Raw genomic sequence first — 144,179 nt, 5'->3', positions numbered from 1 at the left:
GAGACAGGAGGATGGGTGAGACAGCAGGATTGGTGAGACAGGAGGATGGGTGAGACAGCAGGATTGGTGAGACAGGAGGATGGGTGAGACAGCAGGATTGGTGAGACAGGAGGATGGGTGAGACAGCAGGATTGGTGAAGCAGCAGGATGGATGAGACCGCAGGATGGGTGAGACAGCAGGATGGGTGAGACAGCACGATTGGTTAGACAGCAGGATGGGTGAGACAGGAGGATGGGTGAGACAGCAGGATGGGTGAGACAGGAGGATGGGTGAGACAGCAGACACTCACCCTGTTCCCACTCCTGGAAAACCTGCAACTCCACCAAGGAGTGTTTGCCAACCCCCCACCCCACCCACACACACATTTTAAGGTTTCTGGAACTGCCACTGTTTTCACGTTCTTCTAATGAGGGCTCTGAATTTTCCTAAAAATTTTTTTGTGATTGTTGCTTGTAGAGTGATCACATGATTGCTGCTTGTTTAGTGGTTACATGATTGCTGCTTGTTTAGTGATCACATGATTGCTGCTTGTTTAGTGATCACATGATTGCTGCTTGTTTAGTGATCACATGATTGCTGCTTGTAGAGTCATCACATGATTGCTGCTTGTTTAGTGATCACAGGATTGCTGCTTGATTAGTGATCACATGATTGCTGCTTTTAGAGTGATCACGATTGCTGCTTGTTTAGTGGTCACATGATTGCTGCTTGTAGAGTGATCACATGATTGCTGCTTGTTTAGTGGTCACATGATTGCTGCTTGTAGAGTGATTATGGTGATTGCTGGCTTGTAGAGTGATGTATGTATGGTACAAAATAAATCTGCTGCCTCAAGTTTACAGCTCTTTCCTGCATAATTATTACTTTCCCTCTCTTCTTATTTCTCTCTCAGTTTTTCTCTCCCTTGTATTGTCCTTATCTTTGTCTCATGTTGTCTATCTCTTCTGCTGTCTGTCTTCTGTTGCCTCTCTCTTCTGCTGTCTCCTGTTGCCTCTATCTTCTGCTCTTTGTCTCCTGTTCCCTATCTCTTCTTCTGTCTTTCTCCAGTTCCCTCTTCTGCTCTCTGTCTTCTGTTGCCTCTCTCTTCTGCTGTTTGTCTCCTGTTGTCTCTCTCTTCTGCAGTCTCTTGTTGCCTATGTATTCTGCTGATTGTCTCCTGTTGCCTCTATATTCTGCTGTCTGTCTCCTGTTCCCTATCTCTTCTTCTGTCTGTCTCATGTTCCCTCTTCTGCTCTCTGACTTCTGTTGCCTCTCTCTTCTGCTGTTTGTCTCCTGTTGTCTATCTCTTCTGCGGTCTCTTGTTGCCTATGTCTTCTGCTGTTCATCTCCTGTTGCCTCTATATTCTGCTGTCTGTCTCCTGTTCCCTATCTCTTCTTCTGTCTGTCTCATGTTCCCTATCTCTTCGGCTGTCTGTCTCCTGTTCCCTCTTCTGCTCTCTGTCTTCTGTTGCCTCTCTCTTCTGCTGTCTGTCTCCTGTTGCCTCTCTCTTCTGCTGTCTCCTGTTGCCTCTATCTTCTGCTCTTTGTCTCTTGTTGCCTATCTCTTCTTCTGTCTGTCTCCTGTTCCCTATCTCTTCTTCTGTCTGTCTCCTGTTGCCTTTCTCTTCTGCTGTCTCCTGTTGCCTTTCTCTTCTGCTGTCTCCTGTTGTCTATCTCTTCTGCTGTCTCCTGTTGCCTTTCTCTTTCTGCTGTCTCCTGTTGGCCTATCTCTCTCTGTCATCATTCTGACTCTCTCCGTTATGTAACGCTCCACAAACTGGCTATAAATTCATTTTAGTTGCAAGTAAGTCACGATCTCTCAGCACAGCATTTGTGTCCTAGCTTAGTTATTGAAAGAAAGAGCAGAATTATCTGTATGGGACCTGCTGTTACAGTTGCAGGGGTTTTTGAAACAAGGAAATTATTTTGATATTGCCAGTGTGTTAGAAAGATTCACTAAACTTATGAGATGTTCTGCTATAGCTGGAAGTTTATTTCTAAAACTTTTATTCTGTATATAGTGAGTTAAACCTTACAATTTCCAGCCATGCTGGCAAATACCAACTGAGAAACTACAATAATCAGACTCCAGGGAATCATATGAGTTTTTCCATGGTTTATTTTTTAATCTATTTATACACTACTATCTATGCTCTGGTAGTAATGGGGCTTGTGATGGGTTGCACCAATTGTATACATTTATCTGAACTGCAGAAGTCTGAGGAAAATTTTGCATTTATGTTTGTCACTAGCGTCAATTTCAGAAAACCGAGTGGTTACTTATATAGTCTAATGCTTTTGGGTCTGTTCCTGGACCTGCTATTTTACAGCAGACAACATGGTTGGCTCTTTCTTTTTGCTGACCCTGTAACAATAACAAACTATTTGGTGTGGTTTACATGACTACCCCCATATATGGGTTAAAAGACTCCATTCATTCAAATACAGGTTTCTGGTGTTCTGTAGGTTTACCATGACAGATGAGAGGGGCTTTGTTCTATACCACTAAATAACTGATATCTACAGGAGGCCTACACCTTGCAGTTTTATGGTGACCAATGTGACATCCCAAAGGCTATAAGATGCCTTGTTTAAGAGTCTGAGGTTTACCTCTTCTTGTTTATCGTTACATTTCTTCTCCCTCTCTGACGGATACCTGTAGCAGCTGGACAACATTGGAGGGAAATTACTAAGACAAACTGAGAATTCAATGAGACATGGAGATAAGAAACAATGACAGTAACATGACAGTAATATGTGTCACTGCTCACTGTAGGGGTTAAAAATTAATCTTAGGCAAGGATACTAATAAAAAAGGGCCACACAGGGAAGGAAGAAAGTCCTGTGACAGTGTGGTACCAATCAGTGCCAGTATATGATAATGGCTTGCTTTTTCCTTGTAGAGCTCCAACGAGTGGGTGTTCTATTCATCTGAGCATTCTTGTGCCACCTTCCTCGTGACAACTAGAGTTAACCCTTTCAGTGCCACAGAAGAAACCACAGGCATATTGCAGTTATTTCTTCACGTTGACATTTTAGATTCAGTATTTGACAGTAATGTGACTTGTAATGTATTCAGCGGCACTGAGGGACCTGTCACAGCCAGGCCAGCTGCCCCTGAGGAACGGATCACTTATGTAACAGTTCTCCTCTGGGATGATCCTAGTTTGTGGTGTGCTCTATGCATATTTAGGTAAGGAAATAAACCCTTTTCATAACTCATTATGTAAACACAAATCTTCTGTAAAGTTTAAAAAAGTTGTTTAAATTATTACTAAAACATGTGCTTCTAGAACAATGCAGAGCTTTGCAATGTCCCTGCATCTCTTGGTTGGGTAATAGCTGCCTTTAAAATGACCCTTCTGCCCAAGTTCACCTACTTTTTTTAGAACTCTCCCCATCCCTATACCCAAGTCCCTCAGTGGGAAATTTCAACAGGTTTGCAATCAATTTATTTGGAAAAATTGACACCCAAGGGTTGCAACGAGAATTCTACGGCAGTCGTTTCTAAGTGGGGGTGCAGGCACCCCAACCTTAGCACATGAAGCCCACAGGGTTAGCTCATACTTCCCTGGGAATATGAATTCCTATAATAGCAAATAGTGGATTCTAGAACAGACTACCTTACCCAACCCCTTACCTCTTTTGGATCTTCTTTTGATCCCCAAGCAAACTAGGAACTTCCTTTGGCATCCAAAACTCCATAATTCTATCTGCCACGCGCTTTTGGGATAGAATCCATTCGCTCCCACAGATTGCTCTTTATCCCTCACCAATTTATTCACTATCCGGGTTACTCAAAGCTCTTAGGGACTCACATCCTTTTTTGTGGAACTCACATGGAATGAACTCTATCGACAGCCTCTTTCTCAATGGTTAACTTATCACATTCCCGCAATTTTGCTCTACCTATAATCTGTCACAGCTGCTGAAATTCGAGTTCTGGAGACTTTGAAGTCTATTGAAATATGGGGCTTTTTTTGATTCATCCCCCTACGCTTACCCACTAATTGGGAGAAAAGATGGGAAACCACGAGGAGAGTGCCAAGTGTACTATCAATTTCATATAGGGATGTACTTAATCCTCCTACGTTCTATAAATCAGCCTACATCATATCCTGGGAGCAGACACTGCTGTTCCATGCTGATCAAGATGAGTGGTCAAATGTGCTATTACTCGCTAAGCAAGCTCTTCACTACATCTCCCTGTTAGAGTTGTACCTTAAGGTGTGCACTCAGTGGCACCTTACTCCCCTAAGACTTTTAAATATTTCGCCCATGAACTCCCCCCTGTGTTGGAGGGAGCACCAGCCCATATATGGTGGGAATGTCCAGTGTTGAAACCCTACTGGACCTTACTCTTGTGAAGGTGGTCTAACTTAGATCCCCTGATTTGGGCAGACCCCAGTCCATTTTGTTCCACTTGAACATAAAGTCCCCCTCAATCCCTAAAAATCTATTTATCTGCTTATGGCAGTGAAACTGTCAATTGCTAGACTTTGGAAACAGCCCGTATTTCCTACATGGAGTGACATCTCTAAAATAATGAATTATCTAGAAACTATGGAGAACCTAATTTTTACCCTCAATAACAAATTAAACCTGCACTGCCAGATCTGGGCGGCATGGAGAAAGATTAGGTGAACCACAAGACCTCTGGCATGCGGGAGCTGCACTGATAACCTCTTGTGGACCTACCACCCCCAGCCCCCGCCCCCCCCCTTTTTTTTCTCTCTACTTCCTCATTCTTCTTCATAACTGACAAACCCTTCTCCAATGCTTAAATACTAGATACAACACCAATCACTCTTCACTTTAGCTGACATTGTGCACATCTTCATTCTTGACCAACATATTTTATTTTATTTTTCCATTGGTTGTCATGAAACCCTACCAATTGATTGTAGATGTGTGCTTATATTACCATTCAATGATGTATAAGTTGTACTCATTTACTGTTGTAATGTTCTTTTATTTCTTTTCTCAATAAAATCAACTTTAAAATAAAAAAAAAAAAAAAAAAAAACATGTGCTTGATTCAAAACTTTTGACTTCTTCTAGCACTATCTATATATCTCCATCTCATTTACATATTTATTGTTCATTATGTGATTTTATATTTTGGCTTTCCTTGTCCCATTAGCATGCATTATGCAGCAGTCAATAAGCTGCTTTAATGTGGTCCTTACTGGCTGCATCCCACTGGGCTGTATGAGCACTAAAGGCTAGGGAAGTTAAGTATAATGTTTTAGTTTAGGAAATACAACTGGATTGGCCCTTTGAGATGGAGTCAGAAAGAGGCAAATTGCATTTTAATCCATAGGATAAGAACCTCAGTTTAGGATCAATGCTCCCTAGATGTTGGTATTTGTATAAATATGCACTAAATCAGTCACCTTTTCTTGATTCCCCTTTATTTAATTACATTTATATTTCTTAATATTTTTTCGGTGCCTTCATCTACTATAAAATAGGCAAGTGATTTGTTTTCCTTCTCTGTCAGCACATACTAAATCCCGGCCTGGTTGCCTATAATTTTTCTACCCGATGCTGAGAGCTCTCACACCGCCCCTCTGTCAATCACCAAAGGTTACTGAGTTAGACCTATAATAAGTCTGACAAAATTGGAATAGAATTGGCAATTCACAAGTGCAATACACTTCACACTTCAATACAAACACATGTTTTACCATCCATGTATTAGGCTAAATATCTGCATTAATACTCCCATACATTACTAGATTTGCATTTAAATCTCTGTAATTGTTGGTTTATCAGCTCAGCTTGTTAAAGCAGCAATTATTTTATAAATGACTAATCAAAATAAAAAGTTGTATATTTTATGGATTTTTTTTTCTTTAATACAAAAAGATTAAATGGTACTGAAAAGTCTTCAATTTTATTAGTTCTGTTTTCTTAAAAGCCCATTGATTGCTCTTTGTTATGTTGGCACATATAGGGCTAGATTACAAGTGGAGCGGTATTTGGCGCTTTCGCTCGTGTGCAAACACCACCAGAAGTACATTTTTAATGCAGGAGGGTTAGCGCACGTATTACAAGTAGTAAGTAAAATGTACATTCAGAACTTAGGATATCACAACCGCGCTAACTTCTTCTACCCATAGATTTGAATGGAATGCAAACTAAAAATCTAACACTTATCAGTCTTGTTTTCAGGTGCTTGAGTGGAAAGGGCTCCATATACATATGAATATATGTGTATGCATGTGAATATATGTGTTTATGTACATACATATTTACACATTTAAACATAAATACACATATATACACAATCATATATACATATATAGAGATGTATATAGTCAATATAGTACTTTCCATTCAAATAATTTGTCAAATACCATATACTTTTAATTATTATAATTATTTTCAATGAATATTGATGTCAATAATTATTATCAGATAGTGTATATATGAGTGTAACACTTTATTTTAATGTATTTATGTTGTGTTTGGTGCAACTTTTAATTTAGCCCTAACCCTTTATGTCACGCTAATCTAACAGGTGCAAATCACGCTAATCTAACATGTGCAAATCACGCTAATCTAACATGTGCAAATCACGCTAATCTAACAGGTGCAAATCACGCTAATCTAACATGTGCAAATCACGCTAATCTAACAGGTGCAAATCACGCTAATCTAACATGTGCAAATCACGCTAATCTAACATGTGCAAATCACGCTAATCTAACATGTGCAAATCATGCTAATCTAACATGTGCAAATCACGCTAATCTAACAGGTGCAAATCTAGGTCATAATGGGCGAGATTCATACACGCCAGTCAAGTTGTATAGTGACCTGATACTAAATGTGAGATTATGTTCACTGATCTGTGCATCGTCCCTATTTTCTGGGCGTATTGTTAGTCTTGCCATTGACGTTTATAATTGTTTGTTAAGTGTCCAGTACATGAAAACTTGCATAAAAAAACAAGTATCTAAAAGAACTTTGGCAACACGACTCATGTAAATGTCTGTGATTGTAGATTAAACGTACATCTGTTTTGTCACTGGATAGAATAAGAAGCTTCTCAGAAGTCTCACAGACAACATAAGAAGCTGACTGAGTGTTCGGCTGATTCCGGGGAAGTAACGGATTTTGTACCTAAACCTCAGGTGTGTGTGGGGAAGTGATAAAGACTCTGTCGCTGCTATGAAGTATCATGTCTCAGGGTCATGTCTCGCTATCACAAAGCTGCAGTGTTGTCTCCTTTTTTCCCTTTAATTTCTTGCTTATATTTTTCAGCTTTTATTTTGTGCATAAGTTAAAGTAGTTTTATACAGAGTGTACTTAAAGTCGTGTTCTTGTGTCCTTCAAAGCGCAAATATCTCAGCCATTATTTACAGATCTTTCTTTTAATGCTGAAAAAATGGCCATTTCAGTGTTAAAACCGCAGCGCAGCCATTACGAGTCTGTCGGTATAGCTGTACCACAAGCCTTTTAGCCTGTAACGCAACGTCAGTCCCGCACTCAAAAAAATTACATTTTTGTGTGGGATTTCCATAGCGCTGCCATTACAAGTTTTGCAGACAGGCTTTTAAGTTTACATATAACTCATAACTAAACTGTTACAAAGTATGCTAACACCCATAAACTACCTATTAACCCCTAAACTGAGGCTCTCCCGCATCACAAACACTATATTAAAGTTATTAACCCCTAATCTGCCACTCCCGGCATCGCCATCACTAATAAAATGTATTAACCCATATTCCACCGCTGCCCTACATCACCCACACTATAATAAAGATATTTACCCCTATTCTGGCGCTCCCCTAATCACATTGGCTAAGCAAATCAGCCAATAGAATTTCAGTAGCTATCATCCTATTGGCTGATTTGAATTTCCAAAATCAAATCAGCCAATAGGAATGCAAGGGACGCCATTTTGAAAAGGCTCCCTTGCATTAAAGATTCAGTATACGGCGGCGACCGTATGAAGTGGATGCTCCGCGCCGGATGTCTTCAAGATAGAGCCGCTCCACGGCGCGGAGATGAAGATAGAAGATGCTGCCTGGATAAAGCTAGAAGACGCCGCCTAGATGGATGAAGACTTCGCCGTCTGGATGAAGGATATATGTCCAGACTTCAAAAACTGTAAGTGGATCGTCGGGGGTTAGTGTTAGGTTTTTTTAAACTTTTTTTGGGTGGGTTTTTTTTTTTTAGATTCGGGTTTTGGGCTTTCTTTAAAGAGCTAAATGCCCTTTTAAGTGCAATGAAAAAGAGCTGAATGCTCTTTTAAGGGCAATGCCCATACAAATGCCCTTTTCAGGGCAATGGTAGCTTAGGTTTTTTTTAGAGTTAGGTTTTTTATTGTGGGGGTTTGGTTGGGTTGTGGGTTTTACTGTTGGGGGGGGTCTTTGTATTTTTTTACCGGAAAAAGAGCTGATTTCTTTAGGCATGGCCCCTCCAAAAGGCCCTTTTAAGGGCTATTGGTAGTTTATTGTATGCTAGGGTTTTTTGATTTTTTGGAGGGGGGGGGGGTTATTTTAATAGGGCTATTAGATGAGGTGTAATTGTTTTTATTTTGGATTATTTTGTTTGTTATTTTTCATAATTTAGTGTTTGTTATTTTTTGTACTTTAGTATTTTTTATTTTTAAAATTTAGCATTTTTTATTTTTTGTATTTGTAAATTATTATTTTTTTAGTAGTGTTAGGTTTTTTTAATTTGTAATTTAATTTATTTAATTAATAGTTTCACAGTTTTTTCTTTATTTTAAGATAGGGATCTTGTCCTTTTAATTTAAAGTTAGGGGGTTGTTAGGTTTAGGGGTTAATAGTTTAATTTAGTTTTTGGTGATGTGGGGGGCTGGCGGTTTAGGGGTTTATAGGTTTATTTAGTGGCAGTGATATGGGAGGCCAGAGGTTTAGGGGTTAATAACTTTATTTAGGGGCGGCGATGTCGGAGAGTGGTGGAATACCAGTTAATATCTTTACTATAATGTGGGCGATATCTGGATCAACAGATTAAAGGTTAATAGATTTATTTTGGTGGTGGCAATGTCAGGAGCAGCAGATTAGGGGTTAATAACATTATTTAGATGTCGGCGATGTCGTGGGAAGCAGATTAGGGGTGTTTAGACGTGGGGTTATGTTAGGTTTAAATGTAAGTCATATGCTAATTATCATAAAATAAGGAGAAAAAAAAGAGAAATAAATAGAGAGGAGACAAAGAAGGAAAAACCTTACTACATGTACGCTGACTATAGCACCTTTCAGTGACCAGGAGAGAAAGAAAAAAACAGGTCTTTGATGAAGATTCGCTACAAAACAAAATACAGCGACTGGTACACAACACAAGGAAGATGATACAATAGAGTTAACTCTACCAGCAAAGTGATCAGAAATACCTAAATGTTTTATAGAGAGATTGGAAATAAACAGAGAAAAAAAGACCAGAACAGTAAGGCCGCTCCCCCAGTTACAAATAAAGTGCGATATGTGTATATCTCAAAATCAGCAAAACACTTTTTTATATATCGGTAGTGTTCCAGCAGAACTGCAAGTTAAATAAAAGTCTAATGTGTAAAATAATAAAGCTTCTCTATAGCAAGTGTGTTACTAGATTTCTCTGTTCTAATACAGAAGGTACCACTATTTGTCTCCTATGGGTGGAATTAGGTGTTTGGCCCAATTCAGTATAATTTTAGCTATATTAAGTTTATATTGACCGATCAAAGGTGGCAGTAAAGTCAACATTAAACACTCATGATTCATATAGAGCGTTTCATTTTATACAACTTTCTAATTGACCAAATTTACTTTGTTCTCTTGGTATCATTTTTTTAAAGCATACCTAGGTAGGCTCAGGATCAGCAGTGTACACCTATACGCCTTTTGTCATTAGCTCTGCAGATGTGCAGCTAGATACCATTAGTATCAATAAAGCATAATAAAAAAATCATACAGACCAATAATAAGCAATAATAGCAAAGTCAAAAGGTCCTCTTTGTAAAATGCACTGACAGTGTGTAGGAGTCCATGCAAACACAACAAAGTGCCCTTGAAAAAGCTATGACGACATAGAAAAATGCACATCAGAGTAATTGGAACAGACTGATAACAAGCAAGGGTGAATGTATGTCACAACGTCGGCCTTTTCACTGTGTGAAATGTGTTGTCCTGTTTGCATGGACTCCTACACACTATGGCCTCTATTTATCACAGGTCTTGCGGACCTGATCTGACAGTGCGGATCAGGTCCGAAAGACCTCGCTGAATGCGGAGAGCAATACGCTCTCCGTATTCAGCATTGCACCAGCAACTCAGAAGAGCTGCTGGTGCAACGCCGCCCCCTGCTGACTCGCGGCCAATCGGCCGCCAGCAGGAAGGTGTCAATCAACCCGATCGAACTCGATCGTGTTGATTTCTGGAGATTCCTGTCCGCTCAGAGCAGGCGGACAGGGTTATGGAGCTGTTTCTGGTGAGCCTTCAGGCATGATAGGCCCCAGTATTGTTATTAGCTGTTTGTTATTGTAAACTCTAAGTGAGTGATTTTTAACCTTTTTTTTGCTGTGGCACACTTTTTTACATTAAAAAATCCTGTGGCACACCACCATTCCAAAATGTAAAAATATCACACATTCTAGCCTAATACAGCATATATATATACACATACACACAAACACACACATACTGTATGTATTGTGCTGTTATGCCATGCCTCCTACAAACTACCCCTGCACTGGGAGTAAAAAACAAGCAAAGTTTAAAAAATATGTCACACTGTTGTCAGTCTGCCGTGGCACACCTGAGGATCTCTCACGGCACACTGGTTGAAAAACACTGCTCTAAGTGACCAATAGTCTGGTTTCTGTTTTAGTAATAAAACGGCTCAGGTGTGGGATTTGTGATTATACCATAAATACAGATTTATGCTATGGGTGTATCTATCTTCTTTTTGTGGAACTCTTCTGTGGAATATCTACAAAAATTACTTTCAGTACATTTTACACAGAGGACTTTTTGCTTTGCTATTATTTATTTGATCTGTATGATATTTGTATTATGCTTTAGTAACTCTATTTTATCTTTTTGATCATGTCACGTTTTGTATTATTACTTTTGTATTGTGAAACATTTTTATTTTTATTTTATTTTTCTATCAGCCAATCGGAATTCAAGGGATGCCATCTTGGATGACGTCATTTAAAGGAACCTTCATTCAGTGTTAGGACGGCATTTGAAGAGGATGGCTCTGCGTCGGCTGGATTGAAGATGGGCCCGCTCCGCTCCGTTTGATTGAAGATAGAAGATGCCGCTTGGATAAAGACTTCTGCCGCTTGGAGGACCTCTTCTGCCCGGATTAGAGGAAGATTTCTAGCCGGATCGGATGAAGACTTGTGCCCGGCTGGGTGAAGACGTCTCAAGGTAGGGTGATCTTCAAGGGGGTAGTGTTAGGGATTTTTAAGGGGGGTTTGGGTGGGTTTTAGAGTAGGGTTGGGTGTGTGGGTGGTGGGTTTTAATGTTGGGGGGGTTGTATTTGTTTTTTTTACAGGTAAAAGAGCTGATTACATTGGGGCAATGCCCCTCAAAAGGCCCTTTTAAGGGCTATTTGTAATTTAGTTTAGGGTAGGGAATTTAGGGGTTCATATATTTATTATAGTGGCGGTGGGGTCCGGGAGCGGCGGTTTAGGGGTTAATATATTTATTATAGGTGTGGCTGGGTCCAAGAGCGGCGGTTTAGGGGTTAATAAGTTTATTTAGGTGCAGGGGGCTCCGGGAGCGGCGGTTTAGGCGGTAAAACAGTATAGTATAGTGTGGGTGCTTAGTCACAGGGTAGCAAGAAAGCTGCGAATAAGTCAATGAGCAGTGAGATCGATGACTGTCAGTTAACAACAGTCCGCTGCTCATCGCTCCGTACTTGGTGCGCGACTTTTGGACAGATTTCTTGATAAATTTGGGGAACGTATTAAGGTCCGCGGCGGCGATGTTAGGCAAGCTTAGGCAAACGTATTAGGGCCGGCGGCTTTTTTAGTGGCCGATTTATGTTATTTTACATTTTTCATACACTTTATTCAAAAGCTTTTATAATCTGTAAAAAGCACAGCCGACTGGATTAGACAATACGTAGATACGCACAAAAACACACAAATCTAAACCAATAAGAAATAGGTGCATCAAGATTCTCTAATTCCGCAACAATTTTACAAACTTTTGCAGAAGTAAAAAAATGCACCCCCCATCGGAAATTTAAAACATGGTTCATTTAATTAATGATAACACCTAAAGGAAATAATGCAGTTTTTTTCCACAGTAACATTTATAAACTTTGTGAAATTTATCATTTCAAATGATATTGCTCAATCTTATAACTAACATGTTTGTACATCCAAACTTTTCAATACTAACCTAAATAAAGATTTAGAAAATCAAATTTAATTTGTGTACAAATTTCTTAATTCAAAAGTATATATATAAATACACACATATTATATACAGTATCTCACAAAAGTGAGTACACCCCTCACATTTTTGTAAATATTTTATTATATCTTTTCATGTGACAACACTGAAGAAATGACACTTTGCTACAATGTAAAGTAGTGAGTGTACAGCCTGTATAACAATGTAAATTAACTGCCCCCTCAAAATAACTCAACACACAGCCATTAATGTCTAAACCGTTGGCAACAAAAGTAAGTACAACCCTAAGTGGAAATGTCCAAATTGGGCCCAATTAGCCATTTTCTCTCCCGGTGTCATGTGACTCGTTAGTATTACAAGGTCTCAGGTGTGAATGGGGAGCAGGTGTGTTAAATTTGGTGTTATCGCTCTCACACTCTCTCATACTGGTCACTGGAAGTTCAACATGGCACCTCATGGCAAAGAACTCTCTGAGGATCTGAAAAAAAGAATTGTTGCTCTACATAAAGATGGCCTAGGCTATAAGAAATGTGCCAAGAAATTTGCCCTGAAACTGAGCTGCAGCACAGTGGGTAAGACCATACAGCGGTTTCACAGAACAGGTTCCACTCAGAACAGGCCTTGCCATGGTCGACCAAAGAATTTGAGATCACGTGCTCAGCGTCATATCCAGAGGTTGTCTTTGGGAAATAGACGTATGAGTGCTGCAAGCATTTTCTGCAGAGGTTGAAGGGGTGGGGGGGGGGGGTCAGCCTCCCATGGTGGTGGGAGTGTCATGGTCTGGGCCTGCATGAGTGCTGCTGGCACTGGGGAGCTACAGTTCATTGAGGGAACCATAAATGCAAACATGTACTGTGACATACTGAAGCAGAGCATGATTCCCCCCTGTGCCGCAGGGCTGTATTTCAACATGATAACTACCCCAAACACACCTCCAAGACGACCACTGCCTTGCTAAAGAAGCTGAGGGTAAAGGTGATGGACTAGACAAGCATGTCTCAAGACCTAAACCCTATTGAGCATCTGTGGGGCATCCTCAATTGAAAGGTGGGTGATCGCAAGGTCTCTAACATCCACCAGCTCTGTGATTTCATCATGGAGAAGTAGAAGAGGAATCCAGTGGCATCCTGTGAAGATCTGGTGAACTCCATGCCCAAGAGGGTTAAGACAGTGCTGGAAAATAATGGTGGACACACAAAATATTGACACTTTGGGCCCAATTTGGACATTTCCACTTAGGGGTATACTTACCTTTGTTGCCAACGGTGTAGACATTAATGGCTGTGTGTTGAGTTATTTTGAGGGGACAGCAAATTTACACTGTTATACAGGCTGTACACTCAATACTTTACATTGTAGCAAAGTGTCATTCCTTCAGTGTTGTCACATGAAAGGATATAATAAAATATTTACATAAATGTGAGCGGTTTACTCACTTTTGTGAGATACTGTATATATGCACACACATATAAAATATATATATATATATATATATATATATATATATATATATATATATAAAGTTGCAGAGGTGAACGGCACTCACAAATAAGTCAGCTACCTGGTGCTCTCACTAGGGAGAAACAAACAGTAAAGCAGCTATGAATCCCACGGACGGGCTCCGTGTTGCAGCCAGGATCCAAATGAAGCAGGTACACAGGTTTTTTTCAAACACTCTGGTTTATTGGCAGTATCGTTTACCAAACGTTTCGGCTCAAACACGAGCCTTTGTCAATGGTGTACAAAACCAAATGTGAAGAGTTAAACAAAACCACACCTTAAATATCCACCCATCCCAAGTGATAAACCAATCAGAGTGTATATCAGCGGTGCACCCACTACCATCAACCTGTAAAACTTTTGCCGGGTTCAACGTAGGCATGGCGTGACGTCATCACGTTGCCGCCGTCCAAGGCGAAACCAAGGAAACATGCGTAACCATGGAAACAACGCATAAACATTGGCGTGATGCGGGTGCGCAGACGGGTAAGACTCTGACAGGGAACAAATTAGCAGGTGATCAATGAATGATCCTAATAACCCTACATAGAAATACAATAATAGAAAAGGTATCTATCTATATGCAACATAGAAACAAACCTTATATACAGCTTATGAGGCAAAAAACGCTACCGCAACCCATAGTTTAAATAACTAGTAACACAGCCCTCTATACCCATGGTATCAAGGCATGTGGGGAGGTAGCTACAGAGGGCAAAACAATCTAAAGCCCCCTATTTATTCGAATAGGTATACATTGTATCATGCCTGAGGAGTAGGTAGAGAATAAGTCATGAATGACTCCCAGGAGTTCACAACTCATTTGTGTTTATACCAACAGCCAAAGTCTATGTTAACATTCAGTCCTCGAGGGGCAACTACAATCGAATCCTACTAAAACTTTTAAAAGAGAAATTGATGAATTCCTGGGCATGGCATACCAAGCTGGGGTAATTGATGATGATGTATTGGGGTTTCTTTCAGTAGATTATCCAATCTGCCCAATACTATATTTACTGCCCAAGATCCATAAGTCCCTTAAAGACCCCCCTGGCAGACCTATTGTGTTGATGCAGCCTCTAGCAGAATTTATTGATTTTTACTTAGTATTGGATCCTGGCTGCAACACGGAGCCCGTCCGTGGGATTCATAGCTGCTTTACTATATATATATATATATATATATATATATATATATATATATATACATACATACATACATACACACACATATTTTATATATATATATATATATATATATACACACACACACATAATATATATAGTATATATATATATATATATATATATACACACACACACACACATAATATATATATATAGTATATATATATATATATATATATATATATATATACACACACACACACATAATATATATAGTATATATGTATATATATATATATATATATATACACACACACACATAATATATATAGTATATATATATATATATATATATACACACACACACACTAATTCACACATATATACACACACACAATATATATATATTATTATTATTATTATTATTATTATTATAATACTTTATTTATTAAGCGCCAACATATTCCGCAGCGCTGTCCATGGATATAATTAATTTAAATAAAACAATACAAGACTTGTAAGATACAGGACAAAATTTACAAACACATACAGGAGGCATTGAGGGCCCTATTCCCAGAAAAGTCTTCAGGGAGCATTTAAAGGAAGAAAGATTATGGCAAAGCCTGACAGCACGAGGGAGAGTGTTCCAGAGGGTAGGTGCTGCACGAGGGAGAGTGTTCCAGAGGGTAGGTGCTGCACGAGGGAGAGTGTTCCAGAGGGTAGGTGCTGCACGAGGGCGAGTGTTCCAGAGGGTAGGTGCTGCACGACAGAAGTCCTGCAGTCTAGCATGAGAGGAGGTGATAGTTGCAGATGCAAGGAGCAGGTCATTGTTGGATCTTAGTGGATGGGCTGGAGTATACTTGTTTATTAGAGAGGATAGGTAGAGGGGAGCGGTGTTGGTGAGAATTTTGTATGTAAGGGTGAGAATTTTTAATTTAATTCTGCTGTGAATGTGGAGCCATTGAAGGGACTCGCAGAGAGGTGCAGCAGATACAGATCGACGGGAAAGGTGGATCAGCCTGGCAGAGGCATTTAGGATGGATTTAATGGGGGAGAGGCGGGAAAGAGGAAGGCCAGCAAGTAGGTTGTTGCAGTAGTCAAGTCTGGAGATAACAAGGTCTAAGAAAAGGTATCAGGAGGAATATATAGAACAAACAATCATCTACAATAATCCCGTCCTATCACTAATAGTGCATATCTGCAAATAAATAGTTGAGCTAATACAATTCACATAAATAGATATTATCCTATTCAAGAGGTTTAACAAGATAACTCTCATTACATTGTGGTATTAAATAGTTTGTTTTTAGAAAACAACACTTAAAGGTGTATCTATTTAATATGTTTTTTCTGGCATAAACCCAGAATCACTCATGACATAAAATGTAAAACCTTTTATTATAAATATATTTAATGAAATAGTAGCAGGTACAAGTAGTGACTTAAGAGTGATAGGGTTAAATATTCAGCTATAGGTGTTTAGCATTACCTGGGCATTAGAAGGAGGATCAGTGCTTATTGTTTTTAACCAATTAGAAAAGATTTAGGTGCTCTTAAAGGCAGGGAGCACAGACACACAACAGGCTATGATTACGGCAAACAGCCGAAACGCGTAAGCCCGTGTGCTGCGCTCTTTCTCCAATAAGGTGGCAAGGCTGTCACTTAACTTCTATTTTTGAATTTTAAAAATTATTCAATAAATTTTCAATTTTTACGGAGTGTGGTACTGTCCTCTTTTCTTATATACACACACACATCCATATAATATATATATATATATATATATATTTATATATATTAATTAACATTTGTAAGATATTTAAGGATGTATGAGCAGGAGCTCCGGTATGCAGTGATCAAGTGCGTAGTTGCACGAAACGCGTATGCGAGGAGCTCCTGTTCACACACCTGAACTGATGTTGATGTTGTTTCTACTCTGACCGGAGGATCGATGGACTGTTTTTAATATTGGATAATAAAGTCTTGTACCTTTTACTTACCGGAGTTGGTCTGTGCGCCCCTACATTTTTTTGGATTCTATGTTTGGATTTCGGCGTGCAGTGTAGGCACGCTAGTAGGAGGCACCAACGTCATACCCAGATTCCACAGGGATGTTTGTCCCGCCCACTCTTCATTGCGCTGTGGAAGGCACTCGGAACACGCCGGGGGAACTGGTAAGTCAGATGTTGCGCTCTAGTACGGCTCTGGTGTTCTTTGTAAATTCACATTGTTTTCTACAAGCTATGAGCCAGTAAAAGGAGTTGCCATCTGCAAATGACTCATTATGCTGTAAAGTTGATTACATGTGTATAACTGTGGTCCGTGATAAATATGGACAGAGGAACGAACAGTGACATTACTGAGTCATTTACCTAAACGATACCGACTGGTTTGGGAGCAGCTAAAGAAGAGGTGGGTTATCAATATTCATGCTAATACTTTAAGCCTCCAGTCAGCTTATCAACAATATATACACTAAACACTGTACATTAACGGACTACTATATTGATTAACAAAACAACTTATAATGGAGGAATCATATGTCTTAAGAGGCTTTAGAGAGGAACCAACGGACATATATGATAAAATAGTGCACACACTGGACAGTCTTTTTTTTTAAATTGACACTCTGAGAAAGAGAGATATCAAGCTTGACTTGGACATCAAATCTTTTCAATTTACAAGCAGGAGAATCGCATTCAAAGAGGTTTAAGGGTTAGAAAATTCCCCTCATTTGTGGTACACAATGAAGAATTTATGAGCAAATGGAATGCGATTCTTGATACTTGCTCTTTTGCCCTTATAGAGCTTTTAATCTCCTATAAAAAAAGAACAGTGCAGTAAAATTTTACAGGAGATGAAAGATACACAGCATAAGCTCAGAGAATTTCAAAGTGATAAGGATTTCAGTAAATATGACAAAAAGTTTCATCAATGTATGCTTACTTTCAAACAAGAGCTATGGGAGTATAAATCTAAAAAGATGCTCAGAGATAAAAAAGACTATGAATCTAACAGAGTTTATAGGTGGAACCAAGATGACCATTCCAGACAAAGAAATTCTAGACATTATAACAGAAATAATAAAAAAACACAATTGAATAAAAAGGGCAAGTCTGTTACATTTTCAGACACAGATTACGAAATAGACTCCTCTGAAGGAGAAACTAGTGAAGAACCTGACATTCCTTCTGTATTACAATCTTATGGGGAAACATCTAATGCTGGTATAATAGACACACAGCCAAAAAACGGGGAGGGTCAGACTTTTTCATTACAGGTAAAAAGAAAAAAAAAACCACAGAGACAGACGTGCAACTTCTAAGAACAACAAAGTCAAATCAACCCAAAGAACAGAGACAGAAGGGTGGGTTCCCAAAGACCTATGTGACACGGTCACAAATGACCCAGAAAAAATATGCTTGAAACATGATGTAATTAATTTGTCTGATGAAATACTATCTGAAACTGATGTCAATGTCTTATTATTATTATTATTATTATTATTATTATTATACTTTATTTATTAAGCGCCAACATATTCCGCAGCGCTGTCCATGGATACAATTTATTTAAATAAAACAATACAAGACTTGTAAGATACAGGACAAAATTTACAAACACATACAGGAGGGATTGAGGGCCCTATTCCTGTGGGAACTAACAATCTAGAAGGGTAGGAGGTTGAGAAACAGGAGGTGAGGACTGCAAGATTGAGAAGGATGTTAATACAGAGTTAGATGAGGGAAATATTAGGTAAGTGAAATCAATTTATTATTGAGTTGGGTGGTAGGCTTCCCTGAACAGAAAAGTCTTCAGGGAACATTTAAATCAAGAAAGATTAGGGCAAAGCCTGACAGCACGAGGGAGAGTGTTCCAGAGGGTAGGTGCTGCACGACAGAAGTCCTGCAGTCTAGCATGAGAGGAGGTGATAGTTGCGGATGCAAGGAGCAGGTCATTGTTGGATCTTAGTGGACGGGCTGGAGTATACTTGTGTATTAGAGAGGATAGGTAGAGGGGAGCGGCGTTGGTGAGAGTTTTGTATGTAAGGGTGAGAATTTTAAATTTAATTCTGCTGTGAATGGGGAGCCAATGAAGGGACTCACAGAGAGGTGCAGCAGATACAGATCGATGGGAAAGGTGGATCAGCCTGGCAGAGGCATTTAGGATGGATTGAAGGTGGGAGAGGTGGGAAAGAGGAAGGCCAGTGAGTAGGTTGTTGCAGTAGTCAAGTCGGGAGATAACAAGGGAGTGGATTATTTGCTTTGTGGTGTCAGCGCTCAGAAAAGGGTGAATTTTGGAAATATTGCGTAGATGATTGCGGCAGGATGTAGAAAGCGATTGGATATCGGGGATGAAGGACAGGTTGGAGTCAAGTGTGACTCCGAGGCAGCAGACTTGGGGCGATGGGGAAATGGTGATGCCGTCAACAGGGATAGAGAAGTCAAAAGTCAGTGTAGAGCTTGAGGGGGGGATAAGAAGGAGCTCAGTCTTGGACATGTTAATCTTTAGGTGGTGAGAGGCCATCCAGGAAGAAATACCAGATAAGCAGTTGCTGACATGAGAGAGGACAGAGGGAGAGAGAGCAGGGGTGGAGAGGTAGATCTGGGTGTCATAAGCATAGAGGTGATATTTGAAACCATAACTGTTGATAAGTTTACCCAGCGAAGATGTATAGATGGAGAAGAGTAGAGGACCCAGAACAGATCCTTGAGGTACTCCAACAGACAGAGGCATAGGGGAGGAGGAGTCGCCGGCAAATGACACAGAAAAAGACCTGTGAGAAAGCTAGGAGAGAATCCAGGAAAGAGCAGTGTCACAGAGGCCAAAAGAGCTAAGGGTCTGTAGGAGGAGGGGGTGGTCAACTGTGTCGAAGGCAGCTGAGAGGTCAAGTAAGATGAGTATAGAGTAGTGGCCAATATTTTTAGCAGAGAGAAGATTGTTTGTGACCTTGGTAAGGGCAGTCTCAGTTGAGTGTTTTGGGCGGAATCCGGATTGCAGTGGGTCAAGCAAGGAGTTGGCGGACAGGAAGTGGGTTAGGCGATTGTAAACTAGTTTTTCAAGGAGTTTTGATGTTAGTGGAAGCAGTGATATGGGGCGGTAGCTCTTCAGGAGAATTAGGGTTGAGGGAGGGTTTTTTTGAGTATGGGATTGACTTTTGCATGTTTGAAAGAAGAATGGAATGAGCCGGTAGAGAGAGATAGGTTGGAGATGTGGGTAAGAGCAGGAGTGAGGGTGGAAGATAGGGAGGGAATTAGATGGGAAGGGGATAGGGTCGAGTGGGCAGGTAGTGAGGCGTGAGGAAGATAGTAAAGGAAGAAAACTTCATTCTCAGTGGTTGGAAGTTACAGAGGGTGGCAGAGGGAATCTTATCTAAGGGCTTGTTCCTGCCTGTTTTGGAGCAAGGTGACAGACAGGAACACAATGAATATGGTGTTAAAAACAGTTTATATGGTAGAGGAGTATTGAATTTACAGATAATTGTACTATTATAGATTTACAAGAACTTCAACAAGAAACTAATGCTGTAGATCCTAACCATATAACAGAGGGAGACATTCCACTTACCCGTATAAAAAAGAAAATGTACTTTTATCCAGTGCACACCAGGTCTAAAGCAATAGATATCTTTCAAAAATCTGTTGAGGATAAGCTTAGGAACTTACATGTAAAGAAGACAAAGTCTAAAAGGAAGTTAAAACATAATTTGAGTCTAGCTTGAAGAAACTAATGGGAAATGATAAACTAATCATAAGACAATCAGATAAGGGAGGAAATGTAGTTGTAGTTATATATATATATATATATATATATATATATATTTTTTATTAAAGTCTCAAAGAAATACAATATATGAAGGGTATGCCCCAAAACATTTACAGATAGGTGTATACACAATACAATTAGAAGGACAATGCATTGAAATACCTCTAGTGTTACTATCAAATGTGGGCTCTTATAGAGAGACTTCCGTTTTATTATAGAGTATCATTAAAGTTGAATAAACAAAAATGGTCCTCTCCCAGCTAGATAAAAAGAAGATTAGGGTATCTATTCGGAGAAGCTTAAGGCTAGGGAGGAGGTAGCTCTAATAATTTTATGGGGAAGGGGGATACAGCGGGCGAGAGCCGCTCAAATAGAGTAGGGGGGGAGGGGTGGAGGGGTGTGGAGGGCGGAGCCAGCTGGTAAACTATGCATATAAATTTAGTGGGCATAAAGCTCAATTACCAACTAACAGATAGACTAAGCAGCCATAAGGTAAATAACATCAGAGATACCCCTATAAACCTTCCCTCTATGGCTTTAGTAGAAGATCATAATCTAAGTCTTAATCCAACCAGTAATACACCTGAATTGGCTTTCTATAGAATGAGTGGGGATAACTCTCAGCAGTATGAAATTGGGGGGAGGACATTAGTATATTTAGGATATAGGGGAGGTCCAAGTGAGCCCCTTCCCCTAGGGAAATACCAGCTATATGTGATGCGGGAGAATGGAGTGGGGGTTATGACCCGCAGGCAACCAGTACCAGCGGGAAAGGGAGGGGAGGGGCTCCCTAGAAACAGATACTTTGTATCAATATTAAACTCAAAATAGGCAGTGTCATGTCCCAGGAACATAGAATATAACAAACATAAGCATATTGTGATTCCATAAACAGTTATAAAAACAAAAAGAATTAAATACAATAAGTGTGCCCCACTAGCGGTCTAAACAAATACACATCTTTGCGCGGCAAAGTGAAGAAACAAACTATATCTTAGTTTAGTCTTTGGGTTTGTGGTCAAGAGGAATATCTATCTTAGATAAGCATGTTCAGATAGGTAATATCAAACCAAGATCATGAATTAGACTACGGACTGAGCTCAGCTCTGTCTCCTATTAACCTACTAAGGGATTTTGTTATAGCCCTGTTGCTTAGGAAGTAGTAACATCAGATTTTGGGGTTACATAACTAACTGACACATCTTATGAAGTATGAATATTGATGGCAACTCTATATCTATGCACGGGGAAAGGGAGCTATTGCCAGCTTGGTTTATAGAGGAGATATTAATGGGTATTTGGTATCAAATTAGTCTTGACTTCCATAAAGTATCATATTACTGCTTGGTTCCTATAGTTAGTAAGGGCTAGCAGGAAGACTCAATTATGTGTCTCAATAAGTAGAGGGTGATAAAACCTAAGTAAAGGAGTAGTATGAGAGTATGGAGAAGTAGTTGAACAATTAATATTCTAAAATAGTCATATACTATTAAGTGGTATGGTAGGGTAGTGATACCTGAATTACAGCCCAAAAAATATACATGAAATCAGGGATATGCGCAATATCTATATTAAACTGAACCATGTCACCCCCAAGAGCACAGGGTGTACAGTCAGGACAGAAATGTGGCATATATCAACAATGGCGCTTAGTATTGAGACGAAAATCATATTGGTGACACCTAAAAGATGTACCTAATCCTATGCTATAGCTATGAACTACCTATTGCAGGCTCAGATATGCATAGAAACAACACAATTAATATTATTTACTATAAGCCATTTAGCTTTCTTAACCAATTCTTTAAACACATCGAAATAAGAAAACTTTTAGGGTACAAAAACCATTGGGGCGACATAGGCAAAAGCATTCTGCTAGTTAAAATATATGTCAGAGGGAGGGTATAGGGACTCTATCTATGTAAAGCCCTAAGTACTTGTATTCCTAACTTAGTGGATGTATCAGGACCCAGTAATATTTAGTATAAACACAAACAGGAATGAGTTGAATAAACAGAAAAAGTAAAAAAAAAAGAAAAACTTATAACTTTACACATCGGAGTAAAGAGTACACAGTGAACTATGCACTATGGAGTCCCTCGATCAGTCAGCTATGCAAGGAGTCCATTATAGAGAGATGCCACAGTTTATTAATGTAAATGTAATGGTGAAAGGACAACACCTTTATTTTCTTTTGTCTGGGGCACAGGAAAAAGGGTTAAGCCAGACCCCATGTGAATCCAAAATAAGTAGTTTTCCAGCCTCCAGTTAGATTTTAAAAGGACCTTTATTAATTCTTTACAGGGTCCATCATAATAACAACGTTTCTCAAACCTATACCAGGTTCTTAATCATGTCCTTGATTAAGAACCTGGCATAGGTTTGAAACGTTGTGATTATGATGGACCCTGTAAAGAATTAATAAAGGTCTTTTAAATCTAACTGGAGGCTGGGAAAACTACTTCTTTTGGAGCCACAGTTTATTACCCAAGTCCCATTTTTATGACCAGTCATGGGTATGTTTCTTGGCACTTGAGCTTGTGGAGGGATATTACAATGTAGTCAAACAGATCCTGTTGTCATAGTTTGAAGTGATTGGAAACCGCCACCTAATTGCCGGGATACATGGAGTTTCCATCAGCGTATCATAAGCAGGTAAGATTTTCGTTCAGACCCCATCTCCTCTGTGTCAAGATATGTTATGGGCATGATCGCGGTGTAGCTGTCATACTTGTGCCTCTGTCGGTAGGTATCAGTTCCAGCGTGTAACAAATTGCTGCTCTCGGCTCCAACAGAGGAGCTAGCTATACTCCGCTCCAGAGTTGTTAAAGGCAGGGTCTCTCCTGTAGTGTCCAGCGGGTCAGGTGTGCTAGGCGAACTAGTGTGCTGACCCCAGTTCTCTGTACTCCCTGGTTCAATGAGCTGTGATGTTAAAAGTTGGGTCATAGGGTGTCTTAGGTCCGCCTTTGGGTCTAGTGACACTGCCGGGGATGCAGCGCAATCTCTGAGCCCATCAATTAGCCCAGCAAATCTGCAACACATCAGGTCTCCAAAAGCTCCCAAATGTGCGAGCAAAGTCACATTTGTTTCCTCCATGTTGGGCTATAGAGTGTAGCTAAAGTGCCGCGTGAATCACAAGATGGCCGATGGCTGCTGGTTACTGAAACTACCTTTGTTAATTAATCCTTATGGCAATTCTCAATAATCGGGCTGTAGGGACCTCAGGGTGCTTTCCCAAAGTTTACTGTCCACCATAGAGGGAAATTGGGCTGCACTGAGCGGTCAAAAAAGGAGTAAATTGGCCGGTCAGGTCCTGAGCTATAATGAGAGAGACCGTTCAGATGCAGGGCTTGCTCCGCCCCCGTAATTATATAATTTTATATGCTAGAAAGCATAATATCATTAATGACAAATTACAGGAGACCTTGGTACCAGACTGTCCAGTTACCCCAATCTTTCATTATTTCTCAAAAGTGCACAAGAGCTTAGTAAGTCCCCCGGGGAGACCTATCATAGCGGGAATCTCATCATTAAATGAACCCCTCTTAGAGATAGTTGATACTTTTCTGAGACCTCTAGTGCAAAACCTTCCCAGCTATGTCAAAGACACCACAGCAGTAATTAACAAACTAATGGAAATAGAAAGTGAAGGACACATACAGGTTTCTTACTGTAGACGTAACATCGTTATACACTTCAATTCAACATGAAAGGGTATAGAGGCCATTGAATTTTTTCTAAATATGGCAAAGTAATTTTGAACCCCCCTACAAAAATGTTTTTCGTTGCGGTCAATCGAATATTTACTTACACACAATTTTTTCCTATTTCAGAGTGCTTTCTATCTCCAAAGACGTGGGACTGCGATGGGGGCGAAATTTGCCCCCTTCTACGCCAATCTCTTTATGGGATGGTAGGAGCGGTTCCCACGTCTTTGGAGATGGAAATCCTTTCAGAAATCAGGTCATACAGTACTTTTGTTATATTGACGACCTGTTTTTTTATCTTTGATGGCACAGAAACAGAAATAAATCATTTCTGTCATTATCTAAATCAGAATAGCTGTGGTAATATGTTTCACACAATGAACAAATCCATGAAAAAATCCATTATTTTGGATATAGATATAATTTGTTAAAGGGCCAGCGATCAATACCAAGGTTTTCAGGAAACCAACAGCAAGCAATACTGTGTTAAAATTTAATTAAAAGAAAAGATTCACAAGGAAAAATACCAAAAGGGGAACTGATTCGAATAAAAAGGAATTGTACCGAAGAGGGTGATTATGAGAAAATTAGCCAATGAGCAACATTAAGACTCAAAGAGCGAGGCTACACAAATAATATTCTATAATGAAAGCAAAAAAATATGTGGACACCATAAATAGCGATAAACTGTTAACATATAAAAAGAAACTGTCTACTAAAAAGAAACAAAAAACCCAAATCATAACAGCTTACAGCCACGACTTTAAACAACGTATGTAACATAATTAGAGAGTCTCTTCCTATACTATACACAGATCCTGCACTGAAAAAAGTGATAGAAGAAGGGTGTGATTTTATTCCCAAAAATGGTAAAACATTGGGGAACTTATCGTCCCCCTCAGATCTGAAACCACAAGCCAATTGTTGTTGGCTACAAAAAAGGAAAGGCTTCTATAGATGTGTCGGCCTATATGTAAACCTGTGGACACGTATCAGAGGGGGACACATGTACCTCATCGGTAACGAATAAGGAACATACTATTAATTTCTTTATTAATTGCTCCACACACATGTCATATACTCTATGACATGCACAATTTGCAAGATGCAATACACAGGCAAAATGATAAGACCCATCAAAGAATGATTTTTGGAGCATATTAGATCTATTGAGGACGACTTCTCTGACACCCCTGTGGCGAGACATTTTAAAACTAAATGCAGATATTAGGCCTGATCTATTCAGGGTAATGATTTTGTCACCTCTAAGTAAAAGAGGTGGTAACAGAGAGGCTGTCCTTGATAAAAGGGAGGTCTTTTGGATCTTCTCCTTACAGACAAGCTCCCAAATGGTTTAAACATGAGGAGGGACCTGGATCTATTTACTTAGTAATTCTACCAACCATAGTATACTCAGAGGGTCACATAGAGAAAGTTATATTTCTAACATAGACAGGTACATGAAACATAATTACAAATTTTCTCTAAAAGAGCAATTGATATAAACAAAATTGATAAGGATACATCATTTTGTTCTTCTATAATAATTTCAATATGGTGTATAATTTTGCTTCAGATATGCACTTCTGCGTTAAAATAATAGGGCGCCTTGGACAAAACTATGCAATCAGATTTCACACATAGGTACGCTTTATCTCTACTAATTTTATGCTTTGATACATAGACATACAATGTTGTTTTGTTGTACTCCTTTTTTACATTCATATGATTAGATTATTTTCTAGCTAGGTATAGAATATTATCTTATTTTTTATTCACGTGTTCATAATAACGATAATGCTAACAAAGTGAGGGTAATATGGAATACACAAAATAAGTATAGTAAAATAGCTTAGGAATTGTATTACTATAAACATAAAGATTGTCTATACAGTTATCTCTGATTTTGTTGATATCTCTCTTTCTTCTCAAAATGTATTGTGCATCTTTACTCAATTTGATAAAGATTAGGGGGTATTTAACTTGGTCTGCTATATTCCATATTGTTCTAAATTTGCATCATATAAAATTAGAATATACATACTGATGATATGTTAATGATTTCCCACAATGTATATATACGCTAAACTTTGATTCCGTTTTGGTATGGTAATGTAATTAATTCCATTCGGGATTAATGTGTGTTAATTAACATTTGTAAGATAGGTTAAGGTGTATGAGCAGGCCCAGCTCCGGTATGCAGTGATCAAGTGTGCAGTCGCACAAAACGATGTATGCGAGGAGCTCCTGTTCACACACCTGAACTGATGTTGATGTTGTTCTTTTACTCTGACCAGAGGATCAATGGACTGTTTTTAATATTGGATAATAAAGTCTTGGTATTTTTAACCTACCGGAGTTTGGTTGTGCGCCCCCTACATTCTTTGGATTTTATATATATATTATATTTATCTATATATATATATACTATATATTATATATATATATATATATATATATACACATACACATATATATATATATATATATATATATATATATATATATATATATACACATACACACACTGGTAATTACTTAAACCAAACGTTTATTAAAGAGGTGGTAAAGACTTTGGGTCTGCCTTTACAAAATAATTGTGATATACCAGATAAAAGAGTCATCAGATGAAAGACCTCCATATATGGATAATTCATTCAGATAACCCCTACATGCTAGCATGTACTAAGCCGGCACCTAAACAGTCCATAAATTACTCCGGGCACTTAGTGTAGTCACACGCTCCGGTGTTGTATACAGACATAAACCATTCCTGTGCTATACTTCAATCCGGGCACTAAAGTGTATCCACATACTCCAGTAGCAGGGAAAGAGTCCGGTCTGGTGATTGTCACAAGGGACTATAGGAACTTCCAGCCAAACAACATAGAAACATAGCATAGGGATGATTACCGCTAGCAAGACTTCACACAGCACGGCTTACCTTCGCTTGACAGGTGCATAGGGAGAGTGCCAAATGGCTACAAATTGCCTCCGTGCTTCTTATGATACAACGATGCAGTTGCCGATGCAGGACTTCACTTGCTAGGCTCGGTACGAATGAACTCCATAAGCAGGTACAGACAGAGCTGCTCCTCCATGTTAGTGTACTCCACGCTGAAAATTACAATCCACACATTACGCGTTTTCGCCCCTTCTGGGCTGGACTTGAGGCTTCGTCAGTGGTCATCCTAGATAGAACAGCCTACATCAGTGAAGCCCACAACAGCTACATGACACTAGTAATTACATGGTGTTGGACAGGGATCCCACCAGGATCTTTCAAAGAGAACTAAAGACACTCTTGGATGATGGTTTGGAAGATGGGCACTTTGACTCAGCCACCTATGAGTATTTATATACTGAATATCCGGTGGTGCCCATCTTCCACCACCTTCCAAAGGTGTATAAAACCTTGACGGATGTCAAGGGATGGCCTATTGTGAGTGGAATAGGGTCACTTTTTCAACATCTGTCACAATGGCTTGATGCCCTCCTATACCCTTTTGTGATCAGCCTACAGAGCCATCTTAAAGATTACAAAAGACCTAATTAAACCTTATGGAGGATTTTATATGGGACACAAAAGTCTATAGATGGCTCACAGTGGATGTGGTGGCCCTATACTCCTTTATTCCACATGAGGAATGTTGAGGGCCATAAGTTACTTTTTGAAAAAATTCTCCACTTTTGATACTGGCCCTGTGAATCCATTTGAGCGTTACACACTTTATGCTTACACACAGCTAATTTTCCAGTTTTGAGGACACTTTCTATCTCCAGAGATGTGGGGACAGCTAATGGGGGCAAAATTTGCACCCTCATATGCCCAACCTTGTATGGGTTGGTGGGAGCTGTCCCACATCTATGGAGATGAAAACCAACATAAGGAATGTATTGCCTTTTATTGACGATGATAGATGATCTCTTTGTATGGCAAGGTCCAGGAAATCCTCTTGAGTGACTTCATTAATAGACTTAATGAGAAAACGGTGGGTTTAAGCTTCACGTTTGAGCAACATCCGACAATCATAAACTATTTAGATCTCTCATTGACAGCTGATGAGGGAGGTCAAGTCCTCAGTAGTATTTACAGAAAGCCCATTACAAAGAACACTTTGCTGCACGCTAAAAGCTGCCACCCTAAACATGTACCATTGGTGGTAGCCAAAGGTGAACTGATAAGGATAAAGAGAAATTGTACAGAAGAATCCACTTATCTTAAACAAAGTCAAGATCTAAGAATTAGGTTACTACAGATGGGTTATCCTAAATATGTTATTGATAGAGCACAATCACAGGTAGACAGAATATACAGAAAAACACTACTCAGTGGCTCCAAATCCATTATTAAACAACAGAATACTATGTCCCATGATAGGGTCACCTTTGTCAGAGATTATAGTACGGAGTACAAAGACATCTGTAACATTGTGAAAAAAACACTTCAGATTTTTGTCAGCAGATGATAGACTTGTAAGCTGTGTAGACAAAGGTTTGCGTTGCTCCTATAGAAGAAGTAGAACTATAGGTAATATACTGTCTCCATTTGAACTACCTCGTAGTCCAGAGAGTGAACAGGGGCCTGGCTCAGACATAGCGGGATGTACAGGTGCGGCAAATCTAGATGTAAACCATGTGATTTCAGTATTATCTCAGAGGAATTTCACTCCGAAGTCACAGGTGAAGTGTTTAAGATCTCTGCCTGCCTCAACGGTACATCCTCCTATGTCATTTATTTATTCATGTGCATTGAATGTCACCTACAGTATGGGGGCCTCACCAGTACTGAAGTGAATGCCAGGATACGTAATCATCTATCTACAATCAAAATTGGTGAATCTACAACTCCCCTCGTAATACATTTCAAATTTGTTCACAACAAAAGCAGTGCCACCTTGAGGTGGCAAGCTATTGAATCGGTCAAAACTCCCTTACGTGGAGGTGATAGGGGTCAGATTTTAGGCAGACGTGAAATGTTTTGGGTGTTCAGGCTACAGACTCGAGTCCCCAAAGGTCTTAATTCTGAATATGACCTTATTAATTATTGGAAATAAGAGGTCCCCTTTTTCCTGCCTTTTGTCCCTTGATATTCATCCAGATCAGGATACTTTTTTGCACTAATTTTTAAGTTATGCAGACTATGATAAGGGTCAATAATGATGTGTGAGTACATATAGGTTAAGTATCAGTTTTATGCATAGGGGGCAAAGAATAAGGTTATGGGCATAGATATGTACACTGATGGTTCTTTATTTCTCCATATAGAATAGTGTCAATTCCATCATTACCTCTTATTTTTTTTTGTTATTTTTTTCTGTTATTTCTTCTGTTGTTTTTATTATTTCCCATTATTTTTCAAATTGTATTCTTTTGCCCCTTGGTTTTCACTTGTACCTGGATAGGCACTTACGCACTAATTTTTACTTATAGAGACTATGATGCTGGTCAGTAATTATATGTGTGTGCTTCCAGTTTTAAGCATCAACATGAATATGAAAGGGGCAATTTTTCTTTGAGTCGATGAGGCCTATCTATCAAGCTATGAATGAAGCTGGAAGGGCCTGTGTTTCTGGCGAGTCTTCAGACTCGCCAGAAACACAAGTTATGGAGCAGCGGTCTAAAGATAACCCTGTCTGCCTGCTCTGATGAAGCGGACAGGAATCGCCACAATACAACCCGATCGAGTTGATTGACACCTCCCTGCTGGCCGTGAGTCACTCACAAGAGCTGCTGGTGCAATGCTGAATACCCAGAGCGTATTGCTCTCCGCATTCAGCGATGTCTGTCGGACCTGATCCGCACTTTCGGATCAGGTTCGACAGACATATGATAATTCGGCCTCAATGTGTGCAGTGACACACATGAATGGTCTCTGGCACACAATTTAAAACTGAGTTTATTTACTCCTTGTTCTCTATAGTCTCCCCATATTATTTACAAAGTGTATGATATGCAAAGGAAATTATTTCCTTATGCAATCTATAATGTTTAGGCTGTTACAGTATAACTTTGTTAAGTAATTGTTTGCCTACATTAAGCTAAGAGTTTTTTTTCATTTATACACTCAGTTAAACTTTTGTAATTATGTATGTATGTTTTCTGCCCGGTATGGCAACAGTTAAAGTTTATGCCCATTATTTCTCACACTTGTAAGCATCCTAATTAACCAATGGAAATGTTCTTTGGCTTTTAAATAGAACAGCACTGATGTACTCTATCAGCTATGATTATAGTATTACACCGAAACATGTCAGCCTGAGTACTATGTGCTGAGTGTTTGTATTGACCCCCCATGGGTTTTTTATCTTATTTGGAATTTAATAAATTTGGATTTTATTATATTAACCACCGGATCAACCTTTTGCATTTATTTCTACTTATTGGCCAGGATCTGGGGTCACAGTGAGCTTGGAAGCCTTTCTCTCACAGTGCAGGACGCATATTTCCCTGCATTCATGCCCAAATATTGAAGCAAGGAGCCGGCACCTGAATAGCACAATAGGTGATTGGCTGCACAGTATCACATGAGCACACTGGATCACGTCATCAAACATCCACAACGTCTACAGCGATACATGCTGGACACAGCTTACAGCCTACAGCGGAGCGGCTGTGGAAGAGTTTCATAAGGACAATAGGATATCGGCACACAGAGTCTGAGGGACTGGGGCTTGAACAGAAACCGTGAGTGTGAACAGCCATTGGCTGTCAGAGGCAATTCCTCCCTCTGTTTATTCACCTCTATGCATTGATTTGCCCCTTATATGTGTCCTGTGGAAGGAATGTAGCTGGAGTTTTTGAAGTGGCTACCTGGACTGGATATACTGAGCTTGGGATTCTGATAATAAAGTCAGAGAGAGAAAGTTTTTCTAAATCCCATATTGGGAGCTTCTTTAACAACTGTGCACTATACACTCTTCCTTTGCATGACATATATATATATAATATGTGCATGTGTATATAATGAGTATATGGGGCCTATCTATCAAGCTCCGAAACAGCAGTTATGAAGCAGCGGTCACAAAGACCGCTGCTTCATAACCCTGTCCGCCTTCTCTGAGCAGGCGGAGAGGAATTGCAACAATTCAACCCAATCAAGTACAATCGGGTTTATTGACACCCCCCTACTGGCGGCCCATTGGCCGCGAGTCTGCAGGGGGCGGCGTTGCACCAGCAGCTCTTGTGAGCTGCTGGTGCAGTGTTAAATGCGGAGAGTGTATTGCTCTCCGCATTCAGCGGATCCACGGATCAGGTCCGCAAGACATTTCTTAAATATGCCTCATTGTGTGTGTGTGTATATATATGTACAGTATATATATATATATACACACACACACACACACTCATATTTATATATATATATGCACACACACACACACATATTTATATATATATATGCACACACACACACTCATATTTATATATATATATATATGCACACACACACACTCATATTTATATATATATATGCACACACACACACTCATATTTATATATATATATACACACACACACTCATATTTATATATATATATATACACACACACACTCATATTTATATATATATATGCACACACACACACTCATATTTATATATATATATGCACACACACACACTCATATTTATATATATATATATGCACACACACACACTCATATTTATATATATATATATATGCACACACACACACACTCATATTTATATATATATATGCACACACACACACACTCATATTTATATATATACACACACACTCATATTTATATATATATATACACACACACACACTCATATTTATATATATATACACACACACACTCATATTTATATATATATATACACACACTCATATTTATATATATATATGCACACACACACACACTCATATTTATATATATATATACACACACACACTCATATTTATATATATATACACACACACACTCATATTTATATATATATATATATACACACACTCATATTTATATATATATATACACACACACACTCATATTTATATATATATATACACACACACATTTTATATATATATATACACACACACACTCATATTTATATATATATATGCACACACACACTCATATTATATATATATATGCACACACACACACACTCATATTTATATATATATATGCACACACACACTCATATTTATATATATATATTCACACACACACACTCATATTTATATATATATATATATACACACACACTCATATTTATATATATATACACACACACACTCATATTTATATATATATACACACACACACTCATATTTATATATATATATACACACACACTCATATTTATATATATATACACACACACACTCATATTTATATATATATAAACACACACAGTCATATTTATATATATATATACACACACACTCATATTTATATATATATATATATACACACACACTCATATTTATATATATACACACACACACACTCATATTTATATATAATACACACATACACTCATATTTATATATATATAACACACACTCATATTTATATATATATATACACACACACACTCATATTTATATATATATACACACACACACACTCATATTTATATATATATATATATACACACACACACTCATATTTATATATATATATACACACACACACTCATATTTATATATATATATATATACACACACACTCATATTTATATATATATGCACACACACACACACACACACTCATATTTATATATATATATGCACACACACACACTCATATTTATATATATATATGCACACACACACACTCATATTTATATATATATATATGCACACACACACTCATATTTATATATATATATGCACACACACACTCATATTTATATATATATATGCACACACACACACTCATATTTATATATATATATATGCACACACACTCATATTTATATATATATATATGCACACACACACTCATATTTATATATATATATGCACACACACACACACTCATATTTATATATAAATATACACACACACTCATATTTATATATATATATAATACACACACACACTCATATTTATATATATATATACACACACACACTCATATTTATATATATATATACACACACACTCATATTTATATATATATACACACACACACTCATATTTATATATATATATACACACACACTCATATTTATATATATATATACACACACACTCATATTTATATATATATATACACACACACACACTCATATTTATTATATATATACACACACACACACTCATATTTATATATATATACACACACACTCATATTTATATATATATACACACACACACTCATATTTATATATATATGCACACACACACACACTCATATTTATATATATATACACACACACACACACTCATATTTATATATATATACACACACACACTCATATTTATATATATACACACACACACACTCATATTTATATATATATATACACACACACACTCATATTTATATATATATGCACACACACACACACACTCATATTTATATATATATGCACACACACACTCATATTTATATATATACACACACACACACTCACACTCATATTTATATATATATGCACACACACACACACACACTCATATTAATATATATATGCACACACACACACACTCATATTTATATATATATATATGCACACACACACACACACACACTCATATTTATATATATATGCACACACACACACACACTCATATTTATATATATATATGCACACACTCATATTTATATATATATGCACACACACACACACACTCATATTTATATATATATGCACACACACACACACTCATATTTATATATATATATAATATGCACACACACACACTCATATTTATATATATATGCACACACACACACACACACTCATATTTATATATATATATACACCACACACTCATATTATATATATATATATCACACACACACTCATATTTATTATATATACACACACACACTCATATTTATATATATATACACACACACACTCATATTTATATATATATTAACACACACACACTCCATATTTATATATATATTACACACACAACTCATATTTATATATATATTCACACACCACACTCATATTTATATATATATATACACACACCACACTCATATTTATATATATATATACACACACACACACTCATATTTTATATATATATACACACACACACTCATATTTATATATATTCACACACACACACACTCATATTTAATATATATGCACACACACACACACTTCCACTACACTCATATTTATATATATATATACACACACACTCATATTTATATATATATATACACACACACACTCATATTTATATATATATGCACACACACACACACTCATATTTATATATATATACACACACACACTCATATTTATATATATATACACACACACACACACTCATATTTATATATATATGCACACACACACACACTCATATTATATATATATATACACACACACACACTCATATTTATATATATATGCACACACCAACACACACACACTCATATTTATATATATATGCACACACACACACACACTCATATTTATATATATATATACACACACACACTCATATTTATATATATATGCACACACACACACACTCATATTTATATATATATGACACACACACACTCATATTTATATATATGCACACACACACACACTCATATTTATATATATATATACACACACACACTCATATTTATATATATATGCACACACACACACACTCATATTTATATATATATGCACACACACACACACTCATATTTATATATATATGCACACACACACACTCATATTTATATATATATATGCACACACAAACACACACACACACACATATTTATATATGCACACACACACACACTCATATTTATATATATATGCACACACACACACACTGATATTCATATATATATGCACACACACACACACTCATATTTATATATATGCACACACACACTCATATTTATATATATATGCACACACACACACACACACACACTCATATTTATATATATATGCACACACACACACTCATATTTATATATATATGCACACACACACACACCCTCATATTTTTATATATATATATATATATGCACACACACACACACTCATATTTATATATATGCACACACACACACACACACTCATATTTATATATATATGCACACACACACACTCATATTTATATATATGCACACACACACACACACACTCATATTTATATATATATGCACACACACACACACTCATATTTATATATATATGCACACACACACACACACACACACTCATATTTATATATATATATATGCACACACACACACACACTCATATTTATATATATATGCACACACACACACTCATATTTATATATAATGCACACACACACACACACACTCATATATATATATATATATACACACACACACTCATATTTATATATATATGCACACACACACACACACACTCATATTTATATATATATGCACACACACACACTCATATTTATATATATATATGCACACACACACTCATATTTATATATATATATGCACACACACACACACTCATATTTATATATATATATGCACACACACACACACACTCATATTTATATATATATGCACACACACACACACACACACACTCATATTTATATATATATACACACACACACTCATATTTATATATATATGCACACACACACACACACACACACACACACACACTCATATATATATATATATATATGCACACACACACACACACACTCATATTTATATATATATATATGCACACACACACACACACACTCATATTTATATATATATATGCACACACACACATATTTATATATATATATGCACACACACACACACACTCATATTTATATATAATATATGCACACACACACTCATATTTATATATATATATGCACACACACACACACACTCATATTTTTATATATATGCACACACACACACACACACACACACACTCATATTTATATATATATTCACACACACACACACACACACTCATATTTATATATATATGCACACACACACACTCATATTTATATATATATGCACACACACACACACACTCATATTTATATATATATGCACACACACACACTCATATTTATATATATATGCACACACACACACACACACACACTCATATTTATATATATGCACACACACACACTCATTTTTATATATATATATATGCACACACACACACACACTCATATTTATATATATATGCACACACACACACTCATATTTATATATATATGCACACACACACACACACACTCATATTTATATATATATGCACACACACACACACTCATATTTATATATATGCACACACACACACTCATATTTATATATATATATATATTCACACACACACACACACACTCATATTTATATATATATGCACACACACACACACACACACTCATATTTATATATATGCACACACACACACACACTCATATTTATATATATATATATATATATGCACACACACACTCATATTTATATATATATGCACACACACACACACACACACTCATATTTATATATATATATACACACACACACACACACACTCATATTTATATATATATGCACACACACACACTCATATTTATATATATATGCACACACACACACACACTCATATTTATATATATATGCACACACACACACACACTCATATTTATATATATATACACACACACACACACTCATATTTATATATATATATGCACACACACACACACACTCATATTTATATATATATACACACACACCACACACACACCCTCATATTTATATATATATGCACACACACACACACACACTCATATTTATATATATATGCACACACACACACACTCATATTTATATATATATATGCACACACACACACACACTCATATTTATATATAATGCACACACACACACACTCATATTTATATATATATATGCACACACACACACACACACTCATATTTATATATATATGCACACACACACACACTCATATATATATATATATATATATATATATATATATATATATTGCGGGTAAAGTCAGATATTGGTAATCCTACCATTCATTACCCGGATTACCCAAGCGGCTGTAAAATCATAGATTCCCTCAGACTGATCAAGTCACCGCACCAAACATATATACGATGCACTGTAATTCTCCCATCTTCACTATCTTTGTCTCCACCTGGGGCGTTAAAAGGGTGCAAGTTAGTGTAGATGAGGGAATTACTGTACATAATGCTTTACCCACAGCCGAATTACTGTATATCAGACTTTACCCACAGCCGCTTTTTTTACTTTTCCCATAACATACACACACACACACATATGTTATATATACACACACATAAATATATATATATATATATATATGAGTATATATAAACAGCGCTGTATATATATATATAAATAAATATACACATGCTATATATATTTACAATATAGTACAAAATAGTGCATAAACTTACCACCTTATATCCCCAGATTTCACCAATAACGGCATTCTTGGCCGCACCCCGGAAGTTGCCAATGTCATGTGACCTTCGTGTCACCCGGCGGCGTCATGGCATCTGGACGCTCAGACGAGAGCACCGTGTGTCTTAAAAACAAAACAAAACATAGTGCTGTCAAACAATGGAGAGCAACAGTAAAGCAAAGGTGGATTATTCAATCCAGTTGCAGGAGATGATAGAGCCACTCTAAATAGAATAAGGCATGGAAATGCATAGTTTACAAATATAATAGAAACATGCTGAGACGTATATATGTGTTAAGCTAAAAGGAGACAATCGTATATATATAAATACAAGGAATAGGAAGGCTCAGAAATCCACAGCTAATTACCACCAGAATAGAAGGTGATATAATCAACAATACATCAATAAATAAAAATTAATGATAAAACGGAATGAAGTAATGTATTAGTGGCAGATGGATGTCAATGTATATAGTACAAGCAAATTCAGAACATAAATATAGTAATATGTAGTAAGAGGCACAGTCCCAAAAGTTGATAAATAGAATACTGGAAAACAATCTTCATCAATCTTTCCCCCTTTTGGATGTGCACTTACTTCCAGCAACCTCAATACTATGAGGTAAGAGTGTAGCGATATCACTGTTGGACTAGGCACCTCCCGTAGCATAGATGGATCGTAGGTCTCTCAGTATGAAGCTTACAGTTCCTTCTGCAGTCGTGAACCTGTGATACACACCCTTGCTTCTCGTGCTCCTTTCGTGAGTAGAAACTCTCAATTCCCCGGTTCTATTTGGGAGTCGTCTGGGAGTCAGAGATGCAGATGATGATGATGATGCTGCTTTTGCCTCACCACGCGACCCCACGCTACCCTACAGCCTCTGATTTCAGTACACTGCATAGTCAAGACTGCCTTCCAGGAATTGGCTGCAGTATATTTTACAGTTATACTTTTGTATAGAGGTACCCACTACATACAGGGCACTTTAAATATAACTACATAGTAGCTCTATAGGGTGAGTTAAGGGACTTGGTTCCTTATCTCATTCATTCTTTGTTGTGTATATATATATATATATATATATATAATATATACCGTACATACTTACAGAGATAGGTGCACTCTCACGAACAGGAGACTAGTTGCCAAGGTACTGAATACAGGTAATGTTATAGGTGATAGAAGACAGCACTCACTGGTCTTGAAAAGCTTTAATAGGTGACGTTTCGGGGACAGCTCCCTTCATCAGACCAACGATGGTCTGATGAAGGGGAGCTGTCCCTAAAACATTACTTATTAAAGCTATCCTTTGCTTTGCTGAAGACCAGTGAGTGCTGTCTTCTATCACACACACACCTATATATATATATATATATACACATATATATATATATACAGTATATACATACACATATTTTATATATATATATATATATATATATATATATATATATATATATATATATATATACACACACACACACAAACATATAAGAAACAGAGATTGCTCTAGTCCATGTCGCAAAATAACTTTAGCAAATTTCTCCTCATTTTTGTAATTTTGTAATTTATATTGTGATGTATCAGTAAAAAATGTTTTCTCTCATTAAATGAAATCAGTGATTTAAATACCAGAAACATTTGGTCTTTCTAAAAGCCAAACTAGCACATCTCTCACATAAAACACAAAAATAAAAACCTACAAGAAGTAAAATATGAAAAACGTTCTATAACGAGTAAAGGTTGTTAGGTTGTGAGTGGTCATTGAGCTGTTGAGACTTTTATAACCTCAATACCTACACACTATTTAAATTAATTGATACATTCAATCAATTGTTCAATACTTTATTACATCTGAAAATTCAAATCTTGCACTAAACTTATCAAATGTTGGAAAATAAGAAATTATGAGAATCAAGTACTGAGTATCAAACAGAAAAATAGCAATTAGTATTGAATGTTTTGTGCCTGCTGGATAAAACGGAGCCTGGGGATTTATAGATTTAGTAAGCACAGCTCTGTACGTCACCTATATGTCTGAGGTAGACGCTACCTGCACATCGCTTCTGTCACATAGTCAATGTCATTTGATGTGGGTTTGAAAATGACTTACAATGTTTGAGTTTTCTGTCCATCATTCTTATTGTCAAGTCTGGCTATTTCATGTGCTGAGTCAAACAGTTCTCAAATTCTTCACCAAAGTAAAAAAATAATAATTTAAAAGGTTTAAGTTGGCTGCATTTGAAAAAAATGGTTGAAATGTGAAGAGTAATCATATATAAAAGTGTAACAGTTCCTGCACTTAGGGTTTAAAATAACTAACAGAACATGAAATTGCTGATATCTTTTTTCTTTGAGATTAAAGTACAGTTAAAATAGCTTCCTCTTGCTACGTTCAGTTCAAATACAGAATTTTGCAGTGATAAATTATGCATAATCATGTTCAGTGTTCTGCAGCTTCTATTGACTGTGGCCAGCTACGTTCTTACAACACTAAAATATTCTTTTTTTATTTTTATTATTTTTTATTGAGGTAAATTTAAAGGCATACATCAATCATAAAAATAAGGTTGTGCATCACATGTCACATACAGTAAGGCTTCAATGTTACAGGAATGGTGAAATAAACATAAAAGAAACGTAATAACAACAATTTACATAACATGTGACCATTGTATATATGGGATGCCAATTATTTAGAAACCTTCAACATGACACCCTAGGCCACTCTCGGACCATCATAAACAACAAAAAACACTAAGATGGAAGAAGGCAATTATGAACAAAGGAGACCACTTTCGGATCTCATTAGTAAACCTCGATTTTTAGGGTTTTATAACGTGCTTATATAAATTAAGTATATATTAAAAGAGAACACTGGAGGTGCGGCATTGACTAGAGAAGCCGCATAGTTAGCCCTCCTAGACTAGGAGGTTCATAATAGATGGGGGGGGGGGGAGGTGGGAACTTGAATACGATAGATAAGATAAGATATATACCTGAGAAGGCCTTTAAAATATAGAGTATCATAAACAGATGTAGTAAACCTCAAAAGAAGCTCACCAAACATGTTAGATAAATATCAAGACTGATAAAATAGAGTCTGGTAGGGGAACTCCAATAACGCAAGTGAAATATTATGCTTTTTAGATCAGAGATTCCCTTAGTAAACATTCAGGGACTCTTTGGGCTTAAATATAAGTATAGGAGTTGCTAAGGGAATCCCTGATCTAAAAAGCATAATATTTCACTTGCGTTATTGAGCTGATTTAGAATGTGATGTAGGAGAAGATCGTAAATTAAAGTTGTAACGCAGGTCCAGCCTGCATCACAAAATGGAACTATACGCCACAGTATGACTATGTCTTCCTTAGCAGGGTATGAATTTGCACACTTTGTCTCATGACGGGATAAAACGACACTCAGTAAGATACCTGCATTAAGCAGCTGCGAATATCATATACTTAGAGTTTAGTCAGTAAATGCGCTATACAAGCAACTTAAGTAGCCCATTTAGATTAAAATATGGAAAACCAACCTAGCTATGCGAACTATGGGAGTAAGCAAAGGTGGGGTGCGGAAGCCAGGATGGGACCCTTATAATATAAAATGCTTTTAATTATGAAAAACTGCCCCCAAGTTGCCAGCTGAACCCCGTGCCTTGAGGTAATATGGGAACAAACAACACAATTCTGCATAAATTAGATGCTAGCAAACAAGGAATAGTATTATTATAAGAGATGGGGTAAAACAGTTGAGCTTGGTATGATAGCTATAATACTGTATACAATAGATGTTAGTTATAGAGCTAGAGGCAATACGCTCGCCGTATTCAGCATTGCACCAGCAGCTCACAAGAGCTGCTGGTGCAACGCCGCCCCCTGCAGACTCTCAGCCAATGGGCCGCCAGCAGGGGGGTGTCAATCAACCTGATCGTACTCGATCTGGTTGATTTCCGGCGATGTCTGTCTGCCTGCTCAGAGCAGGCGGACAGGTTATGGAGCAGGGGTCTTTGTGACCGCTGCTTCATAACTGCTGTTTCTGGCGAGCCTGCAGGGTCGCCAGAAACACGGGGCATCAAGCTCCATTCGGAGCTTGATAAATATGCCCCAGTGTGTTCACTTCCCTAGTCAGAAAGGACTGAAGTAATCGATGACCACAGGCCAAAATATTTAAATGAGATGACTCTAGACTCATTCATTGGCTGTTGATGCTTGTGAAGTAATCAGTAAAGTAATCTGTTAATTTTTCTGAAGTCATCACCCAGAATGTTTTACATTAGCTGATAACTTTACAGGCCTTATGATGTCTGATGATGTCCAAATGACTTCTAAATAGTTTGATGATCATCAAATGACTACAGGATAGTCTCTAAAGTAATCCTGTTTGTCTTGGGTGAAACAAAAAATGGTTTCTGGGTAGGAACACTTCAAATAATACATACCTGACCTACCTGTAACTAAACCTACACTACCTGCCTCCCACAAGAAAATCTTGCCACTGTAAAGGTGACGAGACAATGGCTGAAACCCTATACCTAACCTGCAGGGCTGCCCTTGAATATATCGTACTACTGGTGATGTATCCCAATGAAAATGCAGATTACTATACCTGAAACACCCAGCTAACTCCCACAGAACGCCTACATCAACGTCATGTATTCGCTATACCTGACTAATAAAGACAAAAAAACTTCCTATTATAACTGTAGGAGCTATGTCGGTACTTTATACAAGGTTTAAATTTTCTTGTATAACATCTTTTTTTTGCATATTTTTTATTATTTAAAACATTAATATATATCATTTAAAATATAAAATTATGTTATAAAAGAGAGTAGCTAAAAATGTATAGTTTTACATAACTACATGTTTTTAACTTTGAACAGTTAAACAAATATTATGTAAAAATGAACTATTCAGCTACTGACTTTGATAACATAATTATATATTAACCCTTTAAGGACACAGCTTTCAGATTGCTCAATTGTTTTATGACGGAAAATTCCGTCATATGTCCTTAAGAGGTTAATGTTTGAAATAATAAACAGTACACGCAAAAAAATAAAACAAAACAGGATTTCACCTCTGTGCTAAAAATGTGTCCATACAAACCTCAACCTAAAGCGCTCAAATACCTAGGAATATACTTAACATCGTACCCCACCATTTATTTTGAATGAACTACACACAGCTGGTGAATGGCTTTCATAATAATTTTAACACTTGGAGAGATCGCCCATTTTCCTGGCGGGCTCCTCCCTCCTGTATGTTTTACATGCAATGCTCTCATGCATGAATGCTTTCCTTCAGCATATGCAAGCTATGCTAAACTCCTTTGTGTGGAGAAAGACTAAACCCTGTGTGAATAGAATCATGATGTGCAGACTAAATAAAGATGGAGGGTTAGGTCTGCCTAGGGTAAACAATATTATAAGGCTACCAACAAAATGGGGCCCTGAAAGCCTGGGTCACAAATGATTCCCATATATTGCAAACTCCCTCATTGTGGGGCCATATTTTGCAAATTTTCCCCTTCCTTGACTCTTTAACTAGGTTCCTCACTCCCTTTGAGCAATTGTGTCTTCTGGAGACTCTGATGCACTGTACATTGTTGTGGGTAGGTAGAGTCTTGTTAAACACTGATAGGCAAGTAAACCCCTCCTATACAGAAAGGTGGCAAAGAGAAGTTGGCAGAGAGATCTGTGACTTTGGCTGGAGGTAGAGATTTGCCCACTACATAAATTAATCTAATTCCACCTGGTTCCTAGAAATGATAAACTTTTAACCAACTGGTATCTTACACAGTCATGTATAAAGAGCCTTTCCCCTAGCTCTGGCAAATGCTGAAAGGGCTGTGGGGAGTGGGGCACTATGACCTATGTGTGGTGGAGTTGGCCTTAATTAGGCTATTTCTGGGTCTCTATGGTGAAGTTCATTAATATACTGTTAGATCCAGGCCTTGAGACTCAATTTTATCCTTCATTCTACTAAACCTATTGACGAAATGCCTGTGTAAACTTTCCTTTGTGTTCATAAACTCTCCATGAACTGAGCTAGATATTTAATAGTTAGTCATTGAAAATCACAGACTGTTTCCTCAATTAGCATATGGATAACACCCTTGGTGGAAACATTAACATTAGAAGAATATAGTTATTTTAGACATAATAAATGTAATAATTATTTTGATATTAATTTCCATTGGGACTCTAGTAGACAAATAAGGGGGGAGCGTGGTGACAAGAGAGAGAATGTAACGAGTTGGGTTGATTAACCATTTGATGCCTTTTCTGCAATCTGAGATAAAAAAAACTATACAACAGTATAGTAATAGAGTGTGCCAGATCGCTCCAAAAAACGTGTTACTTTGCCAAAATAACTGATCTTGTCTCTAGGACAACAGTAATTGTATGTAAGTAAAAAAGTCACAGAATGTGACAAAAAAGTATTAAAAAGTGTAACAATGTGATAGCTAGATAAAAGAACCCAAACTGATAAAGCAAATAAAGGTTAGTGACATTTAAATACAGTATCTGTATAAAAAGAAAAGTTTTAACATGCTTATCATGCAGAAGTCCCAAGGATGGTTGTGAACGGTGTCTCAAACAATGAGTGTCTCTAAGGGTAAAAATGAAGACTTCGGCACAATGATGGTATCTAAGTGCAGCAGGCAGCTGGTCTTGGGACTGTGTGATCAAACAGTGAATCTAGAAAATGAACAAAAGAAGACAGCGCCTCATAGTGCAAATAAGTTCCATAAGCTGGGGTCACAGAAAGAGATAAACGGTTGTAGGTATAATAAAGGATTAATTATACCTGAGGAAACGGCCAGGAGCTTGCGGCCAAGAAACGCGTTTAAGCTCTTAAAATAAATTGTTCTTATTTCTTTTCACACAAGCCTGGTTATTTTGGCTTTTTTATCTGCATAAACCTTGTTGCTTCTGCAAGGGTTTTCTTTCCAAAACACTACCGTTGGGATACTTTTGGCGATCATCAGCTCAAAGTGAAAGCTGCTTTCTCAACACAGTGCTGCTTCAGACGATTCCCTTCTGTTCGTGGAGGAGAGCCCACAGCTGAACCTTGGATGTTCAGATGTCATCTGTTTCAGCGCACTGACTGCTGTTAAACGTCAGCCTGCCCATTCGCACTTCTTTACATAAGAGTGCCAGTACTCTTGTGAGTATACCTACAACCGTTTGTCTCTTTCTGTGACCCCAGCTTATGGAACTTATTTGCACTATGAGGCGCTGTCTTCTTTTGTTCATTTTCTGCAATCTACCTGTGATACTGTTTAACCTCTTCCTGCTTAATAATCTTGGTGTCTGATTAAGCCATTTGGTACCTTACCAGATATAAGGTTTGGGCCAGGAGCAGAACTATATTGGAGCAACAGGTGCAGTGGCACCAGGGCCCAAGAGCTGGAGGGGGCCCATAACAGCCAATCTATACATAGGTGTGTGCAGGATGTGTACAATCCTAATGCAGGGAACCCTTTTATTAATGCAAGTAGCAGGTCCATCTATCTATCTATCTATCTATCTATATATCTATATATCTATCTATCATTATACAGAGCAGAATGTATTTTATTACTTTTGCTTTTCACTACGTTACCTTTGGGGGGCCCCCAAAAAATCTTGTACCAGGGCCCTATATTGAGAAGGTCCGTTACTGGTTTGGGCTCCATCTCTATAAAAGTTCTGACTTTGATGAAACGACTTTGTACCTTTTAATGGACTCTAGATATTTATACCACAAATATGTCAAATACATAGGTAAACTAATGCTGAGGTGCGGTAAACATTGCAGTTTCTAAGCAGAAGCTAAACGATGACTGTTAGCATAATAAAATTGTGGCTAATGATTAAAAGCTGTTCTGCTCTGGGGCTGCAACAAGCTGGGATAACTGATCAATACCGGGCCAAGCATCTTCCTCAGGGGTTTTACTTAAGCATATAATAGGGTATCCAGGAACCGCACATCGGAGCTGAGGTCCTACTTGGACTTATACTGTTGAGTCTATAATTGGTGAATAAAGCAATACTCTTACATAATTTCTAAATACAGTCTAGTTACCCACAACCAATGCTAAACATTTCAAGTAGTCCCAGACAAGCAGAAAATTGCAGTAAATGAGCACAATATATGGATTTTTCATATTTACCATTGCTTTAAACTAGTAACTTGTTTTGCTTTGGACTAGTGGACTACTCCCCTGACTAGTAAATTACAGTGATAATTTTACACCACCAAGAATTACAGTCAGTCTTATTACAATAGAGCCACAATCACAAGATGTACAGTATATAAGGGGAATATATTATTCTGTAGGAAACCCAGAACCAGTTATAAGAAATAGAGAAGTCACAATATATAGAAGGTAAGTTTAACTGAAATAATAAAAAAAGAAAAATGATTGATTAAACTGCTAGCAGCACAACAATGATGCATTGTGCTTTTCAAACTCACCTTTAAAATATAAAAAGAAACAATTTGTAAAAGTACAAAATGTTACCGTCTCAAAAACGTGTTTTAGTTCTGTCTACAACCAAGATTCTAAAAAGCTCAAGAAATTCATCTAATTCCACCTGGTTCCTAGAAATGATAAACTTTTAACCAACTGGTATATTACCCAGTCATGTATAATTAATGAGCCTTTTCCCTAGCTCTGACAAATGCTGAAAGTGCTGTGGGGAGTGGGGCACTATGACCTATGTGTGGTGGAGTTGGCCTTAATTAGGCTATTTCTGGGTCTCTATGGTGAAGTTCATTATTATACTGTTAGATCCAGACCTTGAGACTTAACTTTATCCTTCATTCTGCTAAACCTATTGACAAAATGCCTGTGTAAAGTTCCTTTAGGCTCATAAACTCTCCATGAACTGAGGTAGATCTTTAATAGTTAGTCATTGGAAATTACATAATGTTCCCTCAATTAGCATATGGATAACAACCCCGGGGGAAACATTAATCTTAGAAGAATACAGTTATTTTAGACGTAATAAATTAAATAAGAATGCTGCTAGTACCACTATTTCCCTGGTGAGAGTCTATAAGAATGCTGCTAGTACTACTATTTACCTGGTGAGAGTCTATAAGAATGCTGCTAGTACTACTATTTACCTGGTGAGAGTCTATAAGAATGCTGCCAGTACTACTATTTCCCTGGTGAGGGTCTATAAGAATGCTGCTAGTACTACTATTTCCCTGGTGAGAGTCTATAAGAATGCTGTTAATACTACTATTTCACTGGTGAGATTCTTTAAGAATGCTGCTAGTACCACTATTTCCCTGGTGGGAGTCTATTAGAATGCTACTATTATTACTATTCCCCTGGTGAGAGTCTATAAGAATGCTGATAGTGCTACTATTTCCCTGGTTTAGAGTCTATAAGAATGCTGCTAGTATCACTATTTCCCTAGTGAGAGTCTTTAAGAATGCAGCTAGTACAACTATTTCCCTGTTTAGAGTCTATAAGAATGCTGCTAGTACTACTATTTCCCTGGTGAGAGTCTATAAGAATGCTGCTAGTGCTACTATTTCCCTGGTGAAGAGTCTATAAGAATGCTACTAGTTCTACTATTTCCCTGGTGAAGAGTCTATAAGAATGCTACTAGTTCTACTATTTCCCTGGTGAGAGTCTATAAGAATGCTGCTAGTATTACTATTTCCCTGGTGAGAGTCTATAAGAATGCTGCTAGTACTACTATTTCCCTGGTGAGAGTCTATAAGAATGCTGCTAGTGCTACTATTTCCCTGGCAAGGGTCTATAAGAATGCTACTAGTTCTACTATTTCCCTGGTGAGAGTCTATAAGTATGCTGCTAGTATTACTATTTCCCTGGTGAGAGTCTATAAGAATGCTGCTAGTACTACTATTTCCCTGGTGAGAGTCTATAAGTATGCTGCTAGTATTACTATTTCCCTGGTGAGAGTCTATAAGAATGCTGCTAGTACTACTATTTCCCTGGTGAGAATCTATAAGTATGCTGCTAGTATTACTATTTCCCTGGTGAGAGTCTATAAGAATGCTGCTAGTACTACTATTTCCCTGGTGAGAGTCTATAAAAATGTTGCTATTACGACTATTTCTCTGGTAAGAGTCTATAAGAATGCTGCTAGTACTACTATTTCCCTGGTGAGAGTCTATTCAAATGCTGCTAGTACTACTATTCCCCTGGTGAGAGTCTATAAGAATGCTGCTAGTACTACTATTTCCCTGGTGAGATTCTATAAGAATGCTATTAGTATTACTATTTCCCTGATGAGATTCTATAAGAATACTGCTAGTACCTCGTTTTCCCTGGTGAGAGTCTTTACGAATGCTGCTAACACTTCTATTTCCCTCGTGAGATTCTATAAGAATGCTGCTATTATTACTATTTCCCTGGTGGGAGTGCATAAGAATGCTGCTATTATTACTATTTCCCTGATGAGAGTCTATAGGAATGCTGCTAGAAACACTATTTCCCTGGTGGGAGTCTATAAGGCCTAGATTTGGAGTTTGGCGGTAGCCGTGAAAACCAGCGTTAGAGGCTCCTAACGCTGGTTTTAGGCTACCACCGGTATTTGGAGTCAGTCAGGAAAGGGTCTAACGCTCACTTTTCAGCCGCGACTTTTCCATACCGCAGATCCCCTTACGTCAATTGCGTATCCTGGCCTAGATTTGGAGTTTGGCGGTAGCCGTGAAAACCAGCGTTAGAGGCTCCCAACGCTGGTTTTAGGCTACCGCCGGTATTTTGAGTCAGTCAGGAAAGGGTCTAATGCTCACTTTTCAGCCGCGACTTTTCCATACCGCAGATCCCCTTACGTCATTTGCGTATCCTATCTTTTCAATGGGATCTTTCTAACTCCGGTATTTAGAGTCGTGTCTGAAGTGAGCGTTAGAATTCTAACGACAAAACTCCAGCCGCAGAAAAAAGTCAGTAGTTAAGAGCTTTCTGGGCTAACGCCGGTTTATAAAGCTCTTAACTACTGTGCTCTAAAGTACACTAACACCCATAAACTACCTATGTACCCCTAAACCGTGGTCCCCCCACATCGCCGCCACTCGATTACATTTTTTTAACCCCTAATCTCCCGACCGCCACCTACGTTATCCTTATGTACCCCTAATCTGCTGCCCCTAACACCGCCGACCCCTATATTATATTTATTAACCCCAAATCTGCCCCCCCACAACGTCGCCTCCACCTGCCTACACTTATTAACCCCTAATCTGCCGAGCGGACCGCACTGCTATTATAATAAAGTTATTAACCCCTAATCCGCCTCACTAACCCTATAATAAATAGTATTAACCCCTAATCTGCCCTCTCTAACATCGCCGACACCTAACTTCAAACATTAACCCCTAATCTGCCGACTGGAGCTCACCGCTATTCTAATAAATGTATTAACCCCTAAAGCTAAGTCTAACCCTAACACTAACACCCCCCTAAGTTAAATATAATTTAAATCTAACGAAATTAATTAACTCTTATTAAATAAATTATTCCTATTTAAAGCTAAATACTTACCTGTAAAATAAATCCAAATATAGCTACCATATAAATTATATTTATATTATAGCTATTTTAGGATTTATATTTATTTTACAGGTAACTTTGTATTTATTTTAACCAGGTGCAATAGCAAAAATAGTTAAAATAATTACAAAATTACCTGTAAAATAAATCCTAACCTAAGTTACAATTAAACCTAACACTACACTATAAATAAATTAATTAAATACAATACCTACAAAAAACTACAATGAAATAAACTAACTAAAGTACAAAAAATAAAAAAGAACTAAGTTACAAAAAATAAAAAAATATTTACAAACATCAGAAAAATATTACAACAATTTTAAACTAATTACACCTACTCTAAGCCCCCTAATAAAATAACAAAGACCCCCAAAATAAAAAAATGCCCTACCCTATTCTAAATTACTAAAGTTCAAAGCTCTTTTACCTTACCAGCCCTGAACAGGGCCCTTTGCGGGGCCCTTTGCGGATCCATCTTGCAGACCTCCGACGCGGAACATCCTGCTGGCCCGACGGACTACCGACGAATGAAGGCTCCTTTAAGGGACGTCATCCAAGTAGTAGTAGTCCGTCGGGCCAGCAGGATGTTCCGCGTCGGAGGTCTGCAAGATGGATCCGGAAGAAAGAAGATTGAAGATGCCGTTGATAGAAGACTTCAGCCGGATCATGGACCTCTTCAGCTCCCGCTTGGATGAAGACTTCAGCCGGATCATGGACCTCTTCAGCCCCCCGCTTGGGCTTGGATCACGACATCGGAGGAGCTTTTCTGGATCGATCGGTGAACCTGGTATGGTGAGGATAAGGTAGGAAAATCTTCAGGGGCTTAGTGTTAGGTTTATTTAAGGGGGGTTTGGGTTAGATTAGGGGTATGTGGGTGGTGGGTTGTAATGTTGGGGGGGGGGTATTGTATGTGTTTTTTTAACAGGCAAAAGAGCTGAATTCTTTGGGGCATGCCCCGCAAAGGGCCCTGTTCAGGGCTGGTAAGGTAAAAGAGCTTTGAACTTTAGTAATTTAGAATAGGGTAGGGCATTTTTTTTATTTTGGGGGTCTTTGTTATTTTATTAGGGGGCTTAGAGTAGGTGTAATTAGTTTAAAAATGTTGTAATATTTTTCTGATGTTTGTAAATATTTTTTTATTTTTTGTAACTTAGTTCTTTTTTATTTTTTGTTCTTTAGTTAGTTTATTTCATTGTAGTTTTTTGTAGGTATTGTATTTAATTTATTTATTGATAGTGAGGTGTTAGGTTTAATTGTAACTTAGGTTAGGATTTATTGTACAGGTAATTTTGTAATTATTTTAACTATTTTAGCTATTAAATAGTTCTTAACTATTTAATAGCTATTGTACCTGGTTAAAATAAATACAAAGTTACCTGTAAAATAAATATAAATCCTAAAATAGCTATAATATAATTATAATTTATATTGTAGCTATATTAGGATTTATTTTTAAGGTAAGTATTTAGCTTTGAATAGGAATAATTTATTTAATAAGAGTTAATTTATTTAGTTAGATTTAAATTATATTTAACTTAGGGGGGTGTTAGTGTTAGGGTTAGACTTAGCTTTAGGGGTTAATACATTTATTAGAATAGCGGTGAGCTCCTGTCGGCAGATTAGGGGTTAATACTTGAAGTTAGGTGGAGGCAATGTTAGGGAGGGCAGATTAGGGGTTAATACTATTTATTATAGGGTTACTGAGGCGGGAGTGAGGCGGATTATGGGTTAATACATTTATTATAGTAGCGCTCAGGTCTGGTCGGTAGATTAGGGGTTAATAAGTGTAGTTAGGTGGAGGCGACATTGGGGGCAGCAGATTAGGGGTTAATAAATATAATATAGGGGTCGGAGATGTTAGGGCAGCAGATTAGGGGTACATAGGGATAATGTAGGTGGCGGGGGTGTACGGAGCGGCAGATTAGGGGTTAAAAATAATATGCAGGGGTCAGCGATAGCGGAGGCGGCAGATTAAGGGTTAATAAGTGTAAGGTTAGGGGTGTTTAGACTCGGGGTACATGTTAGAGTGTTAGGTGCAGACGTAGGAAGTGTTTCCCCATAGCAAACAATGGGGCTGCGTTAGGAGCTGAACGCGGCTTTTTTGCAGGTGTTAGGTTTTTTTTCAGCTCAAACAGCCCCATTGTTTTCTATGGGGGAATCGTGCACAAGCACGTTTTTGAAGCTGGCCGCGTCCGTAAGCAACTCTGGTATCGAGAGTTGAAGTTGCGTTAAATATGCTGTACACTCCTTTTTTGGAACCTAACGCAGCCATTCTGTGGACTCTCAATACCAGAGTTATTTTAAAGGTGCGGCCAGAAAAAAGCCAGCGTTAGCTACGCGGGTCGTTACCAACAAAACTCTAAATCTAGCCGTATGAATGCTGCTAGTACTACTATTTCCCTGGTGAGAGTCTATAAGAATGCTGCTAGTACTACTATTTCCCTGGTGAGAGTCTATAAGAATGCTGCTAGTACTACTATTTCCCTGGTGAGAGTCTATAAGAATGCTGCTAGTACTACTATTTCCCTGGTGAGAGTCTATAAGAATGCTGCTAGTACTACTATTTCCCTGTTGAGAGTCTATAAGAATGCTGCTAGTACTACTATTTCCCTGGTGAGAGTCTATAAGAATGCTGCTAGTACTACTATTTCCCTGGTGAGAGTCTATAAGAATGCTGCTAGTACTACTATTTCCCTGGTGAGAGTCTATAAGAATGCTGCTAGTACTACTATTTCCCTGGTGAGAGTCTATAAGAATGCTGCTAGTACTACTATTTCCCTGGTGAGAGTCTATAAGAATGCTGCTAGTACTACTATTTCCCTGGTGAGATTCTATAAGAATGCTGCTAGTACTACTATTTCCCTGGTGAGAGTCTATAAGAATGCTGCTAGTACTACTATTTCACTGGTGAGATTCTATAAGAATGCTGCTAGTACTACTATTTCCCTAGTGAGATTCTATAAGAATGCTGCTAGTACTACTATTTCCCTGGTGAGAGGCTATAATAATGCTGCTAGTACTACTATTTCCCTATTGAGAATCTATAAGAATGCTATTAGTACTGCTATTTCCCTGGTGAGAGTCTATATCAATGTTGCTAGTACTACTATTTCCCTGGTGAGAGTCTATAAGAATGCTGCTAGTACTACTATTTCTCTGGTGAGAGTCTAAAAGAATGCTGCTAGTACTACTATTTCCCTTTTTAAGAGTCTATAAGAATGCTAGTAGTACTACTATTTCCCTGGTGAGAGTCTATAAAAATGTTGCTAGTACTACTATTTCCCTGGTGAGAGTCTATAAGAATGCTGCTAGTACTACTATTTCTCTGGTGAGAGTCTAAAAGAATGCTGCTAGTACTACTATTTCCCTTTTTAAGAGTCTATAAGAATGCTAGTAGTACTACTATTTCCCTGGTGAGAGTCTATAAAAATGTTGCTAGTACTACTATTTCCCTGGTGAGAGTCTATAAGAATGCTGCTAGTGCTACTATTTCTCTATTGAGAGTCTATAAGAATGCTGCTAGTACTACTATTTCCCTGGTCAGGGTCTATAAGAATGCTGCTAATACTACTATTTCCCTGGTGAGAGTGTATAAGAATGCTGCTAATACTACTATTTCCCTGGTGAGATTCTATAAGAATGCTGCTAGTACTACTATTTCCCTGGTGAGAGTCTATAAGAATGCTGCTAGTACTACTATTTCCCTGGTGAGATTCTATAAGAAAACTGCTAGTACTACTATTTCCCTGATGAGAGTCTATAAGAATGCTGCTAGTACTACTATTTCCCTGGTGAGAGTCTATAAGAATGGTGCTAGTACTACTTTTTCCTTGGTGAGATTCTATAAGAATGCTGCTAATACTACTATTTCCCTGGTGAGATTCTATAAGAATGCTGCTAGTACCACTATTTCCTTGGTGGGAGTGTATTAGATTGCTGCTATTATTACTATTTCCCTGGTGAGAGTCTATAAGAATGCTGCTAGTACTACTATTTCCCTGGTTTAGAGTATATAAGAATGCTGCTAGTATTACTATTTCCCTGGTGAGAGTCTATAAGAATACTGCTAGTACCTCTTTTTCCCTGGTGAGAGTCTTTACAAATGCTGCTAACACTTCTATTTCCCTAGTGAGATTCTATAAGAATGCTGCTATTATTACTATTTCCCTGGTGGGAGTGCATAAGAATTCTGCTATTATTACTATTTCCCTGATGAGAGTCTATAGGAATGCTGCTAGAAACACTATTTCCCTGGTGGGAGTCTATAAGAATACTGCTATTTCTACTATTATCCTGGTGAGAGTCTATACGAATGCTGCTAGTACTTCTACTTCCCTGGTGAGAGTCTATATGAATGCTGCTAGTACTACTATTTCCCTGGGGAGAGTCTAAAAGAATGCTGCTAGTGCTACTATTTCTCTGGTGAGAGGCTATAAGAATGCTGCTAATACTACTATTTCCCAAGTGAGAGTCTATTAGAATGCTGCTAGTACTACTGTTTCCCTGTTGAAGAGTCTATAAGAATACTGCTATTTCTACTATTATCCTGGTTAGAGTCTATACGAATGCTGCTAGTACTTCTATTTCCCTGGTGAGAGTCTATATGAATGCTTATAGTACTACTATTTCCCTGGTGAGAGTCTAAAAGAATGCTGACTATTTCCCTTTTGAGAGTCTATAAGAATGCTATTAGTAATACTATTTCCCTGGTGAGAGTCTATAAAAATGCTGCTAGTACTACTATTTCTCTGTTTAGAGTCTATAAGAATGCTGCTAGTACTACTATTTCCCTGGTGAGGGTCTATAAGAATGCTGCTAATACTACTATTTCCCTGGTGAGAGTGTATAAGAATGCTGCTAATACTACTATTTCCCTGGTGAGATTCTATAAGAATGCAGCTAGTACTACTATTTCCCTGGTGAGAGTCTTTAAGAATGCTGCTAGTACTACTATTTCCCTGGTGAGAGTCTATAAGAATACTGCTAGTACTACTATTTCCCTGATGAGAGTCTATAAGAATGCTGCTAGTACTACTATTTCCCTGGTGAGAGTCTATAAGAATGGTGCTAGTACTACTATTTCCCTGGTGAGGGTCTATAAGAATGCTGCTAATACTACTATTTCCCTGGTGGGATTCTATAAGAATGCTGCTAGTACTACTATTTCCCTGGTGAGATTCTATAAGAATACTGCTAGTACTACTATTTCCCTGGTGAGAGTCTATAAGAATGCTGCTAGTACTACTATTTCCCTTGTGAGAGTCTATAAAAATGTTGCTAGTACTACTATTTCCCTGGTGAGAGTCTATAAGAATACTGCTAGTACTACTATTTCCCTGGTGAGAGTCTATAAAATTGCTGCTAGTATTACTATTTCCCTGGTGAGAGTGTATAAGAATGCTGCTAGTACTACTATTTCCCTGATAAGACTCTATAAGAATGCTGCTAATACTACTATTTCCCTGGTGAGATTCTATAAGAATGCTGCTGTTACCACTATTTCCTTAGTGGGAGTCTATTAGATTGCTGCTATTATTACTATTTCTCTGGTGAGAGTCTATAAGAATGCTGCTAGTACTACTATTTCCCTGGTTTAGAGTCTATAAGAATGCTGCTAGTATTACTATTTCCCTGGTGAGAGTCTATAAGAATACTGCTAGTACCTCTTTTTCCCTGGTGAGAGTCTTTACGAATGCTGCTAACACTTCTATTTCCCTGGTGAGAGTCTATAAGAATACTGCTAGTACCTCTTTTTCCCTGGTGAGAGTCTTTACGAATGCTGCTAACACTTCTATTTCCCTGGTGAGATTCTATAAGAATGCTATTATTATTACTATTTCCCTGGTGGGAGTGCATAAGAATTCTGCTATTATTACTATTTCCCTGATGAGAGTCTATAGGAATGCTGCTAGAAACACTATTTCCCTGGTGGGAGTCTATAAGAATGCTGTTAGTACTACTATTTCCCTGGTGAGAGTCTATAAGAATGGTGCTAGTACTACTGTTTCCCTGGTGAAGAGTCTATAAGAATACTGCTATTTCTACTATTATCCTGGTGATAGTCTATACGAATGATGCTAGTACTTCTACTTCCCTGGTGACAGTCTATATGAATGCTGCTAGTACTACTATTTCCCTGGTGAGAGTCTAAAAGAATGCTGCTAGTGCTACTATTTCTCTGGTGAGAGGCTATAAGAATGCTGCTAATACTACTATTTCCCTGGTGAGAGTCTATAAGAATGCTGCTAGTACTACTGTTTCCCTGGTCAAGAGTCTATAAGAATACTGCTATTTCTACTATTATCCTGGTGAGAGTCTATACGAATGCTGCTAGTACTTCTATTTCCCTGGTGAGAGTCTATATGAATGCTGCTAGTACTACTATTTCCCTGGTGAGAGTCTAAAAGAATGCTGACTATTTCTCTTTTGAGAGTCTATAAGAATGCTATTAGTAATACTATTTCCCTGGTGAGAGTCTATAAAAATGCTGCTAGTACTACTATTTCTCTGTTTAGAGTCTATAAGAATGCTGCTAGTACTACTATTTCCCTGGTGAGAGTGTATAAGAATGCTGCTAATTCTACTAATTCCCTGGTGAGATTCTATAAGAATGCAGCTAGTACTACTATTTCCCTGGTGAGAGTCTATAAGAATGCTGCTAATACTACTATTTCCCTGGTGAGAGTCTATAAGAATACTGCTAGTACTACTATTTCCCTGGTGAGAGTCTATAAGAATGCTGCTAGTACTACTATTTCCCTGGTAAGAGTCTATAAGAATGGTGCTAGTACTACTATTTCCCTGGTGAGGGTCTATAAGAATGCTGCTAATACTACTATTTCCCTGGTGGGATTCTATAAGAATGCTGCTAGTACTACTATTTCCCTGGTGAGAGTTTATAAGAATACTGCTAGTACTACTAATTCCCTGGTGAGAGTCTATAAGAATGCTGCTAGTACTACTATTTCCGTGGTGAGAGTCTATAAAAATGTTGCTAGTACTACTATTTCCCTGGTGAGAGTCTATAAGAATACTGCTAGTACTACTATTCCCCTGGTGAGAGTCTATAAAATTGCTGCTAGTATTACTATTTCCCTGGTGAGAGTGTATAAGAATGCTGCTAGTACTACTATTTCCCTGATAAGAGTTTATAAGAATACTGCTAGTACTACTATTTCCCTGGTGAGAGTCTATAAGAATGCTGCTAGTACTACTATTTCCCTGGTGAGAGTCTATAAGAATGCTGCTAGTACTACTATTTCCCTGGTTTAGAGTCTATAAGAATGCTGCTAGTACTACTATTTCCCTGGTGAGATTCCATAAGAATGCTGCTAGTACTACTATTTCCCTGGTGAGATTCCATAAGAATGCTGCTAGTACTACTATTTCCCTGGTGAGATTCCATAAGAATGCTGCTAGTACTACTATTTTCCTGGTGAGAGTCTATAAGAAGGCTGCTAGTGCAATTTCCCTGGTGAAGAGTCTATAAGAATGCTACTAGTTCTACTATTTCCCTGGTGAGAATGTAAAAGTATGCTGCTAGTACTACTATTTCCCTGTTGAGAGTCTATAAGAATGCTGTTATTACTACTTTTTCCCTGGTGAGAGTCTATAAGAAAGCTGCTAGTACTACTGTTTCCATGGTGAAGAGTCTATAAGAATACTGCTAATTCTACTATTTCCCTGGTGAGAGTCTATATGAATGCTGCTAGTACTCATATTTCCCTGGTGAGAGTCTAAAAGGATGCTGCTAGTACTACTATTTCCCTGGTGAGAGGCTATAAGAATGCTGCTAATACTACTATTTCCCTGGTGAGAGTGTATAAGAATGCTGCTAGTACTACTTTTTCCCTGGTGAGAGGCTATAAGAACGCTGCTAGTACTACTATTTCCCTGGTAAGATTCTATAAGAATGCTGCTAGTGCTACTATTTCCCTATTGAGAGTCTATAAGAATGCTGCTAGTACTACTATTTCACTGGTGAGATTCTATAAGAATGCTGCTAGTACTACTTTTTCCCTGGTGAGAGGCTATAAGAACGCTGCTAGTACTACTATTTCCCTGGTAAGATTCTATAAGAATGCTGCTAGTGCTACTATTTCCCTATTGAGAGTCTATAAGAATGCTGCTAGTACTACTATTTCCCTGGTGAGATTCTATAAGAATGCTATTATTATTACTATTTCCCTGGTGGGAGTGCATAAGAATTCTGCTATTATTACTATTTCCCTGATGAGAGTCTATAGGAATGCTGCTAGAAACACTATTTCCCTGGTGGGAGTCTATAAGAATGCTGTTAGTACTACTATTTCCCTGGTGAGAGTCTATAAGAATGGTGCTAGTACTACTGTTTCCCTGGTGAAGAGTCTATAAGAATACTGCTATTTCTACTATTATCCTGGTGATAGTCTATACGAATGATGCTAGTACTTCTACTTCCCTGGTGACAGTCTATATGAATGCTGCTAGTACTACTATTTCCCTGGTGAGAGTCTAAAAGAATGCTGCTAGTGCTACTATTTCTCTGGTGAGAGGCTATAAGAATGCTGCTAATACTACTATTTCCCTGGTGAGAGTCTATAAGAATGCTGCTAGTACTACTGTTTCCCTGGTCAAGAGTCTATAAGAATACTGCTATTTCTACTATTATCCTGGTGAGAGTCTATACGAATGCTGCTAGTACTTCTATTTCCCTGGTGAGAGTCTATATGAATGCTGCTAGTACTACTATTTCCCTGGTGAGAGTCTAAAAGAATGCTGACTATTTCTCTTTTGAGAGTCTATAAGAATGCTATTAGTAATACTATTTCCCTGGTGAGAGTCTATAAAAATGCTGCTAGTACTACTATTTCTCTGTTTAGAGTCTATAAGAATGCTGCTAGTACTACTATTTCCCTGGTGAGAGTGTATAAGAATGCTGCTAATTCTACTAATTCCCTGGTGAGATTCTATAAGAATGCAGCTAGTACTACTATTTCCCTGGTGAGAGTCTATAAGAATGCTGCTAATACTACTATTTCCCTGGTGAGAGTCTATAAGAATACTGCTAGTACTACTATTTCCCTGGTGAGAGTCTATAAGAATGCTGCTAGTACTACTATTTCCCTGGTAAGAGTCTATAAGAATGGTGCTAGTACTACTATTTCCCTGGTGAGGGTCTATAAGAATGCTGCTAATACTACTATTTCCCTGGTGGGATTCTATAAGAATGCTGCTAGTACTACTATTTCCCTGGTGAGAGTTTATAAGAATACTGCTAGTACTACTAATTCCCTGGTGAGAGTCTATAAGAATGCTGCTAGTACTACTATTTCCGTGGTGAGAGTCTATAAAAATGTTGCTAGTACTACTATTTCCCTGGTGAGAGTCTATAAGAATACTGCTAGTACTACTATTCCCCTGGTGAGAGTCTATAAAATTGCTGCTAGTATTACTATTTCCCTGGTGAGAGTGTATAAGAATGCTGCTAGTACTACTATTTCCCTGATAAGAGTTTATAAGAATACTGCTAGTACTACTATTTCCCTGGTGAGAGTCTATAAGAATGCTGCTAGTACTACTATTTCCCTGGTGAGAGTCTATAAGAATGCTGCTAGTACTACTATTTCCCTGGTTTAGAGTCTATAAGAATGCTGCTAGTACTACTATTTCCCTGGTGAGATTCCATAAGAATGCTGCTAGTACTACTATTTCCCTGGTGAGATTCCATAAGAATGCTGCTAGTACTACTATTTCCCTGGTGAGATTCCATAAGAATGCTGCTAGTACTACTATTTTCCTGGTGAGAGTCTATAAGAAGGCTGCTAGTGCAATTTCCCTGGTGAAGAGTCTATAAGAATGCTACTAGTTCTACTATTTCCCTGGTGAGAATGTAAAAGTATGCTGCTAGTACTACTATTTCCCTGTTGAGAGTCTATAAGAATGCTGTTATTACTACTTTTTCCCTGGTGAGAGTCTATAAGAAAGCTGCTAGTACTACTGTTTCCATGGTGAAGAGTCTATAAGAATACTGCTAATTCTACTATTTCCCTGGTGAGAGTCTATATGAATGCTGCTAGTACTCATATTTCCCTGGTGAGAGTCTAAAAGGATGCTGCTAGTACTACTATTTCCCTGGTGAGAGGCTATAAGAATGCTGCTAATACTACTATTTCCCTGGTGAGAGTGTATAAGAATGCTGCTAGTACTACTTTTCCCTGGTGAGAGGCTATAAGAACGCTGCTAGTACTACTATTTCCCTATTGAGAGTCTATAAGAATGCTATTAGTACTACTATTTCCCTGGTGAGAGTCTATAAAAATGTTGCTAGTACTACTATTTCCCTGGTGAGAGGCTATAAGAACGCTGCTAGTACTACTATTTCCCTATTGAGAGTCTATAAGAATGCTATTAGTACTACTATTTCCCTGGTGAGAGTCTATAAAAATGTTGCTAGTACTACTATTTCCCTGGTGAGAGTCTATAAGAATGCTGCTAGTGCTACTATTTCTCTGTTGAGAGTCTATAAGAATGCTGCTAGTACTACTATTTCCCTGGTCAGGGTCTATAAGAATGCTGCTAGTAATACTATTTCCCTGGTGAGAGTCTATAAAAATGCTGCTAGTACTACTATTTCTCTGTTTAGAGTCTATAAGAATGCTGCTAGTACTGCTATTTCCCTAGTGAGAGTCTATAAGAATGCTGCTAGTTTTACTATTTCCCTGGTGAGAGACTATAAGAATGCTGCTAGTACTGTTATTTCCCTGGTGAGAGTCTATAAGAATGCTGCTAGTACTACTATTTCCCTGGTGAGAGTCTATAAGAATGCTGCTAGTACTATTATTTCCCTGGTGAGAGTCTATAAGAATGCTGCTAGTACTGCTATTTCACTAGTGAGAGTCTATAAGAATGCTGTTAGTACTACTATTTCCTGGTGGAATTATATAAAGCCACTTTATGTGTCTGGTGAGAGTCTATAAGAATGCTGCTAGTACTACTATTTCCCTGTTGAGAGTCTATAAGAATGCTGCTAGTACTACTATTTCCCTGGCGAGAGTCTATAAGAATGCTGCTAGTACTGCTATTTCACTAGTGAGAGTCTATAAGAATGCTGCTAGTACTGCTATTTCACTAGTGAGAGTCTATAAGAATGCTGCTAGTATTGCTATTTCACTAGTGAGAGTCTATAAGAATGCTGCTAGTACTGCTATTTCACTAGTGAGAGTCTATAAGAATGCTGCTAGTACTACTATTTCACTAGTGAGAGTCTATAAGAATGCTGCTAGTACTGCTATTTCACTAGTGAGAGTCTATAAGAATGCTGCTAGTACTGCTATTTCACTAGTGAGAGTCTATAAGAATGCTGCTAGTACTGCTATTTCAGTAGTGAGAGTCTATAAGAATGCTGCTAGTACTGCTATTTCACTAGTGAGAGTCTATAAGAATGCTGCTAGTACTGCTATTTCACTAGTGAGAGTCTATAAGAATGCTGCTAGTACTGCGATTTCACTAGTGAGAGTCTATAAGAATGCTGCTAGTACTGCTATTTCACTAGTGAGAGTCTATAAGAATGCTGCTAGTACTGCTATTTCACTAGTGAGAGTCTATAAGAATGCTGCTAGTACTACTATTTCCCTGTTGAGAGTCTATAAGAATGCTGCTAGTACTACTATTTCCCTGGTGAGAGTCTATAAGAATGCTGCTAGTACTGCTATTTCACTAGTGAGAGTGTATAAGAATGCTGCTAGTACTGCTATTTCACTAGTGAGAGTCTATAAGAATGCTGCTAGTATTGCTATTTCACTAGTGAGAGTCTATAAGAATGCTGCTAGAGTCTATAAGAATGCTGCTAGTATTGCTACTTCCTGGTGGAATTATATAAAGCCACTTTATGTGTCTGGTGAGAGTCTATAAGAATGCTGCTAGTACTACTATTTCCCTGGTGAGAGTCTATAAGAATACTGCTAGTACTACTATTTCCCTGGTGAGAGTCTATAAGAATACTGCTAGTACTACTATTTCCCTGGCGAGAGTCTATAAGAATGCTGCTAGTACTGCTATTTCACTAGTGAGAGTCTATAAGAATGCTGCTAGTACTGCTATTTCACTAGTGAGAGTCTATAAGAATGCTGCTAGTACTGCTATTTCACTAGTGAGAGTCTATAAGAATGCTGCTAGTACTGCTATTTCACTAGTGAGAGTCTATAAGAATGCTGCTAGTACTGCTATTTCACTAGTGAGAGTCTATAAGAATGCTGCTAGTACTGCTATTTCACTAGTGAGAGTCTATAAGAATGCTACTAGTACTGCTATTTCCCTAGTGAGAGTCTATAAGAATGCTGCTAGTACTGCTATTTCACTAGTGAGAGTCTATAAGAATGCTGCTAGTACTGCTATTTCCCTAGTGAGAGTCTATAAGAATGCTGCTAGTACTGCTATTTCACTAGTGAGAGTCTATAAGAATGCTGCTAGTACTGCTATTTCACTTCTGAGAGTCTATAAGAATGCTGCTAGTACTGCTATTTCACTAGTGAGAGTCTATAAGAATGCTGCTAGTACTGCTATTTCACTAGTGAGAGTCTATAAGAATGCTGCTAGTACTGCTATTTCACTAGTGAGAGTCTATAAGAATACTGCTAGTACTACTATTTCCCTGGTGAGAGTCTATAAGAATGCTGCTAGTACTGCTATTTCACTAGTGAGAGTCTATACGAATGCTGTTAGTACTGCTATTTCACTAGTGAGAGTCTATAAGAATGCTGCTAGTACTGCTATTTCACTAGTGAGAGTCTATAAGAATGCTGTTAGTATTGCTATTTCCTGGTGGAATTATATAAAGTCACTTTGTGTGTCTCTCAAAGGAGTGAGTACTGCATTTTTGTAAGGGAAGGAGATTTATGCGTTAAAAAATTGCACCATAAAATTTATAATTTAACACTTACAAAATGAATAATTGAACAATTCACACAAAAAGACACATGAAAAAAATGTATTGTTAAGGTGCCTCAAAAAATTGTAACAAAAGTCTTCACCAGAATTGGTATCTTATAAAAAACTTAAAATTTGCAGGTAGATGACACCGGAATAAATCGTATAACTATGTACAGTGAAAATGGGATTTTATTACACTGGATATGCAAAAAAAGCAAGAAATTTGTACATAAAAATAGAAAAGACAAAGCATAATTGTTGTTTTTCGTTAAATGGGCTGACTGAATATGGGCGTTCTCTGGGCATTCTTGGAATTTTCTCTCAAATCTCAGTGTAATTCTATAAAGATTTTCACACTACAGTTTCTCCCCAGTTAAAAAGTATAGCATTTTCACTAAATCCCAGGAAAGCCTATGCATATGAATATGACAGTGAATTTAAGCTACAGTGCACTGAAAACAGATTCATTTGATTTGTATTAATCATAATATTTATGTTTTAAAACACGCTGGTTTCTCCCTCTGTATTTCGCTCTCCATTCCGTACTTTTACCCAGCAGAGAGCTCTCATTATTTGTATGGGTGACATCTCGTATAATGTCCGCTCGCACTATGATAAATCTACCCCATAATCCTATTTCGTCTGTCATTACATTTGCTATTTATTCCTTTTGAAGTTCCATTATCCTTGAACAAAGTTGCATTCTGGAAATAATCTGGTTTACCTTCCAAAGTCACCCTTCTTCTTCCTGCATCCTCAACAAATAATATATTTATATATATAAAACTACCTTTAGTTTACATGTAAAAGTTGTATTATAACATGTAAATATATATATATATATTGGGTGGATACAGTGTGTATAGAGTATCTGAATATGAACTGGATTTATTGATAACATTGTAGTAACCCATAAGGTGTAGTGCACATTATCGCTATTTTATTAAAAGCCTAAAACATGTTTTTTAATTCTTCAATGTTTTTTTTTAAATATTGTTTTATTTTGTGTATAAAACCATTTGCATTGAGGCAGCTTTTGTTTACTCAAAAAATTCATTTCCAGCCTTCAACAAACTAATTTGATCAGGACTTTTTTTGTCAGCTTTACTTAGAGACATAAAACCACAATGTTTTTTATTTCATGATTCAGAGGGCAACAATTTTTAAGCAACTTTCTAATTTATTTCTATTATAAAAATGTATTTGTTGTCTTTGAAAGCAGAGCGGAAAGCTCAGGAGGGTGTTTGTCTCTGCAGAACTACATGGCAGTAGTTTTTCTGGAATGTTATACATAAAGGGACACTGAACCCAATTTTTTTCTTTCGTGATTCAGATAGAGCATGAAATTTTAAGCAACTTTCTAATTTACTCACATTATCAATTTTTCTTCATTCTCTTGGCATCTTTATTTAAAAAAGAAGGTATCTAAGCTTTTTTGGTTCAAGATTCTGTACAGCACTTTTTTATTGGTGGATGAATTTATCTACCAATCAGCAAGAGCAACCCAGGTTGTTCACCAAAAATGGGCCGGCATCTAAACTTACATTCTTGCATTTCAAATAAAGATACCAGGAGAATGAAGAAAATTTGATAATAGGAGTAAATTAGAAAGTTTCTTAAAATGTCATGCTCTATCTGAAGCATGAAAGAAAAAATTTGGGTTCAGTGTCCCTTTAAGCAAGGACAGTAGCTAACAGCACTAATTGCTACCATGTAGTGCTCCAGTGCAAGCTGCCTACCTAGGTATTTCATTAAAAAAGAATAACACGTGAACAAAGCAAATTTGATAATAGAAGTAAATTGGAAACTTTTTAACAATTGTATGTTCTGTCTGAATCATGAACGAAACATGAGAGTCAAAATGAAACTTTAACCCTATAGAGCAGAGCTTTCCAAACTTTTCATGTTGGTGACACACTTTTTAGACCTACATCATTTCGCGACACAGTAATTCAGCTGTACTAACAAACTGGAGGTTAAACTAAGTTGTTTTAAGAGATACAGAAACATACATAAAGTATATAATAACAAAATGTATTTACAAGTAACTGTATGTATGTGCAAGAATTAAAAAAAAGTTTAATACCACCAATAGCTACTTACTATTTTAATGGGATGTATGAGGTTGATGGGATGAACACAATTTCTGAATATTTAGTGGAATGTTAGATAAAGACACTCACATTTCATCATCAAGCATTTTTAAGCTTCCACTTCCTATATATATATATATATATATATATATATATATATATATATATATATATATATATATATATATATCAAGAGCAGGAGCAGCAATGCATTACTGGGAGCTAGCTGCAAAAAAACCCCACTGACTTCAGACTTCAGCTCAGCGTTTAAGCTGCCACCCTCAGAGCTCGGTGAGTCCGATTGATTACCGTGCTGCAAACACACTGTTGTCCCACTCACTGACTACACATGCAGTCACGAGCCAATTAAGGAGACTACACGTGCAGTCAGGAGCCAATGTGCCGCCAATGGGAATAGTTTAAGTTCCCACTGGGCTGCGCCAATAGGTTAAGATGATCTGTGACCCCCTAGGTATCAATTACATGTCAACCATGTGATATGCATAGCAGGCGGGCGGAAAGTCAGAAACCAAAAACATTTTTAAAAAAAATTACAATTTAAATAAATTTGTGCTGAAGCAGAGACACACCGACAAACTGCTGCCGACACACTAGTGTGTCCCGACACACAGTTTGGAAAGCACTGCTATAGAGATCTGATTATCCTGAAACTCAGCACCTTTACATGAAAGCATACTGAGGCAGAATCAGGAGTGTGCACGTATAACATTGTCACAAACACTGAAGCTGATGACAATACTTCAGAAAAGGTTTAGCTAATGATTTCACTACAAACCCCCCTCATTAAAGTCAATGGGATTTTTATAGATAAATCATTTTATACGTTTCTCTAACAGATTGTGATAGACCCCATTGCTGTAAAAAACTGCTCTCAGATAATGCTACAGATACGTGCACACTTCTGAGCCTATTTCAGTATGCTCTAATAAAAAGAATCTAAATTCAACAAACAATACCAAGATAAAGAAGTTGGTTTGATAAACAGGAGTAAATTAGAAAGGTTTTGATGGAATTTCAACACTGTTTGAAAGTTTAGCTGAAGTCACTTGACAACACAGACTGTAGACGACTCACACAGCTGAGATTTGCTAAAAGTGGTTGTTTTATAATAAGAGATCTGAAGAAGACTTTCTGCTCAGTTAAGCGTTGTGTGTTATGTAAAACGTGAGCTCATTAAAACTTCAGGACAGACAGTATAATGAATATAATACAGCAGTGACAGCAGCAAACAATTGTATCTCTGAGGGTAATTTGCAGTTTTATGAGAGTTCAGAGTGTAGTTGCTCTACCATGTAAGAATTACTCTCAGAGTATGACCTTGAAAGTCTTCTCAAGCTACCAAAGGGATCCATTTGACAATCAACCAAAGTATACACTGCAAAATAAAGTCATATTGTGAAAGTGAAACAGCAATAACCAAAGTGCATCTACTAATACCACTGCACAGAGTACCCCACACCAGGGGGTCGATCCGATATAAATCGTCGCCCGCAAAAGCCGGCGACGCCAATATTTGCGCGGATTTGGTATCACATATACGGCGTAACCTAGAAGTTACGCGCGTATATTTCTGCCGTCGCCCGCAGTTTTTTGGGCCATAGGCAGGTATACCAAACCCACGCAGTTTGGTATCCAATATGCAGCGTAAGGACTTACGTGGCGAAAATGGAGAAAACTTACTCCATTTTCACCTCGCCACAAAAAGCAGCCGTAAGAAGCCTTACGCTGACTATTGGAGCCCCGTAACTCCCTAAACTAACTAGAAAATAAACCTAACACCTAACGCATGCGCAATGTCTATCTACCTGTCACCCGCGATCTGCTAAAATAAACCTAACACCTAACGCATGCGCAATGTCTATCTCCCTGTCAACCGCAATCTGCTAAAATAAACCTAACACCTAACGCATGCGCAATGTCTATCTCCCTGTCAACCGCGATCCCCCCCCCCCCCCGAAATCCCTAATAAAGTTATTACCCCCTAAACCGCCGCTCCCGGACCCCGCCGCCATCTACATAAACTAACCCCCTACTGTGAGCCTCTAAAACCGCCGCCATCTACCTTATCTATCCCCTAATCTGACCCCTTACACCGCCGCCACCTATATAAAAATTATTAACCCCTAATGTAAGCCCCTTACACCGCCGCCATCTCTATTAAAATGATTAACCCCTAATTTAATCTACCTACCCCGCCGCCAGCTATATTATCTATATTAACCCTAAGTATATTATAGTTAATATAGGTATTACATTATATATATTAACTATATTAACCCTAATTATATTAGGGTTAATATAGTTACTATAGTATTTATATTAACTATATTAACTCTATCTAAACCTAACTAAATTTATATTAAATTAATCTAATTCATTTATAAACTAAAATATTCCTATTTAAATCTAAATACTTACCTATAAAATAAACCCTAAGATAGCTACAATATAATTAATAATTACATTGTAGCTATGTTAGGGTTAATATTTATTTTACAGGTAAATTGTTAATTATTTTAACTAGGTATAATAGATATTAAATAGTTATTAACTATTTAATATCTACCTAGTTAAAATAATTACCCAATTACCTGTAAAATAAATCCTAACCTAAGTTACAAATACACCTACACTATCAATAAATTTAATAAACTACAAACATCTATCTAAAAATACAATTAAATTAACTAAACTAAATTACAAAAAAAAACAAACACTAAATTACAAAAAATAAAAAAAAGATTACAAGATATTTAAGCTAATTACACCTATTCTAAGCCCCCTAATAAAATAATAAACCCCCAAAATAAAAAAAATTCCCTGCCCTATTCTAAATTCAACAAATTTCAAAGCTCTTTACCTTACCAGCCCTTAAAAGGGCCTTTTGTGGGGCATGCCCCAAAGAATTCAGCTCTTTTGCATACAACAAATACAATACCCCCCCCCATTACAACCCACCACCCACATACCCCTATTCTAAACCCACCCAAACCCCCCTTAAAAAAGCCTAACACTACCCCCCTTAAGATCTCCCTACCTTGTCTTCACCACACCGGGCCGAACTCCTGATCCGATCCGGGCGATGTCTTCCTCCAAGCGGCAAAGAAGAATTCTTCCTCCGGCGATGTCTTCCTCCAAGCGGCAGCAAAGTCTTCATTCTTCCGGCGGCATCTTCAATCTTCTTTCTTCGCTCCGCCGCCGCGGAGCATCCATCCCGGCCGACTGCTGAACTTGGAATGAGGTACCTTTAAATGACGTCATCCAAGATGGCGTCCGCCGAATTCCGATTGGCTGATAGGATTCTATCAGCCAATCGGAATTAAGTTAAAAAAATCTGATTGGCTGATTGAATCAGCCAATCAGATTCAAGTTCAATCCGATTGGGTGATCCAATCAGCCAATCAGATTGAGCTCGCATTCTATTGGCTGTTCCGATCAGCCAATAGAATGCGAGCTCAATCTGATTGGCTGATTGGATCAGCCAATCGGATTTAACTTGAATCTGATTGGCTGATTCAATCAGCCAATCAGATTTTTTTAACTTAATTCCGATTGGCTGATAGAATCCTATCAGCCAATCGGAATTCGGCGGACGCCATCTTGGATGACGTCATTTAAAGGTACCTCATTCCAAGTTCAGCAGTCGGCCGGGATGAATGCTCCGCGGCGGCGGAGCAAAGAAAGAAGATTGAAGATGCCGCCGGAAGAATGAAGACTTTACTGCCGCTTGGAGGAAGACGTCGCCGGAGGAAGAATTCTTCTTTGCCGCTTTGAGGAAGACATCGCCGGAGGAAGAATTCTTCTTTGCCGCTTGGAGGAAGACATCGCCCGGATCGGATCAGGAGTTCGGCCCGGTGTGGTGAAGACAAGGTAGGGAGATCTTCAGGGGGGTAGTGTTAGGCTTTTTTAAGGGGGGTTTGGGTGGGTTTAGAATAGGGGTATGTGGGTGGTGGGTTGTAATGGGGGGGGGGTATTGTATTTGTTGTATGCAAAAGAGCTGAATTCTTTGGGGCATGCCCCACAAAAGGCCCTTTTAAGGGCTGGTAAGGTAAAGAGCTTTGAAATTTGTTGAATTTAGAATAGGGCAGGGAATTTTTTTTATTTTGGGGGTTTATTATTTTATTAGGGGGCTTAGAATAGGTGTAATTAGCTTAAATATCTTGTAATCTTTTTTTTATTTTTTGTAATTTAGTGTTTGTTTTTTTTGTAATTTAGTTTAGTTAATTTAATTGTATTTTTAGATAGATGTTTGTAGTTTATTAAATGTATTGATAGTGTAGGTGTATTTGTAACTTAGGTTAGGATTTATTTTACAGGTAATTGGGTAATTATTTTAACTAGGTAGATATTAAATAGTTAATAACTATTTAATATCTATTATACCTAGTTAAAATAATTAACAATTTACCTGTAAAATAAATATTAACCCTAACATAGCTACAATGTAATTATTAATTATATTGTAGCTATCTTAGGGTTTATTTTATAGGTAAGTATTTAGATTTAAATAGGAATATTTTAGTTTATAAATGAATTAGATTAATTTAATATAAATTTAGTTAGGGTTAGATAGAGTTAATATAGTTAATATTAATACTATAGTAACTATATTAACTATATTAACCCTAATATAATTAGGGTTAATATAGTTAATATATATAATGTAATACCTATATTAACTATAATATACTTAGGGTTAATATAGATAATATAGCTGGCGGCGGGGTAGGTAGATTAAATTAGGGGTTAATCATTTTAATAGAGATGGCGGCGGTGTAAGGGGCTTACATTAGGGGTTAATCATTTTTATATAGATGGCGGCGGTGTTAGGGGCTCACTTTAGGGGGTTATAGATATAATATAGCTGGCGACGGGGTACGGGAGCGGCGGTTTAGGGGTTAATAACTTTATTAGGTTGCGGCGGGGTAAAGGACCGGCGGTTTAGGGGTTAATAGCTTTTTTATTGTTAGGCTAGTGAGGGGGGATAGCGGATAGAGGGTTAGACAGTGCGGGCTATGTTAGGGAGGCGTGTTAGACAGTGCGGGTGTTTTAAACTTTAGTCAGGTTTTATAGGCGCCGGCAGTTTCTAACGTGCCGCAAGTCACTGGCGACGCCAGAAATTTGTACTTACGCAGATTTCTGGACATCGCTGGTTTGTGAGACTTACGGCACGTTAGCATCTGACGGCGACCTATATGGGATGGCTTGAGTTGCGAGCTGAAACTGCGGGCGACGCCGGTTCCCTCGCTTGCGCCGCAAACTGCGATCGATATCGGATCGCGCCCCAGACCTGAGTCTCTAATGTAGAGAGCTGAGAAGCTGAAAGCATCTAAAGTACCAAATAACTGTATTTTCTGTGCTTTCATACAATTAATTAATTAAAGGGAAACCAGGGCACTGAAGGTTTTCATTATCTCTCAAGAAATCTATATCTGGGAAACTGAAAAATACCCTGTACTTAATAGAATTGATTCTGTTCTACAGGATCCATTTATTACAGAAAATAATGATCTATACGTTTCTTTTTGTTCTTCAAACCTAATAGGCATATTTTATCCCATAGGAAATATTTAGCTGTTTCTTATTTTTATTTTCTTAACTTATATATATTTAGCCCTAAGCTCTGAAGTGTGATGCAGATCTAATTAACGCTTCTGCTTGAGGGTTTATTGCGCTAGAAGTAAGCTTTTTGTGCGTGTTAGGTTGCGTTCAGGTTGAAAGTAAGCTGAACTTAGATTTTTGCGTGTGCGTTCACGTATTCCCTTACAGAAGTATATGGAAAAATAAAGGTTGGGAGAAAAAAAAAAAATTACCCGATAGCATAGTCTCATGTGCGCTAACCCGACATGAAAATATGAACATTTCACATTCCAATGTTCTTCACATAACAGAATATGTTCTATTTATTCATATGTACATATAAAATCCATAAATACATATGTATACATATACAAACATATACTGTATATATGTTACGTGTAAAGTCTGTTATCTGGTTAATCCTAGGGTAAAACAGACATTACCCAGAGGCTGCGGGTAAAGTCTGATGTAAAATCATACATCGGGCTTTACCTGGGTAATTCTAGGATTACCCAAATGCTTCTGGATAAAGCTAATACTGCTTATTTTGTGCGCTGCTCTGATAATAAGATGTTACTGTAACAGCTGATCAGAGCGCAGTGAATGGATAGAGGTGTAACTTCTAAAAAAATAGTAATGTGCTAAACTCCGGAGGGTGGTTTCTCAAATGGACAGGGTGGTCAGTGGTTGAATGTTAGCTCGATAATGGTAGGGGTGGGCATGGTATGTCAGAAGGGAACAATTATAGGGAGAATTTGTAGGAGAAACAGATCAGACAACATTTTGAGGTATGGGTATTTTGGGTATGTGGAAATGGACCTTTTCCGTCAGTTCATCCATGAGTTTGCTTTTTGTTAATATTATTGATTACTTCTGTTAAAGAGGGCAGGGCGATCTGGAGCCTAGTCGCGGGCAATGGCTCATCTCTCTGGCTGATAATTATAATACAAGAAACTGAACGCTTGGTACAGGGTTTTGTAATTCTAGAGGTGAGAGATAGCAAGAACAGCCAAAGGTCCAGGGCCGGATTTACAGCCCAGGTGCCTGAAGGCACCAAAATCTAAAGCGCCCCCCATGCGCTCCCGGTTCACATGTATGAACCTATAGATAAAGCCTATGATTTTGTTTACAGCAGCTGCTAATTTTGCCACATAAAATGCAGTCCATAATCTATAACAAAACACTCCAGACAGTATTTGCCCAGTATGATGAGATTCCAGTCGGAACAGTATTTATTTAAATATAATTTATACAAGAAAAGTGCAGGTTGTCTAGACTAGGGCTTCATTGAGAAACTTTGCTGACCAAGCTCCTGTAATAACGCACAAATGGTCACTCACTGTCACTCCCCATAAAAGAACCAACCTCAGCACACTTACTCTCAGGCCACTCTGGCTGCTCTGTCCACATTCACTGGAGAAACGGACCGAACCTGCCAGCGTGACAGCCATCTACTATAGTGAGTGAGGGCAGAGCCACAGAGGTGTGCAGAAAAGGCATATGGAGCAGAGAGACAGGCGCCCCTCTATGGAAGGCGCCTGTAGGCACATGCCTACTCTGCCTAATGGTAAATCCAGCCCTGCACAGGTCCATTGGGATAGGGTCATCAAGAACCTTTTTTAACCCCTTGAGTGCTAACAACGGCTGTGAACCATCGCAAATTGTCCCAGTCAGGGGCTCATGACGGCTCAGAGCTGTCGCTAGCACTCACCCACCTTGAGGTTAATCTGGGGGCTCCCATCTACTCCCACCCTGGCGATCTGGCCTGTATAGTGACAGGCATCACTGTGACTTGACGTTTCGCACAGTGACATCAAGCGCAATTACGTGATGACGTCACCGCGCAGCTTTATTTAAAATTAACAATAAGCATAAGGAGATGGGGGCATGCTACTTAGAAGCCTGTATCTCAAGCATCTAAGCAGCTACAGACCCCCATGACCCACCGTTGGAAAGGTAATCGCCTAACCTTTCCAACAGTAGAAGTCTTGGGGATCTGCAAAAAGAAGTTAAAAAAATATATATTTTTTTTTAAAAAATCAAAACCAGCTTAGCACCGAGGGTTAATAGTTTATGGACCTCTTCCAAAAAGGGGGAAATGATGATACAGGTCTGAGCAGTGCTGTGATTAGCTTTATTTAGAAGCTTTTAGGTAATGCCTGAAGTATGATCTTAAAATCGGGCTTTATCCACAGCTGCTGGGTAATGTACGTTTTACCCAGGTATTCCTAGGATTCCCCGGATTCTGACTTTACCAGTAACATATATATAAATAAATATATATATATATATATATATATATATATATATATATATATATATATATATATATATATATACATACATATACATGTTTAGAGTTATATATGTATGTATCTCAATGTTAAAGCCCTTTGGCTGTATATGTATGTCTGTCTGTCTATGTTAAAGCCCTTTGTCTGTATATGTATGTCTGTCTGTCTATGTTAAAGCCCTTTGTCTGTATATGTATGTCTGTCTGTCTATGTTAAAGCCCTTTGGCTGTATATGTATGTCTGTCTGTCTATGTTAAAGCCCTTTGTCTGTATATGTATGTCTGTCTGTCTATGTTAAAGCCCTTTGGCTGTATATGTATGTCTGTCTGTCTATGTTAAAGCCCTTTGGCTGTATATGTATGTCTGTCTGTCTATGTTAAAGCCCTTTGGCTGTATATGTCTGTCTATGTTAAAGCCCTTTGGCTGTATATGTATGTCTGTCTGTCTATGTTAAAGCCCTTTGGCTGTATATGTATGTCTGTCTGTCTATGTTAAAGCCCTTTGGCTGTATATGTATGTCTGTCTGTCTATGTTAAAGCCCTTTGGCTGTATATGTATGTCTGTCTGTCTATGTTAAAGCCCTTTGGCTGTATATGTCTGTCTATGTTAAAGCCCTTTGTCTGTATATGTATGTCTGTCTGTCTATGTTAAAGCCCTTTGTCTGTATATGTATGTCTGTCTGTCTATGTTAAAGCCCTTTGGCTGTATATGTATGTCTGTCTGTCTATGTTAAAGCCCTGTGTCTGTATATGTATGTCTGTCTGTCTATGTTAAAGCCCTTTGGCTGTATATGTATGTCTGTCTGTCTATGTTAAAGCCCTTTGGCTGTATATGTCTGTCTATGTTAAAGCCCTTTGGCTGTATATGTATGTCTGTCTGTCTATGTTAAAGCCCTTTGGCTGTATATGTCTGTCTATGTTAAAGCCCTTTGGCTGTATATGTCTGTCTATGTTAAAGCCCTTTGGCTGTATATGTATGTCTGTCTGTCTGTCTATGTTAAAGCCCTTTGGCTGTATATGTATGTCTGTCTGTCTATGTTAAAGCCCTTTGGCTGTATATGTCTGTCTATGTTAAAGCCCTTTGGCTGTATATGTATGTCTGTCTGTCTGTCTATGTTAAAGCCCTTTGGCTGTATATGTCTGTCTGTCTGTCTGTCTATGTTAAAGCCCTTTGGCTGTATATGTATGTCTGTCTGTCTATGTTAAAGCCCTTTGGCTGTATATGTATGTCTGTCTGTCTATGTTAAAGCCCTTTGGCTGTATATGTATGTCTGTCTGTCTATGTTAAAGCCCTTTGGCTGCCTTTTTTTCCTTAACAATTGAGCTATCATATCTTTGAATCCTTATAACTTTTTTTTAAAAACATTTTCAAATCATTTTTATTAGATATAGTATTAATATGAGTGTAACACTACTTTGTAATGCATTTTTGATGTGTTTCGTGACACTTTTTGATAAGCGAAACAGTTAACCAGTGCTCTGAAGTTCTAACATAAATCTCGATTGCGCTCAAACGATTGCATTTACGTTTAACTTGTAATACCAGCTGTAAGCTTGCTTATTGCTTGCTTGCAAACGTTTGCACTACACTCATAATCTTGCCCATAATATTTGTTTCCCCCAATATTCAGTGGCTGCCTACTTGGTATTCATTTAGTTTAAAACTAAATGAATACTGAATTTTCATTAAACATTTACCTTAGTTTTTAATAAAATGAATATAAATGTTTTAAAGCTACAGGAGAAAATTTCACCTGTAGCTACACTTACCTTAATGTTTTCTGGAGAGCATGGAGAGCACTCTAAGGTAAGTATTAACCACTTGCAAAAAAATAAAGTAAACAAATGAATACTATTGATTTTTGTCAGTATTTTTTCATTTTCTTTAATTTTCATTGTGCATTTATTAGGATTTTCGTGACAAATGTGCATTAGTCTGAAAATGATTGGATAGATCTGCAGCCTGCACTAATAAAAGGCTCTCCCTGCTTTAGAATTGTACACATTCTGCACACACCTATGTATATATATATATATATATATATATATGGGCAAAGCATGCAAAATAGATTAAAACTGAACCTCTCTGGCTACATGTTGGCAATACCCTTTTTACATCATGTTATGTGCGGTAGCTGTTTGTTAAAAAAAAGTAAGTTGCTATAAAATGCTTTTGCATGGGGGGCTAATGGATTGGAATATGGTTTTATTGGAATAGAATCTAATCTGAAGAAAGCTTTTTGTGCTGTTTAGAGTCTGCTGGCTCTCCTTTGCTCTAGAGGCGATTTAGTGTATGAGACAGTCTGGACTAAGTTCAGCTAACTGGCATTAGTGAGTAAGTTTTAATCAAAAGAAAAAATAAAGTTTACCTGTATCTTTACTGTGTAGCTGATTACAGATTTGACCTTTTTTATGTTTATTTAAACAGTTTGCTAAGGGAGAGAGTGAACAGCCGCACATAGTGCTACCACAAAGACGCACGTCGCATAACACTGTTGGGATGGGAATGGGGAACAAGAGGATTTCTTCTGTAGCCTCCTTGTGGAAAAAACAAGAAACAACATCCAATGGGTCTTTATTAGCAGTAGCCCCCGGTTATATCACTATAGATACATGGTTATATGATATTCCCAAATCTTATGTAAATAGAATCTCTCTAGTGATGTCTGGTTTTAGTATCTATAATAAAATATTAATGCCTATAAACCAGTGGCAATAAAACATTTACAAATTCCTGATATCAGCAAATTGTAACTTTTTTAACTGTGTTTTAGATTAACCAGTCGGGTCTGCTTTGCTACAAATCATAAAATATCTTAGAACAGACAATTACGATATACGAATTCCTAAAATATTTATATTTCATCTAGTTTTTAAAATGTAGCATTTCTAGAAGTTAAACAGCTTGAAATAATAACAGTTACTGAAGAGCAAGCTAAATAATAAATACCAGGAACTGCTGAGAATAAGCGCATATGTAACCCTTTACTTACCGATTGTAAATGGACCGTAATCAAAATGTAATCTCCCCATAATATATTTAAGGAAAAATTACCTGAGCCTGTAATATTCTTTACAGTGATTGCTTCATTTTCAGCACATTCTCATTCATATTTGTCCCCAACTGGCCACACACCAGGCATTTCAAGTTGTGTATCCCTGAACTACAGATGATTTGTAAAATCTTGTAAAATCAGTGTTACAATATTTTTAAAACATTTTAAAAAAATACATTGTACTGTAAATAGTTTCCTATTTGATGTGTTCTAAATTATCCATTTCCTTCTGGAGTGTATTAACTTATTTACAAAGAGCTCCTTTACCTTTATATTGTCATGTAAAATGTCTGCTTTTGTCTGTCTCTCTTGCTTTCTCTCCCTCTCTCTCTTCTCTTCTCTCTCTCGCTCTCTCTTTCTCTCTCTCTCTTGGTCTTCTCTCTCCATGGAAACATTAGAATTAAAATTCAAAAATAAACACAGTAACAAAAATCAGAATCATGTCTACATATTATTAAATACATATGTTCTTACACAAAACCTTGCATAGCCTGTGAAATTGTATCTCACAAACATATAAGAAATAAAAAAATTGCCAGTAAACTTTTCTAATAGTTGGATGTTGATGCACTATGATGGCCCCTACATCTGTAGACACTCCGCCTCCGCTACAGCTGCTAGGAGTGTAATTACAGATAAGGGTACTGCAAATTGGAGCATATACTGTGACTTTTGTACAAACTAAGTAATAATCAATTCTGAAAAGAGATTCCCAAAGAGAATGGAGAAGTCAGGTTTCTGTATACTGTAGAGAATTTACAGATCTTATGGGGGAATTGTATTCAGCTCTCTTCATACTTCTTAGGTCTCTCTATAATTTCTCACAGTCAAAATAATTTACTGACTTCTCCGTGTGAGCACTTGAAATACAATGTGTCTGTACCTCTCAACTGTTCATATCTGCCAGGAGCAGGAAACTGCGTTGTTACAGCTGAAACGTTTTTATGTCATAAAGCTGAGAATGAATGGACGTGACAGGTTACCTTTTAAAAAGTTTGTGTCCTAAAATAACTGCACTAATCATGTGCTATGCTGGGATCTCACTTCTTACAACCAACACAAAAAAATAATCTTTACAATTTATAAATGAATGTCTTTTAGATGCCTGAGAGTTCACAGATAAGTCTGCAATGAATGCTGGGGCTTTTCAGTTTGTAACGTAACTGCTTGAGAGTATGAAATAAAAATTACAACACTTATCACCAGCCATAAAGAATTATTAGTGTGGTCACTAAGACACAGAACTGATCATATCCATTATCTATGCCCAGAATAAAGCAGTTTTATTAAATGACATTAAACACTACCAGGTAATTACAAGTGGAGAGTAATTTAACGCTCGCGCTCAATAATTAACTGCTCTAGAAGTAAGTTTTTTTGCACTTGTATTGTGAATTGAAAGTAAACTGTTTTTGTTTTTTAACCCAAAGAACACAAAAAGCTGAAGTTTTAATATAATGTACATGTTCACGTATTCTCCCATAGAAGTCAATGGAGAAATAAAGTGCGGGGGGGAAACGTACACCCCCTTCGTGCACAAACCTGATTGCATATTATCACGTGCGCTAACCAGACATTAAAATATGAATATTTCACATTCTAATGTTCTTCACATAGCAAAATATGTTCTATTTATTCCTAAATACATATTTATATTATTTATATTTATTTATATTTTATATATATATTTATATTTTATATATATATAAAATATATATATATATATATATAAAATGTTATTTTGGTACTATTTATATCTATAAATATATACCGTGTGTATATATATATATATATATATATATGTGCAAAAAGATATGTGTAGGTATGGCGCTGAAAGTACACCCTAAAAATAATTCTAAACAAGAGTATGAAACTTGCTGCCTTCGAATGCCTATCTAGTGTGAAATGTGCCCCCAAGTACTATTCACCTGATAGATATAAAATGTAAAAACTAGGGTAAAGGGAAAAGGGAATTTATTCAAATGTAACACTCTACCGTTAATAAAATAATAACTAAAATCTGGCTTAAATGCTAGCTGAAATGACTTAAATAAATATAAATATAAAAAGCAGCAAAATGTCTATACAAATGAGACACAGAAATATACTTGTGAACGTCCAATAACAGATGTAAACTCCTATAGATATATATAGAGATAGTCCAAATCTAATAAGCAGGTCTAAAAGTTGATAATTCGTCGTTCCACAACGTTCCCGTTGGGAGCCTACTTACACTCCTTTACCTCAATCACATGAGGTAAGTGCTGCGTAGTGTACAGATAAGTCTCTTTCCTGGTGTCGGCTGATAGAGGTGTTTCTTCTTTCAATACTGATCTCTTTTTCGCTCTTTCCCGTAATAAGTGCAATCATGTAAGAAAAAGGACATGCAATAGTGCAACACTGTATAGTAATATCACACTGTTTATTAGAATATAAAGATGTACACTTACATCAAAAGACCTCAATAATATGAGGTAATAATATGAGGTAATTAAAAACTTTAAGAATGTCCTTTTACTCAAATGCGGGAAAACGGTGCTTGTGGAATATGCACTCAGTGCAAACATAGCATAAGGTAAGATACAATTTCTGTGTCTCATTTCTATAGACATTTTGCTGCTTTTTATATTTATATTTATTTAAGTCATTTCAGCTAGCATTTAAGCCAGATTTGAGTTATTATTTTATTAACGGTAGAGTGTTACTTTTATAATTATCTCTGTTATATACGTATTTCTGTTTAATTACACAAACAATTTATTTCAGTAGCACTGCGGCAACAATACTACTATCAGCACTAGCACATTAACGGCTAGATTTAGAGTTTTGTCGGTAAGGACCCGCGTAGCTAACGCCGGCTTTTTTCTGGCCGCACCATAAAAATAACTCTGGTATTGAGAGTCCACATAAAGGCTGCGTTAGGCTCCAAAAAAGGAGCGTAGAGCATTTTTAACGCAGCTTCAACTCTCGATACCAGAGTTGCTTACGCAAGCGGCCAGCCTCAAAAACGTGCTTGTGCATGATTCCCCCATAGAAAACAATGGGGCTGTTTGAGCTGAAAAAAAACCTAACACCTGCAAAAAAGCCGCGTTCAGCTCCTAACGCAGCCCCATTGTTTGCTATGCGGAAACACTTCCTACGTCTGCACCTAACACTCTAACATGTACCCCGAGTCTAAACACCCCTAACCTTACACTTATTAACCCCTAATCTGCCGCCTCCGCTATCGCTGACCCCTGCATATTATTATTAACCCCTAATCTGCCGCTCCGTAAACCGCCACTACTTACATTATCCCTATGTACCCCTAATCTGCTGCCCTAACATCGCCGACCCCTATATTATATTTATTAACCCCTAATCTGCCCCCCACAACGTCGCCTCCACCTGCCTACACTTATTAGGGTGCCAAATCGAATCTCTGGAGGAGACAGGTTAGCAAAACTTAACAAAAAAGAGGCCTTTTGGATATACAAGCTAAAAACAGGATTTCCCAATGGGATGAACAAAATATGGGATTTACAGCTATATACTGGCAACTAATAGATCACAATGAGAATCAGTAGTCATTTTGTGCCGAATACATTTACGGAATATATATGTTCATAATCTCATTGTAGTTTATATAAATTAAACAAAAAAAAAAAAAAAAAAAATAGAGTTCACTGTTTCGGAACTTAGAGCTAGCTCCCAGTAAGACAATTACCGGGTACTAACCCGCTTGCCAATTAAAGAGATTAAAGTTACCACTATAGCATGTGAAAAAAGCTCCCAGTGTAACAGGTAAGGGTTACACTTATATCACTAAAAGCAGAAAATTGTATAAATTTCGGAACTTAGAGCTAGCTCCCAGTAAGACAATTACCGGGTACAAACCCGTTTGCCAAATAAATAGATTAAAGTTATTACCATAGTATGTAAAATAAGCTCCCAGTGCAACAGGTAAAGGCTACATATATATCACTATGAGCAAAAAATTATATCAAGTGTAAAAATTGAAAAAATTGAAAAAGTTGTATAATACACTGTTAGTGACTATAAAGTTAGTTCATAGGGAAACAAACACATAAATTACCTGTAGAGTCAGTACATACAGTTTGTAATCTGTAACATATGAACAAATCAAGTGCACATGTATACTTTGTTAATGCACCTTATAGACTCCACATTCTATTTATGTAGACTCAAAAAGACATAATAAGATACAAAAAGATATAAAAGCATCTTGACTAACTAAAAAAGCCTAATGTAAAATCTTGAACTTTCCACTAGTATTGTAATCTTATCTAATCCTTTAAACTGCAAACATATTAATATGTAAAAATTGTTTAATGTAAATATTGTATAAACCTATGTATTATTCATATTATGAAAAGGTGAGATTTATTGGAGCTTAGGATTTATAACCCTAGTTCAGTAATAACATTTGTCAATCAGCTAAACTGAACATGTTTCTTTTAAAAGTGTAGTACACTAAGGGTTAAAATTTTCGACTCCAATAAATAGTCTAGAAGGAGTCGAAAATCCCTGATGAAGTGCTCAGTTTGAGCAGGAAACGCGTCGGAAGGCAGTCTTTCCCCCTGTGTGTTTGGGTAACAATTGTATCTGTGCTTATATCAATTTTAAAATGATTTAATAAAGTTTACTAATTTTTAACTAAGTTGTGCTGCCTGCATTCACCTCCACTAACTTCTTTTGGAATTTCTTATACACTTATTAACCCCTAATCTGCCGAGCGGACCGCACCGCTACTATAATAAAGTTATTAACCCCTAATCCGCCTCACTAACCCTATAATAAATAGTATTAACCCCTAATCTGCCCTCCCTAACATCGCCGACACCTAACTTCAATTATTAACCCCTAATCTGCCGACCGGAGCTCACCGCTATTCTAATAAATGTATTAACCCCTAAAGCTAAGTCTAACCCTAACACTAACACCCCCCTAAATTAAATATAATTTTAATCTAACGAAATTAATGAACTCTTATTAAATAAATTATTCCTATTTAAAGCTAAATACTTACCTATAAAATAAATCCTAATATAGCTACAATATAAATTATAATTACATTGTAGCTATTTTAGGATTAATATTTATTTTACAGGCAACTTTGTAATTATTTTAACCAGGTACAATAGCTATTAAATAGATAAGAACTATTTAATAGTTACCTAGTTAAAATAATTACAAAATTACCTGTAAAATAAATCCTAACCTAAGTTACAATTAAACCTAACACTATACTATCATTAAATTAATTAAATAAAATACCTACAATTACCTACAATTAAACCTAACACTACACTATCAATACATTAATTAAATACAATATCTACAAATAACTACAATGAAATAAACTAACTAAAGTACAAAAAATAAAAAAGAACTAAGTTACAAAAAAATAAAAAAATATCTACAAACATAAGAAAAATATTACAACAATTTTAAACTAATTACACCTACTCTAAGCCCCCTAATAAAACAACAAAGCCCCCCAAAATAAAAAATGCCCTACCCTATTCTAAATTACTAAAGTTAAAAGCTCTTTTACCTTACCAGCCCTGAACAGGGCCCTTTGCGGGGCATGCCCCAAGAAGTTCAGCTCTTTTGCCTGTAAAAAAAACATACAATACCCCCCCAACATTACAACCCACCACCCACATACCCCTAATCTAACCCAAACCCCCCTTAAATAAACCTAACACTAAGCCCCTGAAGATCTTCCTACATTATCTTCACCATACCAGGTTCACTGATCCGTCCTGAAGAGCTCCTCCGATGTCCTGATCCAAGTCCAAGCGGGGTGCTGAAGATGTCCATGATCCGGTAGAAGTCTTCATCCAAGCGGGGCAGAAGAGGTCTTCCATCCGATTGAAGTCTTCATCCAAGCGGGGCAGAAGAGGTCTTCCATCCGATTGAAGTCTTCATCCAAGCGGGGCAGAAGAGGTCTTCCATCCGATTGAAGTCTTCATCCAGGCGGCATCTTCTATCGACATCCATCTGGAGCGGAGCGGCAGCATCCTGAAGACCTCCGACGCGGAACATCCATCCTGGCCGACGACTGAACGACGAATGACGGTTCCTTTAAATGACGTCATCCAAGATGGCGTCCCTCGAATTCCGATTGGCTGATAGGATTCTATCAGCCAATCGGAATTAAGGTAGGAATATTCTGATTGGCTGATGGAATCAGCCAATTAGAATCAAGTTCAATCCGATTGGCTGATCCAATCAGCCAATCAGATTGAGCTCGCATTCTATTGGCTGTTCCGATCAGCCAATAGAATGCGAGCTAAATCTGATTGGCTGATTCAATCAGCCAATCAGATTTTTCCTACCTTAATTCCGATTGGCTGATAGAATCCTATCAGCCAATCGGAATTCGAGGGACGCCATCTTGGATGATGTCATTTAAAGGAACCGTCATTCGTCGTTCAGTCGTCGGCCAGGATGGATGTTCCGCGTCGGAGGTCTTCAGGATGCTGCCGCTCCGCTCCAGATGGATGTCGATAGAAGATGCCGCCTGGATGAAGACTTCAATCGGATGGAAGACCTCTTCTGCCCCGCTTGGATGAAGACTTCTACCGGATCATGGACATCTTCAGCCCCCCGCTTGGGCTTGGATCAGGACATCGGAGGAGCTCTTCAGGACGGATCGGTGAACCTGGTATGGTGAAGATAAGGTAGGAAGATCTTCAGGGGCTTAGTGTTAGGTTTATTTAAGGGGGGTTTGGGTTAGCTTCGGGGTAGGTGGGTGGTGGGTTGTAATGTTGGGGGGGGGTATTGTATGTTTTTTTTACAGGCAAAAGAGCTGAACTTCTTGGGGCATGCCCCGCAAAGGGCCCTGTTCAGGGCTGGTAAGGTAAAAGAGCTTTTAACTTTAGTAATTTAGAATAGGGTAGGGCATTTTTTATTTTGGGGGGCTTTGTTGTTTTATTAGGGGGCTTAGAGTAGGTGTAATTAGTTTAAAATTGTTGTAATATTTTTCTTATGTTTGTAGATATTTTTTTATTTTTTGTAACTTAGTTCTTTTTTATTTTTTGTACTTTAGTTAGTTTATTTCATTGTAGTTATTTGTAGATATTGTATTTAATTAATGTATTGATAGTGTAGTGTTAGGTTTAATTGTAGGTAATTGTAGGTATTTTATTTAATTAATTTAATGATAGTATAGTGTTAGGTTTAATTGTAATTTAGGTTAGGATTTATTTTACAGGTAATTTTGTAATTATTTTAACTAGGTAACTGTTAAATAGTTCTTAACTATTTAATAACTATTGTACCTGGTTAAAATAATTACAAAGTTGCCTGTAAAATAAATATTAATCCTAAAATAGCTATAATATAATTATAATTTATATTGTAGCTATATTAGGATTTATTTTACAGGTAAGTATTTAGCTTTAAATAGGAATAATTTATTTAATAAGAGTTAATTAATTTTGTTAGATAAATATTATATTTAACTTAGGGGGGTGTTAGTGTTAGGGTTAGACTTAGCTTTAGGGGTTAATCCATTTATTAGAATAGCGGTGAGCTCCGGTCGGCAGATTAGGGGTTAATAATTGAAGTTAGGTGTCGGCAATGTTAGGGAGGGCAGATTAGGGGTTAATACTATTTATTATAGGGTTAGTGAGGCGGATTAGGGGTTAATAACTTTTTTATAGTAGCGCTCAGGTCCGCTCGGCAGATTAGGGGTTAATAAGTGTAGGCAGGTGGAGGCGACGTTGTGGAGGGCAGATTAGGGGTTAATAAATATAATATAGGGGTCGGCGATGTTAGGGGCAGCAGATTAGGGGTACATAAGGATAACGTAAGAAGCGGCGCTTTGCGGTCGGCAGATTAAGGGTTAATTATTGTAGGTAACTGGCGTCGACGTTGTGGGGGGCAGGTTAGGGGTTAATAAATATAATATAGGGGTCGGCGGTGTTAGGGGCAGCAGATTAGGGGTACATAAGGATAACATAGTTGGCGGTCGGCAGATTAGGGGTTAAAAAAATTAATCGAGTTGCGGCGATGTGGGGGGACCTCGGTTTAGGGGTACATAGGTAGTTTATGGGTGTTAGTGTACTTTAGAGTACAGTAGTTAAGAGCTTTATAAACCGGCGTTAGCCCAGAAAGCTCTTAACTACTGACTTTTTTCCTGCGGCTGGAGTTTTGTCGTTAGATTTCTAACGCTCACTTCAGACACGACTCTAAATACCGGAGTTAGAAAGATCCCATTGAAAAGATAGGATACGCAATTGACGTAAGGGGATCTGCGATATGGAAAAGTCGCGGCTGAAAAGTGAGCGTTAGACCCTTTTTTGAGTGACTCCAAATACCGGAGGTAGCCTAAAACCAGCGTTAGGAGCCTCTAACGCTGGTTTTCACGGCTAACGCCAAACTCCAAATCTAGGCCTTATATTGCTACATTGATCAAAAACATCTCTTGTTATCTCACCCCATAGCATAACATGTGTGAGGCATACATTTTACATACACATGTAGGAGGAATACTATTATTATTAATAATTTTCCAACAACATCATTCTTTTGTGCTAGTATACTTGCTAGCAGCGCTAACATTATTCTCTATGGTCCTCTTACACCCTAAACGTTGAATACACTACATATTGGGTTCTTTTCCAGAGTGTTGCGCCATTTGAATAAATTCCCATTTCCTTTTACCCTATTTTTTACATATATATATATATATATATATATATATATATATATATATATATGTGATGGTATTTTGGTACGATGTATATCTATAACTATATAGATATATATATACAGATAGGAATATCTATTTATAAATACATAGGACATATTCTGCTATGTACAGAACACTAGCAGGTCAAATATTTACAGTAAATACACAGTGTAACACTTTATTAAATATGAATATTGCATACATATTATTTTACAATATTTCAACTACTTCACTTCAAAGGGTCCCAATGCACGTATATATAGTTGTCCTCATATAGGATGTTCTCTTAAGTTTACATACCCTGGCAGAATTTATGATTTCTTGGCCATTTTTCAGAGAATATGAATGATAACACAAAAACTTTTCTTTCACTCATGGTTAGTGTTTGGCTGAAGCCATTTATTATCAATCAACTGTGTTTACTCTTTTTACATCATAATGACAACAGAAACTACCCAAATGACCCTGATCAAAAGTTTACATACCCTGGTGATTTTGGCCTGATAACATGCACACAAGTTGACACAAAGGGGGTTAAATGTCTATTAAAGGTAACCATCCTCACCTGTGATCTGTTTGCTTGTAATTAGTGTGTGTGTGTATAAAAGGTCAATGAGTTTCTGGACTCCTGACAGACCCTTTCATCTTTCATCCAGTGCTGCTCTGACATTTCTGGATTCTGAGTCATGGGGAAAGAAAAATAATTGTCAAAGGATCTGTTGGAAAAAGGTAGTTGAACTGTATAAAACAGGAAAGGGATATAAAAAGATAACCAAGGAATTGAGAATGCAAATCAACAGTATTCAAAATTTAATAAAGATGTGGAAAATGAGGGGGTTCTGTTAAAACCAAACCACGGTCAGGTAGACCAAGTAAAATTTCAGCCACAACTGCCAGGAAAATTGTTTGGGATGCAAAGACAAACCCACAAATAACTTCAGGTGAAATACAGGACATGTGGTGTGGCTGTTGCAAGATGCACAATAAGGAGGCACTTGAACAAAGATGGGCTGCATGGTCGAGTCACCAGAAGAAATCCATTACAATGCAAATGCCACAAAGTATCCCGCTTGCAATACGCCAAACAGCACAGAGACAAGCCTCAAACCTTCTGGCACAAAGTCATTTGTAATAAGGAGACCAAAATTGAGCTTTTTGGCCACAACCATAAACAATATATTTGGAGATGAGTCAACAAGACCTATGATGAAAGGTACACCATTCCTACTGTGAAACACGGAGGTGGATCGCTGATGTTTTGGGGATGTGTGAGCTACAAAGACACAGGAAATTTGGTCAGAATTGATGGCAAGATGAATGCAGTATGTTATCAAACAGAACACCTTATTTTCCACTTCTTGATTACAGTTTGAACACTGCTGATTTGCATTCTCAATTCCTTGGATATCTTTTTATATCCCTTTACTGTTTTATACAGTTCAACTACCTTTTCCCGCAGATCCTATTACAATTCTTTTTATTTCCCCATGACTCAGAATCCAGAAATGTCAGTGCAGCAGTGGATGAAAGATGAAAGGGTCTGTTAGGAGTCCAAAAACTCATTGACCTTTTATACACACACCCTAATTACAAGCAAACAGATCACAGGTGAGGATGGTTACCTTTAATAGACATTTAACCCCCTTTGTGTCAACTTGTGTGCATGTTATCAGGCCAAAATCACCAGGGTATGTAAACTTTTGATCAGGGTCATTTGGGTAGTTTCTGTTGTCATTATGATGTAAAAAGAGTAAACACAGTTGATTGATAATAAATGGCTTCAGCCAAACACTAACCATGAGTGAAAGAAAAGTTTTTGTGTTATCATTCATATTCTCTGAAAAATGGCCAAGAAATCATAAATTCTGCCAGGGTATGTAAACTTAAGAAAACATCCTATATGAGGACAACTATATATATGTAAACTTAAGAGAACAACTGTATATTATATATATATATATATATATATATATATACTGTATATATATATATATATATATATATATATATATATATATATATATACATATACATATCTATTTATATGTGTACTAGTCCTAAAGCCTGTGTACACTGGCCAATTTATTAAGTACTACGGTTCCAAACCTTGCTCCCTCTCTCTCCCCCCTCTCTTTTGCGCTCTCTCTCCCCCCTCTCTTTTGAGCTCTCTCCCCCCTATTTTGTGCTCTCTCTCCCCTCTCTGTTGCTCTCTCTCTCCCCTCTTGTGCTCTCTCTCTCCTTCTCTTTTGCTCTCTCCCCCCTATTTTTCTCTCTCCTCTCTTTTGCTCACTCTCTCTCTCTCTTCCCCCCTCTTCTGCTCTCTCCCCCCTCTTTTGCTCGCTCTCTCGCCCTCTTTTGCTCTCTCCCCCTCTTTTGCTCTCTCTCCCCTATTTTGCTCTCTCTCCCCCCTCTTTTACTCTCTCCCCCTCTCTTTTGCTCTCTCTCCCCCTCTCTTTTGCTCTCTCTCCCCCTCTCTTTTGCTCTCTCTCCAACTCTCTTTTGTGCTCTCTCCCCTCTCTCTTTTGTGCTCTCTCCCCTCTCTCTTTTGTGCTCTCTCCCCCTTTCATTTGTGCTCTCTCCCCCTTTCTTTTGCGCTCTCTCCCCCTCTTTTGTGCTCTCTCTCTCCCTCTTTTGCGCTCTCTCTCTCCCTTCTCTTTTGCACTCTCTCTCCTCCCTCTTTTGCGCTCTCTCTCCCCCCCCTCTCTTTTGCACTCTCTTTCTCCCCCTCTCTTTTAAGCTCTCTCTCTTCCCCTCTCTTTTGTGCTCTCTCTCTCCCTCTCTTTTGCGTCTCTCTCTCCCCCTCTCTTTTGAGCTCTCTCTCCCCCCTTTTGTGCTCGCTCTCTCCCCCTCTTTTGCACTCTCTCTCTCCCTCTTTTGCGCTCTCCCTCTTTTGCACTCTCTCCCCCTCTTTTGCTCTCTCCCCCCTCTTTTGCTCTCTCCCCCCTCTTTTTCTTTCTCTCTTCCCCCTCTTTTGATCTCCCCCCCTCTTTTGCTCTCTCTCTCCCCCCATCTTTTGCTCTCTATCTCTCTCTCTCCTCCCTCTTTTGCTCTCTCTCCCCTCTTTTGCTCTCTCTCCCCTCTCTTTTGCTCTCTCTCTTCCCTCCTCTTTTACTCGCTTTCTCTCTTTCCCTCCTCTCTTTTAGTCTCTCCCACCTCTCTCCCGTCGGCCACACCCGTCACGCTCCAGGCCCTAAATATAATGATATAATGATTTATTCAAAGCAAGTACATAGATAACATAACTGTGAAGTTTTAGTGCCCATAAAGCAATGAGTGCTGCTGTGTTATACTTAGGGTTTCTAGGCCAGTAAGGGACCGCTCACTAGAGAAAGCAGCCAATGGCTGGAGTCTGTATTTTCCCTTCTAAATTACAAGAAAAGGGGACAAAATAACAACGGAAATAAACTGCAGAGTGTTTTTATTGCACATAAGTAAACGTTTTATTGTATAATCTGAAGGTGCCTTTAATCATGTGATATGAGAATAATGCATAAACTTTAGCAAACCCCAGTTTATCCTGAGGGGCACATTTATCATTGTGGGAGCAAACATTATCCGATATAGCAGATCATGTCCGCTGCACATAGATAAATGCCGACAGCATACGCTCTCAGCATTTATCATTGCACCAGCAGTTCTTGTGAACTGCTGGTGTAATGCCGCCCCCTGCAGATTCGCTGTCAATTGGCCGCTAGCAGGGGATGTCAATCAACCCAATCGTATTCAATCGGGTTGATTTCTGATGATTTCTGTCCGCCGCCTCAGAGTAGGCGGACAGGTTATGGAGCAGCGGTCTTTAGACCGCTGCTTCATAGCGTCTGTTTCCTGGCGAGCCTGAAGGCTCGCTGGATACACGGGGAACTTGATGAATATGCCCCTGAGTCTCTTTCTACCTGTGTGACTGCAGTTCAGATGTCACAACCACAAGACATTTATTCTTCTACAATTAAATTTATTTGTTCTTTTCCTCAGTTTCACAGGCGCCTTATACTAATGCTTATCCTGTCATAACAGTAATCAGATGCTGCTTGTCAGGGAATTGCAAATAGAAATGTTTTAGAAGTGTAAGTGTGCCAGCCTGTGTGACAAATGATATGTTATTTCACCTAAATGTACACATTAATGCCGGCACAGACACAATGCAATGTGTCCTCTCATGCAGGGTAAATCTAGGTTTTAAAAATCTAAGAGCCATTTCAAAAAAGTCAAGTTAAAAAATTATCCAGTTTTAAACCTCTTGCTTGCCAGTAATGAAATCCTGTAACACACAACAGTAATTTCACCTTTTGGTTGCCATCAACACACACAAAACAGGGATGCAATTGATTGGCAGAAACACACAAGGGCAACCAAGTGGTTAAACTACTGCTGTATATTCAGCAATAGTTTATTTCCTTGGCTTGGCTTACTTATGTATGATAGAACTGTTTGAGTCGTCTGCTTTGCTTGACTGTTCAGTCCAGAATCATAACATAAATTATTTACATCCTTCACCTGACACAAACATGCAGACTAGTTATATAAATGTTAAGAAAAATGAAATAACTCTGAATACAACAACATAGATGATAATGTCCCTTTAATTCTACAAATAAAATAAGATGCAAATCAGTCAATACCACTGTTTTTAAAACCTGCCCTCAGGCCTCCCCAACAGGCCAGGTTTTCAGGATGACCTGGGGTGAGAGCAGGTAAAATAGCCATGTTTACTAACCAGCTGATTATTTCACCTGTGCTCCAGTTCAGATATCTGAAAACCAGTGGTCTACACAGAGCAGCTCCCAGCAGGAGGTTTTGCACTTTTAAACTGGTGACACCCACAGGGATTTGTACGTTTCCTGGAGCAGAATACATTTGTAAGGATTTGTCATTCAGCAAACACTTGCTATTCAGAAATTATTATAAAAATACCTTTAGAGGTACAAGTATGTTTAAAGCAAATGGTTTTCTTGCAAGGTGTATGCAGTCCGGTGTGTACTGTGACAGTGCCAAGGGATACCTGCTTAACATGCAGTAAATGTGATCACTGCTTGCCAGCTTGTGCCAGCCAGGAAAGTAATGGGATCTGCATTGGATGAAGTTCAGGGGCGAAATGCGTGCTACTGCCATCCTCTGCTGCAGCTTAAATTCCAGATCATCCAGGGAGCAAGTTATAAAATATTATCTAAAATAAAATGTTGGTGTTATAAATCCACAGCACCTGTGCTGGCTGCAGAGGGGTACATGAAATGTCTCAAAATTATAACATATTTGTCTAAATAAAGATTCAAAATAAGTTATTTAAGTTTAGGAATTTTTTTTGGTATTGTTAAATTCACAAAGCTTTATTAGGCAGACAATACAGAGAATGACAGTGGAGTCAACACTTAAAGGGGTATAAAACTTCTATTATAAAATTTTCTTACTTCCCATAATATTTTTTTTTAAGAGATACCTAAGCAAGTGCCTGGACTATGGAGCACTGCAGGGCAGGAAATAGTGCTGCCATCTAGTGTTCGTGTAAATGGATAACGTTCTTGCAAATCTGCTGTCATATAGTACTCCATAAATGGGCTGGCACCTAAGCGTAAGTCCCCACATTTCAACAAAAGATACCAAGAGAAAAAAATAATTGATAATATAAGTAAATTAGAAAGCTGTTTAAAATCATATGCTGTATCTGGATCATGAAAGAAAAATGTTGGCTTTCAAATCCCTTTAATCAGACACAAAAATTTAATATTCTACAAAATAGTGTCCAGCAATACCCCACACCCTGACGCGTTTTACTGGGCCCTATCCCAGTATGACATGAGCTACAGATCTTGAGGATTTAAAGGAAATGAAATATTAAATCAGAATCAGAATCAGTAAAAAGGTTTTGCAACACGCTGTCAAGTATTCCTTTTATTCCTGATCTAAAATTCTTAGACAGAAAAACAAATGATATAACCTGCAAGTTACTAAACCAGCTATGCAGAGGAGGAACTAGAAGTACCAGGGGCCCGGGGGAAAGAATTCATGGAGCAATAACGGTTCCTGTTGAGGTGCATTTGGTTTGCATTTAAAATTATATTTCTACAACGAGACATTCACAACTTTTGAAAACATTGCCTTTTTATTTTAATCTAAAGTTATAAACCACTTTTATCCAGGAGGTATGGCAAGCATATGAAAAACATCACAACCTTTTGTCTCTCTTTACTCCCCCCCTCTCTCTCTTTTTGTACTCCCCCTCTCTCTCTCTCTCTGTACTCCCCCCTCTCTCTTTGTACTCCCCCTCTCTCTCTCTGTACTCCCCCTATCTCTCTTTGTACTCCACCTCTCTCTCTTTGTACTCCCCATCTCTCTCTTTGTACTCCCCCCTCTCTCTCTGTACTCCCCCTAACTCTCTTTGTACTCAACCTCTCTCTCTTTGTACTCCCCCTCTCTCTCTCTGTACTCCCCCTCACTCTCTCTGTACTCCCCCTCTCTCTCTTTGTACTCCCCCTCTCTCTCTTTGTACTCCCCCTCTCTCTCTTGTACTCCCCCTCTCTCTCTTTGTACTCCCCCTCTCTCTCTCTGTACTCCCCCTCTCTATCTTTGTACTCCCCCTCTCTCTCTTTGTACTCCCCCTCTCTCTCTTTGTACTCCCCCTCTCTCTCTTTGTACTCCCCCTCTCTCTCTTTGTACTCCCCCTCTCTCTCTCTGTACTCCCCCTCTCTCTCTTTGTACTCCCCCTCTCTCTCTTTGTACTCCCTCTCTCTCTCTCTGTACTCCCCCTCTCTCTCTTTGTACTCCCCCTCTCTCTCTTTGTACTCCCCCTCTCTCTCTTTGTACTCCCCCTCTCTCTCTCTGTACTCCCCCTCTCTCTCTTTGTACTCCCCCTCTCTCTCTCTTTACTCCCACTCTCTCTTTGTACTCCCCCCTCTCTCTTTGTACTCCCCCTCTCTCTCTCTCTTTGTACTCCCCCTCTCTCTCTCTTTGTACTCCCCCTCTCTCTCTTTGTACTCCCTCTCTCTCTCTCTCTCTCTGTACTCCCCCCTCTCTCTCTGTACTTCCCCCCCTCTCTCTCTGTACTCTCCCTTTCTCTCTTTGTACTCCCCCTCTTTCTCTCTGTACTCCCCCTCTCTCTCTGTATTCCCCCTCTCTCTCTCTGTACTCCCCCTCTCTCTCTTTGTACCCCCCTCTCTCTCTCTGTACTCCCCCCCTCTCTCTTTGTTCTCCCCCTCTCTCTCTTTGTACTCCCACTCTCTCTCTCTGTACCCCCTCTCTCTCTTTGTACTCCCCCTCTCTCTCTGTACTCCCCCCCTCTCTCTCTCTGTACTCCCCCTCTCTCTCTTTGTACTCCCCCTCTCTCTCTCTCTGTACTCCCCCCTCTCTCTCTGCACTCCCCACTCTCTCTCTGCACTCCCCCCTCTCTCTCTGTACTCCCCCTCTCTCACTCTCTGTACTCCCCCCCTCTCTCTCTGTACTCCCCCTCTCTAACTCTCTGTACTCCCCCTCTCTCTCTGTACTCCCCCTCTCTCTCTCTGTACTCCCCCTCTCTCTCTTTGTACTCCCCCTCTCTCTCTTTGTACTCCCCCCTCTCTCTTTGTACTCCCTCTCTCTCTCTCTCTCTCTCTCTGTACTCCCCCTCTCTCTCTTTGTACTCCCCCTCTCTCTCTGTACTCCCCCCCTCTCTCTCTCTCTGTACTCCCCCTCTCTCTCTTTGTACTCCCCCTCTCTCTCTCTGTACTCCCCCCTCTCTCTCTGTACTCCCCCCTCTCTCTCTGTACTCCCCCTCTCTCACTCTCTGTACTCCCCCCTCTCTCTCTGTACTCCCCCTCTCTAACTCTCTGTACTCCCCCTCTCTCTCTGTACTCCCCCTCTCTCTCTCTGTACTCCCCCTCTCTCTCTTTGTACTCCCCCTCTCTCTCTTTGTACTCCCCCCTCTCTCTCTGTACTCCCCCCCCCTCTCTCTCTCTCTCTCTCTGTACTCCCCCTCTCACTCTTTGTACTCCCCCTCTCTCTCTCTCTGTACTCCCTCTCTCTCTCTCTTTGTACTCCCCCTCTCTCTCTGTACTCCCCCCTCTCTCTCTCTCTGCACTCCCCCTCTCTCTCTCTTTGTACTCCCCCTCTCTCTCTTTGTACTCCCCCTCTCTCTCTCTCTGTACTCCCCCCTCTCTCTCTCTCTGTACTCCCCCCCTCTCTCTCTCTGTACTCCCCCTCTCTCTCTCTGTACTCCCCCCTCTCTCTCTCTTTGAACTCCCCTTCTCTCTCTCTCTGTACTCCCCCTCTCTCTCTCTGTACTTCCCCTCTCTCTCCCCTTGTACTCCCCCTCTCTCTCTCTTTGTACTCCCCTTCTCTCTCTCTCTGTACTCCCCCTCTCTCTCCCTCTGTACTCCCCCTCTCTCTCTCTCTCTCTCTCTCTCTGTACTCCCCCTCTCTCTGTACTTCCCCTCTCTCTCCCCTTGTACTCCCCCTCTCTCTCTCTCTGTTCTCCCCCCCTCTCTCTCTGTACTCCCCCCTCTCTCTCTGTACTCCCCCTCCCTCTCTCTTTACTCCGCCTCTCTCTCTCCCTCTCCCTCCCTCTCTCTCTGTACTCCCCCTCTCTCTCTCTGTACTCCCCTCTCTCTCCCCTTGTACTCACCCTCTCTCTCTGTACTCCCCCTCTATCTCTCTGTGTACTCCCCCTCTCTATCTGTACTTCCCCTCTCTCTCTTTACTCCCCCTCTCTCTCTCTGTACTCCCCCCCCCTCTCTCTCTGTACTCTCTCTCTGTACTTCTCCTATCTCTCTGTACTACCCCTCTCTCTCTGTACTCCCCCTCTCTCTCTGTACTCCCCCTCTCTCTCCCCTTGTACTCCCCCTCTCTCTCTGTACTCCCCCTCTCTCTCTGTACTCCCCCTCTCTCTCTCTTTACCCCCCCCCTCTCTCTCTCTCTCTCTCTGTACTCCCCCTCTCTCCCCTTGTACTCCCCCTCTCTCTCTCTGTACTCCCCCTCTCTCTCCCCTTGTACTCCCCCTCTCTCTCCCCTTGTACTCCCACTCTCTCTCTCCCCTTGTACTCCCTCTCTCTCTCTCTGTACTCCCCCTCTCTCTCCCCTTGTACTCCCCCTCTCTCTCCCCTTGTACTCCCCCTCTCTTTCCCCTTGTACTCCCCCTCTCTCTCTCCCCTTGTACTCCCTCTCTCTCTCTCTCTGTACTCCCCCTCTCTCTCCCATTGTACTCCCCCTCTCTCTCTCTGTACTCCCCCTCTCTCTCTCTCTCTCTGTACTCCCCCTCTCTCTCCCCTTGTACTCCCCCTCTCTCTCCCCTTGTACTCCCCCTCTCTCTCTCCCTTTGTACACCCCCTTTCTCTCTCTCTCTCTCTCTCTCTCTCTCTCTCTCTCTCTGTACTCCCCCCCTCTCTCTCTCTCCCCTTGTACTCCCCCTCTCTCTTTAGTCCCCTCTCTATCTCTCTCTCTCTGTACTCCCCCTCCCTCTCCCCATGCACTTCCCCTTTCCCTCTCCCCATGTACTTCCCCTCTCTCCCCTTGTACTCCCCTCTCTCTCTCCCCTTGTACTCCCCTCTCTCTCTCCCCTTGTACTCCCCTCTCTCTCCCCTTGTACTCCTCTCTCTCTCTCTCTCTCTCTCTCTCTCTGTACTCCCCTCTCTCTCTCTCTCTCTCTCTCTCTCTCCCTGTACTCCCCCTCTCTCTTTCCCCTTGTACTCCCCCTCTCTCTCCCCTTGTACTCCCCCCTCTCTCTCTCTGTACTCCCCCTCTCCCCTTGTACTCCCCCTCTCTCTCTGTACTCCCCCTCTCCCCTTGTACTTCCTCTCTCTCTCTCTCTCTCCCCTTGTACTCCCCCTCTCTCTTTAGTCCCCTCTCTATCTATCTCTCTCTGTACTCCCCCCCCCCCTCTCTCTCTCTCTCTCTGTACTCCCCCTCCCCCTCTCCCCTTGTACTCCCCTTCTCTCTCTCTGTACTCCCCCTCTCCCCTTGTACTTCCTCTCTCTCTCTCTCTCTCTCTCTCTCTCTCTCTCTCTCTCCCCTTGTACTCCCCCTCTCTCTTTAGTCCCCTCTCTCTCTCTCTCTCTCTCTGTACTCCCCCTCCCTCTCCCCATGCACTTCCCCTTTCCCTCTCCCCATGTACTTCCCCTCTCTCCCCTTGTAATCCCCTCTCTCTCTCCCCTTGTACTCCCCTCTCTCTCCCCTTGTACTCCCCTCTCTCTCTCTCTCTCTCTCTCTCTCTCTCTCTCTCTCTCTCTCTCTGTACTCCTCTCTCTCTCTCTCCCTGTACTCCCCCTCTCTCTTTCCCCTTGTACTCCCCCTCTCTCTCTCCCCTTGTACTCCCCGCTCTCTCTCTCTGTACTCCCCCTCCCCTTCTCCCCTTGTACTCCCCCTCTCTCTCTGTACTCCCCCTCTCCCCTTGTACTTCCTCTCTCTCTCTCTCTCTCTCTCTCTCTCTCTCTCTCTCTCTCTCTCTCCCCTTGTACTCCCCCTCTCTCTTTAGCCCCCTCTCTATCTCTCTCTCTCTCTCTGTACTCCCCCTCCCTATCCCCATGCACTTTCCCCTTTCCCTCTCCCCATGTACTTCCCCTCTCTCTCTCCCCTTGTACTCCCCTCTCTCTCTCCCCTTGTACTCCCCTCTATCTCCCCTTGTACTCCCTCTCTCTCTCTCTCTCTCTCTCTCTCTCTCTCTCTCTGTACTCCCCTCTCTCTCTCTCTCTCTCTCTCTCTCTCTCTCTCCCTGTACTCCCCCTCTCTCTTTCCCCTTGTACTCCCCCTCTCTCTCTCCCCTTGTACTCCCCCCTCTCTCTCTCTGTACTCCCCCTCTCCCCTTGTACTCCCCCTCTCTCTCTGTACTCCCCCTCTCCCCTTGTACTTCCTCTCTCTCTCTCTCTCTCTCTCTCTCTCTCCCCTTGTACTCCCCCTCTCTCTTTAGTCCCCTCTCTATCTCTCTCTCTCTCTGTACTCCCCCCCCCCTCTCTCTCTCTCTCTCTCTCTGTACTCCCCCTCCCCCTCTCCCCTTGTACTCCCCCTCTCTCTCTGTACTCCCCCTCTCCCCTTGTACTTCCTCTCTCTCTCTCTCTCTCTCCCCTTGTACTCCCCCTCTCTCTTTAGTCCCCTCTCTATCTCTCTCTCTCTCTGTACTCCCCCTCCCTCTCCCCATGCACTTCCCCTTTCCCTCTCCCCATGTACTTCCCCTCTCTCCCCTTGTACTCCCCTCTCTCTCTCCCCTTGTACTCCCCTCTCTCTCTCCCCTTGTACTCCCCTCTCTCTCCCCTTGTACTCCCCTCTCTCTCTCTCTCTCTCTCTCTCTGTACTCCTCTCTCTCTCTCTCCCTGTACTCCCCCTCTCTCTTTCCCCTTGTACTCCCCCTCTCTCTCTCCCCTTGTACTCCCCCCTCTCTCTCTCTGTACTCCCCCTCCCCCTCTCTGTACTCCCCCTCTCCCCTTGTACTTCCTCTCTCTCTCTCTCTCTTCCCTTGTACTCCCCCTCTCTCTTTAGCCCCCTCTCTATCTCTCTCTCTCTCTCTCTCTCTGTACTCCCCCTCCCTATCCCCATGCACTTTCCCCTTTCCCTCTCCCCATGTACTTCCCCTCTCTCTCTCCCCTTGTACTCCCCTCTCTCTCTCCCCTTGTACTCCCCTCTATCTCCCCTTGTACTCCCCCCTCTCTCTCTCTCTCTCTCTCTCTCTCTCTGTACTCCCCCCTCTCTCTCTCTCTCCCTGCACTCCCCCTCTCTCTTTCCCCTTGTACTTCCCCTCTCTCTCCCCTTGTACTCCCCTCTCTCTCAACTTGTACTCCCCCTCTCTCTCTCTCTCTCTCTCTCTCTGTACTCCCCCTCTCTCTCCCCTTGTACTCCCCCTCTCTCTCCCCTTGTACTCCCCCTCTCTTTCCCCTTGTACTCCCCCCCTCTCTCTCTCCCCTTGTACCCCCCCTCTCCTCTCTCTCTCTATCTCTCTCTCTCTCTCTCTCTCTGTACTCCCCCCTCTCTCTCTCTCTCTCTCTCTCTGTACTCCTCTCTCTCTCTCTCTCTCTCTCTCTCTGTACTCCCCTCTCTCTCTCTCTCCCTGTACTCCCCCTCTCTCTTTCCCCTTGTACTTCCCCTCTCTCTCCCCTTGTACTCCCCTCTCTCTCTCTCTCTCTCTCTCTCTCTGTACTCCCCCCCTCTCTCTCTCTCTCTCTCTCTGTACTCCTCTCTCTCTCTCTCTCTCTTGCTCTCTCTCTACTCCCCCCTCTCTCTCTCTCTCTGTACTCCCCCTCTCTCTCCCCTTGTACTCACTTCTCTCTCTCTGTTCTCCCCCTCTTTCCCCTTGTACTTCTCCTCTCTTTCTCCCATTTTACTTCCCCTCTCTCTCTCTCCCTTTCTACCACCCTCTCTCTTTCCCCTTGTACTTCTCATCTCTCTCTCTCTCTCTCTCTCTCTCTCTCTTTACTCCTCCCTCTTTCTCCCCTTTTACTTTCCCTCTCTCTCTCCCTTTATACTTCCCCTCTCTCTCCCTTTCTACCCCCTCTCTCTTTCCCCTTTTACTCCCCCTCTCTCCCTTTTGTACTCTCCCTCTTTCTCTCTCTCTCTCTCTCTCTCTCTCCCCCTTTGTACTTCCCCTCTCTCTCCATTTTTACTCCCTCTCTCCCTTTCTTCTCCTCAATTTCTTCTTCCTTCTCTCTCCCATTCTTCTTCCTCCACCCGCCCTCCCTATGTTCTACTCCATTATCTCCCCTTTGTTTTACCCCCTCTTTTCCTTTGTTCTACAAAAAAAGTAAATATATCAAAATCATGCTTTTTCGGTGTGGGGGGCACTTCATGTATACTTGCACTGGGGCCCTGTGGCTTTTAGTTACACCTCTGTACTACTACTGTAGTGACTGCAGTCTAATTCTACCGTGCAAGGGTTAGTGCATGCCTAATGTACAGTACTAAGTAATATAGTACTTTGCATGCACCTAGTGCTGGATCCCTCCGCCTGCTTGGAAACCGCAGCACCGAACACCGGCAGATCTGTCTGTGCAGAGCGCAGCCTGCAGTAGGAGAGTGGCTAGAGCCCTGCTGCCACGCAAAACACACCTCGCCAGCACTTTAAAAAAATGTGTGTGCACTCCCCTTAACAAGGCGAGTGCGCGCACACACACACACACTTCAAGTCACACCTGCTGGGCCTCCAGAGTGATCAGACCCCAGGGCCTGGTCGCAGTCACAACCGTTGCAACCGCAGTAGTCCACCCCGGCGCTACATACTGCACTGTGACTGTCTGACCGCAATCAAGAGAGTCGCCAAAGATTTAAAGTAGTTTTGAAAATCATTAAAGGGCCATAACTCAGCATTTCAACAAGGCATAAAAAAATTTCATTATTGAAAAATGAAACATTATTGCAATATACATTCATTATTTTGCTTCCCTTTGTGTAAAATACATCAAACAATTGTACTTGTTCCACTTTCTTAAAAGGGAGGCTTGGATTAATACTTTTAGCTAATTTATCTGTGAGATTTTGTTTCCCTCCTTGTTTATTTAAATACCTGTTAAACTATTATTATTATTATTTATTTATAAAGTGCCAGCAGATTACGCAGCGCTATACAAAGAATAACACATTACAGGGATACAGTAATATACAAACAAGTACAGTACATTACAGTTGTAGGTGAAATAATTGAGTTATACAGAAGGAGAGGAATGCCTGCCCTTGAGCACAATCAGTAGCAGTTCACTTTAAATACAAAGTGGCCTACAGGTAGGGTTGCCACCTGTCCCTTAAAATACAGAACACTTATAAGTTATACATGTTGCAGGGTGTGCAGGGAGGAATAGAAATAGTGCTGTACAGAAACACAATACATGTTCCTCCCTGCACACCCTGCAGCATGTGTAACTCATAAGTATTCAGGAAAACATGGCTGAGGTGGCAACCGTACCTACAGGTAGAGAGGCTCTCAAGCTTGCAATCTAAAGGAGAGGGAATGGACACAGAAGGTGAGGGAGAAGGAAAATATGTCTGATATAAGGCAGTGTAAACTGAGAGTGATGACATAAGGGAAACAAAAAAACATAGGCCTCGCTTCCATTGAGTTGTAATTCAGTTTGCGTGCACTCGTAAACCGATAAATATGCTGTCGGAAGCAATATCGTTTATCGACTGTTATACCTCAATATCGGCAGCCGGACTTCGGCTGCCGAAAAGATCTTCGCGTCCCATAGAAAGTAATAGAAGCCGTTAATCAATAAATTATACCAGGTTTCCAATGAAAGCGCTAACCGTTAATACACTGTCGGAGGCTGTCGATACATTGAGAAATATTACCCCCAGCTCAACTAGGTGTAAAAGAGGAAAATTGTGCTTTTTGAGACCTATTTTCTATTGAAATTATAAAACTTGCAAATAATGCAAATGTTTTAATGTAGAAATAAATTGTTATCAGTAATAGTTATTGTTGTCTCATGTATACAAATAGTTGAACTTATATTCTAATAGAAATATCAGTATATATTTAAATATCATAATATATGCAAGAACATATCTACAGAATGCAAACTAGACCTATGCCTAGGGCAGCAATAAATATTACTTATATTTATGAAGTGGTAAATATAATTATATTAGAAAATAGTATTTGATTATTAAAAATATGGATAAGTGTTTCTTTATTTTTCTTGAGAGGTGATCACCGGTAAGGAGCACGGACGTTAAACGTAAATTCTATAGCGTAAGGTCGGGTTAACTTAGCAACTAATTGATTTTCAAAAAATCCGACTGCACGCTATCCGCAAAATATTTCAATGGAAACCTGGTACTAAAATAGAGCCGTAAATTACTTTTAGCTGTCGGACGATTCGGTAGCTTACGGCTCCATTTTTAACGACTCAATGGAAGCGAGGCCATTGTGTGGTGACTGAGCAAGTGAGGTTTGGAAAAGTGTAAAAGAATGTGGTAAAATGTCAGTACAAAGGCTGTGAGTCTGAAGTGGTTTCTCTATCCTGCATTATTAGTGACAGCTGCACATAATTACTGTTAGGTGTTTTTACTGATTTAGGTCTACATTACAGGTTGAGCGCAAAATATCGCTTCTGCAAAAGCGATATTTGCACTCAATTTAGTAATACCAGTGCACGCAAATGTGCGCTGGTATCACAAGTGAGGTGCAATGTGAACGCAACCTCGTGTTCACATTGCACAGTAGCATTGCGCTCACAAGAACACACTTCCATAAGCTCCAATGGGAGCCTTGTTCTCATGCTGTGAGACATGACATAAGAACTAGCGCAGTGAAGGGGGTAAGTCGCGCAGTAATGGGCAGCAAATATAAATATACATGTATATAAGCATATACATAAATATTTACAGGGAACACACAGTCCTCATAGACCACAATGTAAATGCACTTATCAGTGCCATTTTTTTTTGTAACACCCCCCACTTGCCAACTTTAGCCTCTAAAAACAAAGTGATCTGTGCAAAAAAAGTGTGCATGCACAGATCAGTGATATAGATGTATTCTTGCTCCTTGTGTGACAGAAGCAGCGTGCATGCACAGATCAGTGATATAGATGTATTCTTGCTCCTTGTGTGACAGAAGCAGCGTGCATGCACAGATCAGTGATATAGATGTATTCTTGCTCCTTGTGTGACAGAAGAAGCGTGCATGCACAGATCAGTGATATAGATGTCTTCTTGCTCCCTTTGTGACAGAAGAAGTGCGCATGCACTGATCAGTAATATTGATGTCTTCTTGCTCCCTGTGTGACAGAAGCTGTGCGCATGCACAGATCAGTGAAATAGATGTCTTCTTGCTCCCTGTGTGACAGAAGCAGTGCACATGCACATATCAGTGATATAGATGTCTTCTTGCTCCCTGTGTGACAGAAGCGGTGCACATGCACAGATCAGTGATATAGATGTCTTCTTGCTCCCTGTGTGACATAAGCGGTGCGCATGCACAGATCAGTGATATAAATGTCTCCTTGCCCCCTGTGTGACAGAAGCGGTGCGCTTGCACAGATCAGTAATATAGATGTCTTCTTGCTCCGTGTGTGACAGAAGCAGTGCGCATGCACAGATCAGTGATATAGATGTCTTCTGGCTCCCTGTGTGATAGAAGCGGTGCGCTTGCACAGATCACTGATATAGATGTCTTCTTGCCCCCTGTGTGACAGAAGCAGAGCGCATGCACAGATCAGTGATATAGATGTCTTCTTGCCCCTTTTGTGACAGAAGCAGTGCGCATGCACAGATCAGTGATATAGATGTCTTCTTGTCCTCTGTGTGACAGAAGCGGTGCGCATGCACAGATCAGTGTTATAGATGTCTTCTTGCTCCCTATGTGACAGAAGCAGTGCGCATGCACAGATCAGTGATATAGATGTCTTCTGGCCCCCTGTGTGACAGAAGCAGTGCTCATGCACAGATCAGTGATATAGATGTCTTCTTGCCCCCTGTGTGACAGAAGCGGTGCGCATGCACAAATCAGTGATATAGATGTCTTCTTGCACCCTGTGTGACAGAAGAAGTGCGCATGCACTGATCAGTGATATAAATGTCTTCTTGCTCCCTATGTGACAGAAGCAGTGTGCATGCACAAATCAGTGATATAGATGTCTTCTTGCACCCTGTGTGACAGAAGAAGTGCGCATGCACTGATCAGTGATATAAATGTCTTCTTGCTCCCTATGTGATAGAAGCAGTGTGCATGCACTGATCAGTGATATAGATGTCTTCTTGCACCCTGTGTGACAGAAGCAGTGTGCATGCACAGATCAGTGATATAGATGTCTTCTGGCCCCCTGTGTGACAGAAGCAGTGCGCATGCACAGATCAGTGATATAGATGTCTTCTTACCCCCTGTGTGACAGAAGCGGTGCACATGCACAGATCAGTGATATAGGTGTCTTCCTGCCCCCTGTGTGACAGAAGCAGTGCGCATGCACAGATAAGTGATATGAATGTCTCCTTGCCCCCTGTGTGACAGAAGCAGTGCGCATGCACAGATTAGTGATATAGATGTCTTCTTGCTCCTTGTGTGACAGAAGAAGCGCGCATGCACAGATCAGTGATATAGATGTCTTCTTGCTCCCTATGTGACAGAAGCGGTGCGCATGCACAGATTAGTGATATAGATGTCTTCTTGCTCCTTGTGTGACAGAAGAAGCGCGCATGCACAGATCAGTGATATAGATGTCTTCTTGCTCCCTATGTGACAGAAGCAGTGCGCATGCACAGATCAGTGATATAAATGTCTTCTTGCTCCCTATGTGACAGAAGCAGTGCGCATGCACAGATCAGTGATATAGATGTCTTCTTGCTCCCTATGTGACAGAAGCAGTGCATATGCACAGATCAGTGATATAAATGTCTTCTTGCTCCCTGTGTGACAGAAGCGGTGCGCATGCACAGATCAGTGATAAATATTTCTTCTTGCTCCCTGTGTGACAGAAGAAGTGCGCATGCACAGATCAGTGATATAGATGTCTTCTTGCCCCTCTTGTGACAGAAGCAGTGTGCATGCACAGATCAGTGATATAGATGTCTTCTTGCCCCCTGTGTGACAGAAGTGGTGCGCATGCACAGATCATTGATATAAATGTCTTCTTGCTCCCTGTGTGACAGAAGCGATGCGCTTGCACAGATTAGTGATATAGATGTCTTCTTGCTCTCTGTGTGACAGAAGCAGTGTGCATGCACAGATCAGTGATATAGATGTCTTCTTGCCCCTCTTGTGACAGAAGCAGTGCGCATGCACAGATCAGTGATATAGACGTCTTCTTGCCCCCTGTGTGACAGAAGCGGTGCGCATGAACAGATCAGTGATATAGATGTCTTCTTGCTCCCTGTGTGACAGAAGCGGTGCGCTTGCACAGATCAGTGATATAGATGTCTTCTTGCCCCCTGTGTGACAGAAGCGGTGCGCATGCACAGATCAGTGATATAGATGTCTTCTTGCTCCCTGTGTGACAGAAGCGCTGCGCATGCACAGATCAGTGATATAGATGTCTTCTTGCTCTCTGTGTGACAGAAGCGATGCGCATGCACAGATCAGTGATATAGATGTTTTCTTTCACCCTGTGTGACAGAAGCAGTGTGCATGCACAGATCAGTGATATAGGTATCTTCTTGCACCCTGTGTGACAGAAGCAGCGTGCATGCACAGATCAGTGATATAGGTATCTTCTTGCACCCTGTGTGACAGAAGCAGCGTGCATGCACAGATCAGTGATATAGGTATCTTCTTGCTCCCTGTGTGACAGAAGCGCTGCGCATGCACAGATCAGTGATATAGATGTCTTCTTGCTCTCTGTGTGACAGAAGCGATGCGCATGCACAGATCAGTGATATAGATGTCTTCTTGCTCTCTGTGTGACAGAAGCGATGCGCATGCACAGATCAGTGATATAGATGTTTTCTTTCACCCTGTGTGACAGAAGCAGTGTGCATGCACAGATCAGTGATATAGGTATCTTCTTGCACCCTGTGTGACAGAAGCGGTGCGCATGCACAGATCAGTTATATAGGTGTTTCTAGCCCCCTGTGTGACAGAAGCGGTGCACATGCACAGATCAGTTACATAGGTCTCTTCTTGCACCCTGTGTGACAGAAGCGGTGCGCATGCACAGATCAGTTATATAGGTGTTTCTAGCCCCCTGTGTGACAGAAGCGGTGCACATGCACAGATCAGTTACATAGGTCTCTTCTTGCACCCTGTGTGACAGAAGCGGTGCGCATGCACAGATCAGTTATATAGGTGTTTCTAGCCCCCTGTGTGACAGAAGCGGTGCACATGCACAGATCAGTTACATAGGTCTCTTCTTGCACCCTGTGTGACAGAAGCGGTGCGCATGCACAGATCAGTTATATAGGTGTTTCTAGCCCCCTGTGTGACAGAAGCGGTGCACATGCACAGATCAGTTACATAGGTCTCTTCTTGTACCCTGTGTGACAGAAGCGATGCGCATGCACAGATCAGTGATATAGGTATCTTCTTGCACCCTGTGTGACAGAAGCGTTGCGCATGAACAGATCAGTTATATAGGTGTTTCTAGCCCCCTGTGTGACAGAAGCGGTGCACATGCACAGATCAGTTACATAGGTCTCTTCTTGTACCCTGTGTGACAGAAGCAGTAAGCATGCACAGATCAGTTATATAGGTGTTTCTAGCCCCCTGTGTGACAGAAGCGGTGCACATGCACAGATCAGTTACATAGGTCTCTTCTTGTACCCTGTGTGACAGAAGCGGTGCGCATGCACAGATCAGTTACATAGGTCTCTTCTTGTACCCTGTGTGACAGAAGCGGTGCGCATGCACAGATCAGTTATATAGGTGTTTCTAGCCCCCTGTGTGACAGAAGCGGTGCACATGCACAGATCAGTTACATAGGTCTCTTCTTGTACCCTGTGTGACAGAAGCGGTGCGCATGCACAGATCAGTTATATAGGTGTTTCTAGCCCCCTGTGTGACAGAAGCGGTGCACATGCACAGATCAGTTACATAGGTCTCTTCTTGTACCCTGTGTGACAGAAGCGGTGCGCATGCACAGATCAGTTACATAGGTCTCTTCTTGTACCCTGTGTGACAGAAGCGGTGCGCATGCACAGATCAGTTATATAGGTGTTTCTAGCCCCCTGTGTGACAGAAGCGGTGCACATGCACAGATCAGTTACATAGGTCTCTTCTTGTACCCTGTGTGACAGAAGCAGTGCACATGCACAGATCCATTATATAGGTATCTTCTCACATCTATATCAACTAATATAACTATCTGCATATTATTCTCAGGCTACCCTTTGCATTGAGTCTAATATTCACTCTCTGTTTAATGTCTTTGCTGAAACTTTAGCGATAAAGTTCGATTTGAAACTACTTTATAGACAACTATGGTGGTCAGAATCCTTTGGGAATTTTTTTTTTTTTAAATTCACCATTAAATGGGGATTTGATTGTGGTCACCCTAGGTTAGCACCTGTTGCCTACACTTTAGCAATGAAGGCATTTCATGCACTGTAATTATAGCAGGGAAATTAGATGATAGACCAAAACCACTTTTCTTTATCTTTAAAAAAAAAAATCATTTTTTCCGCCTTTTTTTATGAAGCATGTATAGATGAAAGGAACATAATGAGGTGCTATTGTGCAATCAGACGGTACGCACGTAGGATGGCTTTTCTTTGAACAAATACGAAGCATCCAATTAGAGATTTTAATATGGAATTACTAAGCAATGTTTCGTCTTAAAAGAATGATAATAAACATTTGAGGTCGGCTTAATGACACTGAGCAATAAAATCTGAATTTGACAAAACAGAAGCACAGCAGTGCAGTTTCCATGACAGTAGCTGTATAGCCTAGTGGTTATCAGGCAGCTTCCAGCAAATGCTGGGCTTAAAGAAATGTAAATGGTATTTAAGAAATATGTTAACAAGCTATTGTACATACATTAAAGGGATATAATGCTGCAAGAAGTTCTCTGATGAATTAAATATGTTTATTGCACAAATAATTGCTGCATGTATTTGGCTATCACAAAATGGTTAACCACAGAGATAAAGTAAAGTCACAAGACTCTGCATCTGCTGCAGGACTTAAGGCATGAGCTGAACCCATTTGCAGTTAGCAGCACTAATTCAATGCTCTAATGTGTTTTACTATTGTAGTCGTATGTCCCTTTCCCCCTTATTTACCCATTTGCTGTCAGAGTGCTGCATTTTATGATTGAAGCAAATGGGTTAAAGCCTAATCACAAATAAAGACAACACTATAACCTATTTTATAAAAATCAGAAGCATGCTGTGAAGCAGTCATGTCTTGTTTGTTAGGGAGCAGAGGGTCACTGATCACTTATAGTCAGGGTTGCCACCTCGGTCATGTTTTCCGGGACACGTATGAGTTACACAAGCTGTAAAAGTGCTGGCTACGATCACTATTTGTGAATTGTGTGCTGTCTAGCGGTGCAATTCATGTTCCCCTCTGCACACCCTGCAGCATATGTAACTGCAGTTCCTCCTCAGCGCTATTAGCGGAACATGATGTAAGCTGGTCCCACAATCCCTCCTGCACACATCTGTATCCTGATAGTGTTTCCCACTAACCCTGTGTCCTATTGGTTTCTCTTTGTCACACACAGCTGTGGTCACTTTATCAAGTAGCGTGAAGGTGCAACTGATTATTCTATCACATGCACTAAGCACAGGCAGGGACAACACAGACTGTGCTGCTATTCTGCAAATGGTGACTTACACTTTGCTGAAAAATGTAAATCTTTTAAAAAGTCTCTGTCTGAAACATCTTTAGCTCATACAGATCTGGCAACAATCCTCAGACGCTTGAAAGCAAAAGAAGATAGATTCTCATTATCTGCAGACTAAAGCGAAAAGCAATTGCTGCATTAATAATCCTCTGTATCTGTAAGAACACTATAGTCAGGGCGGTGATCATGAAAAAGACAATATCGAGAAAATGAAAGAACCAGGCTAGGAAATCAGTTGAGGAATAATAAAACTAAAATGTATTAAAGGGACATTTAACCCAAAATGTTGTTCCTCATAAAGGCCTAGATTACAAGTGGGGTTCAAAAATATTAGCGCTAACACCCCGCATTAAATCAGTAGCACTCCTATTCTTGTGCTCATAACTTGAAAGTAAATGATTTTTCCTTGGGCGAGCTAACATCTGAACTTGGATAGTGAGCTAACGCCTCCCTTTTGTGCACTTACCCGAAAGTCCTTTATGCCACGTGCACTAAAGCTGAAGGTGAATTAAAAAATACTTGCAATAGCATCATTCTTCTCTGTAATAAAAATGTTGTTGTTTATAGATAAAGGAGATGTTTGAACCAACGCAAAAACAAGATATATCCAGAAAACTGTGACAGATTCATTTTGGATGTAATATCTTGCCAAAGGCTCCACAGAGAGCCAAAACATTGACTTGTTCATTATACAATAATATTACGTGAAGCTGTGAAGCTTCAAGTCCTGTGAGTGCCCTCAACTTGTGGAATAATATATATAAAATATTTATATATATTTATATCAGTGACATGCAGTGAGGTCAGAGGCGGGTGAGGCACTAGATATGATACGCCGGAGAAACACATGTACAGAGGGCCGCAAGTACCCCAACAGGGCAGGTTTAAATGATAGCTGAACCAGTGCACAGGTGACATAATCAGGTGATGGGTGAAAGCAAGTTAGTAACCACTGAGTTACTGATCAGCTGATTACTTCACCTGTGCACTGATTCAGCTATAATGAAAACCTGGCCTGTTGGGGGTACTTGAGGACCATTGTTGAGAAATACTGCACTAAAGCACTGGCTCATCGGAAATGTATTGATTACCTGGAGAATAAAGCACACATTCTCTGCTCACTGACACCCACACACACTCTGCTCACATACACACTCACACAATTCTGTGGCACAGTGCCAGTTACTAAGCAATTAGAATGATACACAATATCTTCTCTACTCACTACTGTATTGTAAAAATAGAAATAATTTACCATACAAGTTTTACACAAAGGACAAGTTATCAATACTGCCAACACAGCTGCTGCAATATGGTGTTCAAGAAACGCACGTGCACATCCCACTTAGGTATGCTCTTCAACAAAGGACACCAAAGGATACCAAAAGAATGAAGTACATAATAAAAGTAAAATAGAAAGTGTATTTATTTTTATTTTTGTGCAATTTCTATCTGAATGATGGAAATGTAATTACGACTTTCATGTTCCTTTCAAAAACTAATTTGATTCGCTGACATGGGGCCAGTAACAGTTGATGCTAATTCTCAAAATATAAATAACTAGAAAAGTCTATTAAAATAGCACACTCTACCTCAATCATGAAAGTTTCATTTTAAATGTCTCCCTTTGACTATGTCTTTAACCAGTTACTTTACAGTGGCATTATTTCAAAAAACATTTAACTGCAATAATTACATATATTTTTTAAATGACTCATTATCTCCTTTTTATTAATATAAACTTGTATAAAAGCAGCACATATTAAAAACACAATGCAACAGCTTTCAATTGATTTGTGAATTACAAGTTAACAGCAGTCTTTAAATAAATGGAGACACAGAGAAAAATAAAAATAGATACTGCATCCTCTGACTGAACAGACATAACATATATGGGGTTTGTACCTAATTAAATCAAATAACCATGAAAAAGGGAGGCTTAGCAATATTCAATGTCAAACACTTTAGTTTAAATAATGTGGACACTGCACACTTAACTCAAACTCTGGGTTTTAAATGATGGATTTAAATTTGAATTGACCCTTTGACTTCCTGTCAGTATTGGGTTATGCTCACTTACTGCCCCCCCTCCCCCCTGTTAATGAGCTGTATCTGAACACAATGTGTGAATCACAAGAGATGTAGAATACTACTTTACTCTTCTGCTTGGGTTATGCTCACTTACTGCCCCCCCCTCCCCCCTGTTAATGAGCTGTATCTGAACACAATTTGTGACTCACAAGAGATGTAGAATACTACTTTACTCTTCTGCTTGGGTTATGCTCACTTACTGTCCCCCCCTGTTAATGAGCTGTATCTGAACACAATGTGTGAATCACAAGAGATGTAGAATACTACTTTACTCTTCTGCTTGGGTTATGCTCACTTACTGCCCCCTGTTAATGAGCTATATCTGAACACAATGTGTGAATCACAAGAGATGTAGAATACTACTTTACTCTTCTGCTTGGGTTATACTCACTTACTGCCCCCTGTTAATGAGCTGTATCTGAACACAATGTGTGAATCACAAGAGATGTAGAATACTACTTTACTCTTCTGCTTGGGTTCTGCTTGGGTTATGCTCACTTACTGTCCCCCTGTTAATGAGCTATATCTGAACACAATTTGTGAATCACAAGAGATGTAGAATACTACTTTACTCTTCTGCTTGGGTTATGCTCACTTACTGTCCCCCTGTTAATGAGCTGTATCTGAACACAATTTGTGAATCACAAGAGATGTAGAATACTACTTTACTCTTCTGCTTGGGTTATGCTCACTTACTGCCCCCCCCCCCCCCCCTGTTAATGAGCTGTATCTGAACACAATGTGTGAATCACAAGAGATGTAGAATACTACTTTACTCTTCTGCTTGGTGTCATCTGTTCTTAGGTTACCTCAGCTTCCAGTTGTGTCACATGACCCTGCTCAGGAGGCATCAAGAGGGGTGCCTCCTATTGGTCCCAATTTGTGCTGCAGCACAGCTTTTCCTTTGACCCATGTACTGCAATGGAGAGAAGCGTTCCTGTACCTGCCTCTCCATAGCATTACATGGGAGGAAAATATTTATTTTTTTTACTTTTTTTTTGTTTTAATTAAAATTTAATTAAGCTTTGGCCACATATAGCAGGGTAGGCACTGCCTCCCCTGCCTCCTATGAGTGCACGTCCCTGATTTATATACACACAAAAATAAAATGCCATAGTATATGATAAGGTGTTTGATAGGGAAGGGCATTTAAAGGGACAGTCTAGTCTAAAATAAAATTTCATGATTCAGATAGGGCATGTATTTTTAAACATCTTTCCAATTTACTTTTATCACCAATTTTTCTTTGTTCTCTTGGTATTCTTAGTTGAAAGCTAAACCTAGGAGGTTCATATGCTAATTTCTTAGACCATGAAGGCCGCCTCTAATCTGAAAGAATTTTCACAGTTTTTTACCACTAGAGGGCATTAGTTCATGTGTGTCATATAGATAACATTGAGCTCATGCACGGGAAGTTACCTAGGAGTAAGCACTGATTGGCTAAAATGTAAGTCTGTCAAAAGAACTGAAATAAGGGGGCAGTTTGCTGAGGCTTAGATACAAGGTAATTAAAGAGGTAAAACGTGTATTTCTATAACTGTGTTGGTTATGCAAAACTGGGGAATGGGTAATAAATGGATTATCTATCTTTGTAAACAACAACAATTCTGGTGTAGACTGTCCCTTTAAAGGGGTGTGTCCTGTGCCTTCATAAGAATACATATTTTTCAAACAAAATGGCAACTTTTAATGTATTTATTTTGCATGCAGATATTTTGCATAACAAAAAAAATGTTTTTTACAAACTATATATAGGAAGGCAGATTTAAAAATATATATCTATTACATGCAACCATGAATATTTCCGTTTTGAATATTATGTCTCTCTAGACCCTCCTGTCTTATACACGGCTGCAGTAAAAAGCCTTGGGGTAATTTTATATAAAAAAGACGAAGGTTCTAATCAGGAAGTAACTTACAGCTATAAAATACTTTCCCACAAATTGAAAAAGCCATTTGCTCTACAAGACATACAACAAATATTTAATGAGCACTTAGGTGTTTCTTGGAGGAAATAATTATGTATCATGTGAAACAATTTATTAAACTATTCAAGTGTACAAGATATTCATTACAAATGGGGGGAATTATGAAATATAAATAGCTGTAATTGTCACATATAATTATGTGCAGTTCATTACACATGGCTATAGGGTATCGGCAAGTCACTACAATCATCACTTTCAGAGAAATTGTTAAAAAAAATGATATTTGTTGCATATTAACCATTTCATTAATATGAAAACAAATACTTCAGAGACATTAAAATGAACATATTTTTTTATCATGCATATAAAAAACTGTTGAACGAGTGAATCTGAAGTGTTAAAACTATTTTTTATAGATAAAAAAGCTAAAGAGCTTTAAATTGATTTTGAAATTAACAGAAAATACATTTTTGTGTATAACTTACTGCATTCGGATAAATTGCTCACTGGCGGATAAGGCAGCCTCATAGTTCTGCAGGTGGACAGAGATGAAGCCTAGAAGTGCGCAAACCACCCCCCCCCCCCCACCACCACCACCACCACACACACACAGAAACAGCAGTTTAGGGGGGGGGAAACACTGGTGCTTCTAGAACTTAATATTTGGGGGGGTTACTTGGGGGCTAACATAGGTGATGAATATAATACATTATGTAGGTGTGAGCGAAATGCGTTTTGCTAGAGGTGTTTTTAGCATATTTATTGCTTCTATGTATGAAAAAATTATCTTATATTTTCTCTTTTACTGAGCCCTGCAGATTTATTTTTTACTTTGCAGGTCACTGGGGGCGATACAAGTGCGTTTGGAGGTGCATATAGCATCCTCCAGCAATCCAAAAGAACCACCACTGAAAAAAAATTCCTCTTTTACAAATAGCAAATAAACCAATTGCATTATTGTCCCTTTAACTAACAGAATGATTCTAATTTGTCATAGTTTCAAAATGCAGCAACAAAACAAAAATAAGAAAAAAAATAAAGGCTATATTAGTGCCCTTTGGCTAACAGACATAACTCATATAGGTATATCAGTGCTCATTGGCTGAGAGACACAACACATATAGCGGTATCAGTGCTCATTGGCTGAGAGACACAACACATATAGCGGTATCAGTGCTTGTTGGCTGAAAAACATAACTCATATAGCTGTATCAGTGCTCTTGGTTGAAAAACATAACTCATATAGCTGTATCAGTGCTCATTGGTTGACAGACATAACTCATATAGCTGTATCAGTGCTCATTGGTTGACAGACATAACTCATATAGCTGTATCAGAGCTCAGTGGCTGAAAGACATAACTCATATAGCTGTATCAGTGCTCATTGGTTGAAAAACATAACTCATATAGCTGTATCAGTGCTCATTGGTTGACAGACATAACTCATATAGCTGTATCAGTGCTCATTGGTTGACAGACATAACTCATATAGCTGTATCAGAGCTCAGTGGCTGAAAGACATAACTCATATAGCTGTATCAGTGCTCAATGGCTGAAAGACATATCTCATATAGCTGTATCAGTGCTCATTGGCTGACAGACATAACCATACAGCTGTATCAGTGCTCATTGGCTGACAGACATAACCATATAGCTGTATCAGTACTCATTGACTGACAGACATAACTCATATAGCTGTATCCATTCTCATTGGCTGACAAACATAACTCATATAGCTGTATTCATTCTCATTGACTGACAGACATATCTCATATAACTCTATCAGTGCTCATTGGCTGACAGACATAACTCATATAACTCTATCAGTGCTCATTGGCTGACAGACATAACTCATATAGCTGTATCAGTGCTCATTGGCTGACAGACATATCTAGTATAGCTGTATCAGTGCTCATTGGCTGACAGACACATCTCATATAGCTGTATCAGTGCTCATTGGCTGACAGACATATCTCATATAGCTGTATCAGTGCTCATTGGCTGACAGACATAACTCATATAGCTGTATCAGTGCTCATTGGCTGACAGACATATCTAGTATAGCTGTATCAGTGTTCATTGGCTGACAGACACATCTCATATAGCTGTATCAGTGCTCATTGGCTGACAGACATATCTCATATAGCTGTATCAGTGCTCATTGGCTGACAGACATATCTAGTAAAGCTGTATCAGTGCTCATTGGCTGACAGACATAACCATATAGCTGTATCAGTACTCATTGACTGACAGACATAACTCATATAGCTGTATCCATTCTCATTGGCTGACAAACATAACTCATATAGCTGTATTCATTCTCATTGACTGACAGACATATCTCATATAACTCTATCAGTGCTCATTGGCTGACAGACATAACTCATATAACTCTATCAGTGCTCATTGGCTGACAGACATAACTCATATAGCTGTATCAGTGCTCATTGGCTGACAGACATATCTAGTATAGCTGTATCAGTGCTCATTGGCTGACAGACACATCTCATATAGCTGTATCAGTGCTCATTGGCTGACAGACATATCTCATATAGCTGTATCAGTGCTCATTGGCTGACAGACATAACTCATATAGCTGTATCAGTGCTCATTGGCTGACAGACATATCTAGTATAGCTGTATCAGTGTTCATTGGCTGACAGACACATCTCATATAGCTGTATCAGTGCTCATTGGCTGACAGACATATCTCATATAGCTGTATCAGTGCTCATTGGCTGACAGACATATCTAGTAAAGCTGTATCAGTGCTCATTGGCTGACAGACACATCTCATATAGCTGTATCAGTACTCATTGGCTGACAGACACATCTCATATAGCTGTATCAGTACTCATTGGCTGACAGACACATCTCATATAGCTGTATCAGTGCTCATTGGCTGACAAGCACAACTTAAATAGCTGTATCCGTTCTCATTGGCTGACAAACATAACTCATATAGCTGTAAATAAATGCACATTATTCACACCAGCTGATTGTTATCATCTCAATGATCACCTGACTATAAACACTTATATAGGGGCTTTATTTTAAAGAGGAGCTTCTGGGTTTTAAAACAATGAGTTTTGGGGGTATCTAGGTATTACAAGTGCCTAGAGCCATTCATTAAAACAATTTACATTTTAAACTTTAGTTTGTTTGTGCGCTTTTACTTCACACTGCCAAGACACACACGGTTTTAAAGAACAGGTGACACAGAGTCATCATCCGTGTTAAATGCATTCCTCGGCTGACGACCACACTTAAGGGGTTAAACACATAAGAAGAGGCTGTCCCCTCACACCTTGTGCCTTCTGCTGAGCAAGTTCTGACACTGATGTAGCCAGTGATTGACAGCTACATAGGTATGCTGCTGCTGATTGGCTCACAGGATGTGTCCCCAGTAAAACATCCACTACTATTGTAAAGCTACATAAAACCTAATAATAGACAATCACTTAGCATATAAAGTGCTGCATTTCTGACACGGTTCACACCACAAAACGCCTCCCTCCTTATTATAAATTCTGTTTGATAAGCAAAACTGCAGGCTGAGCCTGTAGAGGATAACTGGGGACTTAATAACTATACGGTATAGCTGGTTATATCATTCACAAAGCAGCATCCATTACTGTTACCAAGGGACGTTCCTGTTATAATGAATTTCACCAACTAATTAGCCCCCGTACAGCTGAGGGTCATGTCACATAAATAGATTCAGGGCATTAAGGGTGTCTTAGCTATTGATATGAAAGGAGAAGAAAATTATAAACCCTGTTGTGATATAACTGCTAGGGCTGCAAACCTGATAATCTGATGGTAACGACTGCACACCTGATAGTAACGGCTGCACACCTGATAGTCTGATGGTAACAGTTGCACACCTGATAGTCTGATGGTAACAGTTGCACACCTGATAGTCTGATGGTAACAGCTGCACACCTGATAGTCTGATGGTAACAGCTGCACACCTGATAGTCTGATGGTAACGGCTGCACACCTGATAGTCTGGTGGTAACGGCTGCACACCTGATAGTTTGATGGTAACGGCTGCACACCTGATAGTCTGATGGTAACAGCTGCACACCTGATAGTCTGAAGGTAACGGCTGCACACCTGATAGTCTGGTGGTAACAGCTGCACACCTGATACCCTGGTGGTAACAGCTGCACACCTGATAGTATGATGGTAACAGCTGCACACCTGATAGTATGATGGTAACGGCTGCACACCTGATAGTCTGATAGTAACAGCTGCCCACCTGATAGTCTGATGGTAACGGCTGCACACCTGGTAGTCTGGTGGTAACAGCTGCACACCTGATACCCTGGTGGTAACAGCTGCACACCTGATAGTATGATGGTAACAGCTGCACACCTGATAGTATGATGGTAACAGCTGCACACCTGATTGTCTGGTGGTAACAGCTGCACACCTGATAGTCTGATGGTAACGTCTGCACACCTGATAGTCTGGTGGTAACGGCTGCACACCTGATAGTCTGGTGGTAACGGCTGCACACCTGATAGTCTGATGGTAACAGCTGCACACCTGATAGTATGATGGTAACGGCTGCACACCTGATAGTCTGATAGTAACGGCTGCACACCTGATAGTCTGGTGGTAACAGCCGCACACCTGATAGTCTGATGGTAACGGCTGCACACCTGATAGTCTGGTGGTAACAGCCACACACCTGATAGTCTGGTGGTAACAGCTGCACACCTGATAGTCTGGTGGTAACGGCTGCACACTTGATAGTCTGGTGGTAATGGCTGCACACCTGATAGTCTGATGGTAACGGCTGCACACCTGATAGTCTGATGGTAACGGCTGCACACCTGATAGTCTGATGGTAACGGCTGCACACCTGATAGTCTGGTGGTAACAGCTGCACACCTGATAGTCTGATGGTAATAGCTGCACACCTGCTTGTCTGATGGTAACAGCTGCACACCTGAAAGTATGGTGGTAACAGCTGCACACCTGGGGCGCGATCCGATATCCGTCGTAGTTTTCGGCGCAAGCGAGGGAACCTGCGCCACCCGTAATTTCACCTCGCAACTTGAGCTATCCAATATACTGCGCCGTCAGATGCTAAACTGGCGTAAGTAGGAAAAACCGGCAATCAACTAAAATGTGCGCAAATACACATTTTAGTCGTCGCAAGTACTTACACCAGTATTTTGTTCACGTAAAGTCTCAATAAAGTGTAGTTTTATGCAAATTAGGCTACGAATCGTAAAAAACAACGGCCAGTTCTAAAAGATGCGACACGTAATTACGCCATTCAAAATTCATACATAAACCCATGCGCAGCGGACATTTTCTTTAGTGTGTTTGGCTGGTTCTTGGAGCTACAGCACACTACAGTGAGTAGAGATTAATGGTAAGAGCAGTGAGAGAGGAGCATTTCATTCAGTTAGTTAGGTCGGATTTTTGTTTGGTTAAGCCTGTACATTTACTTACACTTTTTTTTACATATTGCACACATTTTGCATACACACATATACAAAACACACAACACTTTTTTTTCTAACACCTCACACATTTTATTTATCTTTTACAGTGTGATAGGCTGAGTGTTTGGTTGTGATTGTGTGTGATTGAAGTGGGAGTGAGTGTGAGTGTGTGAGTGTGTGTAGTTTTAGGATGACAGGAAGAGATAGGGCGGGGGGAGGAGGGAAGGGGAGTTGCAGGGAGAGGATTATGGACAGGAGGAGCAGCAGGGTCCCCGTCAGCGAGTGAGTGGAGTGGGGAGAGGGAGAGTTAGAAGGGAGGATGGGAGTGGGGCTGCCCCAAGGCCAGGCACACTCAGAAGAGGGATAGAGGGTGCACATGGGGATAGAAGGGGGGAGGAGGGAAAGGATAGGGAGGAACCCACACCAGGGACATCCCAGGGAGGGAGCCAGGTGGCCCAGGACGAGGAGCGCATGAGGTGCCCCAACTTCTCTTTTGCCGAAAACCTTGCGCTAGTCCAGGCTGTCATGGAGAACCACACTGCCCTCTTTGGCCAAGAGAGGGGCAAAGGAGTTGCCCGAAGGCATAAAGATGCATGGCTGAGGGTCGAGGAGGCAGTCAACAGTGTGGCCCAGCAGAGGAGGAATGTGGATGGGCTCAAGAAAAGGTGGAATGACTGCAAGAGGCGGGTGAAGGAGAAAATGGGCCAAGAAGCCATGCACCAGAGGGGAACAGGCGGTGGTCTTCCCCAGGAAGCGGAATATAATGAGTGGCAGGAGATCATTTGCAGGTCCCTGAGTGTCACAGCAGTCTGTGGACTTCCAGGGGCTCGTGACTCAGGGACTGCAACATCAGCACAGCATGCTGGTGAGTAACATCCCACACACCAGTATTATATGTACAGGGAGTGCAAAATTATTAGGCAAATGAGTATTTTGACCACATCATCCTCTTTATGCATGTTGTCTTACTCCAAGCTGTATAGGCTCGAAAGCCTACTACCAATTAAGCATATTAGGTGATGTGCATCTCTGTAATGAGAAGGGGTGTGGTCTAATGACATCAACACCCTATATCAGGTGTGCATAATTATTAGGCAACTTCCTTTTCTTTGGCAAAATGGGTCAAAAGAAGGACTTGACAGGCTCAGAAAAGTCAAAAATAGTGAGATATCTTGCAGAGGGATGCAGCACTCTTAAAATTGCAAAGCTTCTGAAGCGTGATCATCGAACAATCAAGCGTTTCATTCAAAATAGTCAACAGGGTCGCAAGAAGCGTGTGGAAAAACCAAGGCGCAAAATAACTGCCCATGAACTGAGAAAAGTCAAGCGTGCAGCTGCCAAGATGCCACTTGCCACCAGTTTGGCCATATTTCAGAGCTGCAACATCACTGGAGTGCCCAAAAGCACAAGGTGTGCAATACTCAGAGACATAGCCAAGGTAAGAAAGGCTGAAAGACGACCACCACTGAACAAGACACACAAGCTGAAACGTCAAGACTGGACCAAGAAATATCTCAAGACTGATTTTTCTAAGGTTTTATGGACTGATGAAATGAGAGTGAGTCTTGATGGGCCAGATGGATGGGCCCGTGGCTGGATTGGTAAAGGGCAGAGAGCTCCAGTCCGACTCAGACGCCAGCAAGGTGGAGGTGGAGTACTGGTTTGGGCTGGTATCATCAAAGATGAGCTTGTGGGGCCTTTTCGGGTTGAGGATGGAGTCAAGCTCAACTCCCAGTCCTACTGCCAGTTTCTGGAAGACACCTTCTTCAAGCAGTGGTACAGGAAGAAGTCTGCATCCTTCAAGAAAAACATGATTTTCATGCAGGACAATGCTCCATCACACGCGTCCAAGTACTCCACAGCGTGGCTGGCAAGAAAGGGTATAAAAGAAGAAAATCTAATGACATGGCCTCCTTGTTCACCTGATCTGAACCCCATTGAGAACCTGTGGTCCATCATCAAATGTGAGATTTACAAGGAGGGAAAACAGTACACCTTTCTGAACAGTGTCTGGGAGGCTGTGGTTGCTGCTGCACGCAATGTTGATGGTGAACAGATCAAAACACTGACAGAATCCATGGATGGCAGGCTTTTGAGTGTCCTTGCAAAGAAAGGTGGCTATATTGGTCACTGATTTGTTTTTGTTTTGTTTTTGAATGTCAGAAATGTATATTTGTGAATGTTGAGATGTTATATTGGTTTCACTGGTAAAAATAAATAATTGAAATGGGTATATATTTGTTTTTTGTTAAGTTGCCTAATAATTATGCACAGTAATAGTCACCTGCACACACAGATATCCTCCTAAAATAGCTAAAACTAAAAACAAACTAAAAACTACTTCCAAAACTATTCAGCTTTGATATTAATGAGTTTTTTGGGTTCATTGAGAACATGGTTGTTGTTCAATAATAAAATTAATCCTCAAAAATACAACTTGCCTAATAATTCTGCACTCCCTGTATTTGAGATATAACATCCTTTAATGTCACACATTCATGTACACAATGAGGAGCATGGTATTTGGACTACTAACAAAAACATCTACAATGATATTTCACATTAAAGGGACATTAAACCAAAGCTTTTTATGTCATTATTCAGATAGAGAATACAGTTTTATACAACATCCCAATTTACTTCTATTATCTAATTTGCTTCATTATTTTGTTATTCTTTGTTTATTAAATATCAATGCACATGGGTGAGCCAATCACATGAGGCATTGATGTGCAGCCACTAATCAGCAGCTTCTGAGCCTATCTAGATATGCTTTTCAGCTAAGAATATCAAGAGAATGAAGCAAATTAGGTAATGGAAGTAAATTAGAAAGTTGTTTAAAATTGCATGCTCTTGCTGAATCATGAAAGAATAAAAATGGGTTTAATGTCCATTTAATGCTACTTAACACATTGAAATTCATGATATGAGGTGGTATAGTTAAATACTAACATGTCTCGGAGTAACACAGGCCACAGGCCACATGTAGAGTTTTCAGTAAATGGACACTATAGCCATCCCAATACTTTTAGCTCAAGAAAGCATGTTATGTGCCTACATCAGGCTAAAGGAAATTGTGTGACCACAGTGTCACTTAAAGAACACATTTTCTCCATCACTGACATGTACACATAACTATTGTATGAAACACATACATGTATACTTTGCATATTAAAATCCCTCATATCACAAATCACAATGTGCACGTGCATGTTATAGAGTTTGACATGAGAATGAGTATAGGCCCTAGCATGTATCAATGTACATTGTATGCCCACATGGATATATATATGATTGTACTAATACCTCTCATCATTTGACTCCTCCACAGAACCTCCTGTCACCAGGGTGCAAACGGGCATGCATCCACCGCAACCACCAGGCCAGAGAATGCCTCCACCGCAACCACCAGGCCAGAGTATGCCTCCACCGACACCACCAGGCCAGAGAATCCCTCAACAGTATGCTCCCAGGCATGAGGTGGGTTGGATTGCCTCTGTTGAGGACCCATACGTCATGCCACCAAGTTTTGAAGAGGAGCCCTGGCCAGAGGACTATTCTTTTGGTTATGAGAGGCAGCCAAGGCATCCCCAAAGGGTAGATGTCTTTACCCCTCCCAATATCAGGCCAGTCAGGACTTTAACCAACAGGACATACAAACTGGAGAGGCTGAGTGGTCGCACACCAGTCGTCAATGGGACTACCAGTCCACCCGGAGAGCTCCACCATCTGCTTCCCTTGGAAGAGCTCCAGCATATGAAGAGGAGCATATAGCTGTGGTAGTTCCTCCTGCAGCACCAGCTGTCATAGTTCCTCCTGAAGCACCAGCTGTTGTAGTTCCTCCTGAAGCACCAGCTCTTGTAGTTCCTCCTGAAGCACCAGCTCTTGTAGTTCCTCTTGAAGCACCAGCTCTTGTAGTTCCTCCTGAAGCACCAGCTCTTGTAGTTACTCCTGAAGCACCAGCTCTTGTAGTTCCTCCTGAAGCAACAGCTGTTGTAGTTCCTCCTGAAGCAACAGCTGTCATAGTTCCAGATTCAACAGCAGCTAGAGGTGAACCTGCGCCTATAATCCCTGCTGGTGAACAGCCTGTAGATCCTCTGACTTCTGCCCTGGGCGACGAATACATTTCCCTCTAGAGGAGGCTCACAGCAACCCGCGACAGAATGAAGAGAGACCAATGCAGGTTTTACAGTAGCCAACAGACTTTACTCCAGCGTTCCATTGAGCTGCAACGGGACATGGCAGCATCTTTAAGTGGTATAGTCCAGAACCAATCTCAGATGATGAGAGTTATTTCGGACATGCAGAGTGACAACAGATGGCGGGAACAAAACCAACTGTTGGGTGTGTTGGTGGAGCATTTCACACACCAGCAGGACACTACCTCCAACCTCTCATCTGTGGCCAGCACTCCTGCAGAATCCTCTGAATCCACACAACCCAGGAGACCCAGGAGAGCCACTCCAGGCTCCTCAGCCCCCTCATCTAAGAAGCCTAAAAAAAAAAAATATTGTTATATTTCAGCCTAAATCTTGTCCTCTATTATTTACCATATAATTGTCATCCACATCCATGTGAGGGGTGTTTTAGTACACTAATATTTTTTAAAAATATAATAAGGCTTGTGTGGAAATGGCCCACAAAAGGTAATATCATCATGTTTATGACATATTAATTTTCTCTAAACCACATCACATATTTGTGTATGAAGGGTACATATAGTGATATTCACTTTTAAGATATAAATCAAGGTTTCTCACATCCAATAGAAATTGACCCATGTGCAGGGATAGGCACGAGCAAAGGCTGTGGCGGACATTTTCTAAGGTAAAGACTTAGCGAAGGACACCTTGCCTATCCCTGCACATGGGTATATATATCTAAATAATAATGTTTTTACAGAAGGTGTGAACATAAGGTATAAACATTCATTTTCATTCCTCGAAATGATAGTCAATAAATCATAGTGACCAAAACATGAATTAAACTAATGATATATTTTCAGTATTTAGGGTGGTTAAGGGAATGGGGGTGGGGTGTAGTAGTTTCACTTGCATGCAGTGTAAATCCGCAGTAAGTAATTCGATGACCAGCTGCAGCAGGGGCAGCACCATCACCATGGACCTCAGCAGCAACTATAGAATCAGCATGTGTAGACGGAACAACAGGGGATTGTAGGGCTTCCAGTCCCCCTTGTGCCCCATGATGCACCCCTTGTGCCCCATGATGCACCCCTTGTGCCCCATGATGACCCCTTGTGCCCCATGATGCACCCTTGTGCTCCATAACTCACCCTTTGTGCCCCATGATGCACCCCTTTTGCCCTATGATGACCCCTTGTGCCCCATGATGACCCCTTGTGCCCCATGATGCACCCCTTGTGCCCCATGATGCACCCCTTGTGCCCCATGATGCACCCCTTGTGATCAAGCTGCTGATATGTATGTTGTTAAGCATGCACTTGTTAGGCCTTCAGAGAGTTACGTTGGTTTCTAAGTCAGTGCAAGGGTTGCTGCGCCTTCAATTTGTGGCAAGATGAGAATGGAGTAGATTTTCTGAAATCTGCGCACGTAAGTTCTTACGCCGTATATTGGATACCAAACTGCGCGTGTTTTGTATGTTAGTCTATGGGCCAAAAAACAACGGGCGAAGGCAGAAATATACGCGCGTAACTTCTAAGTTACGCCGTATATAGGATACCAAACCCGCGCAAAATTTGGCGTCGCCGGCTTCTGCGGGCAACGATTTATATCGGATCGAGGCCCTGATAGTCTAGTGGTAACAGCTGCACACCTGATAGTCTGGTGGTAACAGCTGCACACCTGATAGTCTGATGGTAACAGCTGCACATCTGATAGTCTGATGGTAACGGCTGCACACCTGATAGTCTGGTGGTAACAGCTGCACACCTGATAGTCTGATGGTAACAGCTGCACACCTGATAGTCTGATGGTAACAGCTGCACACCTGATAGTCTGGTGGTAACAGGTGCACGCCTGATAGTCTGATGGTAACAGCTGCACACCTGATAGTCTGATGGTAACGGCTGCACACCTGATAGTCTGGTGGTAACAGCTGCACACCTGATAGTCTGATGGTAACAGCTGCACACCTGATAGTCTGGTGGTAACAGCTGCACACCTGATAGTCTGATGGTAACAGCTGCACACCTGATAGTCTGATGGTAACAGCTGCACACCTGATTGTCTGGTGGTAACAGCTGCACACCTGATAGTCTGATGGTAACAGCTGCACACCTGATAGTCTGATGGTAACAGCTGCACACCTGATAGTCTGGTGGTAACAGCTGCACACCTGATAGTCTGATGGTAACAGCTGCACACCTGATAGTCTGGTGGTAACAGCTGCACACCTGCTAGTCTGATGGTAACAGACAGATATAGATATATTTGACCTGAAGTTTGATATAAATAAAGCATTGTTTTTCCTGAAAAATTGGGTTTATTATCTGAATTGGATTGAAATTGTTCAGAGCAACTATGTTATTATTAAAGGGACATGATACCCATTTTTTTATTTTATTATTCAGACAGAACATGTAAATTTAAACAACTTTCAAATTAACTTCTGTTATCTAATATGATTAATTCTTTTGATGTCCTTTTTTGAAAAGCATATTTTTATCTATCTAGTTATGTTTTATTTATCTATCTATCTAATGGATGGGCATGGTCACATTTTCTACAAATGAGTCATATGGCAAAAATATTTACATTGTTTTGCTATTTTTAATGACACATTAAAGGGATAGTCAAAAACAGCATTTTTATTGTTTAAAAAGAAAGATAATCCCTTTATTACCCATTTCCCAGTTTTGCATAACCAACACTGTTATAGAAATACACTTTTTACCTCTGTAATTACCTTGTATCTAAGCCTCTGCAAACTGCCCCCTTATTTCAGTTCTTTTGACAGACTTGCATTTTAGCCAATCAGTGCTCACTCCAGGGTAACTTCATGTGCATGAGCTCAATGTTATCTATAGGAAACACATGAACTAATGCCCTCTAGTGGTCAAAATGCATTCAGATTAGAGGCAGTTTTCAAGGTCTAAGAAATTAGCATATGAACCTCCTAGAATTAGCTATTTAACTAAGAATACCAAGAGAATAAAGCAAATTTGGTGATAAAAGTAAATTGGAAAGTTATTTAAAATTACATTCCCTATTTAAAGCATTAAAGTTTTTTTGGGACTTGACTGTCCTTTTAAACTCAGAACTGAAGTGCATTTGAATGTATTTCATTGCTGATAATAAATTATTCTGTAGTACAGTAAGGGTAAAAGTTCTAATTGGCAAATCAAATAGCGCAATATTAAAATGCACGTACAAGATATAAAATAAACAAATGCAGTTAGTGATAATGTCACCGTATACAGCGCCTCTGCCGGTTAGTATCCTTGTCGAACTTTAATGCTCCTGCTGTGACCCAACTAAATCACCAGTCTGGTGACTAGATCTCTCTCAGGGCTAGTCCACTCTTTACAGTCCGGCTGGCGTTGCTACAATGACACGTTTCCTCAACGCGTTTCATCTGGTGGCACCCAGACTTTTTCAAGAGGTATGTTACGGAGCAACAATACTCCGGTCTTAAATAGTCTATTTTCGAAAATTCATATCGGGTCCTAATTGGCTGTGAAGCGATCAAACTAAACAGTTCTGATTGACTGTGAGCGAACAAACCAAAAATCATACCGATCGGGCTGTATACCTGTCAAACTTATACAAATGTTACAAATCCCGATAGTTGGTAGGAATCTGAGCAGTTACAAAATAGCCGAGTGTACATATTAACAATTACAAATTATATTGGGCAATACACGTTTTTGCTAATAACTAGAATTGAATATGCTAAAAATGAACATGCTAAAACAGGTAACCGGACCATCCACTATTAGAACAATCCTAAAAATGTAATTAACACCTCATATTTAAGTAAAATATAAAATAGAAACAAATAATAGTGTCTAAGAAAGCCCTATCTGTCTTTTAGTTGTGAACGGTTACTAAATCCGTCCTGTGTGATGGATGTTATTTATCCCAAATGACAATTAGTTTGTGTTGAAACCTAAAACTTGTGACCTAAATGCTGCTGTGCAGCGTTCTATCCCGAATTGCAATTGGGATGGACATTTTTTTATTTCTCTGCTACTAGCACATCTGAACTATTTTACGCTAAACTCGTCCTATATTGCTTGAGGCCACAACTACGTATTGATGTAGATATGGTTAAAACTAGAATCTTAAACATATTTTGAAACAAGTTGACATTATAAATACAAAATGGGTCCTTATACGTCATGCCCATTATAACCCCTAAAAGGATACAGTTCAGGGTCTGCAAGAACCAAATTGTACAATCAAATTTGAATCTGTGTGATGTAAACGCTAAAATCCTTTAGAAAAAGAGTATATATTATTTTGGCTGATATATTTCAGTCTAAACTTAACTATTTCGGACACTAAAAGGATATATTTCAGAATATATGGCAGTATTATTGGAGTTCAAAATGGGTTGTAATCTCATTTATCTACACCCTATAGTGTTTGTGATATTGTATAGACCACTTTGTTACATAAAAGTTTTTAAGACCTATATTTAATCCTTGCTCATTCACTGTATTTAAAGTATTGAGTTCATGGATTCAATACTTTTCTTTCTGTCTAAGTGCTTTTAATTTATTATTAGAGGTATTGGGTGCAACCCAATCAAGTACCATGATGCTTAAACTACAGGAATTGTGGTGTATCTTAAAATGTTCCGGTACGCTATGTGTATCTAATTCGTTTTTAACATTATTCCAGTGTTCACAGAATCTCGTTTTGACCATTCTTTTCGTTCTTCCTATATAAGAATATTTACATTCGCAAGTGAGCAAGTAAACCACATGTCAATCTACACATAAATTTATGTTTAACCTTATACTCTTTGCTGTTATTGGTCTCCCTTAGTTATGTGTTTGCACATACCACACCTGTTATGGTCACAGGGTCATGTTCCATTAGCTCTTATCAGCCAATTAGTATTAGGGGTACTCATAACATTGGCTTTATTGATGGGCCTTAATTTAGAAGGGGCTAAAATGTTCTTAAAATCTTTGTTCTTTTTAAAAGCAATTGAGGGTCTTGTGGGAAGTGTCTTACCTAGGACTGGATCACTGGTTAGTACGCTCCAATGTTTCCTTAACATATTTTCTATGTCTTTACGTCCCTGACTATAGGTTGTAATAAACCATACCTCATCTGGTGAATTGTTCTTATTATTGTGTGTGGGGATAAGCATATCCGATCTATTCATAGTAGAAACTTTATTTTTGACATCCTTAAGTATTGATTATATCCCTTTTCTATAAATCTTTTATCAAGTAATTGAGCCTCACTATGGTAATCTGATAGATGGGTACAGTTTCGTTTAATCCTTTGGTATTGTCCCAAAGGTATATTGTTCTTCCACCTCTGCAAGTGAATACTCTTAGCATGTAAGAAACCATTTTTATCGGTGGGCTTTCTATAATTTTTAAAAGTGACCTTGTTGTCTTGATCCATATAGAGAAGCAAATCTAAAAATTACATTTCTGTTTTTTGTATATTGCTAGTGAATGTAAGATTCTTAGAATTATTATTTATAAATGTTATAAATTGATTCACAAGATCATCTGGTCCCTGCCATATACTGATGATATTGTCTATATATCTATAATAGCATATTAGATGCTCGCTATATGGGTTATGTTCCCAAATGTAATCATTTTAAAACTTGTCCATATATAGGTTAGCGTACAATGGGGCAAAGGAAGTCCCCATCACCGTACCCTGGGTTTGTACAAAGAATTGTGACTGAAATTGAAAATAATTATGTGATAAGAAACTCTATTCCTGCTAGAATAAAATTGGTTTGTGATTTTGAAAAGTGAACTTCTATTCATATTTTCCTCTATTGCTTTAACTCCTGAGCTGTGGGGTATGCATGTGTATAATGCTGCAACCTCGCATGTTATCCCCCTATATGTATCCTCCCATTTTATGCCTTCAAATCTCTATTCTGTAGTACACATGTGGTGGCATAAATTCTTCTGGTAAATGTTTAATTTCAGCCCTCTGTTCTGTTGAGATGATCTAAGTCAGGGTTCTTCAAACCACGGGTCGTGACACCATGTTTACTAGGTCGCAATTGTGTATAAGCGTGCGCATGGTGTGTGGGTTGTATGAGTATTTGTGGTGTGTCTTTTGTATGAGAGTGCATGTTGTGTGTGTGTTGTATGAGAGTGTGTGTTGTATGAGAGTGCGTGGTATGTGTATGTGTTGTAAGAGAGTGCGTGGTGTGTGTGTGGGTTGTATGAGAATGTGTATGTGTTTGTTGTATGGGAGTGTGTGTATTATGAGTGTGTGTGTGTGGTGTGTGTTGTATGAGAGAGTACGTGGTGTGTGTGTTGTATGAGAGAGTGTGTGTGTTTGTTGTATGAGTGTGTGTGTGTTGTATGAGAGTGTGTATGTGTGTGTTGTATGGGAGTGTGTGTATTATGAGCGTGTGTGTGTTGTATGAGAGCCGTGGTGTGTGGGTTGTATGAGAATGTGTATGTGTTTGTTGTATGGGAGTGTGTGTATTATGAGTGTGTGTGTGTGTGTGGTGTGTGTTGTATGAGAGTGCGTGGTATGTGTATGTGTTGTAAGAGAGTGTGTGGTGTGTGTGTGGGTTGTATGAGAATGTGTATGTGTTTGTTGTATGGGAGTGTGTGTATTATGAGTGTGTGTGTGTGTGGTGTGTGTTGTATGAGAGAGTACGTGGTGTGTGTGTTGTATGAGAGAGTGTGTGTGTTTGTTGTATGAGTGTGTGTGTGTGTTGTATGAGAGTGTGTATGTGTGTGTTGTATGGGAGTGTGTGTATTATGAGCGTGTGTGTGTTGTATGAGAGCCGTGGTGTGTGGGTTGTATGAGAATGTGTATGTGTTTGTTGTATGGGAGTGTGTGTATTATGAGTGTGTGTGTGTGTGGTGTGTGTTGTATGAGAGAATACATGGTGTGTGTGTGTTGTATGAGAGAGTGTGTGTGTTTGTTGTATGAGAGTGTGTGTGTGTTATATGAGAGTGTGTATGTGTGTGTTGTATGGGAGTGTATGTATTATGAGCGTGAGTATGTTGTATGAGAGCCGTGGTGTGTGTGTTGTATGAGAATGTGTGTTGTATGAGAGTGTTTGTGTGTGTTGTATGAGAGTGCGTGGTGTGTGTGTTGTATGAGAGTGCGTGGTGTGTGTGTTGTATGAGAGCGTGTGTGTGTGTTGTATGGGAGTGTGTGTATTATGAGCGTGTGTGTGGTGTGTGTTGTATAAGAGCATGTTTGTGTTGTATGAGAGAGTAAGTGGTGTGTGTGTTGTATGAGAGAGTGTGTATCTGTGTTGTATGAGAGTGTGTGTTGTATGCGAATGTGTGTATTATGAGCATGTGTGTGGTGTGTGTTGTATGAGAGCTGTGGTGTGTGTGTGTGTTGTATTAGAGTGTGTGTGTGTTGTATGAGAGTGTGTGTGTGTTGTATGAGAGGCGTGGTTTGTGTTGTATGAGAGTGTGTGTGTTGTATGAGAATGTGTGTTGTATGAGAGTACGTGTGTGTGTTGTATGAGAGCCATGGTGTGTGTGTTGTATAAGAGTGTGTATGTGTGTGTTGTATGGGAGTGTGTGTATTATGAGCGTGTGTGTTGTATGGGAGTGTGTGTATTATGAGCGTGTGTGTGGTGTGTGTTGTATGAGAGCATGTGTGTGTTGTATGAGAGAGTATGTGGTGTGTTGTATGAGAATGTGTATGTGTGTGTTGTATGGGAGTGTGTGTATTATGAGCGTGTGTGTGTTGTATGAGAGCTGTGGTGTGTGTGTTGTATGAGAATGTGTGTGTTGTATGAGAGCCGTGGTGTGTGTGTTGTATGAGAGTGTGTGTTGTATGAGAATGTGTATGTGTGTGTTGTATGGGAGTGTGTGTATTATGAGCGTGTGTGTGGTGTGTGTTGTATGAGAGCTGTGGTGTGTGTGTTGTATGAGAATGTGTGTGTTGTATGAGAGCTATGGTGTGTGTGTTGTATGAGATTGTGTGTATGTTGTATGGGAGTGTGTGTATTATGAGCGTGTGTGTGGTGTGTGTTGTATGAGAGCCGTGGTGTGTGTGTTGTATGAGAGTGTGTGCGTGTGTTGTATGAAAGCCGTGGTGTGTGTGTGTGTTGTATGAGTGTGTGTGTTGTATGAGAGCCGTGGTGTGTGTGTGTTGTATGAGAGTGTGTGCGTGTGTTGTATGAAAGCCGTGGTGTGTGTGTTGTATGAGTGTGTGTGTTGTATGAGAGCCGTGGTGTGTGTGTTGTATGAGTGTGTGTGTTGTATGAGAGCCGTGGTGTGTGTGTTGTATGAGAGTGTGTGTGTGTTGTATGAAAGCCTTGGTGTGTGTGTTGTATGAGTGTGTGTGTTGTATGAGAGCCGTGGTATGTGTGTTGTATGAGAGTACGTGGTGAGTGTGTGTGTTGTGTTATTACCTTTTACAAGACTTTCAAGTTTGACTGCAATCAGTAATAAAGTACACACAGAATTTAGTCAATTTGCAAAACATTGCAGCTATCTTGTTGTGGTATCATTGCACTGGGTCTTGGGGAAAAAAAGTTTAAAGAACCCTGATCTAAGTGTTCTAGTTGTCAGTACTGCGATCCATCAAATTGAGAAGGGCACATTTTAGCTTGAGACCTGTGTATTTTGCTATGCAGGTTCTGAATGAGACACATTACAATATCATAAAAAAACCAACATATTTATTTATTTATTTATTTCTATGCTGGTGAGTTTGTGATCATCGGCCCTAAGTACCTGATAAACAAAATCTCGCCGATGTAATGAGGAATCATACAAAATATTCACATCCAGACTGAGATAAACAAGCTCTCAAACTACAATTCACTTCCTAAAACCATTTGAGGGACTTGTTAGATAATCTCGCCAGTGAAGAGAGCATTAGGTCCTAAGTGAGAGCTTTCATGGTGGGCTAATCCTATCTGCATTTGGCCTGTGCATCTTGCTCAGAGAGCATCTGTTGCTTTTGTCATGGCTCGTGTACCATCACTGATGAAAACATCAGGGTACCTAAAGGATATGTACATATGTTCCATCAATGGTGGGGCTCTCAGTGAAACACTCAGAACTATTCCTATAACCACTTGTATTGGTAAAATGCTTCTCTTCAAAACGGAAAATGTAAAAATACAAAAAGAAAAGTTACATTAAAAAAAGCACAAACTGTTGATCTGCACTGACTAATTTAAGTTAACTAATTATACACAAATGACAAACTTGCTAATCGTTGTTTTATTTGGTGACAAATTCCTTCCTGCCTCCAAACCTGGATCAGAATTCTCCTTGGATCACAGTGCTAATTGTTACAAATGAGACGCGTTTTTACTGGGAACAACACTTGAAATATCTTTTCCTGTAAATATTTTTGCTCTCAGGAATTTGCTTCAGTGACAGGGGACTGTCACTCTCTGCTATTTTACTAATAAGAGTGCGCTTGTGTTTGCTTAATCTCCTAAAGACACAAATTTACAAACTATCATTAATTCCGTTGTCATTACACAGATTTCATCCAACTGTAAAAGATGTAAATATGATGATGATGTGCGAGTCAGTGTGACAGGAAATCATACGCTTTATTGCACTGGTCATGAACTGTAAAAACCATAAAAGAACCTAATTGTATGAATTCCCACCTAATGAATCCAATATCAAGTGAAGCTTTAGCATTTTACTGTTGCTATTATATTCTTGTTATTATTATTAAAAAAACATCAGTGTATTTTTGTAATTAAAGGGAAAGGAAAGACAAAATTAAACTGGCAGGATTTAGATAGAGTAATTGTAAGACATTTTAAATTCACTTCTATTTTCAAATGCGCTTTGTTCTATTGGTATCTGTGCAAATGAAGCCCTGGTGAAATCATATGGGCAGGTTCTATTCCAGTTGTAAAGCATTATATTTATGTTATACACAAAGATTCCCATAGAGCAGGGTTGACATATGATTTACTGTTTGTGAGCTTGATCTAATTGTGCACGTGCTAAACATATCGTACACCAGTTCCAAAATGTTTGCGTTAAGCAAAGGGCTTTTAATGCACTTCTATATATGTATATATATATATATATATATATATATATATATATATATATATATATATATATGTAAATATGTATTTACGTGTATGTTTATATATGTATATGTGTCTGTAAATACATACATATACACACATACACACATAAATACATATATACACATACATAAATACATACATACACACACATAAATACATATATATATCTTTATATATACATACACACATAAATACATATATATATCTTTATATACACATACACACATAAATACATATATACATATATTTATATACACAAACACATATATATATATATACATACACACACACACACATATATATATACTAGTCCTAAAGCCCGTTGACAAGGGGCATTTTTTGCAGTACAGTGGTCCCACCCCTTGCGTTCTCTCCCTCCCACTCTCTTTTGCTTTCTCTCTCACCCCCCTCTCTTTTGCGCTCTCTCTCCCCCTCTCTTTTGAGCTCTCTCTCTCCCCCCTCTCTTTTGCGCTCTCTCCCCCCCCCCCTCTTTTGCACTCTCTCTCTCCCCCCTCTTTTGCGCTCTCTCTCTCCCTCTCTATCTCCCATCTCTCTCTATCTCCCCTCTCTCTTTTTCTCTCTCCCCTCTCTCCATCTCCCCTCTCTTTCTCTCTCTCTCTCTCTCCCCCTCTCTTTCTCTCTCTCTCTCTCTCTCTCCCCCTCTCTCTCCCCTCCCTCTCTCTCTCTATCTCCCCTCTCTCCCCTCTCTCTCTCCCCTCTCTCTCTCTCCCCTCTCTCTCTCTCTCTCCCCTCTCTCTCTCTCCCCTCTCTCTGTCTCTCTCTCTCTCTCCCATCTCTCTCACTCCCCTCTCTCTCTCTCTCTCCCATCTCTCTCTCTCCCCTCTCTCTCTCCCTTCTCTCGCTCTCCCCTCTCTCTCTCTCTCTCTCTCTCCCCTCTCTCTATCTCCCCTCTTTCTCTCTCTCTCCCCTCTCTCTCCTCTCTCTCTCCCCTCTCTCTCGCTCCTCTCTCTTTCTCTCCCCCCTCTCTCTTTCTCCCTCCCCTCTCTCTCTCTCTCCCCTCTCTCTATCTCGCCTCTCTCTCTCTCTCTCTCTCTCCCCTCTCTCTCCCCTCTCGCTCTCTCCACCCCCTCTCTTTCTCCTCTCTCTATCTCCCCCCTCTGTCTCTCTCTCTCTCCCCGCTCTCTCTCTCCCCTCTCTCTCTCCCCCCTCTCTCTCTCCTCTCTCTATCTCCCCCCTCTGTCTCTCTCTCTCTCCTCTCTCCATCTTCCCTCTCACTCTCTCTCCCCTGTCTCTTTCTCCCCTCTTGATCTCTCTCTCCCCGTCTCTTTCTCCCCTCTTGATCTCTCTCTCCCCCCTCTCCCATCTTTTGAGCTGTTTGAGCTCTCTCCACGGCCTTTCACGGCCCTGCCCCCGGCCCCGCCCCTTCAAGGGCCTGCACGCTAGACCACGCCCCTTCATGCTCAGCCATGCCCCCTTCACGCCCGGTCACGCCCCCACTCACGCTCGGTCACACCCACTTCTTCTTGCGGCAGTCGGCAGATCAGGTAGGGAATCCAAGGCCAGGTGTGTTTGTCCTCGTGCTGTCTCTACTGCGCATGACAGCTTCGGACAAACACACTTGGCCTTTTATAGTATAGGATATATATATATATATATATATCTTTATATACACATACACACACACATACACATGCATTCTCACATTTTTAAAGCTGTATATGAATCTCAATGTGAAATTCCTTAGCTGCCTTTTTTTTTCTAACAACAGCTGAGACCTCATTTCTTTGAGCACTTTTTTGGCCAATATGTTTTGCAATAATTTTTATGAGATGGTGTTATTATGAGTGTAACTGTATTTTGTAATCTATTTTTGGTGTGTTTTTGTGTCACTTTTTTGTTTTGTGAAACAATCAGAGCTCTGAAGTAGCGGTAATCATTCTAGCGTAAATCGCGAATGCACTCAAGTGATTACGTTTACTTTCAACTTGTAATTGCAGCGGTAAAGCCAACGAGCACAAACACCAGCAATGAACCCTTTATCCCTCGCATGCAAACTTTTGTGCTCCACTCGTAATCTGGCCCAATGAGTTTACTAAATCACTCACATTTCTGCCTTACTGATGTAGTTTAAAGGATCATATATTATATATGCACCGACTGTGCTCCTTTAGTAACAAACATGTTAAATCAAAGTAAAAAAACAGCAAGCAACTTACAAACATTTAGATTACAAGTTGTGCGTTCGTGTTTTAACGCTGAAACAATGGCCATTTTAGCATTAAAAAGGAACGCAACCATTACTTGTCGGTATAGCTGTACTGCAAGCCTTTTAGCCTGTAACGCAACGTCAGTCCCACACTCAAAAAAAATATGTTTTTTCATGGGACTTCCATAGCTGCCATTACGAGTTTTGCGGTGAGGCTAAAAAGCTTGCGTTACACCCTATAACGATAAGTTCCGTACCGCCATCTGAGAGCAGTGGTTATGAGTTTTACGCAACAAAACTGTTACACATAATTCATAACTAAACTGTTACAAAGTACACTAACACCCATAAACTACCTATTAACCCCTAAACTGAGGCCCTCCCGCATCGCAAACATTATTTTAAAGTTATAAACCCATAATCTGCCGCTCCCAACATCACCGCCACTAATAAAATGTATTAACCCCTATTCTACCGCTCCCCTACATCGTCGCCACTATACTAAAGTTATTAACCCCTATTCGCCCACACCCCAACATCGCCCACACTGTAATAAAGATATTAATTAACCCCAATTCTGCCAATCCCCAACATCGCCGCCACTAAATAAAGTTGTTAACCCCTAAACCTTTGGCCTCCCACATCACTACCACTAAATAAACTTATTAACCCCTAAACCGCCAGCCCCCCACATCGCAACAACCTAAATTAAACTATTATCCCCTAAACCTAACCCCTAACCTAACACCCCCTAACTTTAACATAATTATAATAGAGCTAAATTAAAGTTACAATTAACTAAATAATACAACTAAATTTATTAAATTAACTAAATAATACAATAAATACATACTTACCTGTGAAATAAAACCTAAGTTAGCTACCATGTAACTAATAATTATATTGTAGATATCTTAGGTTTTATTTTTATTTCACAGGTAAGTTTGTATTTATTTTCACTAGGTAGACTAGTTAGTAAATAGTTATTAACTATTTACTAACTACCTAGTTAAAATAAATACAAACTTACCTGTGAAATGAAACCTAAGCTGCCTTACACTAAAACCTAACATTACAAAAATAAAAAAACCTACCATTACAAAAAATATCAAACAAAAATATCCAAAATAATAAAAAATAATCATATTCTAATACCCTGTTTAAAAAAAAAAAGCCCAAAATAAAAAAATGTTAATCTATAATAAACTACAAACTACTAAAAGGGCCTTTTGTAGGTCATTGCCCTAAAGAAATCAGCTATTTTCATACAAAAAACAAACAAACACCCCCTAACAGTATACAAACCCCCACCCCCAAACACACAAAATAAAAGTAAAACCTAATCTACCCATTGCCCTGAAAAGGGCATTTGTATGGGCATTGCCTTTTATACTGGGGGTACCATTGCATTCCTATTGGCTTAAAAATGTGAATCAGCCAATAGGAATTAGGTCTGCTAAAATCCTATTGGCTGTTCAAATCAGCAACATGTGTAACAATAGCAAACCTGCTGCATCAGGTAGATGTGTAACTATAACAAACTGCTGCATCAGGTAGATGTGTAACAATAGGAATTTGCTGCATAAGGTAGATGTGTAACTGTAGCAATCTGCTGCATCAGGTAGATGTGTAACAATAGCAATCTGCTGCATCAGGTAGATGTGTAACAATAGCAATCTGCTGCATCAGGTAGATGTGTAACAATAGCAATCTGCTGCATCAGGTAGATGTGTAACAATAGCAATCTGCTGCATTAGGTAGATGTGTAACAATAGCAATCTGCAGCACCAGGTAGATGTGAAACAATAACAATCTGCTGCACCAGGTAGATGTGTAACAGTAGCAATCTGCTGCATCAGATAGATGTGTAACAATAGGAATTTGCTGCATCAGGTAGATGTGTAACAGTAGCAATCTGCTGCATCAGGTAGATGTGTAACAATAGCAATCTGCTGCATCAGGTAGATATGTAACAATAGCAATCTGCTGCATCAGGTAGATGTGTAACAATAACAATCTGCTGCACCAGGTAGATGTGTAACAATAGCAATCTGCTGCATCAGTAGATGTGTAACAATATAAATCTGCTGCATCAGGTAGATGTGTAACAATAACAATCTGCTGAATCAGGTAGATGTGTAACAATAGCAATCTGCTGCTCCAGGTAGATGTGTAACAGTAGAAATCTGCTGCATCAGGTAGATGTGTAACAATAGCAATCTGCTGCATCCGGTAGATGTGTAACAGTAGCAATCTGCTGCATCAGGTAGATGTGTAACAATAGGAATTTGCTGCATCAGGTAGATGTGTAACAGTAGCAATCTGCTGCATCAGGTAGATGTGTAACAATAGCAATCTGCTGCATCAGGTAGATGTGTAACAATAGCAATCTGCTGCATTAGGTAGATGTGTAACAATAGCAATCTGCAGCACCAGGTAGATGTGAAACAATAACAATCTGCTGCACCAGGTAGATGTGTAACAGTAGCAATCTGCTGCATCAGATAGATGTGTAACAATAGGAATTTGCTGCATCAGGTAGATGTGTAACAGTAGCAATCTGCTGCATCAGGTAGATGTGTAACAATAGCAATCTGCTGCATCAGGTAGATATGTAACAATAGCAATCTGCTGCATCAGGTAGATGTGTAACAATAACAATCTGCTGCACCAGGTAGATGTGTAACAATAGCAATCTGCTGCATCAGTAGATGTGTAACAATATAAATCTGCTGCATCAGGTAGATGTGTAACAATAACAATCTGCTGAATCAGGTAGATGTGTAACAATAGCAATCTGCTGCTCCAGGTAGATGTGTAACAGTAGAAATCTGCTGCATCAGGTAGATGTGTAACAATAGCAATCTGCTGCATCCGGTAGATGTGTAACAGTAGCAATCTGCTGCATCAGGTAGATGTGTAACAATAGGAATTTGCTGCATCAGGTAGATGTGTAACAGTAGCAATCTGCTGCATCAGGTAGATGTGTAACAATAGCAATCTGCTGCATCAGGTAGATATGTAACAATAGCAATCTGCTGCATCAGGTAGATGTGTAACAATAGCAATCTGCTGCATCAGGTAGATATGTAACAATAGCAATCTGCTGCATCAGGTAGATGTGTAACAATAACAATCTGCTGCACCAGGTAGATGTGTAACAATAGCAATCTGCTGCATCAGTAGATGTGTAACAATATAAATCTGCTGCATCAGGTAGATGTGTAACAATAACAATCTGCTAAATCAGGTAGATGTGTAACAATAGCAATCTGCTGCTCCAGGTAGATGTGTAACAGTAGAAATCTGCTGCATCAGGTAGATGTGTAACAATAGCAATCTGCTGCATCAGGTAGATGTGTAACAATAGCAATATGCTGCATCAGGTAGATGTGTAACAGTAGCAATCTGCTGCATCAGGTAGATGTGTAACAGTAACAATCTGCTGCATCAGGTAGATGTGTAACAATAACAATCTGCTGCATCAGGTAGATGTGTAACAGTAGCAATCTGCTGCATCAGGTAGATGTGTAACAATAGCAATCTGCTGCTCCAGGTAGATGTGTAACAGTAGCAATCTGCTGCATCAGGTAGATGTGTAACAATATCAATCTGCTGCATCAGGTAGATGTGTAACAGTAGCAATCTGCTGCATCAGGTAGATGTGTAACAGTAACAATCTGCTGCATCAGGTAGATGTATAATAGCAATATGCTGCACTAGGTAGATGTGTAACAATAACAATCTGCTGCTCCAGGTAGATGTGTAACAGTAGCAATCTGCTGCATCAGGTAGATGTGTAACAATATCAATCTGCTGCATCAGGTAGATGTGTAACAGTAGCAATCTGCTGCATCAGGTAGATGTGTAACAGTAACAATCTGCTGCATCAGGTATATATGTAACAGTAGCAATCTGCTGCATCAGGTAGATGTGTAACAATAGCAATCTGCTGCATCAGGTAGATGTGTAACAATAGCAATCTGCTGCATCAGGTAGATGTGTAACAATAGCAATCTGCTGCATCAGGTAGATGTGTAACAGTAGCAATCTGCTGCATCAGGTAGATGTGTAACAGTAGCAATCTGCTGCACCAGGTAGATGTATAATAGCAATATGCTGCACCAGGTAGATGTGTAACAGTAACAATCTGCTGCATCAGGTAGATGTGTAACAGTAGCAATCTTCTGCATCAGGTAGATGTGTAACAATAGCAATCTGCTGCACCAGGTAGATGTGTAACAATAGCAATCTGCTGCACCAGGTAGATGTATAATAGCAATATGCTGCACCAGGTAGATGTGTAACAATAACAATCTGCTGCATCAGGTAGATGTGTAACAGTAGCAATCTGCTGCATCAGGTAGATTTGTAACAATAGCAATCTGCTGCATCAGGTAGATGTGTAACAATAACAATCTGCTGCATCAGGTAGATGTGTAACAGTAGCAATCTGCTGCATCAGGTAGATGTGTAACAATAGCAATCTGCTGCATCAGGTAGATGTGTAACAATAACAATCTGCTGCATCAGGTAGATGTGTAACAGTAGCAATCTGCTGCATCAGGTAGATGTGTAACAGTAGCAATCTGCTGCATCAGGTAGATGTGTAACAATAGCAATCTGCTGCATCAGGTAGATGTGTAACAATAGCAATCTGCTGCACCAGGTAGATGTATAATAGCAATATGCTGCACTAGGTAGATGTGTAACAATAGCAATCTGCTGCATCAGGTAGATGTGTAACAATAGCAATCTGCTGCATCAGGTAGATGTGTAACAATAACAATCTGCTGCATCAGGTAGATGTGTAACAATAGCAATCTGCTGCATCAGGTAGATGTGTAACAATAACAATCTGCTGCATCAGGTAGATGTGTAACAATAGCAATCTGTTGCATCAGGTAGATGTGTAACAATAGCAATCTGCTGCACCAGGTAGATGTATAATAGCAATATGCTGCACTAGGTAGATGTGTAACAATAGCAATCTGCTGCACCAGGTAGATGTATAATAGCAATCTGCTGCACCAGGTAGATGTGTAACAATAACAATCTGCTGCATCAGGTAGATGTGTAACAATAGCAATCTGCTGCATCAGGTAGATTTGTAACAATAACAATCTGCTGCATCAGGTAGATGTGTAACAGTAGCAATCTGCTGCATCAGGTAGATTTGTAACAATAGCAATCTGCTGCATCAGGTAGATGTGTAACAATAGCAATCTGCTGCATCACGTAGATGTGTAACAGTAGCAATCTGCTGCATCAGGTAGATGTGTAACAATAACAATCTGCTGCATCAGGTAGATGTGTAACAGTAGCAATCTGCTGCATCAGGTAGATGTGTAACAATAACAATCTGCTGCATCAGGTAGATGTGTAACAATAGCAATCTGCTGCATCAGGTAGATGTGTAACAATAACAATCTGCTGCATCAGGTAGATGTGTAACAATAGCAATCTGCTGCATCTGGTAGATGTGTAACAGTAGCAATCTGCTGCATCAGGTAGATGTGTAACAATAACAATCTGCTGCATCAGGTAGATGTGTAACAATAGCAATCTGCTGCATCTGGTAGATGTGTAACAGTAGCAATCTGCTGCATCAGGTAGATGTGTAACAATAGCAATCTGCTGCATCAGGTAGATGTGTAACAGTAGCAATCTGCTGCATCAGGTATATATGTGTTACAGTACCAACTGTGTACCAAGGGTTAATACCAGAGAACAATGTCCTGCATAGGGAATCAGCAATACACAACCCAGCCAGTTTCAGGTTTAAAACAGAATGTCTACTTTATTTGAAGGCAGCACACAGATTTATACACCCTGGCTTCAGGTTACAAAGGGCATTGGTTTAACAGTAAAGCAGACATATGAACAATGCATCAAACCTCTAACAATTGTCTATTGACAGGTAAAACAGATTAACATATTAAGTTAATTAACTAGGGAAGAACGTTTACTCAGACAATCTGATGTTGGGAAGTCTAGTTAACATAATCACACAAGGACACAATCAGTTTACCCAGACAGACTCCTGAGACACAATCAGATCTGAAACATACATAGAATACATCTTATTACTGAATATAGGAACAGTTCTTATTAGCTATAAAGTCTTTTATGCCCACTTGGCTTATAGAGTCACAATTGCTCCCACAAGGGGCACTCACACCCTGCACCCATCCTGTATTTATGGATACAGGGTGACATAGACATAAGACAGAGTTATGAAAGTACATGGGGTGTCCAGCATATAAAATTCCATATTTCCATGCAGTCTCTGGGTATCCTTAAGCCCATGTACCTCCAGCCCAAAGAATGTTCCATAACAGGCCCTCCAATGTACAATGGCGAGATTGGTTTTGTCACATCTCTCCCCTTTTCCAAACAGACTAACAGGGTATCTGACCTCCTGCCGGTCAGTGCCCTGGTTAGTCCAGCAACCCACCCATAAAACACAATTAGTAGTACAGCCCACCCACAATAAATGGTTACTACACCTGAGTACGGGGAAAACTTGTCCATGTCCAGGTGCCTCACCACAGCTGTGTGGGGGACTGGTACGCTGAATTGGTGGGTTGCGAGGTGGGCAGAGACCAGCTGTACTCTGCCCGGGTGCCAGCACTACCATGGAAGTAGCCTGGTGGGAGCCTGGTTGCTGGAGGGGGAGACCGACTGTCTCCCCTTTGGATAAATAGCTGTGCTGCTGGAGGGGGAGACCAATCGTCTCCCCTTTGGCTAAACAGCCGTGTTACTGGGGGACAGGACCAACTGTCCCTACCCCTTGTAACGCAGCCTGCCGCTGGGGAATGGAGTCTGGGCTCCCAAAGTCAGGCTCTGCAAAGGACTCCCATAACAAGCCAGGACCATCAAACTCCTCTCCCTCTGGTTTGTTATGCTCGGCTGTCCAGGGTATATACTGTGCCATATACCACCAGAGCGCCTGGTAGGCATGTCAGTTTGCTGGGACAATCCATCTGTATTCCCGTTATGAGAGAGAATTCCTGTCCATACAAACAAGGGTTCAAATTCCTCAGTGCCCAGACCAGGGCCAAACAGTCCTTCAAAATCCCATCAGCTTCTTTACGAGTTTTCTGTACCTGCTCTTTATAGGTATCCACAATCCCTTCATACTGACATAGGGTGCCCTTGAGTTGCTGCACCTCACTATGAGCCAGCGTCAGCTTCTCCACAAGTGTCGCTAAGTTTGTCTTTAATGTTTCATGTTCCACTCTCAAGCTGGTGTTTTCTGCAGTCTGTCGGTGCAGCTTGTCTAGCAGAGATTCACGTTCTAAACGTGCCTTTTCCTCTGCGCTCCTCTTCTCCTTCATCAGCGCATTGTAACGGGACTTCCACGTATCAATAGCGGATAGAGATTTGCTGAGCTCAGCGTTCTGGGGCTTAGCAGCAGGGGGGTCAGTCTCTGCTGCACGGATCTGAGCACGGGTAGTCACAGGGTTAACATCAGCGGGACCCATGGGAGCATAGGCAGAAACAAGGGGGGCCAAGTCATTTCCAAGAAGAACATCAGCAGGTAAGTCCTTCTTGACCCCCACATTCACAGGTCTAGCGCCCACTCCCCAATCCAAATGTACCCTGGCAACAGGTAGGCTGAACACATCGCCCCCTGCTACCCTCACAGCCACAGTGTCTCCAGTGTACTGTTTCTCAGACACCAAGTTCTTTTGAAGCAAGGTCATGGTAGCACCAGTATCCCGTAGACCACTGACCTTCTTCCCATTCACTTTAACCAGTTGCCGGTTATTCCGGTGGGCAGCTTGCACAAGGTCTGCCTCATGTAGGATGCTCCAGCATTCTTGCGCCTCTACGTAGCGGGCCGCAGGCTGAGGATTACGTGGGATTCCGCCGGCGGGTCTTCTCCAGGACTGCGCTTGGTTCGCTGCGTTTAGGGGACACTCTGGTCTTTTGTGCCCTAGTTGCTTACATCCAAAGCACCGAATAGGTTGTGAGTAGCCCCGCGAATTGAACCGGGCACTCTGAGGGTAGTTCGTGGCCGGAGGCCGTGTGGTATAGCGGTGCGCCGGGGTTTGGTAACTGGCAGCTGCTGGGGTGATTGGGGGTCTGTACTCCACTCTAGAAGGGGGCTTAAAGGTAGCAGTGTCCAGTTTGCGGGCATCCGTATACTCATCTGCCAAGCAAGCCGCTTCCTGCAGGGTGGAGGGTTTACGGTCCCGAACCCACTCTCGAACTCCTGCGGGTAACTTGTCGAAGCAATGTTCCAACAGGAATAGCTGCAGCACCTCTTCCCCAGATATGGCTTGGCACCCCGCTATCCAGTGAGCTGCTGTGCGGTGCACCTTACATGCCCACTCAAGGTAGGAATCTCCAGCTAATTTAACAGTGTCTCTGAACCGCCTCCGGTATGCCTCCGGTGTAACCGCATACCTGGAGAGCAGAGCCTCTTTTACAGTATTATAATCCCTGACTTCCTCATCTGGAATGGCCCGAAAAGCCTCTCTGGCCCGGCCGGATAATTTTCCAGATAATATCGTGACCCAGTCCTCTGCGGGTACCTTGTGTAGTGCACATTGCCTCTCAAAATCCGCAAGGTACCCATCAATCTCTCCTTCTGTTTCCAGGAAGTTTTTAAAAGCTGCAAAATTTACTTTTCTCTTTTCCATCTTAGTCAGTATTGTAATAATCCCCCTCTTCCTGAGGTTACTGGCTTGTGTAGTTGCTCTTCTGGGCGATAAGGTTCATTCCGTCGCTGCCACCAATGTTACAGTACCAACTGTGTACCAAGGGTTAATACCAGAGAACAATGTCCTGCATAGGGAATCAGCAATACACAACCCAGCCAGTTTCAGGTTTAAAACAGAATGTCTACTTTATTTGAAGGCAGCACACAGATTTATACACCCTGGCTTCAGGTTACAAAGGGCATTGGTTTAACAGTAAAGCAGACATATGAACAATGCATCAAACCTCTAACAATTGTCTATTGACAGGTAAAACAGATTAACATATTAAGTTAATTAACTAGGGAAGAACGTTTACTCAGACAATCTGATGTTGGGAAGTCTAGTTAACATAATCACACAAGGACACAATCAGTTTACCCAGACAGACTCCTGAGACACAATCAGATCTGAAACATACATAGAATACATCTTATTACTGAATATAGGAACAGTTCTTATTAGCTATAAAGTCTTTTATGCCCACTTGGCTTATAGAGTCACAATTGCTCCCACAAGGGGCACTCACACCCTGCACCCATCCTGTATTTATGGATACAGGGTGACATAGACATAAGACAGAGTTATGAAAGTACATGGGGTGTCCAGCATATAAAATTCCATATTTCCATGCAGTCTCTGGGTATCCTTAAGCCCATGTACCTCCAGCCCAAAGAATGTTCCATAACAGGCCCTCCAATGTACAATGGCGAGATTGGTTTTGTCACAATATGTAACAATAACAATCTGCTGCATCTGGTAGATGTATAATAGCAATATGCTGCACCAGGTAGATGTGTAACAATAACAAACTGCTGCATCAGGTAGATGTGTAACAATAACAAACTGCTGCATCTGGTAGATGTGTAACAGTAGCAATCTGCTGCATCAGGTAGATGTGTAACAATAACAATCTGCTGCACCAGGTAGATGTGTAACAATAACAATCTGCTGCATCTGGTAGATGTGTAACAATAACAATCTGCTGCATCAGGTAGATGTGTAACAGTAGCAATCTGCTGCATCAGGTAGATGTGTAACAATAACAATCTGCTGCACCAGGTAGATGTGTAACAATAACAATCTGCTGCATCTGGTAGATGTGTAACAATAACAATCTGCTGCACCAGGTAGATGTGTAACAATAACAATCTGCTGCATCAGGTAGATGTGTAACAATAACAATCTGCTGCATCAGGTAGATGTGTAACAATAACAATCTGCTGCATCAGGTAGATGTGTAACAAAAACAATCTGCTGCATCAGGTAGATGTGTAACAGTAGCAATCTGCTGCATCAGGTAGATGTGTAACAATAGCAATCTGCTAAATCAGGTAGATGTATAATAGCAATATGCTGCACCAGGTAGATGTGTAACAATAACAAACTGCTGCATCAGGTAGATGTGTAACAATAACAAACTGCTGCATCTGGTAGATGTGTAACAGTAGCAATCTGCTGCATCAGGTAGATGTGTAACAGTAGCAATCTGCTGCATCAGGTAGATGTGTAACAGTAGCAATCTGCTGCATCAGGTAGATGTGTAACAATAACAATCTGCTGCACCAGGTAGATGTGTAACAATAACAATCTGCTGCATCTGGTAGATGTGTAACAATAACAATCTGCTGCACCAGGTAGATGTGTAACAATAACAATCTGCTGCATCAGGTAGATGTGTAACAATAACAAACTGCTGCATCTGGTAGATGTGTAACAGTAGCAATCTGCTGCATCAGGTAGATGTGTAACAGTAGCAATCTGCTGCATCAGGTAGATGTGTAACAGTAGCAATCTGCTGCATCAGGTAGATGTGTAACAATAACAATCTGCTGCACCAGGTAGATGTGTAACAATAACAATCTGCTGCATCTGGTAGATGTGTAACAATAACAATCTGCTGCACCAGGTAGATGTGTAACAATAACAATCTGCTGCATCAGGTAGATGTGTAACAGTAGCAATCTGCTGCATCCGGTAGATGTGTAACAATAGCAATCTGCTGCATCAGGTAGATGTGTAACAGTAGCAATCTGCTGCACCAGGTAGATGTGTAACAATAACAATCTGCTGCATCAGGTAGATGTGTAACAGTAGCAATCTGCTGCATCCGGTAGATGTGTAACAATAGCAATCTTCTGCATCAGGTAGATGTGTAACAATAACAATCTGCTGCACCAGGTAGATGTGTAACAATAACAATCTGCTGCACCAGGTAGATGTGTAACAATAACAATCTGCTGCATCAGGTAGATGTGTAACAATAGCAATCTGCTGCATCAGGTAGATGTATAATAGCAATCTGCTGCATCAGGTAGATGTATAATAGCAATATGCTGCACCAGGTAGATGTATAATAGCAATATGCTGCACCAGGTAGATGTATAATAGCAATATGCTGCACCAGGTAGATGTGTAACAATAACAATCTGCTGCATCTGGTAGATGTGTAACAATAACAATCTGCTGCATCTGGTAGATGTGTAACAATAACAATCTGCTGCACCAGGTAAATGTGTAACAATAGCAATCTGCTGCATCAGGTAGATGTGTAACAATAGCAATCTGCTGCATCAGGTAGATGTGTAACAATAGCAATCTGCTGCATCAGGTAGATGTGTAACAGTAGCAATCTGCTGCATCCGGTAGATGTGTAACAATAACAATCTGCTGCACCAGGTAGATCTGTAACAATAGCAATCTGCTGCATCAGGTAGATGTGTAACAATAGCAATCTGCTGCATCAGGTAGATGTGTAACAATAGCAATATGCTGCATCAGGTAGATGTGTAACAATAACAATCTGCTGCACCAGGTAGATGTGTAATAGCAATATGCTGCATCAGGTAGATGTGTAACAATAACAATCTGCTGCATCAGGTAGATGTGTAACAATAACAATCTGCTGCATCAGGTAGATGTGTAACAATAACAATCTGCTGCATCAGGTAGATGTGTAACAATAACAATCTGCTGCACCAGGTAGATGTGTAATAGCAATCTGCTGCATCAGGTAGATGTGTAACAATAACAATCTGCTGCATCAGGTAGATGTGTAACAATAGCAATCTGCTGCATCAGGTAGATGTATAATAGCAATATGCTGCACTAGGTAGATGTGTAACAATAACAAACTGCTGCATCAGTAGATGTGTAACAATAACAATCTGCTGCATCAGGTAGATGTGTAACAATAGCAATCTGCTGCATCAGGTAGATGTGTAACAATAGCAATCTGCTGCATCAGGTAGATGTGTAACAATAACAATCTGCTGCATCAGGTAGATGTGTAACAATAACAATCTGCTGCATCAGGTAGATGTGTAACAATAACAAACTGCTGCATCAGGTAGAATTAGATGTCTAAAGCTCTATAGATGGTGCCGTTTGCTCAGATGGTTAGTTTTATGAATAATGAGTTGTTACTAATAGCGTATAAAGCACAGAATATATCCACAGGAGGTAAATACATTATATCCAGTTGCTGATTCCCGGGTAGATAATGTGTTGTTACTGTTATCTGCAGTTTAGACTTTAGCAAATCAGACAAATAACTTGTATAAGTTTCTGAACACAAAATTGGTGCTAAACTCATAATAATAATTTCAATTGTGAAAAAAGGGAATTAAAGCAATACAACCAGTAATTACATAACAGCTAATGTCTTACAGACGCACCACTGACCATCATAGAGTGTAGAATGAACCTAGTCATGTTTATGCACAATAAATTACACATCTGCATCAATCTCCTAAAGTTTGGATACTGTTACAAATCAATTCACTTTATCATAGTTCATGAATAGACCCAATTCCTCAAATCAAAGCTGATTGATTTAATTATTTTATGTTAACCAACCTACAATTACAATTAGTCCCACAATGAAATCTAATTGTAGTCTAATTGAAGTGTGCTCAGTATATGAATTACATATGAAGCAGACTTGATTGTCCCTGTCGTTGAGATGGGCTGTGCAAAATATTATGAAACTGTTTATTAGAACATTCTTAAGTTCATTAATGGAATAGCTTAAAGGCAAAGTACACCCAGACATATACATACAAGCATTCATACACACATACATGCATTCATACATACACATACATACACACATACATATACATGCATTCACACATACATATACATAC

The sequence above is a fragment of the Bombina bombina genome, chromosome 9, assembly GCF_027579735.1.
Source record: "Bombina bombina isolate aBomBom1 chromosome 9, aBomBom1.pri, whole genome shotgun sequence".
Lineage (NCBI taxonomy): Eukaryota > Metazoa > Chordata > Amphibia > Anura > Bombinatoridae > Bombina > Bombina bombina.
Note: the sequence above shows the minus strand (reverse complement) of the source record.